This window comes from Hydractinia symbiolongicarpus, chromosome 7 (genome assembly GCF_029227915.1).
Source record: "Hydractinia symbiolongicarpus strain clone_291-10 chromosome 7, HSymV2.1, whole genome shotgun sequence".
NCBI classification, from domain to species: Eukaryota; Metazoa; Cnidaria; class Hydrozoa; order Anthoathecata; family Hydractiniidae; genus Hydractinia; species Hydractinia symbiolongicarpus.
The window spans coordinates 10951353-11095531 of record NC_079881.1 but is presented as its reverse complement, the minus strand read 5'-3'; the positions used below and the strand labels follow the sequence as shown (position 1 = coordinate 11095531).

Sequence of the window (144179 nt, the reverse complement as noted above, 5' to 3'; positions counted from 1 at the left end):
AAAAAAAAGAAATATTTAGATATAACTTCTCACTCTCAAACTCACAAGAGACTAATAAAATTAATTTAAGATAAAGAAAGTTTGAGATAGAGAGAGAGAAAATTAGCTGAATTTCCACAAAAAGGGAACAACAAACATGTTTGAGATAGAAAATGCTTAGGGTTATTCGTTTACTATGGCAAACGATAAATTGAGCAAATAATATAAAAAAGAGTATTACCTTCTGCAGAGTGTTCAACCTTCGTAGTAATGTTGTCAAACCCTAAATAAAAGACATTATTATTACTGTATGAAAAAAAAACAAAATGTAAGATATTTATACTCTATGAATATTATGACAAGAAAAATTAGTACTATGTGACAAAAAACTAAATGTAAGACATTAAACCTCTATAGCACTAAATATGGTTTCTGCTAATCTCCTTAATAATAGCCCTATTCTGTCTGTCCGTTTGTGCACAAAGAGACTCAAGAAAAATCCCCACAGCCTCACAGCTTTATTTCTAATCCCAGTAGACCTTGTTTTTTACTGGCTTTGTTTTGACAGCTCACACTAGACCAATCACATGGGTCGATTTTCACTAACATTCAATCAAAGTTCCAATGGGATTTTAATCTACGTCTGTTCTAAATACTTTTTAACCATAGGATTCTTTATTTTCGTTGTATGTTTTCATATGTGAAGATGAATATCTTGTCAAAGCATCCTGCTAAGTCAGCTAGCTAACTATAACCTTATTTATCCCTCTTTTCTAAGGTTTTTTTAGCTTTGTATATTATTATTTATTCTTGGGGTTGTAGCTATCTATCTAGCAAGCTAGACATTAGCCAAATACTGTTTTTATAATCAATAGTTATTATGGTAAATGCAGCTAGGTAGCTACACCTTTTATTACTGCCATGAAAACTTATTCAGGAAAATAGAATTTCTGAGTATATAATTGATTTTTTTTCAGCTTGACAGGGCAACAACGGGCTTTTTCCTGTGTCTGTAATAATACAGAGACTGTGTGTGTGTCTGTCTGTACAGGCAAAGTAGATTTGTTTATTTTTCTTTAATGTCACCGAAAAATTGATGTCTCAAATGTTTAGTTTTCTGACGTTACCGCGCGACGTCAAAAACACTACTTTAACGTCAATATCCTATGTTAAATTAATGAAGCCATTACAGTGCACCCAAAACTTTGAGGCCAAATAACTTGGAAAGGATGTAGTAACGTCAATGATTTTTCACCGCTTGGGTAATTAGGGATCACCCAAACCTGGGGCCCCAAATCTGTTTCGGAATGAACGGGTTGATGACGTCATCAATATATCTTCAAACCCAATATCTCTGCAACTGTTTTTCAAATATATATGATCCTATATATTCTCTTGATCAGCGTTTCAGGATCTATACGATCAAGGCAACAGGTAAAAAAAATTTTTAAAAAAACTTATTTGTGTTTTGCCGGCTCTTTGCTGACGTAAAAATTTTCAAACCCTTATATTTAATCAACCATTCATTGAAAACATATGATACATTATTTTAATGAGTATTTCAAGCTCTACACATAACAGGCAACTGATAAACTAAATTTTGCCAATTTTTTTTTATCTACACTGCTGACGTCAGCAAAACATCCAAAACAACCTAATATACATTGTTATTCTGCCTAAGTGGATTCTTCCAGGGGCCTTATTGAGTAGTTTAAACTGAAAGCGAAGCGGCGGTTAAGTTTTTTTAGAAAACGATAAGGCCTGCATGAATGTGCAACATGGTTTATCTGTAGTAAGCACTGCGTCAACACGATTAATTTCTAAACTTTCATGGAAATTTATTTCGCAAAATAATATTGACTGATTGCATTTGCTTTGACAGGGCAACAATGGGTTGTAAATTGTGTTTTTATTTTAGCTAAAGTTGCAGTAAAGTTATTTTTTGAAAAAAATATAGCCCCTCCAACATTATAATGTGTGCACTTCACCCAAGTTAGGACATACTGCATAGCTGCACTAGAACGCTCCACCTGATTGTGTGGCAGAGTCTACAGTTCTTATTGATCCTTCCACTGGGTGTTCCACACAGAGTAACACAGTTACTTGGGGCTTAACCCAACGTTTCGACGATTTTCCCTTGGCTAGTGTTAATCAAGTTCACAAGTGCAGGTTTTAATTATAATCCAAATAACCACCAATTAAATTTTGAAAGTTTATAAACTTAATTATAGTCAAAAATCTAAATTACCTTACGGCCATACACCTTGCATTAAAAAATCAGACAAAACTTCACTAACATAGTATAATACTTACCAGATGATGATCTGCATGCATATGCGAGATTAAAATAAATTTTATCTTCAGGAGAATGTTGTTTAATTTATCTCCATAATGTCGGGTTAATTGACCATAGGTGTCTTCTCCACAATCAAACAAAACAGCATCTTTATCACTTAAATAAAGAATAGTAAAATTAATAAATAGCAAAAATAGAAAATTAAAAATAATAAAAGTAAACTGGCGAATTATTATCCAACTGGTTTATCACATGTTAAGTAACATAAAACTCAATTTTTCAAAAATTATTAAAATGTAATTTCACTAAAGCGGTGTTCGTTCACTTGCAATGTTACCTATTGCAACAAGAAAATGCTATTGACAACAGGTTTCTTGAATGCTTAATAACAAAACTATGTTTTTAGCACCAACATTTTTTCATTCTTTTAATATTTAGTTTGCAATCAACAATATACAGACTTACTTTAAAAGTACTAGTGTTGCTGAAACATTTCGATTCTTTGACGGGATTGCTGCTCCAGTACCGAAACAAATTACTTGAGGAAAACTTCGATCCAATTCAACTTTTTTACATTTAGGATAATATAAAGAATCGTTTAAAAGTCTTTTTCCATTTATATTTATACATTGCCCCTCATATTCTCCTAGAGATTCATCAGATAGTTTTTTAGCAGAATCAGTAGTTGTATCACTGGCAATGGAATTAAAAAGCTCTTCTCTTTTTTTCAACAGATCTTGATCGTGTTTGTCACCAAATACATCTGTGTTATCAATTGATGATTTGAAGCCATTAAACGTTTCTCGTAAATTATATTTTGTAAAATTTACACTGGTTGCATTTTCCTCCATCTTAATTGCCTTCAGAATATGAAAGGACAAAAAAATTATGTAAGGACAAAAAAATTATGTAAGGACAGTCTTGTGGACTACTCTTAGACTCTTCCAAAAATGCAGCAAAAAGATAAAAGAATTGTCTAGGATTGTCGTGATTTTTCTAAAATTACCCAACATCGCAGGGCATCAGGGTGTGTAAAATTGAAATATTTCCTTTCTTTTTTACTACAAAAACTTCAAGTTTACAAACGTGTTACTTTCTACAATAAAAACATGTTTCTGCCAATAAAACCATGAATGAGCTATCAGCGAAGTATAGTATTTTAAGAATTATCAAAAATTAAAAATGAATGAAGAAACAATAAAATTGGTTTACAAAAATAACAATCCAACCATCAAGAGCATGTTATCAACATAAAATAACAGCAAAACATTCACTTAGGAAAAATATTTAATTAATTAAAAACATAAATACCTTTTGCTGCTCAATTAATGGAAACACATGTGGGTGTATACGGTTCAGTATTGTTTGCACATTGTATTGTGATTGAAAAACAATTCGCTTTTGTTGTAGATTATCAAGAAATATATGCTGCACACTGGACGGAAACCTACATAAAAACAGTAAAATTATCTAGAGGCCTCTTTGTAAAACCAAGTGATAGCACAATCATTTTAAACCGTCTTCTTATATAACACCAATGGTTAACATTAGCAGGGTGAAATTAACTATTACAAAAATAAGAATTATTGAAAGGATTTTATAGTGTTCCTAGTAAATATTCTCCATCCCACACATCCCACTCTACACTTAGTTAAAGTAACGTAACAAAAAATTTGTGATCAGAAAAAGAAGATTAAATTCTTTAGCTTTTTCCAAGAGAAAAAATATAATCGAACTTAGTAAACCACACATTCTGGAGTCACTCCATGTCCTGTGGGCTTTAATTTCAACACAGCAAAACATGTAACCTGCCCATTTCATGACACACAACAATAAAATAACACAAGAACATACCTACTTATCCAACTTTGATACAAATCATCGTCACATATATATTTTTTCGTTAAGTGGTATATGACTTGTGGCAACTGATTTTTCAACATGTAGCTTTGTAATTTTTCATTTTTAATCAGATTTGAAATATGTAATGGAGAAGGACAATCAATTATAAGAAAAATAGGTCCTGGTAATGCTGGTTCCACAACTTGATCAGGTGTAATCTAGAAAAAAGTAGTTGCATTTAAAAATATGGGTAAGCAAACCAACAACTGTACACATACAAGAACCAACCTGTAAAAAGTTAGTAGAAACATTATAACAACACATGTCTAAATACAGTGTGTAATAGTCAGAGACACTATGAATCGTTTAGTTTGAATAAGATAATCCCTTTTTCCTTTACAGAGGACAAAAACCCATGTAGTTTTAACACTTTTTAAGGAAGAATCTGGATATCTTAAAAAAGGTTTAATAAAAGGCAAATCTTGCAGATTTTCTTAAATTTGAAAATCGAAATGCGTTATCTTTAACTCCAACAAAGGTCAATATTCTGATCCTGAAGATCTACAGAAAATTATAATCACAATGGAGAAATTAACATTTTGCTAGAGAAGACTATTAAAGGACTACAAAAAGGGATTGCACTTGAGACTAAATTTTATTTAAACAAATACAAATAAGTAACAACTTATTGTACGGCTTTTCAATAAAAACTGAAGAACACTTCTCCATACTTACATTGAACAGCATTGATAAAACTATCATGTATACAATACTTTTATTGATGTTGTATGCATGATAGTTTTATTAATATTAAATGTTGCAAAGTATCAGTTTCGGTAAAAGTGAAAATGGCTTAATCAGTTTTATGAGACAATACAACAATGCCAGATTCAATGTTTCTGCAAAAAGAAATTATTTAATTGATTTTCATTAAACTTTGCAAAAAATCTGATTGCTAAAGAAAACACCCAAATTGACAAAAAAAAGGTAACTACAACATATTATTTTTTTGGACTTTAATGAGGCCGGTATATGCATTGAAAGCACTTATTTTTAATTTTAAAGGTGTCATACATCATCTAATACTCAAGAAATAAGTAGAAATTTGAAAAACAGATACCTTTCTACCATCTTCCAGAATGACGGTTTCACCTTTGGTTAGTTTGCTATACAATGGTCCTCGAGGTATTCGTAGTTCTTTTGCCTTTTCTACTAAAAACTTTCCAGGTACTGCATGCAGGTGACATGCATAACAAAGTGAGGGTGGCGAAAATCGAGGTGAAACGTTAATGTCATCAATATTTCCGTAGGAAGAATAATACTGTTGTCGAGAAGCACAAGATGAGTCATCTAATAATAACAGCAGTTCATACTTATTTACTTTCAATTTACTAAAAAAACTGATGTTTTAAAAAACTGTAGTAGTGACAAGGTATGGCAATTAGCTTTTCTGAAGCCTGGTAATGAAATACAGCAGAGAACAGGATTTACCAAACTTTTTGTCTATTTTTTATGCAAACAACCAAAATCTGATTTCAGTTCCTGACAAGCCATGGGCAAAAACTTAACAAAGAACGTCATGAGCCATAAACTTAAAAAAAATCTAAGTAACAATTCACTGTATAACGGTATTGGATGAACAATCATTTCATCATCTTTGTATACATCATTACAACTTTGACGAAAATGACCATGTTCAATAACATTAAATGATACACCAGATGTATCAAATCGCATAAAATGTTTTGATGCGTTCAGCACTCTTTGCATGCCTCGGGGAGCATGTACATTTATGACACCAGAGCTAAAATAATAAAGTATAATTAAGTATAATTTAGCTATGAATGTATATTATCAGATTCTACTCTAAACTACTCCCTAATGTGACTGCACATTGCATGTTTCTGATGCATTTGTTAACTATTAGTATATTGCAGGCCTATCAATAAGAAAAAAGCGATAAATTGAATGCTTTGATAATTTCGTTTGCGTGAGCAATCACGAAATATAAAAATAAAAATGTAAAGCAACAAAATTCCTTTGTCCCTGTACACTGCACAAAGGTTGCTGTTTTGGCTTGGAGACAAGCCTAGTACAAGTTCCAGCAATGTTCATGGCCAGGAATATCAGATATCAAAAAGTTGTAAGACAAGTCATTAAGTAAACTTAGTGACTACTTGTGGAACAAACAAAATATATATGTAAATCAAATTACAGAAAATTGGCCAGCAGCTAATAATAATAACGCTAACAATGGATTATAAAAATCATTACTTAAAATAATATTTCGTTATTGTGAAAAACTCTTTTCATCTTTTACTTATTTTATTTTTCTCCATAGGACAATCATACCACAATTCACACCTGACGATTGTAAGATTGTTACTCTTATGTGGGAAACAGTGCCTTATACTATTTTGGCAAAAACAATTACTTAATTGTTTTTCAGTAGTGAAAGCAATTGAATACAAATTTAAAAAAATAGATTTGCTAAAGAGAGCTCAAGTCAAATTTTACTTGGGCTAGACTTTATCAAGAGCATAGTTTACAGATTCAAATTATGGATTAGTAAAATGCGGGACCCGCAGCTAACGCATAATTTAAAAATTGGTTCAATAAAAGCTTGACTTGCAAGCATTTGTTTTAAAACCTTCTCTGCATTTTCCTATGATTCGTTATTGTGTCAACATTGAGAGAAAAAACATACCTTTGTTGGTTTGAATGTTGCATATTAACTTTTTTAGTATTTTTCTGTGTCTCTTTATTTTTTAGTTGTTCTCTTTCTGCGAAAAGATTACTAAAAATAAACAAAAACAAACTTTAAAAAGTAAACTGTTAGTCAGTAGACATTGGCTAGATATATACATACTTTGCCATATTACAAACACGAATACACTACCAAAAATGTTGTAGTGCTTGCCACTTTGCAATGCCATAAACTTATTTTTTAACTTGCAGCTAAAACCAAGCTGGCCCTTTAACAGTGCAAACCCATACCCGTAAATAGCAGTTTGAACAACAGAACTAAACCAAGATTAATGATGTTGAACTTATGCTGTTGAACTCAAAAATTTTTATAAAATATTTTTTGATCAATTTGAATACACACCCTTTTACAGGTCAAAAATTAAGTCAATAAAAAATGTCAACAATTACTGTGGGGCCACCATGACTTAACTTATGCAGAATAATTAATTTTCATTCATTCAATGTAATAATTAAGTTACAATTGTGTTTTGATTTACTACTGTCCCTAAAGAAAAGTTTTACAGAAGGAGTAATATAGAAACTTTTTTCTGCAGGATGATTTCAGTTGTACATTTTGTAGCACAAAATAATTGGAGAAAAAGTAAATCACCTTTTGACATCTCTAAGAGTCATTCCAAATCCTGGTAGTCCACCCATGTGTGACCACTGATACCTGGTCAGGAAAAATGTGTCAAGCTTTCCTATTTTTATTCTGCATTGCGTAAATAGTCTTTGTATTCCTTCACTGCAGTTGAAAATATACCTAAAACAACGCTTTTTCTTTAATAAAACAACAAAGATTGTAAACAAAGAATTTTTTATAAAAAAATAACTTCTAAGGATTTTTTCCTTATGCATCGGCCACTGAAAGCATCAAAATAAGAGTCATTATTTTTCTGTCTGTCTACTTAAGTGAATTTTTAAGATTACGATTATTTCCCCAGGGTTGCATCATTATGTTGAAGAATTAATTAATTTGCAGTCCTGGTAATTAACATTAGCAATCAGCATTTTTCATAGGTATTTAGGTATTGCTAAGGCTGTCAAAGATGTTCAGGTCATTTTTTGGAGTATAAGAGAAATCTTACAAATCTTTTGTGAAGTTTTAACTTTCACCCTCACTTCGACCATATGTTTTTCAAATAAAATTAGGGTATAATTTACAAAAGCAAAGTTCACAAAGATCTTAGTTTTTCTCTTTTGCTACTATTCCCTTCAAAACAAAGTGAAGTTTCTTAAATAATACTATTTAACAATGGTTTTCTTCTTTGAAAGTGAATAGAAATATATAAAAAAATTGTAAATAATGTCTAACAAAAAATAACTTTTTCCTTGGCAAAAAATATTAATTTAAAGAAAATTTAAAAATAATTAATTTTAACTTTATTACAGTAAACTTTCCATTATATAACTTTTTCTGGCTTCTTTCTGATAGATGACAAAATTTAAAAATCTTCTTAAATCTTCTTAACCTGTGTGTCTGTGTGTATGCGCCTTTTTCTCTTAAAAAACATTTAGGTTGTCAATAATTAATTGTTGATTTTGTAATCCTGGCTTTTTGCAAGATCAGTGGGTCGTCAGATTATTTTTTTTACCTTTTTGTATGACAAAAAAATATAATTGTACTATCTACTCTGGTTTGCCTGTGATATTTTGCACACAAAACTATTGCTAATATAAAAGTTTTGCACGCATGTTTCTTTACTTTTAGGACTTTACTTTAGCGCGTTTTAAAACAGGCCTGGTCAGGAATGGCATGCGCTTGTCAGCACACACTTGAATTATTTTAGTGTGCTATTTTTCGTTCACCCCAGTTATGGTGTGTTATAAAAGTGCAAGTTTTCCATAGTGATTTTATTTAACCACAAGTGGTTTTAAACTGTTTTTGGTAATGTTGTTAAAGCTCAAAACATTTGACAAATGAATTTTCACTTAAAGCTTTCAATGGTTAGAGTGCATGCTATAGCAGGCATGTATTGTATATGATCTTCATTGCATGTCTTCACTAATTTTGGAGCGTGATGTGCTGCACATGGGTGACTTTAATCCTGATTTGGTCTATTAAAACAAATATTATCTCTCTCAATACTTCATTTAATACTTTTTTTTTCAATAAAACATTACACAAAAGATTATAAAAAATTGCACACAAAACTATTATTGTTAAAAGCTTTGATCCATATTATTTAATATGAAATCCTTTTTTTCTTAGTTGGAAATATTTTGGGGCAGAATACCCTTTAGCTGTCTTAAATAATGATTTGATCAATATGCTTTTTATAGTTAACATGTGCACATCACTCAAACTATATTATTTTGAAACTAGTGAGTGAGGCAAACATTTGTGATGCTCTCTAGGAAAATTGATCATTTCTATTTTGAAAAGGTATCAATTTGTATTTTTGAAACAATAGAATTTTGTATAATTTGTTTTCGTATTTTACTTCATGGGCCTACCACCATCTTTACCCACTCAGCCATTTCAAAATAAATCCAGTGAACGATAGCTTCAGCCTATGTTATAGAACCAACTCTACGTCTGTGAACGTAGGCTAGTGAACCGTTTCCCCTTCGAAATCAATACAGTGCTGGGGACAAGTTTGGTAATCACAATTTTATTGGTGGGTAATTCGTATCAAAACTTCGTATCAATGATCCAGCCCTTAAAATTAGCGTTGGTATTCAACACTGCCAACGTAAAATACAAAAATACTGTAGTTTCGTCGGCAAAAAAATTGCCGACGTAATTTTGTTGTGAAATTTAAATGAATGGTGTTATTATGAAGAACGTAAGGTATAGGGAACATTATAGTTGGCCCCTTTCCTTCATGCTGACACTCTCATGCCTGGCTGGTGCACTACACTGAGACTCGAACAAAAGACAGAGGACCATTTATAACCATGCCACAAGTCAGTCCGACCTTCATCGTCATAGGGAATACTGCGAGAAGAGTGCGCCGCACCCATGCAAGTTAAATATAACCAGAACATGGGAGAGGTTAGGTGTCCTGTACCTTACACAGCTTTCGGACAAATGTTCTTGTGATGTAATACCAAAGAAAAAACATGTTCATTAAGTTTAAAAAATCTTTTTAAAAGGGGAAAGAGAATATGTTTAGTAATAATAATCGAAAAAATTGTATATCGTATTAAAAAGTCAGTCCTGCAGTCTTTTTCAGGAGAGGCATGCGATCGCACACGCACGCCTTGGCACACGCCTAAATCGTTTCAGGTGTGTGATTAATCGCACGCCTGAAAAATAAATATTGAGTTTTCAAAATCAACCTTTAAAATCCATTTTGTAGCGTGCAATGGCAGCCCTCGAAAGAATTTTTGGAGACTTGTCAGACAAAACTTCCGATAGATTTCCGTCATGGTCGGACACTTTTAGATCTCAGAAATTATTGAATAGTCCTGGTCCTTTTAATCCACAAGCAAGCCTATTCATAGCCAACCTGACCATCCTAGATAATTCACCGACTCCTGACTTGTTAAAAGAACCAAGTAGACATAATCTCTTATGCCTGGCCCCTTCGTCGTTGGTAACCAGGTCTTATACAAGAAATCCAGCCATGCGGTTCTTAACTAATGCGGAGGTGAACGCCGACGGAGCCGATGAAGCAAGTCTGCAAAACTGCACTTACAGGCGGAATAGACATTTTATCATGGATTTAATTGTAGATAATTTCTTCAGGTCCGAATTTAATGGATTTTTTCTTTATGCCTGTAAAAATGAAACCCACGTGCGGTGTAAACTCTTTTGAAGTTATTTTTGCCTATTTGCTTGTGATGACCTGAAAAGTGAACAATAAATATAAAAATGCCCGTATAGTCATGCATGCTATTTCGGACATGTAGAAAAGGAAGTTGAGATTGAGAGAGTCACTATACCAGTAGACGCTCGATTATCGTGTTTGGGGTTCACGATTTAAATGTCCCCCACTTTTCTACCGCAAAATAAATGCGCAACAAAAAATAACCTCGGAGCCCGTGTCGTATGTGTAACATTCTTTGCACATGCGCTTTACATCGTTTTGTGAGAAGAGATGTTGCATTGAAATATGCCTGTGACAAGCATTTTCGAAGCACGTCACCGGCGACTTCTGTGATACTTAATGATCCCCTGACCTTCAGTTCGTAAATAGGCGTGTACAACTTACTTCCTAATCAGTTTATCTTAAAACATAGAGAGCTAATTGGGACAATTATGTAATAAAATGCAAGTAATAATTGGACAAAATTTTGCTGTTTTGAATGCCGCAAAGCTATTTTCCAGCAATCTAGGGAACTCAAAACCCAAAATTTCCCCTTCAGCACCAACCTTGGTGCTGCCTCACGGAGATACTACACTAACCAAAAGTTGGGTATAAGAAAACAGTACTCCCAAAAGAGCTCTGGATACGTCACTGACCCTGCATGCTATCCTTCAAAAAATAATGTATATATACACAGTTAAAGAAAATCTAAAAAAATGGAAACATAAAATGTACCGTTTTGTGTCAGTAAACAGGAACAAGCTTGGGCAACTGCCATCAACACCAGTCCATAATACTTGCAAAAAAACTTTTTTACTTGCTCTTGCCATTTTCTGTACTAACCTAAAATACTTAAACTGCAATAAAAGGATTGACTCTTCCTTTAAAAGTTATCTATGAATTGCTTATACCTTTTAGAAAAGTCTTCATTGGTTTCTGATAGGATTTATATATAGAAAGTTTGTCCATAATTATGTAAAATTTTGACATCACAAGTTAGAAGCTCATACACAATTGCTGGTATGAATAATGATAATCAGGATCGCCAAATATTTATATTCATGTAAATAGGATTAAAATGTCAAACTGGATAGGTACAAATACATCACCACCTTTACATCATCACCTTGGTAAACCTGTAAAACAGCACCTAATTTTTATACATCGAATAAATAAAGCCATGCATTAGGAAACACGCAACATATTGAAAAAATATCAGAAGAAAAAAACTTTGATTAGACAGTGATTTCCCTCTCTTATACTGTGTAAGGCACTTACACAATCTTGGTTTTTATTTAATCAATATAATATATCATGTACTAAGTAACTTAGGAAACCTTGTCCCCAAGGATTTTTATGTATAACAAACCCTGGGATTGAGGACATATTTATTGTTTTTAGCTATGAAAGTCATTAATTAAAGCAAATAAAAGTCATTAATTTGCGTGGTACACAAAATAACGTGTGACGGAAAAAAGAATGCAGCTAGTCTGAAATTTTTAACAAACAAAAAAATTGAAGAAGCTCTGAAGGTAGCAAGAAAAACCAATATTTAAAAAACGATTTCTGGGGTTACATGAACGTTTAACAAAAGTGTGAATATGTTATTGGGAATTTCTCATGAAAACCTTTCAAGTATAACTAGCAAAAGTACCGCAAGATACCTTTAAGCAAGTTTAGGCAGCAGAAGCCCCATTCTGGTTGTCAAATTTGTTATCAGAAGAGTATTATGTATATTGCCATCTTTTACAGTCAGTTCTGTGTTATACTTATAGTTATACCTAATATTGCATGAAGCAGTTCGCTTGATACATGTTGCTTTTAAAGGGAATGTGAGGTATAAAATGATGTTGGACTTATATGTTAACAAGTCTTTCTAAATTTTTTAAAAAGCTCTTTTCAATCTCAAGATATTTACATTTGAAGAACTTCAGATTTAATTATGCTGCAAAAATTATTATGTCATATTTAAGTAATAGCAAATTTTGACAATTTCTCTCATCAGTAATTTTAGTTAAGGGATGTGCTTTAAATTTTATAAATGCATAGATGCCAAAATGACACTCGTTTGCTCGTCCCAAGCCTCTTAATTTCATGTCTTCAGTTTGTAATCAAATTTTGTGAATATACATATAGGGCGATATAATACAAATATGTTGCAACTTTCCTCAAACTTAGCATACAAAGAATGATTTAGCTAACGCCTATTGCAAATTAATAAAATAATAAATAATTAATCAAAATATACCACATGTCACTTTTCCCAGCATCACAAGGGTGCCAATACAGGGTATTGATACAATACAATTGATAAACAACTTTTTTACCTTCTAGCACCTTCTAACATTCTTCTAACAGCATGGCATATTACAAGAAATTGCATTTCAGGAATGCTCCAGGCAGGTTCGCGTGAATTCAATTTAGTGCGAGCAATTTTCGGAAGACAAACGCCAATTCAATTCAAAAAGTCATCTAAACTTGCCCTTTACATAATGCAGCTTGCGGCTTATCAGCATCCTCTTTTTGGCTGAGAGGAGCCTTTAGAGCTAGCTATTCTCTCAGGTTGGAAAATCTCATAAGATACTTTTAAACCAATTACAGGTCCTTTTTTTAAGGGTCTATCTGTTATGGGATCTATTATAGCTATCTATTATGGGAAAACAAGTTGTTCAACGCAGTCATCTTTTCATAAATAGGGGTTCAATCTTTCATAGAATCTTAGTTCTCTTACTTCAAACCCATCATATTGTGTATTATGAATTTTTTTCTAGTTTAGCTTTATTTAGCTATAGACCTTTAAAATGTTTACATTTTCTGCGGTAAGCCCTTTCAGAAGATGCGGGCCCTAAGAAGGTAAGAGTAAGATCCTTTTTAGTCTGTTTTTTCGCACAAAGGTATTATTACCAATTTATATGAATACGTGCCAATCAGAAGTTATCTATCTACACACAATAATATGTTAAAGCCTCAAGAATGTTTCTGTTGAAAGAAATGGGCTAAAAAAGACCTTTCTTCAGCAAGCTTCCAGATCTTTCTGCCTGCCACGCAGTTGTTAGAGCCACAAAGACGTAAACATTCAAAAAGGTCTATTCAGCGATTTGGTTTAATTTTATTATATATATTAGCTATATGCGTTCCTACATGGCTCTCCATCGTTTTACAATACCAGAAAAAAGGAGGTAAAAACGTGTTTTTATGAGAGTTTGTTAGCTAGAGACGAAAGCGTGTTTTCTCCTTAATAAACTCTTATAAAAGTGTGTTGTTTACCTCCTCCGATCCCATAATTAGCTGCGATGGAGTGTTAGTTTTCCCGAATTATCGTAAAGGTGTATTGTGATATCATGAAAACGTGAAAAACCAGAAGTCACGGCAGCTACTGACGCCATGTTTCGCGAACCAAACTGCGTAAACAGAAAAACTACACGGTAGCCGGAAAATGGCCACTTGAAGTAATTCACCGCCCCCCCCCCCCCCTCCCTGGGTAATTGGTCCCGCAAAATTCACCCACAAGGATAATACACTTTATCAGAAGTCATTAAGTCACATAAAGTCATTAAAAAAATTCGCGTAAAACGATAACCCCACCTACTATATATGAGCGTTTTTTAATTGCTTTTTATACTTGCTTGATTCCGAGACTCAACGTATTTGAATCCTCTAATCAAGGATAAACATTAAACCCAAACAAACAAGAAATAGGTAACTTAATGTTTCTCCAACCTGATAATAATTTTTCTGCCACAGCAATTGCGCTACATCTATATTATAAACGGGATTTCCTACAATCGAAAATTGACGAAAATCGAGTTTCTTGACCATTCTGCACGAATGTTTATCGCTTTCGCTACTCATGCGCAGCACGCACGCGAGCGCAATAACTTTCATATATAAGCTATGCTTGACATGCTAATTCCTCGATCCTTCATTATGCTGGAAAGTTAACTCGGTGTCAGCAGTTCATCATCGTCGTACATCATGGAACAAGCACCCAATAATTCATCCCGCCAAGTCATAAACATGAAAGACGTGATCGCCAAAACCATTGAGAGACTCAGCCAACAATAGTCAAAGCCGCTGTTGCAGTTGCAGAACAATCATCTGGACATGTGGACAAGCTGAAAGCCAGAATGGAATGAAAGCCCAAGATGAAACATGGACCATTGCAACAAAAAGGCAACTGGGAATATAATGCTGCAGTAAAAATCCTGCATATCATTGACAATTCCTTGGCAGCCCTTAAAGAAAATGAATTAAACACAGCAAAAGAGTGCTTAAAAAAAGGTAAGAAACTAGTCTTATTGCGAATAAAATTGATAAGGATTGCAGACAGGGAGGATTTGTTGACAGCTCGAGAATTTGAGAACGCCAATCTTGTATCCGGCTCTGATGAGGAAAAACGACTTAAAAACTGTGAAATCTGCTCGCGAAGTTAGGGACAAAATCAAAAAGAACAAGGCCAATGACACTATGAGCAATAAGCCTAAAAGCTCTGGCGAACGATATTTCATGGACAATGTGACTTGCTATAACTGTAGACGCGTAGGGTATTATTCCACACATTGCCCATTCCATTCAAAAGGTACTTCAGCATCAATATCTTCTGCGATTTCTACAGATAGAAAGAAATAAGAACATTCATTTTTGTAATTTTCTATTTTCTTTATTAGACACACGTGTTTACAGTAAATTAAATATGTTAATATTTATTTGTTACAATTTTCCTTGGTTCCCCCCGGATAATGTGATTCTAGAAACTACCAAACCTCAAGCTTCTGTCGCTGGTAAGATTACGGCACACTAAGATTTTTGGGAAAAAGAATTACAGGCGCCCCCATTTGTCTTAAACACCGTGAAAAATGGGTATCGTTTACCGTTTTTATCGACTCTACCTTCATTCGGCCAGAAACAATTTATCTAGTCTCAAGAGAAAAGGTTTATTGGAAATACTATAAGCGACCTCACAAAACGATTGCATTAAAGAAGTCGAAAATCCACCTTATTGTGTGAACCCTTTTGACTGTTGCAACTAAGAACAAAAAATTGAGACTCGTTTTGGACTTAAGCCACGTAAATAAGTATTTAGATGTAACAAAGTTTAAGTACGAAAACATTAACACCGTATCTGGTATTTTTGAGAAGGATTATTATTTTCTTTCGACATCAAAAGCGGTTATCATCATATCCCAATTTCTAAAGACGACTGGAAATATTTAGGATTTTCATTGACTTTTGTGGACGGAACAACTAAATATTATGTTTACTTAGTGTTACCATTTGGCTTAGCTAGCGCATGTTTCATTTTTACGAAAACCCTCAAACCGCTAGTCAAAAATGGCGAGCTCAAGGAATACGATGTATGTTGTACTTAGACGATGGAAGAGCTGGATGCCGATCATATTTTGATATACTAAAAATTAGAGACATTTTAGCTCGTGGCGTCGTTTTCAAATCAATACAACCCTCATGGAATTTTCAGTGCCGCCACACAAAATTCAAAATTTGCTCCAGTTGATCCAAGTCAGTTTAAGCAAACCCATTGTATCACCAAAACAAACCTCGAGAATTACGGATCATATTATATCGATGTCCCCAGCAATCGGCCCGTTGGCTCGGCTCTTTACCAGACAAATGTATTATTATATCGAAACCTTATTCTTAATATAGTTTATACTGCACTCCCGAGGCTTTGCGAACTGAATTTTTGGAAATGAACCTCCTATCAAACATAATCCTACGATTTCAAAAGTCGTATATTCGGACGCCAGCGGCAAGAAATACGGAGGTTATGTGATAGAAAAATTAGGAAACGTTGTTGCGAAAAGATTTTTCACCTATCTCGAGAAAAAGCACAGTTCTACTTACCGCGAACTTACAGCAGTCGCTCAGTTTTACAGTCTCTTTCTCATCTCTTAAAAAAAGAAACAGTCCAGTGGTATACTGACAATATCAATGTTACTAGAATCATTGAGGCAGGAAGCACAAAAGAGCACTTAAAAAATTTAGCCATTTAAATTTACAGCCTATGCAGCACTAACGACATTTCACTACACGCAACTTGGATTCTTAGGGAATTGAACGTCACATCAGATGTAATTGCAAAATCACCGGACACAAATAATTGGTAACTTTTGATAGATTTTCCGACGAATTAAACACAAGGAAGAAAAAATTCTATTGTCCTAACACGGGAGGAGTTGATGCCTTCACTTCCAACTGGGCAGGAGAATTTAACTGGCTTTGCTCACTGATAACACTATTTGGAAAAACTTTGACAACAGCATTCAAAAATGAAAGATATGCCACGTCTGTCATGCAAAATGGTAGCTTAGCTGCGCAAGTAGCGAGACGCACACAGTGCGGTAAAAAAGGACGGGCGAACACGTGGATGTTTTCGCGGGCAACTGACTAGTCTTTTTCTAATGCATACCATTTTTCCAGAGCATTTGCCTTTTTGGTTGGGCGCCGTATATGAGTTGAAAACATTAAAAGTGAAGTTTCCGAAATTAAAAGAAATTCCTGATTTTTTCTTTTAACGATTTGGAAAAATAAAACGTCTCAGTGAGGTAATTTGAGACAACCGTGGGAGTATTCTTTATTTCTCACGAGTTTAGTTATAAATTTTTTACCACTATATGTACTGCATTCAAAAACATTTACGGACTTGACCTAGATATAATTGGAATATTTAGCACTGCAAAGAAACAAATTGGAGAAATCATTTCTGAAGAAGGATTTTCAAACCTGCGCTACCTCTCATCCTTACATCTTTCTGGTAAAACATTAATTATATCGATTTGATAATGTCTAAGGATTCTGTCCTGAAGTATTTTTATTTGAATAACAATGCAATACAGACATTATCGAGGTCAACATTTGACAATTTGTCACATTTAAAATACGTCCATCTGGTAAATAACTTGATTGCAGATTTACAATATGGCACACTTAAAAACAAAAGTGCATTCTTTTATTCTTTTCAGCGATAAAATCAAAAGGTTGGAACAGGTATTTTGCAGACAAGCGACATACTTACAATTCGTTGATTTAAGTAGAAAGTTACGGGACTTGTTCTTATACAATAACAAACTTATGATTCTTTAAAAGAAAAACACGTTTTATGGATTAACAAATTTATTATTTCTCGACCTACATGAAAACATCATCACCAACATCGAACAAAATGCATTTCACAGCTTAAGAAGTTGAAAACATTATATCTCTAAAACAGCTTGATAAAATCCATCAATCGTGGTGTATTAAACCAACTGGGTAACATGTCAACTTTAAGACTTTCACATAATAACATTGGGATGTTGGAAGATGGAACATTTGAAGAATGTAAGTCTCTCACAAATTTATAATTGGATAATAATATTATTACCAGAATTGATGCTCATGCATTTGCACCTTTTCGAGGTTTACAAAATCTGATATCTGTTAATTTGTCACACAACAAATTAGCTGAGATTGATTTCGCTTTTTTTAACAAAACCTCTCGATTAACAGATCTATGCATCAATTCTGATTACATCAAAATGGTAAAAAATTCTTTTTCCAGAGGACTGCCAAAGTTGCTGAAATTATATTTGGGCAACAACGAAATAATGTCTTTAAAAATACAGTCTTTGTTTCGTCCTTATGCCTTTTATACTTCAATAAAAACCACATAACTAAACTCCTCCAAATAAATTTCCTCCACTGAAAAAGTTAAATGACATCGATTTGAGCAGTAACAAAATAGTAACATTAACACACAACGCATTCTATGGTATGAAGAGCCTAAGACGGCTCTCCTTGGATAACAATAGAATGTCTAAAGTATCAACTTCAACCTTCCCTGAAATGCTAAGTATTAAAGACATCAATCTGAAAAATAACGCGCCTGGGGAATATAGAAGAGGTATTTCTGAGAAAGTTTAAGAATTTACGAAGCTTGAATATTGAGGGTAATTGCATCAAAAAATTCGATATGGAATGTTTAATAGTTCAATATGTCAAAGCAGGGTATATCTGCGTAAAAATAAAATAAGATTTACTGACAATGAGTCATTTAATAATTTGAAATTTTTGCGTGTTTTTGAGTCAATTATTGCTGATATTTTTAGGTATGTAACCTTAAATATCAGCAATAATTGGCTCAAAATTACCGAAGACCACGTATTTGCAGATTTAGTGTCGTTGAATACATTAGACCTTTCTAAAATTCAACTGAAAACATTTGACAATATTAACAAATTTGGGCGTCTTAGACAAATTAAGTCAAAACAACTATATCAAACGGTTCAACGGTGACGAATTTGCTGGACTGTCACAAATTACAAGTCTCAACATCGCAAATAATCTTTTAGACACTTTACCAGAAGGTTTGTTTGACAATACCATCAACTTGAATTATTTGGACTCAAGCGGCAACAAATTCGAGGTGATTTTAAGCTTTTCAAAACTTTCGAAACTATTAAAACTTGATCTAAAACTTATCAAATTTCAAACATATATTCCACTCCGCTTAAGAAAATGATAGTTTTGAAATACTTGGATTTGTCACAGGACCGTTTAAAACATGTTGAAAAATTGTTGTCAGAGAATAAAAATCTGGAGAAGATATATTTAGCTGAAAACGAATTAAAAGACATTAGTTCATTGAGATTAGAGAGTTACTTAAAAAAGTTACTCAAAATACCATTCAGAGGAAATCATCCAACACACTAAGAGTTTTCAACCTATCCGTTTTTTTATTACTGTTGTTTCTATAAACACTTTTGACAACATAGTTGCTTAAAACAAAATTGTATTGGCTAACAATTCCATGGAATCATTGGATCCTCGCATACCTAATCATACTTGACATTGAATATAATCTCTTAATAGTAGATAGTTAGACATGTCAAATTAAAGCATTTGAAAGTAAAAAGAGATGTGTCACGATAAGTGTTCAGCTTTTCTTAAGCCATGATCACATCAGCATTTTATATATACAACCAATACATTCCCTAAGGACTAAATAACTGAGCTAATAGAATACACTAATTAAATAGCGGTGTCTATAAAACATCCTCTAAAAACTGACTATATATATTCTGTGTTTTATTTGTTTACATTTTTAATTGGCCAGAGAAAATCAGATCAGTTGGGAATTTCATTGAATGCCAATTAGTTAAAAATTAGTGTATATCAAATCCCTGGATAATTAAGCTATTATCGTTGTCACCTATTTTGACGTTTCGTTTGAAAGCTTTTTAATAAAACTAACAGCATGATATGAGCATATCATGCTGTATGTCTATCAGTATGATAAGAATAAGAAGCACAAAAAGTTCTAAAAATTTATCTTGGAAATCTGTCTTGAAGATTGGGTCTGTCTGACAGGCAAAGCAGATTGTCGTAAAACATCGTAAATGCAAATGAGTTATTTCAAAGGCATACAATTAGTTATATAATAAATTTAGTTTGTAGAAAACATATATACAAATCGCCGTAACCACAAACCACACAAGACATGGAAAATGATTGTGTTGATATAAAAATTTGGGAGAGAAAACGGAGGACAACGGTTCTTGCATATATGTTTCTTTATTTTTTAAGAGGAATTGAACAAAGTGCAAACACGGCAACATTATGGATTTATTTGACAAAACTTATAAAAACTGAGCACGCAGACGTATACTATGGACTGATCAACATAGCAATATATATTTTACCGATGTTGTTTTCTTCCGTTGTGGCAAGATATGCTGACAAAACAAGGCGCATCAAACTGACTATAATCATTACAAACTTTGTTTCTATGCTTGGAAGTATAACATATATATTGCCATGGTCACCACTATGTCCGTTTATAGGAAAACTTTTAAACGGTGCAGTTATCATATCGAAACCATTAATGATAGGGGAAATGGCAAGATCCTTTTCGCCCTGTAAATTACAAAGCAAGATAACTTATCTTGTGTTTTCAAAAGCCGTCGGATATGTTATGGGACCGTGTGTTGTACTTCCGTTTACAAATCTAAACGTCTGGTTTGGCCAAATTCAGATTGCATATGGAAACATATCAGGTCTTGTTCTTCTTATTTTAACGATCGTCGCACAGTTATGGGTTATATTTTTCGCTCATGATCTATCAAGAGAATATGATATGAAGAAAGCTACAGCAACAGACGAAACCGTTAAACATAAAGATTTAAAAAGCAGCGCAGTAAAGGCCTTGAAAGGAGCCTTAACCTCAAAAATCATTGTGTTTATGTTATTTATATCATTTTATGGTTGCATACTTAATATTGCATTCTTCCGAGGCCTTCCAGTTCTTGTATTGGATATTTTAGGAATGTCATACCAAACCGTTTCTCATGTTTTCGTTCTAAATGGAATCTGCAACATCGTGCTGTACATTTTCAGCATCAAAATTAAAATGGGAAACGTAACTGTATATTCTTTGGAAATTGCCAGTCTGGTTTCAATTATTATTGTTTCATTTATCCAGTTCACACTTGTTTATTGTGGCCCTACCATTAACGTCAAAGTTAGCATGCTGTTGTTATACGTGGTTTCTCTAAGTGTATTTGAAATTGGCCAAGAGATATTTTTAGTTGTAATTTTTGCAAAACTCATCTCGTCGAAATACCAAAGTTATCTGGAAAGCATACGTGAAATACTTGAACTGATTGGATGTATTTTAGGGGCATTTTTATCTTTGACTTTTATGAAATATGCGAGTATATTTATGCCTTTGTTTATATTTATAAATTTACTATCACTAATTTTTCTTTTCCTGTTTCGCAATAATCTAATTCATCCAGATATTCTTGTGTGAGTATTTATTTTTACTAAATTTTTATCACCTGATGTTGTAAACAGTTTATAAAGCGTATTTCACGGCTGTAAACTCTTTTTCGAGTCTGGGGACAGTGCATTTTTTATTCATTAATTGTGTTGCCGATATTATCTGATAAGGCCGACCTAGAGTTATGGTCTTCCTGGTTTCTAATAAACGTTTATATAATTAAAAAAATTTAAGTGTAATACAACTCAAATATTAGAAATATAACGGACTCATTCGTATTTTTGAGAGATGTTTTAAATCATTATAGAATTGAAATCGCTTACTTGCTATACAGTAGACGTTAACTCAAACTTTCAGGGGAATAGGAAAACTCCCACAACTAGGATTTTAGACAAAATATAGATACGCTTCTTTTATGTAAATCGTAAGTTAGAACCATCCGGCTTAACCCTTTTTCAGAAGAAATATATATTGCAAAAAACTATAGACAGGGTACAAAATAACACGAGTTCTTGGAGAGACTTTTTGACAGAAAAAATTAATACATATACGTTCTTTATATATTGAAGATTTTATGTTTGTTAAAGCCCACAACAACAATATCGTCGTTCGTTTTAGAGAATATATAATGTTCGTTCTGGCGCATCTGCACACGCACATGCGCACGCCCTTGCCCCCAGTAATGACCCATACCCCCGCTCCCAATACTTACCAAACCCCGTCTCCCACGACCCCATCGTTATCAACTCTATCACGAGCATCCATAAAGACTGTGTACACCTGCGCACATCGATGTTGACAACATTGCTTCGACACTCTAGCACAGATCGTTGAATAATTATGCAACATTAAAAATCCATTTTTCAATCTATAATAAAGATGAACACAAATAAGCGTGCGAGAATTACGCGACATTGTCAATTCCGTGGTATAAAAGAATACTACACGCTACGCAAGGCTGATCCACAGAGACAAGAATTCCAGTCAAGCCTGTGACAAAACTGCCCATCCTGCAAGCCATGAATGTAGTTGAGAAGTAGGAGATGGCGAAGAGCCGACAGGTAGTAAAAAGCAAATTCTCTGGCTGGTACGACTGGCTATTAAAGGCTATACCTAAACCTATTAAGAAGTCAATAAAAGGTGCATTTAATGCCTTTAGGCATTGCGTCATGGCCTTATATCACAAAGTAAGTAGCGCCCTGACAAAACCTCCTCATGACGAAATTGAATAAATGCGAAAAAGGACTACCTTGATAGTATCCAGGGTCTTTATGAAGAGTCTTAAGAAACCTATGCCTCAAAAACACAAGTACACACTTTGCAAGGCCTTTAGAATCTTTAGGACCGAGCTAGGTCATCATCAATCCCAAGAACAAAGACGAAGAGTGCTTCAAGGGCGGCGTTGTTGCAGCATTTCCTCATTAAGAAATCAGTAGAAACCCCCAAAGGCTACCCGACCACAACATTTCACGCGCAGACAAGTGAACCGGCTCCTTATTGCAGACGACACGCGATACATTTCTGTTTAAACAGCTTGTACGTCTTTGATACAATCAAATCGAGAGACAAGCACTATAAGCACTGTTTCGATTACATGGTAGTCAAGGACGCAAGAAGACTGAAAAATCAAATACCACTATGGGCAGATGCATTTTAGGGTACCGTTTGCCATATACCAGCCTTTGAGAGCCTACTCATCCCAGCAAAAGAAAATAGCGGAGAGAGTAAAACGAAAACGCTGAATAAGCAAATAGAAACTGGCTTTTGCACCTTAAGTTAAGTGTTTCGTGGACCATTTGTAAGATGCCACAGCAGCCGATGACGGAACTCACAGAGGTGCTAAGAAGAGAGTACAAAGAGGCAACAGATGTCCATGTGCATGACGCCATTCAATATAACCCTGCAAAGAATCGAAAGGTTCGAGGCCACTGCAACTACGCAAGTCTTTATTAATGCACAGCGAACAACGACTGCAATTTGAAACATAAGATCTCTAAACATATCCTGATCATCTTCCACAGTCTGAACTGCTACGACGCACATCTGTTTATCAGGGCGCTCGGCGAGAAATACAATAAACAAGACATAGGGCGTATCGCGGAAAGCATGCCCTAACGCGGGATACGGAGAGCTGACATTATGACACTAATGAAACACATCCAAGTGCAATTTAGAGGCGGCATGAAATGTGGGAGTTCGACCACAAGGTACTGATAAAATATCAGGAGAACGGGGTATGTTCTTTCGAAGAGGGACAAATCACAAGGTTGCACTACACCAACATGCAACCCATGTGGACTATGTATAACATGTCGAGGGAAATCGTTACATATCTGATTTTCTAGTGTGCTTTTTCAGTAAATTAGACATAAACGTACGTAATCCTGACGATCCTCTGCACGCTGCTTCTGCTCACACAGCTTGCGTTAAGTTTTTGCTCTTGCTCTGCGTTTTACCATATCGAAATCTTATAATAAAGATGTCTTCAATCGTAGACATGTTCAATATTGAAGATACCCCAGCGGAGGCCTCACAACAACGACAGAAGCCTGTCGATAAATGTCAGGCGTCCAAGAAGGCCTTGCGGCAGGGTGAGGGAAACCTGTTGCTAAAGAAGTGCATCAAAGGTTTTATTTCTAAAGTACGAAGCCATAGAAAAAAAGATATGCGGAGTTTGTTTGCAAAAGCTCTACGAGAATGGAGAAAAGACACCTCGAGCACTTTCTTTACACGCCATCTCTATGTACACAAATCTCGTTGAAAATTTGTAAAATTGGAAAGTGCGGAAGGTGTAAAAAAAGATATTGAGAAGATCCTTTACTGGACGACGGGCTATATCTATACCTTCTTCAATCAGAGGAAGAAAATGGGGACCAGAAAAGACGTGCAACCAACACCAAAATCCAAAAAGGACCTATGGGCTGTGGTAGTATTGTAGATCAGCTAAACGATCGTATTTTGTAGTACCTAAAAGATTGTCGGTATTGAAGTTTTGTATTGGAATAGCTCGTTCCTTATTCTACAGGATGTAGAAATACCTCCCGAGGATTTTCAAATGTGGTGAATTTACAGTCATTTTTTGTGATTCAAAAAGAGTTTTAAAAAGGTCTTGCAAGTGCGCTACTTATACCATATCAATGTCGAACATGTCTTCGAACAGCTCTCGTGTATTGTTTTAGGTAGAGTAAAATGGTTGTGGTAAAAGTTGTCTTTGCCAAGGACAACTTCCTTGAAGCGACATTAAGCATGCACAGGACTATGTCTATTGGCATTCGATGCGGAACTAGCGTGACTGGAGTTGTTCGATATCTAGGTGCAAATTTTCAGACTGCGCTCTTTTAATAGCAAGATCATCAACATGGAACTCAGTGACTACGTCTTCATCCTTGGCGATTGGCGCTGTTCGTTGCTTAGCTAGTGAAGCTTCTAAACCTCATCCTGCAGTTTTTCCTGTGCCTTTTCTTGCAAACCAGTTTGCCAATGCTATGGGTTTGAGTTTCCAGGATCCACATGCAATCTCTTTGGCACCATCTAGTGATACAAAGAGATCGTGACGGTTAACTTGTTTGTAGCGCTGCGCCTCCGTATGTTGCTTTTATATCACGGATTCCTAAGAATCTCGCGAGATCTGCACGTTTGAAGTGAGGATGTGAGTGTTCATCGAATAGAGTCTTGATCGCCCCGGCAGGTACAGCGTTGAACAGGAAAAGTTGAGAAGACATATACTTTACTTATATTTAGTGTCCCAAAAAATTTTTTGTCTGTACGACTCCAGAAAAATGCTTAGGAACTCTAAGAGTGAGGATGTGAGTGTTCATCGAATAGAGTCTTGATCGCCCCGGCAGGTACAGCGTTGAACAGGAAAAGTTGAGAAGACATATACTTTAGTTATATTTAGTGTCCCAAAGAATGTTTTGTCTGTACGACTCCAGAAAAATGCTTGGAACTCTAAGAGGCGCTGGTGCGTGTAGTTCCGACCAGGTTTAAAATGTCTTAGACGATCGGGGTTGACCTCGATACATCCACAATCTTAAAGCCAATTGTAGTGAACTATCGCATTCGGAGTCTCAACAAGCTTGTTTGCGACATACTTCTGCTGACAACAGATGGCAAGATATGGGTAAACGTCACCATTGTTTTTCTGAATGACGACCATACCGCCAAGAGAGTAAAAAGAAGAAGACATTTTTATTTGCATTTCTAAGTGTCAACCAGGGTTTTTGGTAAAGGACCGCCTACCAAACTACAGTGGCACTCATTTTACTGCCTGTGCTTTGAACACAAACCGTATAAAAGAGTAATTAAAATACTGACACATAATCTCATATACGGGAGAGTTTCCTTCGAACCCCATTGCAAACTTTTCGGTAATCTCTTCAAAAGGCACTCCTTCAAGTTCTTCGTCGTTGCTACAGGGCTTGCGCACTTTTAACCCAATCTTTAACGTGCTACGGTAGGCTGGTTCTTCTAGTGTGCATATTTCACACTTCAGATCATCTGGTGGCATGCAAAGGGTAAAAACCGTTTCCAGCCTTTTCAAGGTCTCTTTCACGATGTCTAGAACCATTTATTCTTTGAAAGTACCATCTTAGAGAACTCTTTGATATTCGCTTTCGCTATCTAATACTTCAGACTATGAACTTCCAGGATTTTCAATTAGGCATCGTTTAAGAGATAGACAAAACATCGGATATCTTCGGCACCATCGGCCATTTTAGTCATATGCAGAGTAATGCCGTCCAACAGTCTCTGCAGGGCTCTTCCACTACCGTGATCCGGAGACGAAGTCCGCAAAAAGCGCATGGAATCTTGACTACCGAATAGATTGAAAATTTTCTCAAAGTAACCCTTCTCCAGCATCGCGTGCAAGTTCAGTCGAAAAGAAGATTAAGTCTTTCTAGAAAGATGACATCATTCTGACTCATATTAGTCACATTTACGTATAGATCCTCCTTCTATTTGATCGTGCTTGATGCGTGAGTTACCTTCACATGCTGCTTCTTGACATTCTGCTTCTTCCCTTTCATAGCTATCGTCGTCGTTATGTATTAATACGGATGAAGCGTCTTTTGCGAATATATCACTCATAAAATAAAAACGACAGGATTCATCGTCACATTCTTTTTAGAACATCTAACATTTTCAATGTACAGCCATATAGATTTTTTTAACCAAATTTTATATAAAACGTTACAATCACGTAATACAATAGAGTAAGTTCTTTTGACCAAATTAGCCATGGGTTAGCCTCTTGGCCCGTGCCTTGCCAATGCTTTTCTTCGTCATTAAGAAAAAATCTGGCTTGATAACTGTCCATTGGAATTCAAACCTGTCTATTGTAAAAGATATGTTGGTAATGTGTTTGCTTTGTTCCATTCACTTGAACATGTGCAGTATCTTAGAATTATCTAAATAATCAACATGCCAACATTTCTTTTACTTCTGAAACTGAATTAAGTGACACTCTTTTGTTTCTTAATGTCAATGTTATCCGTACTAATAATTCTTTTATTACTTCAGTTTTTAGAAAACCCACTTTCAGTGGTGTCTACTCAAATTTTAACAGTTTCATAGCGAACGAATATAAACGTGGTCTAGTTTGTACATTGGTTTTTCGTATATTTCCATAGTCTTAAAAAAACATCTTATCTAAGAATTAATATCCGAGTTATTTTGTTGACAAATGTATTAAATATTTTTTAAATTAGCTACATGTTCCGAAAATCTACCGAGTGAGTCCGATAAAACAGCGTTACAAATATTTTTACCTTTTTTGGGAAAGTTATCCTTACAATTAGGAACTAGATTAGTCAACTCTGTTAACAAGTCTCTGCCTGGTTACACTCTTAAAGTCATTTTTAATTTGCCTGTTCGCATGTCATCTTTTTTCAAGTTAAAAGATAGAGTGCCTAAGTCCTTAATTTCAAATTTTGTCTACCACTTTAAGTGTAGTAGCTGCAATGCTTCTTATTACGGAAAGACCTGTCGGCATTTGAAAATCAGAGCTTCAGAACATATGGGCGTAAACCTGTTAAGACTGCTTAGCCTACAGCAGTTAACGATCTTTTATTTTTTGTGGAGCATCTCCTTCCCTTGATGAGTTTACGGTCATTACATCTGCACGTAATAACTTCTTTTCTAACAAAAACGTATCATCATCTCCCTTGTACCTTTTGATAAGTTTCAATTCTGATCATTACGGAAGCCGATAGGTGCAAAACATTTTTCCCGAAATAAGTGAATATCTCTTTCAAATGGTAAAAATATTTTTTAAAATAGTGAAAATATTTTTCAAAATGGAGAAAATCTTGTTCAAAATGGTGAAAATCTTTTTCAAAATGGTATCTCTAACTCTAAAAAAGAAGGAACACAAACAGAAGTTAATCTAATAATATTAATAATAATATTTTAAGGACCGTACATATGCGACTTTGTACCTGCATTCTTATCACCGTGATTGCGACGCAAATAACATTGAATAGTAGCTAGAGTTACATTTTCAGTACCACAATCACTCCTCACTTTCTCTGGACATCCACCTATTTCTTAGACGGCATTTAAAAATAACCGTGCAATGGTATTTTTATTCAAATGTACTGCTCTGAGCAATATATAATTGATAATTCATACGGCTTCAACTTACTACAGCAGTACTACAGCATCTTTTGCAAAGCCGTACTCTTATTTCCACATCGACCATACTTTCAGAGTTTTGTAGTGGTTTTTGTCTTGTTGTGTAGTTGTCTGGACCAAAACTAATCAAGGAGGCTTTTGCCTGCGCTTGTGACCCAAATAATAAAGCTGCATACAAACTTAGCAAGTCTTATAGACTCGCTAAGTTTGGTCAAACCTTCCGAAGTTAGACCTTGAATTGTAGGCATGATGAACAAGGCATAATCCCCAACAACTTGTTGCCAGCAATCCCTGTTGATTAACGTAGAACTGTTGTTGCACAATGCGTTGCGAAATTGACCTAGATCTTCCAGATCTCCAACTCTTGCTTGCCCCATTAAACGAACACTGACTGGATCGTTAAGGTAAGTCGTTATGGTCCTGATGGAACTTATAGGTCTTGATATTTAAGCTTTGTGATATGAAGGCACTCTCCTCCGTTCGACTTGTACTTATACAAGAGTGGGAGGGTTAGGGGAAGGGTGATTACAATGAATGGCAAAAACCGACGTTTACATTCTTGGGTAGATATGCTCACTTGTGCTTTCGAGACCCCTATCTGTCTTCCCCTAAAGGATTCAAAACCTTGTCTTTACCAATGACCTCACCCGTATCTTCTCTTCCAACACACCTCTAATCTCTCTGGTATCTTGGCCTATAATCATGTTTCCATCATGTGCGTAATTTCTCCTACTAAGCGACTTCAATACACCTCTAAATCCGCTGCTTGCGCCATCTATACAAAAGGTCCGCAGTACGGACCATCCGTTTGCGTTGAGGGATTCTTAAAATTGACTTTTCTAATGGCACTTTCGTGTGTAGACGCGCCAGAACAAAGATTATATATTCTCTGTTTATAACCTTTTGGACGTCGAGACGAACATGTTCTTCCTAGTCGTCTTGATATAAAAAAGAGACAACAGGCACTAGAACTTTATTTATTTAGGGCTTAAAACTATTTATTTTTGTTAAGTTTGAAGTTCATTGAATTGTTTTTATTTAAAACATTTTAGGCCTGGAGAAGAGGTTGTACATTATTCTTGTCCCCAGAGCTTTTTGAAATAAATTTCTAAAGAAAGTGCTCCTGCGGACGAGAATGGATTTACACAAGCCTTCGGAGTTAAGCGAGATTTTTTTGTAAATTTGGAAAATCGAGACCCCTACATATTTGGGAAACTAAAAAGCATATTTGGTCTTGCAAAGAATTTCCTCCTTTATGCCACACTTGATCAAATCAAATGACTAAACAAGATTTATCGCCGGTTTGAACTAGTACTGCTATCAACCAAGTGTCGTTTAGCTTACTGAAATTGCGAACATAGGCTGCTGGTTACTGTTATTAAAACATCGAAACATTTTAGGAAACCACACTGTTTTTGGAAATGACTGCCGTAGTTGAAGGTAAAGACGACCCACCCTGGAATTTTGAGACTTAGCTACCGAAACAGCATCCTTTCAAAATAACGCTCTTCCAATTTCACCAAAAGAGCATAGTTAGCTTTCATTTTACTTTACATGGGATATTCTTGTTTATGTTGCAAGTTTAAAGAGATGCTGTGCAACCAAAATAGTGAAAGCAGAATTTATCCACAGAAATATAACATGACTTCAGTACTGAAAAGAACAACTGAGATGGTATGGCATTTTGAGATACAATCTTTTTTTAAAGCAGATTAGCTAGTTATTTCAGTGGCAGTCGTTTGTCTTTTGTTATAATTAAATCCCTTAAGGGTTATTTGCGTGTTAAAAAACAATGCGCTCCCAAAAAAATATTGGAGCAATTATATTTCTTCTAATAGCGAGATGCATTGTGTAAATGTATTGATAAGCTATTCCCTATTAGTAATTAAATAATAAAAATCTTTCGCGAAGTAATACATTGCACAAGAATGTATTGTTGATTTAATTACTTAAAAAGATTCCAGCGTTTAATTTAAAAAAAACATATGAGAAGCATTGTTCACAACTATTAAATGACTTGAAAGTTTTTTTATTAAAAGAATACAACTACCGTTTATTTTTGTAAATTCTGAAATAAATGCAATATCTACATTTCTCGATGAAAACATTTCCTTCTGAACAAACAACGTAATAATCCTTCCGCATACTTTTTTATTGAAACAAATAAAAACATTTCTATCGCCGCTTTTCATTTTTAAACTTTTAAAATGCAATTTAAAAAAACAAACATTTCTATTGCCGTTCCTCTTTTTTAAACTTTTAAAACGCGATCTAAAAAATCCTTTCTATCGCCACTTTTTGTTTTTAAACTTTTTAAATGTGATCTAAAAAATCTATTCTATCGCCGCTTTTGGCTTATAAACTTTTAAAATGCGATCTAAAAAATCTTTTCTATCACCGATTTTCGTTTATAAACTTTTAAAACGCGATCTAAAAAATCCTTTCTATCGCCACTTTTCGTTTTTAAACTTTTAAAATGCGATCTAAAAAATCTTTTCTATCGCCGCTTTTTGCTTATAAAATTTTAAAATGCGATCTAAAAAATCTTTTCTATCGCCGCTTTTCGTTTTTAAACTTTTAAAATGCGATCTTAATAAACATTTCTATCGCCGATTTTTGTTTTCAAACTTTTAAAATGTGATCTTAAAAAACATTTCTATCTAAACTTTTATATTTGAATACTGCAATTAAAATTTTCGAAAGAGTTCGTGCAAAATAGATTGCTAAAATTGATCTTGCAACCTATTGTGATTAAACAATTGATCGCGTGGGGTCATTGTTTATCAGCGAGGCAATTATTTTCTTATAAAAACAAAAGCTATCACAATGTTATTGTTCTATGTAACTATTCATGCGAATTTCGCATCCGCGGTAGATTACATTCAGACTGTACTGTACAAGGACATTACCTAATTAGGTTGTGTTGCTTATTTAGGAAATGCATAATCCCCCATACTTATTATAACAAAGCTACTCACAGGGACCACAATGCCTGACCAAATATTTTCAACAGAATTGGGTCAGGCATTTCCATAAAGAACGTAGATTTGATCCATGCTGTATTTGTGCCTATTTTACAATTAATTGCAATAGTATACCTTCTTAGTCCCCTAATTAAACCTCAAGTTGCACATAATTAGACAGGTTTTCCGATCCACTTTATGGACATTGGATAATTTGCATGCACATAACCCATAATAAGATAAAGAAAATTTGGTGCCTTCATTGATATTTTGATATCATCATCATTTTTTTCACAATTACTGATTTTTCACCAAGAAATTCCACAACATTTTACAGGTCGTTTGTGAATGAAAATAATGTATAACATAGGACCAGCGCTTAAAATAAATATTTGATCACTGCCGGTCATACTGACCGTCGGAGATCCAAAATGGCTAGTCAAATTGAATTTTTAAGCGGTCAAAAATATATGTGATTCCTTGCGAAACGGTTATATTTATTCCACATTGATGTTTTAAATTATTCTTATGCCTCCCCATTGACCTACCTTCAGGTTGGTGTACTTTGTCAAGTGAATACACAATGAACGATAATTAGTCAACTTTGCTTCCGCCGCGCTCATAAAAGCAAGCTGCCTGGGAACTAGGTTGCACATGTTAGTGTCGCATTCGGCACTGCCGACGTAAAACACGAAGATACCGCAGTTGCTTCGGCAAAAAATTGCTGGCGTTATTTTGTTGTGAAATTGGAATGAATGCCACAATCAAAAACGGTCGGTGTTTTTGTGAAGAATGTAAGGTATAGAGAACGTTAAAGTTGGCCCCTTTCCTTCATGCTGACACTCTTATGCTCGGCTGGTGCATTACACTGAGACTCAAACGAAAGACGGAAGACCATTTGGAACCATGCCACAAGTAAGTCCGACCTTCATCGTCACAGAGAATACTGCGAGAAGAGTGCGCACCCCTGCAAGTTAAATATAACCAGAACATGGGAGAGGTTAGGTGTCCTGTACTTAACACAGCTTTCGGACGAATGTTCTTGTAATGTAATACCAAAGAAAAAACATGTTGAATAAAGTTTAAAAAATCTTTTTAAAAGAAAAAAGAGAAATCAAATATGTTTAGCAATAATAATCGGAAAAAAATGTATATCGTATTAAAAAGAAGTCCAGAAGTTCTGTCTCCCACACGACACAGCAGACAATAAGTCAGCCCTGCCCTCGGTTTTGTGAGAAGAGATGTTCTGCGAAGACTCTAACAATTGAGTCTTTTGTACAGTTTTGCTTCATGTTAAGCTGTGCCTGTGACAAGCATTTTCGAAGCATGCCACCGACGACTTCTGCAATATACAACCTAATGAATTCATCTCGAAACATAAAAAGCCAGTAACATTCAAAAAGAACAACAGGTGTTATTACGCAATGTAACGTATTCAATTTCTAAAAATAATTCATTTTTAAACCCCCATGTTTTTCATTCAAATTCTGAACTTTAAGTCATTTTTTTCTTTGATTTTTAGTATAGCAAATAGTTACTTTATACAAACATTACAGACATTCCAGGTTATTGAAGTGACTAAAATGTTTTTGGTGCGTGATTGAAAACGCTGCTCCATTGTCTATATGAAAAAATGTGTATGAATCAATTGTAAATAAATGTGAAGCGAGATATTTAGATTATTATCTATTCTTAATAGTAGATAAATAATTTTTTTTTGCGAAGCAAGGAATCGATCGCCGGTCAGTCTGACCGCTCGTAACGTGATTCTGACGGTCAATTAATAAAATTTGGCGGTCAGTGACCGTTGACCGGCCGTTATTTTTAGCGCTGAGGACTGATGCAAAAATTGTATTGGAATCAGTTGCAGACAAAAAATTTAAAATTTGTAATAGGCTTGTAGAAAAAGTCCCCAAGTTTAAACACTTTAACCCTTGTATATTAGTTTAATTGTAATTTAATAAAAATTGGCTAAATAGGTTTAAATATATAATATATAAGTTATGATTATTTTGTGTGTGTTTAGGTACATACTAAATTTTCATGCTGCAAACTTTTTTTTTACTTTATTTACCAGCCAATTGAGCCTTTTTGAGTGCTAAATTAACCTCCAACACTGGATATATATTTGCGACATTGCTTAATAAACCTTTTTTTTTATATAGCAATCCTCCTGTATAAAATCTTTTCTTGCTGGTTCACTTAGTGGAACACTCTCGTGTGTTTTATTTCAACCGTTAGACTTGTTGAAGACAAGGTTACAAATGGCATCACCAATTTCTGTGTTGCAAAAGAAGAGCAGGTTTGTTGACATTTTTATTTATAATTTGTTTTTTTAGTTACATATACTGTATGCACTTTTTTGTAAACAAACCAATGTTTTTGTTTTTAGTCAAAGCAATATGATTAGTATCGTGTATAATGTTATCCGTACTGAAAAAGTTCCTGGTTTGTGGAGAGGGGTTATCCCTGTAAGTTTTTTTCTATAACAAGATTATTGGAGAAATTAATTTTAGCAAATTTAACTTTTTGCCATTTTTGGCCAATCTGCACATTCGTAAAAATAAATCTGTGTGAAAATTTTACATAAAATTCCACTATGGGGTCATTCAAAAGTATGTATGATCTGTAGGGGTAAGGGAGTAGTCCAAAAGCATGCAAGGGGGAGGAGTCTTCAAAGGGAGTACGTATGCTGGGGGAGAAAGGTATCCGAGTTAAAAGTGTATCAGGATTCACGAAAAATGCTCATAAACTTGTTCCTAACATTTAGTCATTTGTAAATCACCAAAAAAATTCTTTTATGAAAATAAGTAAGGTATTATAAGTAACAAGATACTTTTATCTACTGTACCTTTCCTATTGTGAATTTATACCTTTTTTTTAGTCTTTGTACAGAACAGTTCCTGGTGTTGGAATGTATTTTAGCACACTAAACTTTTTGAAAAGTTTTTTCAGGTAAGCTGATAGCACAAATCTTTCTTGATAGTAACTATTTTTCAAAGTAAATATTTAAAATTGAATATAATGACTACCTTATTGGTAAAAAAGTCTTTTTTAAAAGTCAAAAAATTGTGCGTTAGTGGCTAATACTTCTTGACAACTAAAATTTTTTATTGTCCAACTTATTTGCCTATAATTTTGTTAGCCAATTTTTTATTTTTTATTTTTAGCGCAAATAAGAAAATTTATTTTTAGGTTTCATTTAAGTTGAAATTGTGATATGAAAAAGGGAATTTTAGTTTCAAATAGTGCTTGGCTTAGCTTGAAAAAAGGTTTCCATTAATTTTCCGAAATTTAAATAACGAAAAGTTACTTTTGGTAAATAATATTTTTACAGACTACAATTTTTTACCAACATTTTAACCGACTAAACAAAGAATGACTCAACTGATTTTCCGAGGGATTATTCACAAAAATTATATGTAAGATAATGCCTGTTACCATCACAACAACATCTGCATGGTCTATCACCATCAGATCACATGACTATGAGCATTGTGTACTAGAGTGATCCCTGTTGCCTGACATCAACATGCTGAGACCTTCATTATTATATATGATCACATATTTTCTTCCATCGAGGATGTTGAAATTGTTCTAAACTTTTTTGCTACCACAAGTGCATTTGTGGTGTATACATAATTTTTTAGTATGAAAAAATTGAGTTTGCAATCAAAAATCTGTCCTATATGTGTGCTATTTTTATTTATACTAATTTTATTATCTTCATGGATTCTCTTTTAGTCATGAAACAACATTCTACGAAAATTTGGCGCTTGGTTTTACATCAAGAGCATTTGTTGGTGCGATATTGTTACCTGTTACTGTCATCAAATCCAGATTTGAGGTTAACATTTATTTTTATGTTTTTTTGCAATGGATTAGCACTGATCCATTTGAGCAAAATTATACTGATTTGAATTTTTAGAGTGGTCAGTTCAATTACACATCTGTTCCACAAGCTTTAAGATTAATTTGGCGTGTGGAAGGGCTGAGTGGCTTGTACAGTGGATTCTCTGCTACCATCGCAAGAGACGCACCCTTCTCGGGGTTGTATTTGATGTTTTACTCACAAGGAAAGAAAATAGCTTCCCAAGGTTAGTTTAGAAAATATGTATTTATATTTATACATATATTTTAAAGAGGTTTTAAAAAGCATGCAAGATTGCCTTTACCATGCAAATTTTTATTATTATTTTTTTAACCAAACGAGAAAGTATTTTTTTTTTTTTTTTACTGCCCGAATGTTTTCTTTGAACTGTGTTAACGCATGACTGCAGCTATATAGCACATTTTTTGTAAAACTATCAAAGACACGATTAGAAATAATTGCCAATTATTAATATATATTTTCTGATTACTTCTATTCTTATACCAACTATTACGCCTTAACTTCCAACGCAGGGTTCTGCCAAAACCTCTAAAATAACCTAAAAGACCAAGAATATTGATTCCTCTTAATATCTGCAAACTTGTTATGCTGACATTTCTTTTTTTTCTTTTTGATTGTTGTTTTTTACTTTCCAGTTTGGAAAACACATTGAACAGCATGTATGTTAGAAAAGCCTTGATTTTAAATTTTTGTGTCCCAAAATATTGAAGGATTTTTACACTTGTTTTTGGAAATTTGGTATTTTGGTACCCCAAAACATTTCAAATTTGTGACAACTCGTAACGTTTATCAAAAAGAAAAATCTACCTGGGAAACCCAAACACAGACGTTTCAAGCGTCATAGAAACTATTTAGCCACGATGGTCAGTGATAATCAACAAATTATTTTTTTAGGATTTATTGATGAACCAGGTGTGAAAACCCACTTTTTATGTGGTGTTGTAGCCGGCCTACTTGCTTCAGTTGTATCTCACCCTGCAGATGTTATCAAGACACAAATGCAACTTTACCCATCACGCTACCAGAACACAATCCATTGCGCAAAAATTATTCACGCTGAGCACGGAACTATTGGATTTTTAAGGGGTATGGTACCGAGGTGTTTACGCCGTACTTTAATTTCCGCGCTATCCTGGACTGTATTTGAAGAGCTGTCAAAAAATTTAAACTTAAAAACGTAGTTGAAAATGAATTGTCTTAGTATTATGTGGTATATTAGGTGAAAAAATAGAAATTGTAAAAAAATTATGTATATGTTTATATTGGTTTTACGATATCTACTACCGAAAATGCTCATTTGATAGCCTTAAAGTCTAAACATTTCGGAAGTCTGACCAGGAAAGACTTTTTTGTCGTTTTTCGTCTTACTATTTTAGAAAAAGTAATGTCGGCAAAAGCGACAAAATTTCCTATGAGTCACGAATACTTTTGTGGGACGAAAATTTTGTTAAACCTTTGACTTAATGATAGTAGTCTGGAGTTAATTCAAGTATTTTTATAGACGTGCGTAAAAATTTTGTTGCATTTCAGCGGAATTAATTTTTGCGAGTGGGTAGCGAATTTCAAGGGCATTAAACTTTCAGGGACGAAGAAAAAATTTATCAATATTTATCCCAAACAGGCAGAAAGACAGTAAAAGTGACTTTTCTAATAACCGTTATATTTCGCGTGAAATCGGTATTTATAATTCTTTTTTTTTCTGCGGATTAAATTTCCCGATTTTTGAAAATGTTTGGAAGTTTGTTCGCCGTTTTCAAAAACCCAGATATTTCGTAGTATTTGTTGTAGTTGCAAAAATTTTCTATGTTCAATTTTTTTATTCTTTCATTAAACAACTGCTCGAAAGATTATGTAAATAAAGGAAATAAAGGCTTCTTTCCATTTGACTGCGTTTTCCTCTATATATTTTTTTTCTTTAGCGTGTGCGCAAACTTTGACGAAATAAGAGATTGCAGTCAAATGGAAACGAATCTTATAAATGACGTACAGAGGAATCTCTCTATCTCACCTGCTCTCTATCTCAAAAGTCTCGGTCCCTTTGTGGTCCGTCCAAGGTATTTTCCTTTCTTCCTAGTTCCAGATAGAGAGATTCCACTGTATTGTCAAAGGACGTTTATGGTAAATTAAGTGTCACGTGCTTTTATTACTTTCATTGGAAACCAACAACCTCGCCCTGCTATCTCGAGTTCAATATAAAACCCACTCTATAGCGCTTATTCGCATAGTTTTCTTATGCAATATTCTTCGAAAAGCTAACGCTTACACCACAGGTGTCAATGAACAGTTGCCAATATTTTTACTACGTGTTTTATTTCTGTTATAGTTAAGTACCTTCGTACTGTATATTCTATGTATATTCGAGTATATGAATATTTTTAGGCGATATAAATTCCATATAAAGTGTATTCTATACGTTTTACCTTTTTGGCTTTGTTATGCGTCAGCTCTTATTGACTTTGCCAATTTCGTTCCCAGGTCCTATTTGTGTTCTGAAATCAGTACTCTGGAAACTAGGTCGTACAATTCGCAACACTGTCGATATTATATTTTGCGTTTTACAAAAACAGATATTTCGCGAAATTTAGTTGCGGAAAAAACACATGATCCGTGATAAATTAAAGTTGTGTTGTGAGTTTCATGTTCTAAGGATCACCCTAATGAAAGTTATATCACCCGATTATAAATTTAAGGGATAGTTTCAAATAATGGCAAATACCAATGCTTCTGAGAGGTATGGAACCTGAAGGTTTGGAATTCAGGTTTCTAATAGATAAATATAAAAACTCAGTAACGTAACCATACAGCAAGAAAGTTATTAAAGAACATCAACGGGGTAATATTGCATCAGCACTATTAAGAGAAACTGAAATAATGTGACATTTTGTAAGTGGGAGATTTTACATCACTTTTATCGCCCTGCATGGGAGAATTAAACCTCGCGTTTTCTGACATTTGCCCTCAACAATAACTTTTATAATCACAATTTGTAAGAAAAATTGGAGCAACCTGAAAATAACTTAAAATTCGAAATATATTTCCGTCCTCCTTTAAAAAAAGGCGGAATTTAAATGTGCGTATACAAGACACACTCGAAAACATTAGTTCCCATTCTTCTCTCTTGCAATCATTTCTTACAACAAGTAAGATGTCTGTTAACTAGGTTGGGTATAGTTTCACACGTTTGGTTTTTAATCATCGATAAGTTTGAAACAACTAAAATATCGATACAACTTTTTATTATTTATGAGTTCTCATGGAGTGAAAATATTCTACTTATTCAAAACCGTGGATGAATCACATTTCCGACTGTTTGGTTTGACAAAATAGCTATAAGTGATAAATTGTAAATTTAATTTTTGATAAATATCGTGTTAAACGCTTGCATAGAAAAAAGTGTCAAAAGTCGAGCTGGGATTTTTTTTAGTTAACGGATTTTGTCCTACTTGCATCAAATATGGCGGTAAAATATTTTGCTGTGTTTTTTGTTGTTTTGATAATCGGCGGGAGCAATATAAATGGCTTTAACAATAACATGCTAAAAGTAGATAAACGATTGAGTTCTCCTAAATTGGATTTATCACAAGCGACAAACTTGGAAGAGTGTTTTTTACAATGCAAAAAAGATCTTCAATGCAAAGCGTTTAATTTCAATATTCTTGGATTGCATGACTGCGAAAAACTATCCACAGTTGCAAAAGAAAAAGACGAGTTGCTACACACGGAGAGAAATTGGGTTTATTATGACATGAGAAACATGTAAAATATTTTAATACAGTTACCTTTCTTCTTCTTTTTCTTTGTATTTATTTAAGTAAGAAAAGTGTAACGTAACAAGGGTATAAAATTCTCTTTGGTTTTACTTAAAAAAATGGTGTAGTTTTTTGTGTATTTGAAAGACACTACTTTAACGTCAATATCCTATGTTAAATTAATGAAGACATTACAGTGCCCGTAAAATTTTGAGGCTAAATAACTTGAAACGAGTTGGTGACGTCAATGATTTTTCACCGCGTGGGTAACTTGGGACCACCTTGGACCAATTTGGGTAAGTTTCCCAAACCTAGGTCCCCAAATCCGTTTCGGACTGGACGGGTTGATGACGTCATCAAAAAACCTTTAAACTTTAATATCTCTGCAACCGTTTGTCCAAAGTACATGATCCTATACATGTTTGTGATCAGCGTTTTAAGATCTATACAATGAAGGCAACAGGTATACAAATTTCTAAAAAATTTTTTGAGGTTTTGACTGGTTATTGCTGACGTCAGCAAAATTTTTGAACCCTTAAATCTCATTAACCGCTCATCAAAAGCGCATGATCATATACATTTTCTTGATCAGCAGTTTAAGCTCTATATATTATAGGCAACAAATAAACTAAATTTCGCCAACTTTTTTTTGTATCTGCACTGCTGTCGTCATCAAAAAACTTAAAACAACCTATTTTTCCATTGTGCTTCTGCCTAAGTAGATTTCTCCACGGGCTTTATAGACTAGTAATAATAATACTGTCTAACTTTTCGTTGTGGTAAAATGCATTAATATCTTCGAAAAATGTTAAATCCATTGTGTCTCCTTTTTTTTGACCATATTTCATTCACCCAAAGTCGTAAAATATGTAAGCGGCACATAAAACTCGAAACAAACACCCGCAAAATAAAAAAAATAAAAAACAATTCCGATATTTTGCTCAATGTGGGCGAATTAGTCCTTTTAAAACGAATCTCAATAGCAGGGGGGAGGTAATTAGCGGGGTCCGAAATATCTGTAAAAATAAACGGGTGGGAGGGAAGGTGGAATAAGCAGGGGGTCCGAAGACTCTCTTAAAAACTAAACATTCGAAACAAACATTCGAAAATAGATATAAGCATTTTCGATTGCAAAAGTATTTGAAAAATAAAGCTTGCTTGCTCCCTAAAATTGATTTGTACTGTCACTAAAAGTAAAAAATTAATAAACGGGGGGAGGGGCGGATGGGGCTAATAACAGCGAGGGGGGAGAGGGGTTTGGGACTTTAGAGTTATCTGTTTATATAAGTCCTAATACAAGTTCATTAAAAAATTATTATATTATAAAAATTATAAAGACGGAAAAAAATGCGGACACTGGAAATAATGACTTAACAGACGCTAGAGGTTTGTATTCGCTCGAGGAAAATATTTCAGTTCTGAGAAATAACAAAATACTTCTATTTTCCGCCACGTCCACCTTGAATAACTTGTGACGATTATTTCTCGATAGGATTTCACTGTCTGTTATTGTAGTTTTCCTTAAAAAGGGAAAGCGGAACGTCTTTTAAGTAAAGGGGTAAGTAAAAGAATGGAGCACGTTAGCGTCTTATGGATGCAAAACAACATTATTCATAATAAATGTTACGGTTATTAGTGCCCGGAATGTATCTTATTCGTAGAGATAGGGAAATGCCGATGTTGGTGCAATCATGTCAAATAAGCGGGCATCCACGTTAAATCAACGTAAAAAAGGCCCATACCACCCCTTAGCGATTAATATTCTGTACCATTCCACGTCAAATTATAGATCATCCCCGTTAAATCAACGATATCTGTCCAAAACCCCCTCCACCCCGCCGTGTCCCATGGGTCCCTCCCCACCCTCATCTGTCGTGCCCTATAAATTATAGTGATATGTGTGTCTATAATGGCCTCTAGCCAGTGTGGTAATACCATCTTCCAAAATTATGCGTTTATCATCATCGGCATTGAGCGCCAGTTTATTTGTTTTTATTGTGTGAACATCATGCTTAATAGATCGAAATGTCATTTGGGTTCTGTAAATGTTCTCACCCTCAAACAGGCATCTCTTATAATCAGCGAAACCTATGGTCTCCCTTACCACACATTTCTTCACCCCCTTACATCTCTTACCCTCCCTACCACATAGTTGTTTGTATGCATAGGTCTTAGCTCTTAGGGCTACAAACTCAGCCATCACCTTACCACCCAACTCGTCCTTCATCAGCCCAATGATCTTTTTATTCAAACCTAATGGTAGAGGTCTACCATCTTCCTTATCATACCCCGATGTGTCAAATCTGTCGGACACATCATCGGCGATATCTCTGTAAAAGTCGTTGGTTTTGATGTGGTATACGAATGAATCAGTATCCATGTAACACAGTTTCACGTCATCACCATATTTCGGTTTCATGTAATCATAGTGAAACTCGTACATAATCATCTTGGACATGTCCAGAATTGCCAGTCCCAGGTAGATTGGTTTATTCATTTTGATCTTGATCTTGGACATCTCTACACCCATCAGTGTTTCCGAGAACCATGTGCTACCCTTGAAGTTTGGCTTCATCACCAGCTTCTCATACTGATCCTTCTTCGTAGCCAAGCGTATATCCTTGTGATTCTCCATTGTCTTACCAAAGAACGAATTGTTCATAAGCTTGAAAAAGTCCTTCTCAAAGTCATTAGTTGATTTAGTACGCAAATCAGTGTTAAAATCTATGTACGACTTCAACCACGCACTCTGATTAAATCTTAAGACTCTATGAACCTTATCAAGAACAAGACCATGCTTCAACGCCTGATCAAGCGCACGGATATGGATGATAGAGTTTGTCTTGCTCGAAAGACACGGTGTCAGCTTCTCGACCCCATTGATAACCTTCCTTTCGGGCATGAAAGGAAGGTCGTTATGAGAATCATTAAGTTCCCGTGGGTAACTAACATCAACCTCAAGGAAGTACCCCCTATCACCATCTTCATCGGCTAATTTTGAAATAAGTTCGGATGTGAAATCGGAAACCATTATCTTCCCCGTCCTAGGAGAGTTTACCACACGATTGAAAGTGTTGGTTACAGGATCGTGAACAACTTTTAGGAGTATATGGATTTTCCTCTTTCACCTCTTCCTCTCCACTGTCCTTTTTATACAAACCCATGATCTTATCCTTAATGGTTTTGAAAGCTTTTGTTGTTTTATCCTTAATAGCCCTAGGTAAATGATTTATTAACCAGTCTCTCCATTCAATCAACTTGCTTTTCACCTGAGGTCTAGTTTTAGCCATTTCTTCCTGCTCGAACATATCCATGTCTTGTTGGCTAGTACCGGATCTCGAGGGTGCCGGTACGGGTTCGGGCAATTTACTAACGTCATCAACCCACTCAAACCCTCCGGTGGGCATCTTCTGTATCATGGCCCATCCATACAGATTGTTAGCATCAAGATACTGCAGATAGGTTGTATCTTCCGAAGTATTATACATATCGCCCATATATGGATTGTTGGCCATGGCGTAGCGGTGGACAGCCTGACACAATCCACCCCTAATACCGCTTTCAATGAACGTGACCATCTCAATATCAGACAATAGATCTAGACTAACCCTGGTCTTTTTCAGACATGCTTGCCAAGTTAATCCAGGAGTTGTGTAAAAATGCGCGGGATCTAGTTTGTAGTATCTCAAACACGTCTCTCTGAATGTCTCAAACACACCGGCGAGCAATAGAACATCTGTATTGAGATAGATGTCATGATATTCACCTAGATCCTTAATATCAAAGGCTTTCCAAACCTTCTGAGCATGCTCATAGTCAGCATCACTGATGTGACTCATGTTAAGCTCGCTATAAAAGTCATCCTTTGACGGGAGCTCAGTTTCATTAAACCTATCGAATGAGTTAACATACTCATATGGGTATACACCTTTTCTCAACAGCAACCTGAACTGCTCATCGTTTCCCGTGTGCATATTACGGAACTTTTCAAGTAAACTCTGCTTATCAAGATTTCTATTGCAACCGACATCGCATTCACCACATTTCCCGTGAGCAATATAGTTTTCATCAATATATTCAAACGAGCAGCCTGAGCTACACTCATCACATCTCATGTTGTTAACACCCGCGAGATTTGCACTAAGATTGTTCAAGCCGCTAGACATACATCTAAACGAATCTATGAATCTTAGCTTTATCTTTTTGTCCTTAGTCTCACCATTTTTGTTAATATATTCACCAACCTTAACATCGGTCGAGAAAGAAATATATTTCTCCTTATTCTCTGCGATTACACCCATACCATCCTCTCCGTACTTCCTTGCAAGCTCCTTAATGAATAAATGCGCATCATATCCGCTCAGATTGTGGAATACAACCGGAATATAATTAGGAACCTTATATCGCAGATTACATTCCTGATGGGCGGCTCCACGAAACTTACCAGTGAAATGACAATGATCCCTAACCTTGATGTCATCATCACCATCAAATTCCTTCATACAAATGTGGCAAACCTCGGATCTATTGAAACCGTCACGCTCCTCATCCGTCAGTGGATCCATTTCTTTCTGAGGAAACATGTTATATAACCTTTCAGCCTCGGAAACCACATGATCTACAAAGCGCGGAACACAGTCCTCACCACGGTAAAGATTAAGAGGGTTGGGAACTTCACCATGAGCATATTTACTATAACAACAGAATCCGGTTGGGACATGTTTACCAACTTTCTCGGTTGATGATCCGCCTTTTCTCTCATCCTCGGGTAATTCTTGTGTAAAAGCTTCGAAATCGGCATAAATGATGAATGGAACCTTGAGCTGAAACTTACCATCGGTGAAGGTTAGGGTGCTACCCTCTTTAGGGAGTTGAATCTTAGCGGCATCGTTATTCTTGCAATACTCAAAGTGCTCATCCCTTTTCTGTTCGCTTGGAAAACCAGAGAGACAATTCAAGCAATAAAACTCCTTATGTTCTTGCTTTAAGTTGGCCTTGCTCAGGACACCGCTCAAGTTCTTAACGGCGATGTAATGTCTCTTCTCCCCCTCACACAGTAAAAACAAAACAACCGTCTCATCCCGGTCAAGATGCTTCGACTTTCGACACATATAGACACCCTCTATGTCATCTTTTGTCAAAACATGCACGGCGACATCAGGGTTCCTTCTCTCAAACAAATCTATTTTATTTAGCGCCATTGGGAAAGTTAGACTATCCCAGTTATACTTATCATGCTTCTTAAGAATTGAGATACGCTCAGGATTACTTTTGATCAGATTGTGGTTAAGCGCGGCGATAATAGCCCATCTGAAACATTCATCATCATCTTCATTTTTAGGATTAATCACAGATCGCTTTCCACTGAAATTCTCCGGCAGCGGTAGGTAAGAACTACCTCTCGTTAATTTTAGCTTATGAAAATCAACATGCATATGCAAGATTTTATCGATTGTGAACCCACTGGCGGGTAGAGCAGGGTTTTCAATCTGCTCGATTATCTTATTACACATACGATCAAAAACATCAGAAATGTCACCATGGGCATGTAGTATCTCCATATAACTATTAAACGCTTTGTTGACATGTACACACGGGGCATCGGTCGAGCAGGTGTCCTCCTTTACCCATTTCACCCACAAGGTCGCCTGAGTCTTCAATGACTTCTTCTGCCCGAGCACGTCACTCATCAACCTCTTGACGACATGCTCGACCTTTTCGAGAAAGACCTTGACATTCTTCCCACCATCCGAGTTTATTTTGAAACGTTTGTATGAACCTACAAAAGCTTCTTCAATGGGGGTATAGGGGTTTTCCTCCTCTTCCTCCTCCTTCACCTCTTCCTCCTCTTTCACCTCTTCCTCCTCTTTCACCTCTTCCTCTCCACTGCCCTTTTTATACAAACCCATGATCTTATCCTTCATGGTTTTGAAAGCTTTACTCGCTTTCTCCTTAATAGCCCTAGGTACATGATTTATTAACCAGTCTCTCCATTCAATCAACTTGCTTTTCACCTGAGGTCTAGTTTTAGCCATTTCTTCCTGCTCAAACATATCCATGTCCGTACCGGATCTCAAGGGTCTCGGTGCTGGTACGGGTATAGATCCAAGAAACGCCTCTAGAGATTTGTATCTCGGCGCTGGTACTGGTCTGGCGGGTCTCGGCGCGGGTACCGGTCTAACCGGTGCTGACACTGTAGTGGGTGTCAATAATTCAACAACCGTATTTCTCGAAGTCATGCTTGTGTATGATATACGATTACGAAATCTTTAACCCTTTTTTTATAAATCTTGTCGGAGTGTCATGAGTGTCCTCGTTTGTGGGGCAACCACCATGCTAAATTGTAGTAAAAACACGCTTTGTGATACATACATCGATACACCATGGGTACCCACCCACCAGCACCTCGAGGGTCCACATTTGTTACCCGTATGAGTAACAAAAAATGCTCAATCACTTGGATCTCTTGTCGTTATAACGTTTTTGAGATTTTAGATATGCCTCCCTGTTGTCCGACCTCCACCTTGAACAGTATCCGTACCGTTCCTTCTTAGTATCCAGATCGATGGTGTAGGATGGGTCGAGATCATTCTTCTCAATCACCTCAACCAGTTTAGCCTTTTTCATCCCCACAATATACTTCACCCCACGGGATTTAGCAACCTCTCGCAACTCTCTCAGTTTCATCAATTTGTAATCTGGTGTGGTATTCATGTCTGACATTTTAATATTAATATAAATATAAATATAAAAAAACTTTAAGCACTTTTATCGTACCACATCATAACAAAAAAGGAGATAAATAAAGGTGTGCATAAATAAAACATGTCAAACTCTAAACTTCAAGAGACTTACTATCAACCTCAAAATTTATGGAAAGGACAAAAGGCTGTTCAGAATTTAGGAGGATTCGGTTTCAAGCCAAAGGAGATTAAGAAGTGGCTATCAAAACAAGCATTTTGGCAAGTACATTTACCCGCTCCAAAACATGTTGAAAGACCACATTATGAAGTTACCACCCCTAATGATTTACATCAATTCGATTTATTATACATGCCCGGTGACATACTGTATGGTAATAAATATAAGTACATTTTGTCGGGAGTCGATGCTGCTTCCAGATACAAAGTAGCCCGACTTTTGAGGACCAAGAAAGCCAAAGAGGTTGCCGCTATGATTGAAGACATCTACAAGGCCGGACCATTAACTTATCCGAAAACTTTCCAATGTGATAACGGTTCAGAATTCAAAGCAGATGTGACAAAGCTGTTGGAGAAGCATAAGGTTGAAATTAAAAGGGCGACTACAAAATATAAGCATACGCACACAGCTTTTGTTGAGGCGTTGAACAAGATGCTTGCCGAAAATTTATTCAAAATACAAGATGCTCAAGAACTGAATGATTCGGAAAAGGTATCATCTACATGGGTTAAGCATCTGTATAAACTGATTGATAGGCTAAACGATACAAAGACGCAGATGATTGGTATGAAACCAAAAGATGCTATTATAATGAAAGAGGTGCCTCTTGCTAAACGAGAGAATTATCCACCTGAAGTAGAATTACCTAAAGATGGCCTGTATAGATATCTACTACAACCCGGTGAAGAGCATGATGATGGGCGGAGACGGGCAACCGATAGAATATGGTCGAAAAACACATATAGATTGCGTGAGGTAATAGCGCAACCTGGTAACCGTGTAATGTACTATGTTCAAGACGGACCCGGACGGGCTTTTGTAAAAGAGGAATTGATGTTAATACCTGAAGATACAGAATTACCTACTGATTATGTGCAAGGTTGGTGAAAAAGGGGGACGATACATAAAAAAGTATCTTTACCTGTATCTGGTAAAGATGATGCCGGGGATCGCACAGGGCGGTCGGCAGATAGGGCCGCTATGGCTCGGGACGATCGCGCCACATAATGTCACAAACCGCCTTACTTTCAAATATTAATTTTTCAAATAGCACACGAAATATGCTAATGGTATGCAGGCACACATTACTAACTTTGTTCCTGATTTACCGTCTTTCTGAGGCTTTGGACCTCGGCCATTAGACTTTTTTCAAACTGGTTGCGCGTTTCGCTCTCCATCTTTCTGTCGGTTTTCGTAATTTTGTCCAGAGCTTCGTAGTATATACCGCACAGGGTTTGAAATTCAATGTGACTAATGTCATCATTATTCAGCGCCCGTGAGAAGGAGTTTTCAAACACTGCAATGGCCGATGTTGCAACATCATATAATTTCATGACTTTGTCAAGTTTGCTCTGATATCTTTTAATCATGGCTGTGATAATGCCGGTGGAAATAGAGCCAGATAGGGCCACACCACCCAATCCGACAGAAACAGGGATTCCAATAAGGGTAGCGCCCGTTACTATTGAACCAATACCGGAGGCAATGGTTAGGGTGCCCGCGCCGGCATTTAAAAGCACTAATCGGTTTAATGCCTTGTTGTATTTCTCATACTTTGTGTTGAATTTGTTTTTTAATTTTATCAACTCCTCAAGTTGGGAATTAACTGTATTTGTGTTAAACTTGTCTTGCTCGCTCGAATACTCAGGAGCCGTGGGTAGCTTCGGATAAATCTCTGCCATTGGTTACTACAAAGAAAAAAACTTTACTCTAAATAACCTATATCTAGTTTATCTAGATCCTCGAGAGTTCTGTGATATGTATCACACAAACTTTCAAAATCGGCTCTACAGATGTACCGGCTGTTTGGTAGCGTTTTATCGAACACATCGATGGCATTTTGTACAACGTGACATGAGGCTCTGACTTTGTTAAGTTTCTCCCGATATATCTTAACATATTCGGTGGTAACCGCACATGAAGCAGAGCTTAATAGACACATACCCGAACCCCAAACTGCGCGGCCTTTTCTAATAATGGTCGCTGCGGTCGCTATCGAGCTGGTAACGGCCACGGTATCGGATATACCCTCCATAAGCGCCAATATGGTCAGAGATTTGCCGTATTTGTATATCCTATCATGGAACTTACCTCGTAATTTCAGCAGCTCCTCAAGTTGGGAATTGGATATATCTGTTTTAAACATTTCTCCGGGACTAGAATGCTCGGCCATTTCTATTATCTTAAGAAAAAACTATCCTCTAAATAAAATAATGGCGGACATTGATATTGATCCGTTTGGTGACCATGGTCAAACCGACGAGGGTGCCGATGAAACCACGCCCCTGGTACCGAAGGAACGCACACGGGTACAGATACACACACCTGATGAAAAGGAGACATCATTCGGTGGAGGCTCCTCTCAACGCGCTAGAGTTACTAGTGAGCGGGTTAAATCACTCTATGAGGTGCTATTAACTAAATATCCAAACGAGGACCCGAGTGTGATACATACCGATCTGTTTGAGATTCGTGGTGGTGAATTATACTACAAGGGTGATGATAGACCGCTGACACATGGTGGATCTCTAAGGTCTACCGGTACCATTGCAGATCTACTGGGCAAGAAAAGGCTGCGCAGTTTGGGGTTTGATATACCGAAAGGTAGTATAACCCCCCGACAGGCCGCTAGGCTAAACAAAATAGAAGAGAGACTACCGTCACCTGATAAAATAGAAACAGCGACCAATATAGAATTAGAAACAATATCTGGAGATGTGGTGAACAGTGCGGAGGACCTGGTATCGCTGGTCAAACAACAATCTGTAGACCATGAAGCAACCCAGACCGGTGATATGTTTGGATATCCTGTGCGTGAATTGCTAGGATTTAATGAATCATTGAGAAACATACGAGGAAATCTTCAGAATGAAGTTGCAAAAAAGGTTCAGCTCGAACACAACATCGAGAAGGAACAAATGAAGTTGAAGGAGTTGGAAGATTCCTCATACACGGATGAACAGAGGGAGAAGAAGGCTGAGGAGTTGGAAAAGCTAAACGATCTGTTGGAGGCTAACCAGAAGGCCATCAATATCCTCAAGGGTAAACTTAACACCCAGATAAAAAGCATAAAGGAGACAATCGCCAAGGTACTTAGCAAAGATACAGCATTGGGTGAAAAGATACGAACGCTATTCCGTGAGCAGGGTATCACCGTTGTCAGTGTACTAACGGCATTTGGTATGGTTATCGGCCTTCTAGTAGAAGCTTTGACACCAGGGGGTGGGGGGTCATCCACCGGTAATACAAAAAATCATGAAAAAACCGAAGGTGGTGCGAGGGAATGGATAAAGAACAAGCTGAGCGCACTAGGATCTCTCCTGGGTAGATTAGCCAGTGCCGCAGCCGCATCACTACCGGGTATAATTGGATCCATCGTATCGTGGATCCTAAATAGAGCAAAGGAGGCCGTTGGTTGGTTCAGTCAAAACCTTTGGGCTTTGATAGTTGGAATCGGAGGTCTGATACACACCTACATGGTTACAAAGCGTTAGTGGAATCTGGAATATATGTTACATGACACATGTAACATAATACCTGTGGTATCGTACTATTTTTCGAAATACCACACGGCGCCCCCGACACCAATCATGCTTAGCGCGATAAATGCCAATTCCCGTTCATGCTGGCCATTGCTGGGTGTATAAAAGTCGCTCAATACGGGTTCGCGCGGAATATCTGTGAGGGTTGATCCTCCAAAAACTTTTTTATATTCACGCATGGCATCATCCAGCTCTGTGAATTTACCCTCGGCCTTCTTCTCAAGTCTGAGCTGCTTATTGATAAAGTCCACCCTCTCTTGTCTTTTACGTTGCCATATAACCTGAGCCTTCTGCAGTTGTTCTATGGCCAGATCATGCCGCTTCCGTTCCTTATCTATCCTATCCTTGGATAAACTTGAAAAGAGGTAGCTTGATCCGGTGAAAGCCAAAGCGTTCGCGAAGGCACCTCCCAACATCATTGCAATTGAAGCCATGTTTCATATACTACTACAGTATAATTTAGTGTTGTTATTTTAATACGATAGCTTCGGAGTCTATGACATCCGCATCCACCTCCGTGTATTCCACCTTGGGTAAAATACTCTCAACTTTCTTACGTCGATATAAAACCCAGACCAACCATTCCAGTATTCGCAACATTATATATTTATAGTTTCAGGTAAAATTTTTTGCTTAACTAGATATTCTCTTGACATCTCACTTGCGGCGACTATGGCTACAAGCTTTCCGGTATCTTCCAGGTCAAACTTCTGAATTGAGGGTGGTGTCATTTTTAATACCTTTTTCCCGAGCATTGAATAGCCCACAGCGAAAACGCATACGACCGATGCTTTATAAATATCGTTGACTATACTTTTCTTATCCATGTCTTATATTTACTTCAAGATTATATTATCGCGATATTATCCCTTTATTCCATTTCAAGCTTACTTATTCTCATAGTTTTTTTATTACCTGAGTTACTTGGTGGGGTACCCTTCACCTTAATATTTTTGTCCTTATTTTTATACATGAAATAAGCACCAATTAAGACAAGTACTATCACCCCACCACCACCCATTATTGTGTAGTTCACTCCACCGTGTTTAGGGCCATCTGTCACAGAATCCCCAATGACAATATCCTTAGGATCCTCCAACTGTGTCTGAGGTGCTGAGTGTGTCTGAGGTGCCGGCCGGGTTTGTGTCTGAGGTGCCACTGTGCCTCCGTCTGAGCCATGAGCAATCTTTTATATTCTTCCCTATTTTTACGGTTGTATTCAGCCAGCCTCTTACCGGCCTCAACCTTTTTAGGGTTCTTCGTTGTCACCTGAACTGGAGTATCCGACATCTTTAGTATCCGTATCGATATTGTTTAAATTTTTTCCCGCGATATAATGCCTACCTGTTATTAAACCTACACTGATTGGTGATAGTAGTGATCCGAACTTATAATATAGATCACATGTGAACCTTTGGAGTGCCGAGTTTAGGAATGGATCATTCTCCAGGTCATCACTCAGAGCTTTTTGATTTTTTATACCTAGGGCTGTACAGGCACCCAGGGAGTACATGTGGATTATTGACTCCCCTAGAGACTTTACCATTTGACCGGACAGTTTAGCCTCGTATATTGTGAAAAGTTTATCCACCTCATCATTCTTGAGCTTCTGGATCTCCGTCTCCGTATACATCTTACCAAGATATAACTTGCTATTTCCCGTCAGCACGCACTCGAGCAATTTCTGTCTCTTACCATCATCCTGGTTCTCGATAAAAATTAGGTTGTCAATTGCGGTTTCAGCCATTTTCAATAGTGATAGGTATTTTTTAATACAAAAAAGACAGAAACTAACCAATACCAGCAATAGCACTACAGCTATCACCAGTAATATGAAATTTATATATTCTATCATTATAGGATAGTACTGTAGTTTTCCTATAGTTTTCCTATAGATTTGTTACAAGGGTCTTGTAACAAAAAACTTCCAATCTAGCAAATCACGTGGGTTCTTGGATGTTCCATCCTCATGACTAAATGTGTATATTTGCTATCTTTTAGCCTTTCCTTAACCTTCTGGATCTCTGATGATTCAATGACACCATTCTCCTCGTGTATAGTTGCGAGATCATGTCTGTCCTTTGGATACCACACATATAACATTTTTGCCTGCCTTCGTAAGTTCTTCGGTATCGCGGTTTATGATTGTGTGAGTAACCACATTGTGTGGTTTCGATGCCGACCGCTGATGGCCAGCTCCAGCAATGGTTGCCTCTTTTTGTCCAGTTTCTCATCCGCGATGATGTCATCGATCAGGAATAATGTTTTGTATCCCGCGAATAAATCCGTCATCTTTTGGATCCATTCATACAACATACCTCTGGGCTCAATTAGAATCACATATTTATCCCTCCAGAACCATTTTCGACACATATATGTCTTGTTCCATCTTGATGTTGGACATATAATCACAATGAAATCGAAGTGATCAAAGTATTCACTCTCTAGTAGTGTTACAACGCGTTTGGATTTTCCGCAGCCCGTTGGACCGACGAATAGTGCCGTGTGAGGATCTTTCATGTAGTCCATCTTAATATAGTACATCCATAATTTCACCGTTTTGAATATTTAATTGAGCATCCATGATTAGATATATGTAGGCGTTTAAGGATCCCGCTGCCTCGGCCGTCTTTTCAACTTGCAGTGTGATGCCCTCGCTCGCATTTTCAATCCGTCGGCCGGTCCCGTGCAGTGAGTTTTCATCTATGGTTCTGAAATCCAGCCATAGAGCATATTTCGTGGTTAGGTAGTCCGCCACCTTCACATCATGTAGTTGCAAATGTTTTTGTATTTCACCTGCGTTACCATCCCTTTGCTTACCCTCTGCAAAATACTTGCATATTTCACCATAATGCTCAAACGGTTGCATTCCCTGAGCGAAAAGTTGGTTAGGCTTACCCTCAACTATAGCGGATACCTTTTTGATCTTAGGATTGTAGAACCTACCTGTATCTCGTTTGTAAGCTTTCTCTTCCTCAAACAGAACCAATATACCCTTCAGGGACTTGCATGGTGTATTGAACGACCAATTCCACGTTGTGTCTGACTTATCCACCCTAATTTGTCTATGTCTCAGAAATCTGTCATAAAGTACGGCCATGTTTTCGTATTCATTTGAAATGAATCTGGCAAGTGTCGGTTGTGTCACAATCTCATATTAGAGAGATATGTTGGAGATTTTGTATTTAGCATCCGGTGCCGGTGCCGAGGCCGAACCGGAAGGTTTGGTTGGGGTTGATAGTACTACCCTGTCATAATTGTTGAATGTTATCTCATAACACAGCCTATTCCCTAATCCAGCTTGATAATATGGGATCGTGCTATCCAACATTTCGAAATCCAGCGGTATGGTGAACTTATTTTTGTATGCATCATAAATGGCTTTGTCCGCGACCTCCGATGCGTCTTTATCCGCGGCTCCAACTCTCAGTTTCATGCAATTTTCCGTGCAACCATCATCGGATATGATACCCTGTTTGATTGAGTTCCCCTTCTCATGCTTTGTCAGCCATAAATCTCTGTAGCATCCGAAAATATCAAAGTCATCAATGCTCAGAATCTCAGTACCCTCGAACTTGATAGCTAGCTTTTTAACAATTGCCCTCCCGATGTTAGAGACCAATGTTCTCTTCGTGTCGGCTTTTGACTCGAGATCAATGTCGAAACTTAGTTTCGAAGTACCCGGAACAATGACATCATCGTTACCTAAATTAGGGAACCTAATCAGGAGTAACTGGTTCTGATCAATCTCACTTGGGTTGTGAGTGACAATTACTTTTTGATGCGTTCCTTTTACGCCATGTGCGGTTCTAAGTGAACGTTCTGGGTTTAACTTTTTCCCGTATTCCATGCTATTCCATATTACTTTTTATTTTATTTTACTTTAATTCGGTTAATGCTCACTAGATGTATCTCTTATGTGTAAGGTAACTGTTGTCTTCATACCACCCCATAGCACCTTACCATCCTGACCTGTGACTCTCATGGTAAGTGATTGAAGTAAACCTTTCTTTAGTTTCTTATATTGCGGATTTTTCGGTTCAATATATGTAAAATCACCACCATACTCGGATATATGATATGTCATCAGGTTGTTGCTATATTCACCATCTTTAAGATTTAATGAATTATCCAATTCATTAAGATTAAAATGTAGTTCTGTTATACCCCCTAGATTGAATATTTTACCCAACTTAGAGTTTCTAGCTAGTGGTGTTGATTTTACATCACCTCTCACGATTGAATTCAACTCCCTCCCCGTGTAGTGCTGACCCTGTGGTAACCTAACCGTGGTAACTCCATCAGCCAAGGGTATATCTATTGGAGCCGTAGCTACATATGTGACATTATCCGAAAACGTCTCCACGATCGCAACCTCCTTTGTACCATGTGAGTTGTCTATCGGTTGATACAAATAGATTTTCTTCTCGCTATTTACGTCCTTTATTGTGATATACATTATTATATTAGAGATTGTGAATATATTTAAATCAAAGAATGGATGACATTTTCAGATATAACCCGAATGCGACATATAAACCAAATGGAGGTCTGGATCTTCAAATATTGAGCGCTAGGGATCTGTACAAACAGGCTATTATTGTGTCCGAAAGTGGTTCTTTCCCCGCTTCCTTTCCTAATATTTTTACCAATTATGAACTTAGTCAGAACGCGCAACGTATGAGAATTTGGAATGAGCAACCTTTTAGACTATGGCAAACCCAGCTAAATTTCGCCACTTGGTGCGCTTCAAGTGCCTGTGGGGTAAGTTCCGAACACCTGAAGGATGGTAGATTTATGGTCAGGTCGATATATCGTTTTCATGTGTATTATCACATTAGACGAATCATTAAGCGCCTACAGACACCTCTACCCTTTGAGGATAGTTTTAATCAATATGATAATCCTTATTCAAATGAGGAATTTCTAAAAATCTGTGGCGAGTATGATGTTGATTCCAACCCCATGAAATACAGAGGTCAGTACTTTTTTAGTTCATATCAAAAAAGACGTAAAGACTATCCAACTCCCGGGTTGAGTTATTTCACTAACGACTCCATGACGCGGTGGATTGTGGAAAAATCCGATGGATTTACAAAAACGGGCCTTGTGAAGATCTCAAGCAGTGTTAGGGCCTATGCCTATCTTGTTCTTAGTTCTCAGGCCTCAGCACGCTCCTCCATCCTTGGTAATGATTCAAGTGCTCTGACCGCCCAAAGAGTTTTTATGAATAACCTTGAAGACATTGTTAACCGTAGGGTTGATATTCAGGAGGACATTAAACGTTATCAGGATACGTTAAACTACGCTTCAAGTAAGGTTGATTATTCGGTTGGACAAGGTATTTATATGTTACCTAGTGACATGAATCTCAGAATTAAGACGGGTGTGGTGGGTTACAACAACAAGATTTTGATATCTGGTGAAGATCTTACCATTGGTATTAATCGAAAGGTCAATGTTACCGAAAAAACAACCGAATCACATAAAAAGATAACTAAAAAGAAGTCTGTAACCTCCGATCATCCTGATATCCATCCTGATCATCCTGATAAACACATTACCGTACACCACGTGGATACTACAGATAAACACATTACTGCACCTTACCACAAAGATACTCCTCCTACACACGAAGATGAGAAGATCGCTCTTGTGATTGTTATGACAACAGGTTATTTCATATGGTATTTGTTTAGATAAAGAATGACGTCAATTAAATGTCAATCAAGCCAGAATAACAATAGAGAAACAATGCATTCCTTACATACCAAATATCCTTAGCAACGGCTACTTTCGTTTTGACTTTTTTCTTATATAAACAACTTTCTGGTATGTAAAATCCTATTGTTATAAGCGTTTGATTGACAGATGGTTTTACAAGTTAACAAAAAACTGCTTGCGTGTTGTTATTTATTTATGTTTTATTATCATTGATGGTATTACCACACTGGCTAGAGGCCATTATAGACACACATATCACTATAATTTATAGGGCACGACAGATGAGGGTGGGGAGGGACCCATGGGACACGGCGGGGTGGAGGGGGTTTTGGACAGATATCGTTGATTTAACGGGGATGATCTATAATTTGACGTGGAATGGTACAGAATATTAATCGCTAAGGGGTGGTATGGGCCTTTTTTACGTTGATTTAACGTGGATGCCCGCTTATTTGACATGATTGCACCAACATCGGCATTTCCCTATCTCTTTCGTAGCAATAAAATAATAATAATTAGCAAATTGTAATAAAAATAAATGAATAAAAATACAAAAATAACAAACCCTTTTAATAAGTCAATAACTAAGCAATGGAAAGTTTAACAGAGCATATTCATCTACTGGCTAATCTCTTACACTCCAAAAGCAGGCATCTTTAAACGGTCGAAAAGTGATCACATCAGCAATACCACTCCCAAATCCTTACAATGGACTCTCTTAACATCGCACATTAAAGCTAATGAGAGCGTCAAGTTAATCTCATTACAAAATGTCATCTTAACAGTTTTCATCACGAATTACGCTTTTTCGTATACTCCATTATCACATATATTAGCTTCATCGTTTTCTTGACACTCATCTTCACTTATCTTCACTACACGTTATAAGAGTTCATGTGTTCAGACCTTCATTTCTGTGTGCTTTCTCATTTGTTGTGTTTCCCTAGTTTATTATTTTGCCGAGTTCCGCCTTTAAAAGAGTAGGTAGACTCAGTATTTTGTTTAGTGTAAAAAAATTAAAAAAAGAAAAGTCAAAGATTTACTTTTCTTTCTTCATAATTTGTGCGATATTGGTTGCTACTTGAGTTGACCACACAACCTTTCTCCTGTATAAAAAGTATAATTGCATTATATCAAGAATAAATACTTAACCCTTCACAGCCTAATAGTTTCCAAACATTTTCTAAAATTTTTTAGACAGTTTCAAACTTTTCCTGCGAACTTCTCGTAAATGGCTACTTGCTTAAAGTTCTCCAATCATCATTGGAAAGCCATTTTACCGTCTTGCGCGTTCATCCAGCGTACATACAAATAAAAAGGTTGTTGGAAATAATTATCCATACCTTGGCTGACTTAAGTTTCTGGCATCTCTTCAAAACAAACACCCCAACAAGGATTAATAAAATGCAAAAGAACGCTGTATCCAATCCAATGACAATCCATTTCTTAATGGTATGTTCACAAAACTGACCATGATATGGAGATTATATCTAATGTCAAGTAACTGAAGTCTCTCAAGGTGAATGGGGATCCAATGATTTGATAGAATTGTTAGCCAATAGAATTTTGTTTAAACCAACCATGTTGTCAAAAGTGTTTACAGAAACACTAGTAATGAAATTTTCGAATAGGTCGAGCACTTTTAGTGTGTTGGGAAACAAATCCTGTGAAATATGGTACAAACGACTTCCTCTGAATAATATTTCAAGTAACTTCTTTTTCGTCTCTTTCAAACTAATATCTTCCAATTCGTTTCCAGCTAAATATAACTTCTCCAGATTTTTATTCTCCAACAACAAATTTCCAACGTGTTTTAAACGGTTCTGTGACAAATCTAAGTATTTTAAAACTTTCATTTCCTTAAACGCTGCAGGAGATATGCCTAAAATCTGATTAAGTTTTAGATCAAGTTTTAATAGTTTCGAAAGTTTTGAAAAGTTTGAAATCACTTTAAATTTGTTGCCGCCTAAATCCAAATAATTCAAGTTAATGGTATTGTCAAACAAACCTTCTGGTAAAGTGTCTAAAAGATTATTTGCGCTGTCGAGACTTGTAATTTGTGACAGTCCAGCAAATTCGTCACCGTTGAACCGTTTGATATAGTTGTTTCGAAAATTGAGATATGTTAACCGATTTAATCTATTAAAGACACCAGGTGTAAGTTCATTAATAAATTATGACTCAATTCAAGATGGTGCAAATAACTTAAACTTCTAATGGACAAAGGTAACACAGAAAACTAGTTATGGTTTAGATTAAGACTGGTCAAACCTCTGGTGTTATTAAATATTTCAGTTGAAACTTTGTTAAGCATGTTTTTGCTTAAATCTAAAGTTTTTATTTTTGAAAAATTTGTAAATATTGTCGAATGCAGGACTTTCAGTTGATTTTTAGAAAGGTCGAATGTATTCAACGACACTAAATCTACAAATGCGTCCTCTTCCATAATTTCGAGCCAATTATTGCTGATATTTAAGGTATGTAGATTTTTCAGCTGATTAAATGTGCCATCATATATGTATTTAATGTTGTTGTTATCCAATCTGATTGTGTGTAAGGCTGGGTTATACAAAAATAGATTTAGTGGCTAGCTGGAAATGTTATTTTTACTCAGGTAAACAAAACTTAAGGATTTTAAACCATTTAATGACTTTTTATCAATATATCTTATTTTATTGTTACCCAGATATAACCTGCTCAGACGAGCTGAACTATTAAACATTCCAGATTGAAGTTTTCTGATGCAATTACCCTCAATGTTCAAACTTCTCAAATTCTTAACTTTCTCAGAAAATCCTCTTCTATATTCTTCAGCGCGTTATTTTTCAGATTGATGTCTCTAATACTTAGCATTTCAGGGAAGGCTGAAGTTGATACTTTAGACATTCTATTGTTATCCAAGGAGAGCCGTCTTAGGCTCTTCATACCATAGAATGCGTTGTGTGGTAATGTTACTATTTTGTTACTGCTCAAATCGATGTCATTTAACTTTTTGAGTGGACGAAATATATTTGGAGGTAGTTTAGTTATCTTGTTTTTATTCAAGTATAAAAGCCATAAGGACGAAAGTCAAACAAAAACTGTATCTTTTAAAGACATTATTTCGTTGTTGCCCAAATATGATTTTAGCAAAATTGGCAGTCCTCTGGAAAAAGAATTTTTCACCATTTTGATGTAATTAGAATTGATGTATAGACCTGTTAATCGAGAGGTTTTGTTAAAAAAAGCGAAATCAATCTCGACTAATTTGTTGTGTTACAAATAAACGGATAACAGATTTTTTAACCTCGAAAAGGTGCAAATGCATGAGCATCAATTCTGGTAATAATATTATTATCCAAATATAAATTTGTGAGAGACTTACATCCTTCAAATGTTCCATATTCCAACATCCCAATGTTATTATGTGAAAGTCTTAAAGTTGACATGTTACCCAGTTGGTTTAATACACCACGATTGATGGATTTTATCAAGTTGTTTTGGAGATATAATGTTCTAAAACTTCTTAAGCTGTGAAATGCATTTTGTTCGATATTGGTGATGATGTTTTCGTGTAGTACTAGGAATATTAAATTTGTTAATCGATAAAACGTGTTATTTTTAAGGATCGTGACTTTGTTATTGTCTAAGAACAAGTCCCGAAAAGTCATAGGTTCTATACTTTTAATAAGGTTTGTACTCAAATCAACGAATTGCAAGTATGTCGCTTGTCTGAAAGTTTCACGTTCCAACTTTTTGATTTTATTGTTGGAAAGTGTAAAAGAGTGCACTTTCGTATTTTCAAGTATGCCATGCGGTAAACTTCCAATCAAGTTATATTCCAGATGGACGTATTTTAAATGTGACAGATTTTCAAATGTTGACCTCGATATTGTCTGTATTGCATTGTGATTCAAATAAAAATACTTCAGGACAGAATCCTCAGGCATTATCAAATCGATATAATTAATGTTGTTACCAGAAAGATGCAAGGATGAGAGATAATGAAGGTTTGAAAATGCTTCTTTAGGGATGATTTCCAATTTGTTTACTTGCAGTGCTAAATATTCTAATTGTGTCAAATTCGTGAATGTTTTTAGATGCAGCACACGTAGTTGAGAAAATTTTATGACTAAAGTCGTGAGGTTGGAAAGTCCAGATAAGGAATACTTCGAAAGCTGTCTAAAATTACCCCAAAAGAACCTCAGAGATTTCAATTTTCCAAATCGTTGGAAGAAATAATCAGGAATTTCTTTTAATATCGGATAATTCACTTTTAATATTTCCAACTCATAGGAGGTTATATTCGGCAAGTATTTCGCAGTAGGGCTGTCGCATCTCATATCTGTACTGGTATAGAATTTACAGGTTGCAACTGGAACACAATTTTTACCATATGCTAATCCAACACATAACGAAAGAACGCAGAGCATACAAGTTCCGAACAAAATCGGCATTTCTTTCTGCTTTGTAACCATTCATAAATCTTCTTTTCTGGAATTTTTAAAATGTGATTGGTTATCAAAGTTCTACTACTACTAAAACATGTAAACTTTCTTTCGTTCAACATATAACTTTTTAAATGGACGCTTCGTTTTTAACAAGCGGTTGTCATGTCAACACGATCTTAAAAAATAGTGAAACAAACAACTTCCATTTTGCGGCAACTGAGAAATCATTCAAGTTTATCCAAAAACTTATACTTCCATGTTCGCCAAAAGGAATCTAGTTCCCAGGGTTTCTCGGAGGTTTACGAAGCGGCAAAGAATTTCGCCGCTATTAAATTAATTAAAAAGGCAAATCCTCTGTGAATGAGATTGAAGTAAACAGGAAATGGTATAAATCACTGAAAGATAACGTAGCGCAACTACTGTAGTAGAAAAATATTGTCAAGTTACAGAAACATTTAGTTACCAATCTTCTTTTTTTGTATTTATCCTTGATTAGGGTCAGAATTAAGCGAGATCTATTACACTTTAAAAAATCCTAATCTATAGTAAGGTTCTAAGACAATTCCTCCGCTAATTCGCCCCTCCCTCTAGTACAACTACCCCCAACCCCATCCCTATGACTTGTTAGGCTGTTTATATATATTTTAAGGCCGTCAAATATACAAAGTCCGACAAGTCCTGGGGAAGAGGCTGAATGAGACCATTTGCGCTCAAAACAAAGGATTTCTCTGTTATGATCACATGATTAAACAATAATAGGCCAATTAAAAAGTAGGAAATTCGTTGGCGAACCAGCGTTATTTTTCCCACCTCAACTATTCCGATTGCCTCTATAATTTCCCTCATTTCAAAAACAGTACTATGTTCTAAATTCAACATTTCGAAATAATTTCATGCATGTAGGTTGTGTCCGAGCCTTTCAACCTGGGGACGAGGTTGCGAGCCTTTCTGTTTACACGAATTGTGCATTTCTGCTTCCGTTTCGCATTTTGAATAATAAAAAAGTGGTAGTGTTATTTTGTCTGATTCTTAAAAGCAAATTTTGATATATAAGTCCATTTTAAAAACTGCTACATTTAAAAATTCACCCCACCTTATGAATCTTCAAAATTGATAATTCACTTCTTATATCCCTGTAGACAAGGTAAACCTTGCTCTCAGACCCTTTTGGTAATTTCTGCTGACTTAATTTAGATGAGTAAAAAAAATCGTTTCTGTATGTGTTAACCCTATTCGGTCCGGGGTTTTTCAAACATACTATGACCGGGGGGGGGGCGGATTCCGCCCCCCCCCCTTAATAACTTTTCATAGGATTGCTCAAATTGAATCAAACTTGGCACACTTATAGTACGTCATAAAAGGAACAAAATGGCGGCAATAAATTTTTGCTTGCGTCAGCACATTTTCTGTGACATCATCAGAAGCTTGAACATTGTTAAAAATGCCACTATCTGCTTAAAATATAATTACTTTTATTCTAGAGCGAATTTTTACATTCTGTTTGAAGTTTCTAAAAGCTAAATAAATTTTGTTTAACATATCTTCCGGTTTTCACATGGATCGGATAAAGAATTGCCAAAAATTGCCCAAAAATCCGTTTTTTTTCGATTTTTGGGTAAAATCCGACAAAATCGGGAGATCAAATTAGTCACGTGTCAAAATTATTCAAAATGATTCTTCTTGATGAAACAAAGTTGTGTTGCAAGTTTCAAGTTCTAAGGATAATCCTAACAGGAGTTATTATATTTTCCCCATTATAAGGATTTCATAGAGATTTTAGGGGTAGTTTCGAGTAATGGCCAATATCAAAGCTTCTGAAAGGAATGGGACCTACAAATTTAGCGTGCAGGTGTCTAATAGATAAATGTTGAAACTCAGTAAGTATCATAGCCATGTAAGAAAGCAATCAGGAGTTATTAAAAAAACCGTCAGGGGGTGGCGGAATCCGCCCCCCCCCCCGGACCGAATAGGGTTAAGGTCCATATTTTTAAGAAATAGTAAAGGAAATTTGTATACATAAAACACTGAGTAAATAATTCAGCTGTTTGGGCAGCTAAAAAAAGGATTACTTAAAGAGTTATAAAGTTATTATCTTTGTCATATTGTTGTCATGTTTGCTGGTGAAAAAATTTCTGATAAATGCAAATGCAATGAAATAAATAGGATGTGTATTTTATTTGATTTCCGCCAGCAAATCTTTAATATCGCCTGAGGAAATAGAGGGGGAGATAGATAGAGCAGCGCAGCTAGGCTAGGCTGGACGCCCGGAAGTTATCCAGGCTAAAGCCTAAATCTTGGTTTTGACAGATTTTTTTCTGAGAACGAGGCTAAAATGAGTTTTAGGTCAATAAGAATCCCAACAGTGCAACAAATTGTTTTACTATCCAATGAAGAATACTTTATTTTAAAGTTTATATGCTATCGAAAGTTAAAGCTCGTGCAGTGTAGCAGAATGAAAATCGTTTTATAATACGCCATCTTTGATGTTATATAATTACGTCATTTTCTTCTGTACTATAAGCTATATTCAATATTCAAAAGAACTAATTAATTATCAATGTATTATAGCTATAAAATCGTGACAAGTATGTCACGATTTTATATCGTTTTTCAGATTATTGTTAATGGCGGAAATCTTTAAGCCGCAGGGCTTCTTGTTTCTTTTTGACATGGCTTTTCCAACGACGGCTTTTACATGTCTACCAAATCCATTCAAGACGTCTATAATGCATCTCTCCTGTATTTCTTTTAAGACGCCTTTTAAATGCGTCTTCTGAACGGCGAAATCAGACTAGTTAATTTTAGACGTCTTTTAGACGTCTGCGGCGAAACTTATTTTAGACGTCTTGTTAAGACACGTATAAATCATCTTATTAAGACATCTATAAAACGTCACACCTCTGCCTCTTTTAAGACGCCTTTTAAATGCGAATTCACAATGGACAAATCAGACTAATGTAAGAGGTCTTTTAGATATCTAAGCAGAGCTTTTGTAGCTTGGTTTGTAACGAACTCTGTTGGCGGTTGTAAAGTCGACACATGTAAAGGAACACCAGCCTGATTTCTGATCAATTTCTGTGCTGCTAAAAATTTCTCTCTGCTCCTCACAAACGAAGCGAGGCTTGATTAAAAAAAAAAGGTGTAGCTTCACGTTTATCAATTTACTAATACACAAACTTACAAATCTACAACACACAGAATGAACCTTTAAAAAGTTCAAAATTAATTTTTAAAATTTTTTTTCGCAGAAGGTCTTTCGTCCGGAACTAAATTTACGTTTTCTGTAACAAGTCAAGGCTCACTAAAAGATTAACATTTTACGAAATATCCTTCTATGTAAACAATGGCTTTGAAACATGACTCCCTAAATGACTTATATAAAAGGCTCATTTAAATTACAACTTAAATTCAATAAACCAAGAGGATCAAGCCAAAGTGACTGTCTAATCCGGGCGTGCTAATACCGAATCGGTTTTTACATCACATGGCGTGATTCATTCTAAGCTTTATACTTAAATTTATATATTGTTTATTAACTATAAGAAATATATTGTTCAAGTATGCACAAGAAAATGACCCCATAAAAGTTTCATCTCTTGTTTTTCTTTTATGGTGATTTTTATGTTCAAGATACTGTCGATTAAATTTCATATAAAAATATTTTTCCATTGTGGTTTCTTTTACTTATTGATCTTTTTTAGCATTCGGATCAAAATTTGGATTATATGGTGGCGGTGTTTCCTAAAAATAGAAAAGAAATTAACAACAACGTGATTAGTTAATAAGTAAATCATGTAAGAAACCACATGACACCATACTTTAAAGTCCGTGCGAAGTTCATCGATTTAACGCTACTTTCCATCAAATGCTCATCTGTTTACATTAAAGATGGTACCGTTTTCTATTATTTTCTACAAAAACGCTCAGAAAATATAATAATTAACTTACATTTGGAATATAGGCAGTGTGACCAGTCATATAGGCTTCTTGGGCTTTAGCATTTGCTGAAAATATAAAAAAATGTATACTATTGAAAAAATCAAATGGTAATAGAGAAAAAACTAAACATGATCGTTCGAACCATTCAGTGAATGGAATATCTACACATTTTCAGAAAGCGAAGACTATGGAGAACTTGCATCAGTTTGTTAAAAAACATATTTTAAATTATTGAAATATTTTTCCAGAACCTCCTGTTAAGCACGCGCCTCCATCGTGGCTAGAGAAATATTAAATTCCACTCCCTAAATTTTATGTTTCCTGAAAGGTTTATAATTTAACAAACAAACAAACAAACAAACAAACAAACAAACAAACAAACAAACAAACAAACAAACAAACAAACAAACAAACAAACAAACAAACAAACAAACAAACAAACAAACAAACAAACAAACAAACAAACAAACAAACAAACAAACAAACAAACAAACAAACAAACAAACAAACAAACAAAATACCTGAACTTTGTTGTGTTTGTGCTGGCGTTTGTTGGTCTGTAGGCATATAGGGTGGTGGTGCTTGTCCCTAAAATAAATTAAAATAAACAAGTTAACGAAGAGCAAATCCTTCGCGTGTCCACAACAAAATGGAAAAAAATCAAATCAGTTATACGTACAGTAGGAGGGTTATACAAAGGTTGTTGACCAGCTAAAAAGAATTTTTATATGTAAACAAATAACATTTTTGTGGAAACAGACATGTGTGGAAATAATACAATATAGAGGTGTGCTATCGCCACCATTTGCCATTTACAAAACAGAAAAGCGGAAATCAAGCAACAAAAAATTGCTGCCAAGTGGTAAAATGTTGCCTAGGGACCTCCTTGCCTAGGGGCCATCCAATAATTAAGTAACGCCTTAGGAAGGGGGGAGGGGGATGATTATTTTTGTTACGAAAATTTAGGGGTGGGAGAGAAAGTTACGTAATTATTAAATGGCCACCTAGGTAAATTATCAGATGGCTGTTCCCTTAGTACGAAGCACCAGGGTGCTACTGAGGCCTAACACACACAAAAAACATTTAGACAAAGTTTTAAGGCATTTCTTATCGTTAAAATTGTTGTTGTTGACATAAAAATTTGAAATTTCAGAATTTTTCTAACTGTTTCATATAGCATTCCTCTTCTGATTTAATGTATCCCTACCTTGTGGAGGAGCGCCTGGTTGATATGCATAATATGCTGGCTGCGGTAGCGGGTAGTAATAGGCTTCAGGTGGAGGCATCATGCATATAGGTGGTCCATAAAATGCTGGTTGCTGTGGAGGCGGTGCAACCATGCCATTGTGTCTGTTTCTTAGGGCTAAAATTTGAATGTTATTGTTTTGAAAAAAATATTTGTCCATAAGCTATAAACTTGATCTTAGCATAATTTAAAGCAAAATTAACATATATCTTTGTTGACAGAATTGTAAGTAATTTTTTTCACATTAAACAGGATATTAAGTAATTACTAGTAAACTAGATCAATTTTAAAAGTAAAAGTCTTCCTAAACTTTTCCATTTGTTTTGAGAAAAGTGCTTGATATAAAATTTAAGCATTGGTGATTGATAAAATTGTTTTTTAAAACAAATAGACACAGGTTACTTACAATCTTTAACTGCTTTTTGAAAGTTTTCTGCAAAATCAATTGCACCACCTTTAGGAAAGTTCACTTTAAAATTTGCACTGCCTTCCCAACCGCCTAAAAGTAAAACAAACAAAAAATAGCTCTTCATTAGAAGAAAATACAAAGTTTTCAAATAGCTCTATATTTTCGTATATTTGCTCGACTTGGTTAATTTAGTATACACAGTGATAAAATCAGTAATTGCATAGCATAAACTTTTATAAAAGAACCAAACTTTAGATAGCGTCAGAGTTTTGCAGCAGAAATACTCGCCACAACTAAGGAACAGTAATAGAGTTCAATAATAGCCTGTCTTTATTTGTACCAAAGTTTTGCAGATAATGTTTTACGCATTTTGCAGGAGCCTATTACCTGTACAGCATGATAATCAGTAACACAGGAGCGTAAAATCATTCACCTACAACTTTATCTTACTGTGTATTCCAACAACACTGTGCCGGTTAAAATAGGGTAAGATGTCGCCTGGACATACTGTGTGCTAATAATAAAAGCAAAACTCGAGTAGAAAAAGAATTTTCGACCTGAAAGTTGTTATAGGATACTTTTGACCAACGCAATGAAATTGGTGTAAGAATTTTTTTTTATATTAGCTATACTCCGTGAGTATAGAATTTAGGTAAAAGAAAGTCAATAACACTTGCTGAAAAAAATAACAGATTTTAACAAAATAATTAGGAAATTGGTACAATTTTTCAACAAAATAATTTAATCGAAGGCTGTGCACAAGGTTAAAAATTTCAATATTTGTTGTGACAATATTGCGTAAATTGTTGTCTCATTTGACACACGTTCCATGATGCCGCATGCTCATGCAACATGGTGCAACATCGATTCCAAAAAAATTATGAGACTATGGGCCAAAGATTAAGTACATAGGTCTTATAATTGACTTGTATGTATCCGCGTTGTCTCTGGGACACTATGTAAAAAATATAGCAAGTGGGGGAAGGGGTGGATTTTTTTGCTCAAGCGGATGAGTACCAGGTTGACTTTTCGTGAAAATAAACATTTTTACGAATTATAGAACAATGTTAATACTGTAAAGTTTTATCAAAGTGTGGGGCTAAAAGAGAGAGTAGAGTCTAGAGTGTCTCTAAAATTATCAACAATTTTTTTGAAAGTAAAAAACAATAACTTTAGAGGGAAAGCAAGTTGAAAGAAATCAGGAACATGTCATAATACAATGTATTCCTGTGATAAAATCTTTACCTAAGTTTTGCTGACTTATTCAAGAAGACATTTTGTGTCACTCCTTTTCAAATCTAGCCTTTTTTGGAAAGCTGGAAATTACGACTTAGAAATGTTATTAACAACATCAGGACATTTGAAGAAAAAATTAAATCTTTCTCATCATCTGTTCACCATGGTAAAAAGTGTGATGTCATGTCAAAAAACTTGTAGCCTTTTTTAACTTTGGTCAAAACACACATAATTTCAGATAAAATAATACATACCTCCAGGTTCAGCTTTGATGAATCCTTTTAAATGATTTGCACCAAATATCGGTTGTTTAACCTGTGATAGATTTGTGATAGTTAAAGTAAAAGTAGATGTGGATTCAGTTTGGTTGAACACTGTACTATTTTGTTACTTATGATACATTTGAAAGTAAAGGATTTACCTCTACATTGCGGATGTGTTGAAAATCCATTGAAAATGATTTATATCCAGATGACCCTTCATTGATATATATTAACTGAAAAAAAGGAAAGTATATTAAGCATTGAAAAACCAACTATAAAATGTCAAAAATAATGTGCAGATTCACATTTCCGAACACTTTGCATTTTCAGTAATAGTATTTTACATGAATAAATTTTTGTATAAACTAATTTTTAAGAACACAGTTTTAAAAAATATATCACTTGAATCTATATTTTCACAATTGGCTGATTCCGAAAGATTTAGCTTGGATTAATTTTCACAATGGCAGGGTTTTTAAAAGTTCCAAAAGAAGTAAAATTGTTTCACATGTTCATATAATTAAAATCATTACAGATCTATATCTTGTCAAAAGCATTCATTGCATTAGGATATACTGCTTTCACCATCCACATTGGTTATTGACATGACTATGTATCTGGAAATACGAATGTCTCTGATAATTCATAATGGGTTTTTATGGGAATCTACCTCTTTAAGGGGGTCAACACGACTCTACGTTAATGGAGCCTACTCTTACAAGAATCATATATGCAGAACCACGAACAGACAAATTCTTGAATTGTTTGTTTCGATAGATGTGCAAGAAAAAAACTTTGAAGAAAGGGTAACACAAGAAAGCAAAAACACAAGTGAAAAAGACAAATCAGAAGTAGCACATGATATATCTTTAAAAAAATGAGAGTGATATATTGACTTTCGTATTTATTTGTTCCTTAAATTTGTTATATATATTGTGAAAATATATTAACATAAAAATTCTAGAAATTTCTCTTTCCATACTTTTATTAAATTTTTTTGCATGTATAAAATTAATTTTCACAAAAGTCTCTTTTTAAAATTTTAATAAAACATTTTTACAAAAATAAATCCACATAAGACAGTCAGAGTCCGCTACTAGTCCCTAAAATATTATTTTTTAAACTAAATTCATCTTACTCTCAAATTAGTGATGAATATATCTCCTTTGTGGCAACCTCTTAAGTTTGCAGGAAGACGATCACCTTCTAGCTCAAATTCAATGTGATCTTGATGATGCAGAACACTAAAAATTAAAATGTTGTTTAAAAAAGATAATCAATTAACATTGAAAAGTTATATATAAATATAACTTGCAAGTTTCTTTGATGAAAGTGCTTTTAAAAATCAGTATTTGATTGGTTAATTTAAAGCTTGTCATATTCCTGTATGAGCATTCAACTTGTAATCATAAGGTACACTCAAATTGCACCTAAATAAATGTAGTGTTGTCATCACAAGCTGGGTGTGTGACACAAATGCGCACACATTTCATAAATGATCTCCTCACATGTGCGATGTATTTTTGGAAACTTAAGTTATTTCGTTATTGTAATGGTTTTCTTGGCTTACAAGTTAACACAATAATTATCACTGAGCATCTTTAGCAGTAAAAAGTATGAGAAGTTCTTTTCTAATTTTTTGTTATTTTTTCTAATCATAGTGTGTATTATGAAATGAATTACAGCAATTGGGCACGTGTATCTTTTTTGAATGGCCACCTGTTGCTTGAAAGCAAAAAGAAAAGAGAAAAAGGAATAGTTGTGACTCTCAAAATTCTGCCTTTGTTTCCAATATATTATGCCAAGGATTGTAAATTGTATAGCTATACATCATTCAAATACCTGTTTTTTCATTTGTTCGTCTGCAAATTAAATACTGGAATACAGCCTGGCACCCAGTTTTTAAAAAAGATTGGGTTAAAATTGAGTGTCCTTAGGAACTGTTTCAAATTAGTAAATAGTTTATACACTTTGACATAATTTATATACTTTAATAAAAGACTGAGAAAATTCAAAATACCAGTATGAACTACAGTTTTAAAAGAGGAGATAATAAAATGGTCTACAAAATTTTATATGATAATGAAAACTGTATAAATGCATTCTTCCGAATTAATTGTGATACCATAACATTAGCAACTTTTACCATAAGGAGGCACTTTTTAAATATTGGGTCATGAACAATTAGAAAGGTTTACAATTGAACATTAAGAATGCCCCATTTATTAAGTCGTTGAAAGCAAACCTTGATAAATATTGGGATGAATTTTATTAGAAATGGGTCATTTCAGCCAATATCACCAAGGGTCTGGACTAAAGGTTCTCAATATTGTTTCAAATTTACACCATTTCATCACTTTCATAAATTAAGCAAATTTTTAAAATTTTATCTTGATATCTTTTTTTATCAGTTTTTATAGCTATATATATAAAAGGTTTTAGCAAAAGCAAAAAATTCTCAAAAACACTGCCAAGAGCAACTTTACTGTGTCTACAATAAGTTTTAGGGTTAGATTTTAAATTACCTGTCTTTTAGATGTTCCGATAAAACTCAAAAAGTTGTATATATCATAATAATGGAGATCCAATTTTTACATCATTCACCGTTGACAAAAAGTTGGTAAACAATTTCCAGAAAAATAATTTTGCTTGCTGTGGAGAAGCATGTGTAGTCTCCACCACCAGTGTTTCTTTATAAATGATTTAATATTGAAATTTAATCAGACATGTAGGTAACAATTTTACTTGGAAACAGAACAAAAATATAGGAAAATTAAAATTCTTAATTTTTTTAATAAGAGTTTTTAAATTGGTTAAAAACCTCTTTTGTCAATGGCAATAATGCATGATTCGGAAGAGAACAAATTTCAAATTTCCAAATTTAAATTTAATATAAATCATGCTCAAGTAAGTTTGCACCACAAATCAAAGTTTGGGAAATTAATAGAAAAGTCGTATCATTTTTTTTCCTTTGTGAAGCTGAAGAATAAAAGTGACTGGGATTGGTGCATGTTAAACGTAAAATGCACTTTCGTCGGACAAAATGTTTGATTGATTTTCTGCTTGGTCACTTTTAAATCTCAGAATTATGGAATTATCCTCGTCCCTTTAATCCACAAGCAAGTCTATTTATAACCAACTTGACCATCCTAGCTAATTCACCGACTCTTTTGCCTGGCCCATCATTGGTAACCAGGTCTTTACATAAGAAATCCACCCATGCGGTTCTTAACTAATGCAGAGGTGAATGTTGCTGGAGCAAAACAAGTCTCCAAAACCACACTTACAGGCAGAGCAGATATTTTATCATGGATTTAATTGTAGAGAATTCAACAAAACAATTGAAAACCATAGCAAGTCCGAATTTATATATATAATTCATGCTGCAAGTGTTTTTTTATTCAAAAAATTTTAAAAACGAAACCTACATGCGTTATTATTTTTCTTTGTATAAATTTTGTTAAAATGTAGCTGAACTTTCTGAATGAATTTTAAAGTTTTATTTAAGTCACATGGATAAAGATTTTTTTTAATTTGAAAACAATTATTTTTGCATATTTGCTTGGATGACCTAAAAAATAAACAATAAATTTTTATGAAAATGACAGTATAGTTGTGCATACTATTTGGTAATGTAGAAAAGGAAGTTAAGATTGCTATACGTCGCAATACTTAATTTATGTTTGAATCATCGCACATCTACTCAAATATTCCTGAAAAAGACTGAGAATATAACATGGAAGAAAGATAAATATAAATATTTCAAATCAATTTTATTAAATTCATAACTCACAGACAAAACACGGAATTTTGCCTGTAAGGTGATTTTGACCTCGACCCTATGCCAACACTCAGTGTCTTAGCGACAACAAAGGGTGATTGTAGCCATATTGAATTTCTGAAGATACGTGTTTTTGTGCATGATTTAATGTAGCTAAATAAGAGTTTTATTTTGAATTTTGTTATGCTGAGTTTTTTTAGAAAAGTTCACCAAAATAACTTTATTGTTTCAAGTCCATAAACTAGAACTTACAACTTACAACTCCTGGCTAGAAGATTTCCCATCCCTGAATAACAAATGTGATGTAATGACAAATGCTAAAAATTGCAAAAATTTCTTTCTCTGCTTTGTACGGAAATTTTGATAAAAATGCATTTAGGTTGCGTGGTACACATCGGCCGAAGCACAGGTGTCATTTAAAGAAATGGCCAAATAACTGCTATTTTTTAAAGAAAATATGCACGCAATTGTAGCTTCTCTAGCTCTAGCTAGCTAGAAGCTAAAGTATATTTTCAAAAAGTCTTTTCTTTGCTTAAACAAATAAACAGCTGTTTTGAATAGTTACTTACTGATCACCATGGAGTGTAAGTCGACCTTCATTGGCATCAATTTTGTTGATTGACATTATTGATATTAAACTAAAAATTGATAGCTAAACTATCTCTTAGGATAGGATCTGTACGATTTTTTTGAGTTTTTCACTGTTTTATGTTTACTAATCCGCTGCCACATATACTATATAATAATGTTCAAATCTCAAATTACGGTTTTTGTAGGAGAATGTAACCAAGCACAGCAAATGACGTAATGCTATGACATTTTGGCTTAACGAGCCAAACTTTTTCCGATTTCACTTCAACAACTTTAATTTGCTATAATATTGCCTCATCTTAGTCGTTTTGTTTAAAATGCAAAATATTTCAAGGTATTAGGTTATAATTCCAAACTGCAAGTAAATTTGCAAGACAATTATTAAAAATGTTATACTTTAATTTGGAAAGTGGATAGATTCAGTTTACACCTTGTCTTGATGTCCCATGTTTTCTAAACATAACTGCTCAAACGTCAAACGGGAGCTGCAAGCTTCCTGCCTGGTTAGCTAGCTAGCTGCATCCAATCCCATATTATAGCCCTGTGTGTTGTAATGGACACAGAACAGAGTAGAGTTAGGTTTGAGAATGAGAGCTAGTTACTATTTTAACTTCCTGGAGCTGTTCCTCCTGGAAATCAATATAGAAATGGTTGCAGCGTTAAAGACGTTGAGGGTGACAGGGCCCCTATAAATGTTCACAAGCAATCAATATAGAAAGTGTTGCCAAGAGGTTGCCAAGGCAAAGGCATTAAGCACAACGAGAAAAGGGCACTGCAAAGGCAGGCAAGGAAACAGGAAGAGGAATCAGCAAGGCAGGATAGGCAAGAAGGCATAAGAGGCAAGAAGGGCGTAGTAGGCAGGCAACAGAAAAGGCATAGGAAGGGTAGGCAAAGCCATGCAAGGAAACAGGAAGAGGAATCAACAAGGCAGGGTTAGGCAACGCATAGAAAATCTCCCCCCTACAACTCAAAGATTACGTTACTCAATATATCTAAGATATGTATCATATTAGTTCAGGGGTATATAAAATATCGAGGTCCAAATATTTCAATTCAATAGCTCAAACAAAGGTCTCAAATTTATATCTAGCCAATATATGTGAATCATGTTAGCAGAATTATGTGTCATTACAAGTATTTAAACAATCGGTCATAACGCAAAAGAAACTATCATTTTTTGATAAATCTGAGATTAAAAGTTATATAACTTTGTTGCCATGACAACAACATTAAAAAGTCAAGATATGGAAAAAAAGAGAAAGAGGGAATACTTTTACTTGGTTGTTGTAGGTGCAAGATAATTATATATGTTTTTTCTAGCCCTGTCCAGGATTTGAACCTAGATCTCTCATTTACATGAGTGTCATAGTCATTAGACCAACAGGGCTTAAATGTATTTATATGAAGAACTTTATGTATCTTTAGATGCTCACATAGCCTTTTTACTAACTAGGCAGGGGGACCTGTCTGGTTTAGTCACAAGTAACTATAACCCAGTGGGCACACGACGTCTTTTCAACGTTGATTAGACGTTGAATTCTGGTCGCGACGTCGCAACCAACATTCAACGTCTAATCAACGTTGGGTCTGCAACGTCGATGCAACCGACGTAAATTCAACGTCTTTTCAACGTTGCCCTCCGACATGAATACAACGTCGCATCATCGACGTCTTTTCAACGTCGTTTCCACAACGTTGTTTCAACCGACGTGATATCAACGTTGATACAACGTCGAAAAAAGACGTTGTTTCAACGATCGTAAAACCGACGTTTATTCAACGTCGTACTGCAACGTTGATTCAACCGACGTCTTATCGACGTTTATTCAACGTCACTCCCGCAACGTTGATTCAACCGACGTCTATTCAACGTCGCACCCGCAACGTTGATTCAACCGACGTCTTATCGACGTTTATTCAACGTTGCACTGCAACGTTGATTCAACCGACGTCTTATCGACGTTTATTCAACGTTGCACCAAATTAACTTTTTACCGAGAATCTGTTCCGTTCAAATCTTATTTGTTTTAGTTCGTCTCACACTGGCCTGCAAAGTTATATCTCAAACAGACGTTCATAGAAGTGTTCCAAACTGTCCAACAAAATAACGAAGCGTACTCGGTGTTTGTTAAAGATCGTCATAAACTAGAAATAAAGAACGCACGTTTTACTTAATTTTTTTGTAATTTGTCAGCGATTGGATATATTAATGCCGACGTTATGTTGTTTTTCATATATATCGCTAATTTTACTGCAGTTTTACTACTTCAAAATATTACCATTTGTTTGCAACTTTACAGCCGCATCTATGTACTTTTTTACATAAGAGCCGAATGTGCATTCATTCTCTTATGCTATGTTAAAACTTTTGTGACATAACATCAGAGAATGAATGAACACAAACATGAAATGTACACAAAACATTCAATGGATTTTTTTTCAACAGAGCGTACCAAACGTTCGATTTATTTTTTGTAATATTTATCAGGGGGTTTTTTGTCCTCGTATTTTGAGAGAAACAAATATTTCAACTTGTATTATGGATGTGAGACATTTAAAATACAATCCATTTTGTCAAATTATAATTTATAATACAATAATAACTGTTTATTTACTTCGCTTTCACATATTTAAACCTTTACTTTGTCGCATGTAATATCCCTCCTAGTCATTGGCGGGAAACTTTCGATGAGGAAATTCGCGCCTAAGCCCCTAAGAAGTTCGTATCAACTCACAAGGCGAAAAGGGCGAAGAACCACAGACGTGAGTAAAGTATTTCTGTACAGCATATGCTAATTCGTAAACTTTGCTTCGGTAGCATTCGTAGCAGAATCTAAAGAAAGAAAAAGTTAGCTAAAATTTTCACGCATATTTATTTGACACATTCTAGAAATAAATCGTTTGACCCTAAATTATTTTTATTATTCGAATTGCGCAATGTACCTGGCTCATATGTCTCCTGTGAAACAGATGTATATACATTGGGATACAACTTTGAAAGTATTGCTAAACATGTTGCATCAGAAAAGCTTTTGATGATTGCAACAAACATGTTAAAAAACAAACCACATGAGAGACCTTTGTTGTCTCAATTGCTTATTCAACTCAGTAGATTATAATAATTTATATATTATTCAGCTCGATTTTTATTGAGCACTCTATGTAAAAACAAAACAATAAAATATTTATATTTTATTCTACATATATATTTATTGTCAGAATTTTTTGCGAATTTGCATTGCATTCGAGAAATTAAGTCTCCCAAAAATTTTCATTGACTGATTTGCGAAATTAATGCATGCCTGGCATATGCAAGCATACGTTTACTAATTTATTTGAAGATATAACTTTTGATTCAATAACCATTTAAATTTTTTGCTATTTTGCTTTCATGTGCACCAGTTATGCTTGACACATACAGGTGGTTGGAGCATGCTGACAGGCTGCCTTATAAGAGGGCGTGCCTGGCACATGCAAGCATACTTATAGCAATCTATTTGAAGATATAACTTTTGATTCAATAACCATTTAAAATTTTTGCTATTTTGCTTTCATGTGCACCAGTTATGCTTGACACATACAGGTGGTTGGAGCATGCTGACAGGCTGCCTTATAAGAGGGCGTGCCTGGCACATGCAAGCATACTTATAGCAATCTATTTGAAGATATAACTTTTGATTCAATAACCATTTAAAATTTTTGCTATTTTGCTTTCATGTGCACCAGTTATGCTTGACACATACAGGTGGTTGGAGCATGCTAACAGGCTGCCTTATAAGAGGGCGTGCCTGGCATATGCAAGCATTTATAGCAATCTATTCGAAAACATTGTGACAAAAAAATATATAGCTGAAGCTAAATATCAAGTATTTAGTAATTCTTAGTTATAAATCATCATATTTAAAAAGCTGCATGTTTTGTTCCAAAGCCCATGTAAATTCTTTTAATTTGTTTTGACTTAAAAAATCCAACTTTTCATGAAAAAGGCATATTGACTAAAATTTAATCCCGCGAAATATCTGAACTCGATCGATTCGCAAAAAATTGTGACATTTAAGTACTTGAAAGACATTCATAACTATGCAGAAGTGAAAATGCTGATAAATAAACGTAGAGGATTGAAAACTTATGATTGTATTGTCTGCTTGAAGGTTCCTTCAATACATTTTGTGCACCTGTGGAATTCTATTAAAAAATAGAGTGCTTGCTTGCTTGATAAATTACAATTCTTACACTAAAATTATAACAAAAATAAGAAAATTAACTTGGTGATCACTACTTGCTTTATACCAGAGACCTGCACACACCACTAGTATTATGTATATATACAAATTAGGTTAAAACTTAGTTATTAAACTTGTAATTATTGCAAAGAGCTGGAAAAAGATTGAGATTTTCTATCAGCCAACTTCATGCCTCATTCGACAGTCTTACAATCCGGTATTTGATCTTGTCATGTTAAGTCAATATTTAAATCCTTAATTCCCTTGAGTAACCATTGTTTTATATTAGCTATATTTGAATAAAATGAGTTGGAGCCGAGCAATATGGTTGGAAAACAAACAAGAAGAAGAAGGTACAATACCAACAGTTTGGATAAAAAATAATTTAGTCTACTGGCCAAGTTTTTTGAATGTCGAGAAGGCAGCTGCAGAATTAAAAGAACCTACAGCATTATGGCACAAATTTCCACTAGTCCGAGTTAAAATTACAGGAGGTACGATGCTAAGTGGCTTTACTTCAATTAATTAGTCAAATACAACTTTAAAAAAAACTAATCATGTATCAGAACCATTATATATTATCTTTACAGATAGAAAACTATGTGAGGAGTTTGATTTCACGGAGGCAGAAACGGATGACGAAGAAGTCATCACAAAAAAACAAAGCTCGCCGTCTTGTGATGTATTGTTTACAAAAAGTATGATTAATTTTGTATTCCAGAAATTTTTATGCAATTTTTATGCAATTCGTAAAAGCTTGTTACGTTTTTACTTTGTGTATTTCGAAATGTTCAAAGTTTTCAAACATTTATTTTTGAAAAGCACTGTTGCTATGATTTTTTTATGCAAAAATGAAAACTTTTAGAAAAACCAATACCAAGTGAACCACCAATGACATATCGACATATAGAAGATGATGCTCAAGACTCTGGTAAGTGCTTACATAATTTTTTTACAAAATGTTCAAAACAGATTTCTTATTTGTATATACATGTACATTCTTTAAGCACAAATATGTGGAATTTAATATGCACAAAGATTAGTACATAAGGCATATTATATACCTTAAGGGTATAAAGTGTGAAAATAAAAAAAGTGTGGGATTAATTTTAGTCCCTCAATTTTTTTAGATTAGGGCGGAATTAATTAGTGTTAATCGGCAACATTTTTAGGAAGTGCGATTTTAGTGTTTTCATGGGATAACAAGTTTCACACTTTTTTATTTTGCACGCTTTTATTCTCGCACTTTTTTATACCCTTAATACAACATTGATATTAAATACCTTTAACATACATTAATCCGTTAGATTTAATTAATAATACATTAATCTGAGGAAATCTATTTGTCCAGCTGTTGTACTGTAAACTACCTCCATCAATATGTGATAAGAATTTTGTTACGTTGTAGAAACTGTTATCAAACATCAAAAGAATGCGACAGAAGGAGAAGTTCGTGCGTGTACGGCATCAATCCTTAAATATGCACCTGATAGATGTGGAGGAGCGGGAAGAACTAATGCCGAAGAAAATTAAATCGATTAATTTTTAAATAATTTACAACTTTTATATCAGAGAGGATTATAAATTTTTCAAGCGCCGTAATAAATTCTTCTAGCTTATATTAATTTTGATTGGGTGGCAGAAAATTAGAATGGCAAAATGTTAAAGTGATTTTAGCTCAACAATTTTTAGTGTTTCTACTAGAGATCGGACTTGTGACTAGTAAAAGTATGGAATATGCATGAGTGGGTGCTTTTTTTAAGGAAATACAGTGCTAATATAATATTCATTATATTTTTATTGTAATTTTCAACCTCGATTCCTGGACTTCTTGCACCTGGTGAGGACGGTGGCTTTTCACACTTTTTATAAAGTATAGCATCATGATCGTATTTATTCGCATCTGGTATCCTTAACAAACACCCTTGTATTCAACTCTGACTTCATTAAGAAAACATACTTTTTCTCTAACCAATGCTTGATTAAAGACTTCGGTGCAACAGTTTTGCTTGACACTTTAGGTGATTTGAGCATACTAACAGGCTGCCTTATCAGGAGGCGTGCCTGGCACATGAAATCGCAGCTATAAATTTGCAAATACTGCACGTTTAACAACCTCGTCATTGCTGCGTTACATTTTTTGCATTGGGTTGGAACGCTGGAGATTCTCACATAGTACCAGTTGTGAATACTTGAAATATCGTTTTTATATTTTGTATTATAAAACTCCGTTAAGTTTCATTTAGGAAGTTTTCAGCGGAGAAGTTGTATATACTGCCGATGTTTATAATAAAAAAATGACATATCGTAGAAATGATTTTATTTCTTTTTCGCAATAACCATGTACAAATAACGTAACACAAATATAAGCGTCGGAATCATGCTAGGGAATAGATACATGGACATGTAAACTATGGACATATAAAACTGAAGCCACAATGGCGATTATGATTTGATTCGGTCAAGTTTGTCTGTTTCTTAAGGTTGAAAAGACGCTGAATAACGGTTGCGAGAGCATTTCCAAACGACGTTGATTAGACGTTGTTAGACGTTTTTTCAACGTTGAAAAGACGTTGCGAGAAGTTATTTCAATGTTTAAAAGACGTAGCGAGACGTTGTTTCAACGTTGAAGAGACGTTGCAGGACGTTGTTTCAACGTAGCTTGCGACGTTGAAAAGACGTTGATTTTACGTTGCAAATGAAAGTTTTTTTGACGTCTTTTTCCGACGTCTATTCAACGTCGGACATCAACGTCTTTTCAACGTTGAAACAACGTCCTGCAACGTTGTTTCAACGTTGAAAAGACGTTGCGAGACGTTGTTTCAACGTTGAAAAGACGTTGCGAGACGTTGTTTCAACGTTGAAAAGACGTTGATGTCCGACGTTGAATAGACGTCGGAAAAAGACGTCAAAAAAACTTTCATTTGCAACGTAAAATCAACGTCTTTTCAACGTCGCAAGCAACGTCTTTTCAACGTTGATTCAACGTTGAAGTGCCCACTGGGTAACACCTGGCATTAACGTCGTTGTATGTTTTGTAAACTGTGCCACACATTCATGTGGAACGCTTTAGTACATGCAGTATATGATAGATTATATCACATAATTTAGGGGTCATCTACAAAATTCGTAGCAATTCGTATAAAAAAAATTCGTATATGCTATACAAATTTTCTTTTGCCATACAGTAATTAAATTCGTATGAAATTTTTTTAAATTCGTATAAAATTCGTATGAGTTTTAAATTAAATTCGTATGAGTTTTAAATTAAATTCGTATGAGTTTTAAATTAAATTCGTATGAGTTTTAAATTAAATTCGTATGAGTTAAATTCGTACAAGTTTAACAAAAAATTCGTATGAGATTTTAATTAGATGCGTATGGTTTTAAAAAAAAGAAAATCGTTTGACATTGTATTAAATCCGTATATGAGTTTCAAAATAAAATATTTTTTAGATCGCATTTTAAAAGTTTAAAAACGAAAAACGGCGATAGAAATGTTTTTTTAGATCGCATTTTAAAAGTTTTAAAACGAAAAACGGCGATAGAAATGTTTTTTTTAGATTGCATGTTAAAAGTTGAAAAACGAAAAACGGCGATAGAAATGTTTTTTTTAGATCGCATTTTCAAAAGTTTAAAAACGAAAAACGGCGATAGAAATGTTTTTTTAGATCGCATGTTAAAAGTTGAAAAACGAAAAACGGCGATAGAAATGTTTTTTTTTAGATCGCATTTTCAAAAGTTTAAAAACGAAAAACGGCGATAGAAATGTTTTTTTAGATCGCATGTTAAAAGTTGAAAAACGAAAAACGGCGATAGAAATATTTTTTTAGATCGCATCACAGATCTATATCTTGTCAAAAGCATTCATTGCATTAGGATATACTGCTTTCACCATCCACATTGGTTATTGACATGACTATGTATCTGGAAATACGAATGTCTCTGATAATTCATAATGGGTTTTTATGGGAATCTACCTCTTTAAGGGGGTCAACACGACTCTACGTTAATGGAGCCTACTCTTACAAGAATCATATATGCAGAACCACGAACAGACAAATTCTTGAATTGTTTGTTTCGATAGATGTGCAAGAAAAAAACTTTGAAGAAAGGGTAACACAAGAAAGCAAAAACACAAGTGAAAAAGACAAATCAGAAGTAGCACATGATATATCTTTAAAAAAATGAGAGTGATATATTGACTTTCGTATTTATTTGTTCCTTAAATTTGTTATATATATTGTGAAAATATATTAACATAAAAATTCTAGAAATTTCTCTTTTCATACTTTTATTAAATTTTTTTGCATGTATAAAATTAATTTTCACAAAAGTCTCTTTTTAAAATTTTAATAAAACATTTTTACAAAAATAAATCCACATAAGACAGTCAGAGTCCGCTACCCAGCCGGCACAAGACGTCTTTTAGACGTCTTAAGATGTCTTTTTTTAATCTTCTGTTAGAAAACGCTATTAAGATGTCTTTAATGCATCTTCTTAAGAACGTCTTTCAAAAGACATCTTTTATACGTCTTTTGAAAGTAAATAAATGCGAATCCTGTAGTATACGCATTTTAGATGTCTTTTAGAAGATCTTTAAAAGACGTCTTTTAAAAGACATCTAAAAGTTATCTAAAATATATCTTTTAAAAGACGTCTTTCTCTTTTTGCTATAATGCATCTAAAACGCGTCTTTTAAAAGACGTCTTTTCCTACTTCTAAAAGTGGTCTAAAATGCGTCTTTTAAAAGACGTTCGATTTTTTATATGGAAAATTCGATTTAAAATAACGGGGGTGTTCGCAAACTTAGTTAGCATGTTTATTTTGTAGGAAATCAATTTTTCACGAAATTGAAAGTGGTAATTGTCACTTTTAATTATTTTTAAATACTAATGTATTTTGGCGACCCTTCATAATACGTTTTTATTTCATTACGTCGTAATTTTGTTTTCCTGCACCCCCTGACGGATATTCTTTGACACTTGACCATTGGAACACTCAATAAAAATTGGCGGTAGTTTCATGAAAGCATCTGCGGGATACCGGTCGTTTAAAAAGTAAGTATTTTTGTTTTGTGATTCTCGGAATAGAGTACAGCGGTTTTTAGTACTAAGTCTAAAGGTCAAATTCGTGTTCGGTTTCCCTGGACACAAAAAGTCGGTCCCGGCCATCTTTTACAGAAAGATGGCGATATGTAAACAAGCAAACCCAGCTAGCCAGCCAGTAGTCAAAAAAAAGGACAAAGACTGGAAAGAAAATATTAAAGAAATCAAATTTGTTTTCTGGTTTTGGTGTTTAATGAAGGAACCGTTATTTTTATTCTATATGCTTTTATTTTTAGACAAAAACTATTTCTTTTAACCTTGAAAGAAATTGAGAAAATGTATATATTTTGTTTTTGTTATACACTGCTGAAGCTAGCTAATTAGTTATTAGGTAGCACCTAGCTATATAGGACGCTAGCTAACTTCAAGGTAAATGGAAAATACTGTCTAATTTTATCTTTATCTAACTCTAATCCTAACCCTGTCTTATTGCTCTTCGGTACAAACTGTCAATGGAAGCTCTGCCCTCCGCCTTTCTTCCTTTACCAGTCAATCAACAAAGTCAATTTTTCATATTTACCATTCATGACACTGTCCAGGTGTTTCAGAGTGATTTTAATCTGCAGAAAGTTCAGTTATGCCATGTTTACATAATATCAACATACATAAAGAGACCACATAACTAAAAACTAATTATATTTTGGTGTCATTAATGAAAACATGTTTTGGTAAAATAAAATTTATATATATATACATTTTGTTTTTTAAATTTGAAACAAACCTTCAACTAAATTTTCAGATACTGTCACTTTGGGCAATGAATGATTCCCGTCTCCGCAAAGAAAGGAGATTGGTTAATCAAAAAGTTGACGAGATTTTAAACGGTGAAGATAGTGATCAACATGACCTGTTAAGCAATCCTTCTGACAATGAAAATGATAGATGTATCAGTTGTGATGACGAGCCTTTAGATTCCTCATTCTCATCAAATGAAAATGAAATTCTGTATAACAGTCTGGATACAGTGACCAATCCAGAATCATTAATTTTATCTGACATTTCACGATGGGCAGCTAAAAGTGGATGTTCCAGAGAGTGTTTAAATCAACTTTTGTTTTGATTTATTTGTTATTATTTATTATTTGATTGATTTGTTCAACTAATGTTTTATTGAGTTTTTGGGTCATTCTGAAGATTAGTTTCCGAATTTTTATAGCTCTCAAAGTTCATCAAAAAAACCATCATTAGACTCGTTACAAGGTATAACTTTTCTTTGTAATCTTTGTAAACGTCCAATACTATGTTTTTAATTTTCCTTTGTTTAAATGGGTTTGTTACATTTTATATACAATTTAGAAACATGCAATCAGATTCTGGAGAATCAAAAGAAAATGTGCAGGTACCTTGTTCGCCTGGAAAGGCGAATAGATGGTATGGAAGGGCAAAACCAGGTACCAGTTGACAAAAGGCCTCTGGTTCAAATTGACAACAGGGAAGAACTTGAGCTTTGTGAGGAACGTTTGGGAAATCCTGAAGACTTCACGGCAATGGTGAGGTTTTTATTAGCCTGATATCCCATTTTAACATTGAATGATATTTTTATTATTTGATCATTATCATTTAATGTCGACATCATGACTCAAATCGGAAAGCAATGTAAAATTGTTCAGTTTTAACTTTATGACTTTAAAAATAAACATCTGTTTATCGATAAACGCATTGGTGGGAACCAGGCTTTAGTGATTTTATTTATATTCTTAATTTTGAAACTAGCATTATTGTAATACCTTTAATTTACACAATCTAGTTTATCTTTTTAGAAACAACAAATATCACAAATTGGCGGGGTGGACTACAGAGATGCTGTACGTCTCGCAATGAATAGGTAAAGGTATAATTTTTTCTCCTTAAGGAAATACACTCTCCTTAGTAGTTTATTTCTACTTACCTTTAATTTTAATTTTAATTTTCGTCAGGATCTTCACCACTACATTCATGGCGCAAGCCAATTTAAAAGGCAAGAAAGACAAAGTCCCGCTGGAAGGGAAATTAATTTATAGAATTATAGTAGGTACGTGTATTAGCTGATGTATTACGTTGTTACCCTTCTATGTATGGTGTGTTTTCTCTTAGTTTTTGGATAGAGAGATTGATTGAGAAAGGCACGGTTGATTCAAGTTATAATGTTTTAAGAATGTTCTACTGTGCTACAGTCATTTACAAAAATAATGAGTAAATCGTTTTGCTATTACATAGTATGCAAATGATCGCGTTAGGTTCATTGGTCTATTTCTCAAACATTTACTGACTACGTTTCTATAAAAATCTATTATTTATCTGGAAATAAGCTATTTCTTTCTCTCTAGAATCTGTCAACGAGCGTTTTAAAGATGCGAACGAACAAGAGATGAGACGCATAATTGGAACCAAACTTCGAAACGCTCCCAGTCAAAGGATCAGGGACATAAGGGGTACCTTAAATGTATAAATTTCCAAAAAACAAATAAAAAGCCCTTTCGACTTACCTCATTTATGAATGTCATTTATACATTTAATATATCTCTTTTTGTTTCTTCTGAACAGACTTCCTTATTATTTCCAATATTTATTTTGTTTATTTCGGCCTTGCAAGCGTTACGACGAATTTCAACTACTAGCAACTTTCACAAAATTTTTAAGGTGACTCTTTCATATGGCCTAAGCTCAATATGCTTAAGATTTTTTCGACTAGAGTTCCAATTTATGCTTTAAATAGCATGGATAAGTTCACAAGTAGAATTCGTATTACAGATTATTGTAATGATCACAATTTGTAAATATGAATATATAAATGAATTGTATAGTGTTGATTATTAATAATATTTTATTTATTTATTTCCGGTTATATTTAAATTATATTTATGTAATTATAAAATATATTTATTGTACGAGTTTGATATAAAAAGTTCAAAATATTTTTATCGCAAAATATTTGTCGTCTTTCATGTCGTTATTTCTGCAATTTATTAAAAATGTACGTTTTAAAACGTTAACGTAAACGTCTTAAATTTATTTTATCAAATGCCTACAAAAACAACAAAAACAAAGGAAGACGTCTTATAGATAGATAAAAGAAGTCTTTGTCAAGATGCATTTAAGAAGTTGCATTTAAGATGCATTTTAGTCGCTTCTACATCTGTAAAAGGTCTAAAAGGCGTCTTTAAAAAGACGCGTCGTAATAGTTTTTCTTAAAAACGTCTAAAAGAAGTCTTTGGGAAGATGCATTTAAAAAGTTGCATTTAAGATGCATTTTAGTCGCTCCTACATCTGTAAAAGGTCTAAAAGACGTCTTTAAAAAGACGCGTCGTAAAAAAATTTCTTTAAAACGTTTAAAAGACGTCTTTGGAAAGACGTCTTTTAAAAGATGTCTAAAAGAGATCTTTTGGAATGCATCTTTGAAAAGACCTCTTTTAGACGCTTAAAAAGATGCATTATAGACGGACAAATCAGCGCTAAAAAAGACGTCTTTTAGAAATGCGGAAGATGTCTAAAAGACGTCTTTTAGACATCTTTGTGCCGGCTGGGTACTAGTCCCTAAAATATTATTTTTTAAACTAAATTCATCTTACTCTCAAATTAGTGATGAATATATCTCCTTTGTGGCAACCTCTTAAGTTTGCAGGAAGACGATCACCTTCTAGCTCAAATTCAATGTGATCTTGATGATGCAGAACACTAAAAATTAAAATGTTGTTTAAAAAAGATAATCAATTAACATTGAAAAGTTATATATAAATATAACTTGCAAGTTTCTTTGATGAAAGTGCTTTTAAAAATCAGTATTTGATTGGTTAATTTAAAGCTTGTCATATTCCTGTATGAGCATTCAACTTGTAATCATAAGGTACACTCAAATTGCACCTAAATAAATGTAGTGTTGTCATCACAAGCTGGGTGTGTGACACAAATGCGCACACATTTCATAAATGATCTCCTCACATGTGCGATGTATTTTTGGAAACTTAAGTTATTTCGTTATTGTAATGGTTTTCTTGGCTTACAAGTTAACACAATAATTATCACTGAGCATCTTTAGCAGTAAAAAGTATGAGAAGTTCTTTTCTAATTTTTTGTTATTTTTTCTAATCATAGTGTGTATTATGAAATGAATTACAGCAATTGGGCACGTGTATCTTTTTTGAATGGCCACCTGTTGCTTGAAAGCAAAAAGAAAAGAGAAAAAGGAATAGTTGTGACTCTCAAAATTCTGCCTTTGTTTCCAATATATTATGCCAAGGATTGTAAATTGTATAGCTATACATCATTCAAATACCTGTTTTTTCATTTGTTCGTCTGCAAATTAAATACTGGAATACAGCCTGGCACCCAGTTTTTAAAAAAGATTGGGTTAAAATTGAGTGTCCTTAGGAACTGTTTCAAATTAGTAAATAGTTTATACACTTTGACATAATTTATATACTTTAATAAAAGACTGAGAAAATTCAAAATACCAGTATGAACTACAGTTTTAAAAGAGGAGATAATAAAATGGTCTACAAAATTTTATATGATAATGAAAACTGTATAAATGCATTCTTCCGAATTAATTGTGATACCATAACATTAGCAACTTTTACCATAAGGAGGCACTTTTTAAATATTGGGTCATGAACAATTAGAAAGGTTTACAATTGAACATTAAGAATGCCCCATTTATTAAGTCGTTGAAAGCAAACCTTGATAAATATTGGGATGAATTTTATTAGAAATGGGTCATTTCAGCCAATATCACCAAGGGTCTGGACTAAAGGTTCTCAATATTGTTTCAAATTTACACCATTTCATCACTTTCATAAATTAAGCAAATTTTTAAAATTTTATCTTGATATCTTTTTTTATCAGTTTTTATAGCTATATATATAAAAGGTTTTAGCAAAAGCAAAAAATTCTCAAAAACACTGCCAAGAGCAACTTTACTGTGTCTACAATAAGTTTTAGGGTTAGATTTTAAATTACCTGTCTTTTAGATGTTCCGATAAAACTCAAAAAGTTGTATATATCATAATAATGGAGATCCAATTTTTACATCATTCACCGTTGACAAAAAGTTGGTAAACAATTTCCAGAAAAATAATTTTGCTTGCTGTGGAGAAGCATGTGTAGTCTCCACCACCAGTGTTTCTTTATAAATGATTTAATATTGAAATTTAATCAGACATGTAGGTAACAATTTTACTTGGAAACAGAACAAAAATATAGGAAAATTAAAATTCTTAATTTTTTTAATAAGAGTTTTTAAATTGGTTAAAAACCTCTTTTGTCAATGGCAATAATGCATGATTCGGAAGAGAACAAATTTCAAATTTCCAAATTTAAATTTAATATAAATCATGCTCAAGTAAGTTTGCACCACAAATCAAAGTTTGGGAAATTAATAGAAAAGTCGTATCATTTTTTTTCCTTTGTGAAGCTGAAGAATAAAAGTGACTGGGATTGGTGCATGTTAAACGTAAAATGCACTTTCGTCGGACAAAATGTTTGATTGATTTTCTGCTTGGTCACTTTTAAATCTCAGAATTATGGAATTATCCTCGTCCCTTTAATCCACAAGCAAGTCTATTTATAACCAACTTGACCATCCTAGCTAATTCACCGACTCTTTTGCCTGGCCCATCATTGGTAACCAGGTCTTTACATAAGAAATCCACCCATGCGGTTCTTAACTAATGCAGAGGTGAATGTTGCTGGAGCAAAACAAGTCTCCAAAACCACACTTACAGGCAGAGCAGATATTTTATCATGGATTTAATTGTAGAGAATTCAACAAAACAATTGAAAACCATAGCAAGTCCGAATTTATATATATAATTCATGCTGCAAGTGTTTTTTTATTCAAAAAATTTTAAAAACGAAACCTACATGCGTTATTATTTTTCTTTGTATAAATTTTGTTAAAATGTAGCTGAACTTTCTGAATGAATTTTAAAGTTTTATTTAAGTCACATGGATAAAGATTTTTTTTAATTTGAAAACAATTATTTTTGCATATTTGCTTGGATGACCTAAAAAATAAACAATAAATTTTTATGAAAATGACAGTATAGTTGTGCATACTATTTGGTAATGTAGAAAAGGAAGTTAAGATTGCTATACGTCGCAATACTTAATTTATGTTTGAATCATCGCACATCTACTCAAATATTCCTGAAAAAGACTGAGAATATAACATGGAAGAAAGATAAATATAAATATTTCAAATCAATTTTATTAAATTCATAACTCACAGACAAAACACGGAATTTTGCCTGTAAGGTGATTTTGACCTCGACCCTATGCCAACACTCAGTGTCTTAGCGACAACAAAGGGTGATTGTAGCCATATTGAATTTCTGAAGATACGTGTTTTTGTGCATGATTTAATGTAGCTAAATAAGAGTTTTATTTTGAATTTTGTTATGCTGAGTTTTTTTAGAAAAGTTCACCAAAATAACTTTATTGTTTCAAGTCCATAAACTAGAACTTACAACTTACAACTCCTGGCTAGAAGATTTCCCATCCCTGAATAACAAATGTGATGTAATGACAAATGCTAAAAATTGCAAAAATTTCTTTCTCTGCTTTGTACGGAAATTTTGATAAAAATGCATTTAGGTTGCGTGGTACACATCGGCCGAAGCACAGGTGTCATTTAAAGAAATGGCCAAATAACTGCTATTTTTTAAAGAAAATATGCACGCAATTGTAGCTTCTCTAGCTCTAGCTAGCTAGAAGCTAAAGTATATTTTCAAAAAGTCTTTTCTTTGCTTAAACAAATAAACAGCTGTTTTGAATAGTTACTTACTGATCACCATGGAGTGTAAGTCGACCTTCATTGGCATCAATTTTGTTGATTGACATTATTGATATTAAACTAAAAATTGATAGCTAAACTATCTCTTAGGATAGGATCTGTACGATTTTTTTGAGTTTTTCACTGTTTTATGTTTACTAATCCGCTGCCACATATACTATATAATAATGTTCAAATCTCAAATTACGGTTTTTGTAGGAGAATGTAACCAAGCACAGCAAATGACGTAATGCTATGACATTTTGGCTTAACGAGCCAAACTTTTTCCGATTTCACTTCAACAACTTTAATTTGCTATAATATTGCCTCATCTTAGTCGTTTTGTTTAAAATGCAAAATATTTCAAGGTATTAGGTTATAATTCCAAACTGCAAGTAAATTTGCAAGACAATTATTAAAAATGTTATACTTTAATTTGGAAAGTGGATAGATTCAGTTTACACCTTGTCTTGATGTCCCATGTTTTCTAAACATAACTGCTCAAACGTCAAACGGGAGCTGCAAGCTTCCTGCCTGGTTAGCTAGCTAGCTGCATCCAATCCCATATTATAGCCCTGTGTGTTGTAATGGACACAGAACAGAGTAGAGTTAGGTTTGAGAATGAGAGCTAGTTACTATTTTAACTTCCTGGAGCTGTTCCTCCTGGAAATCAATATAGAAATGGTTGCAGCGTTAAAGACGTTGAGGGTGACAGGGCCCCTATAAATGTTCACAAGCAATCAATATAGAAAGTGTTGCCAAGAGGTTGCCAAGGCAAAGGCATTAAGCACAACGAGAAAAGGGCACTGCAAAGGCAGGCAAGGAAACAGGAAGAGGAATCAGCAAGGCAGGATAGGCAAGAAGGCATAAGAGGCAAGAAGGGCGTAGTAGGCAGGCAACAGAAAAGGCATAGGAAGGGTAGGCAAAGCCATGCAAGAAAACAGGAAGAGGAATCAACAAGGCAGGGTTAGGCAACGCATAGAAAATCTCCCCCCTACAACTCAAAGATTACGTTACTCAATATATCTAAGATATGTATCATATTAGTTCAGGGGTATATAAAATATCGAGGTCCAAATATTTCAATTCAATAGCTCAAACAAAGGTCTCAAATTTATATCTAGCCAATATATGTGAATCATGTTAGCAGAATTATGTGTCATTACAAGTATTTAAACAATCGGTCATAACGCAAAAGAAACTATCATTTTTTGATAAATCTGAGATTAAAAGTTATATAACTTTGTTGCCATGACAACAACATTAAAAAGTCAAGATATGGAAAAAAAGAGAAAGAGGGAATACTTTTACTTGGTTGTTGTAGGTGCAAGATAATTATATATGTTTTTTCTAGCCCTGTCCAGGATTTGAACCTAGATCTCTCATTTACATGAGTGTCATAGCCATTAGACCAACAGGGCTTAAATGTATTTATATGAAGAACTTTATGTATCTTTAGATGCTCACATAGCCTTTTTACTAACTAGGCAGGGGGACCTGTCTGGTTTAGTCACAAGTAACTATAACACCTGGCATTAACGTCGTTGTATGTTTTGTAAACTGTGCCACACATTCATGTGGAACGCTTTAGTACATGCAGTATATGATAGATTATATCACATAATTTAGGGGTCATCTACAAAATTCGTAGCAATTCGTATAAAAAAAATTCGTATATGCTATACAAATTTTCTTTTGCCATACAGTAATTAAATTCGTATGAAATTTTTTTAAATTCGTATAAAATTCGTATGAGTTTTAAATTAAATTCGTATGAGTTTTAAATTAAATTCGTATGAGTTTTAAATTAAATTCGTATGAGTTTTAAATTAAATTCGTATGAGTTAAATTCGTACAAGTTTAACAAAAAATTCGTATGAGATTTTAATTAGATGCGTATGGTTTTAAAAAAAAGAAAATCGTTTGACATTGTATTAAATCCGTATATGAGTTTCAAAATAAAATATTTTTTAGATCGCATTTTAAAAGTTTAAAAACGAAAAACGGCGATAGAAATGTTTTTTTAGATCGCATTTTAAAAGTTTTAAAACGAAAAACGGCGATAGAAATGTTTTTTTTAGATTGCATGTTAAAAGTTGAAAAACGAAAAACGGCGATAGAAATGTTTTTTTTAGATCGCATTTTCAAAAGTTTAAAAACGAAAAACGGCGATAGAAATGTTTTTTTAGATCGCATGTTAAAAGTTGAAAAACGAAAAACGGCGATAGAAATGTTTTTTTTTAGATCGCATTTTCAAAAGTTTAAAAACGAAAAACGGCGATAGAAATGTTTTTTTAGATCGCATGTTAAAAGTTGAAAAACGAAAAACGGCGATAGAAATATTTTTTTAGATCGCATTTAAAAAGTTTAAAAACGAAAAACGGCGATAGAAATGTTTTTTTAGATCGCATTTTCAAAAGTTTTAAAACGAAAAACGGCGATAGAAATGTTTTTTTTAGACCGCACGTTAAAAGTTGAAAAACGAAAAACGGCGATAGAAATGTTTTTTTAGATCGCATGTTAAAAGTTGAAAAACGAAAAACGGCGATAGAAATGTTTTTTTAGATCGCATTTTAAAAAGTTTAAAAACGAAACACGGCGATAGAAGTGTTTTTTAGATCGCATTTTCAAAAGTTTTAAAACGAAAAACAGCGATAGAAATGTTTTTTTAGATCGCATGTTAAAAGTTGAAAAACGAAAAACGGCGATAGAAATGTTTTTTTAGATCGCATTTTAAAAAGTTTAAAAACGAAACACGGCGATAGAAATGTTTTTTTAGATCGCATTTTAAAAGTTTAAAAACGAAAAACGGCGATAGAAATGTTTTTTTAGATCGCATTTTAAAAGTTTAAAAACGAAAAATGGCGATAGAAGTGTTTTTGTTAGATCGCATTTTAAAAGTGTAAAAACGAAATATAATTCGTATGAAAATTCGTATAAAAGAGAATATAATTCGAATGACAATTCGTATGAAAGAGAATATAATTCGTATGACAATTCGTATGAAAATCTTATAAAAGAGAATATAATTCGTATGACAATTCGTATGAAAATCGTATAAAATTCGTATTAGATTTTTTAAAAATCGTATAACTATTTAACACTATACGAATTGTATACGATTTTTATACGAATTAAAAGCAATTAAATTCGTATAAAATATCATACGAAATTTGTAGACGACCCCTTATCATATACTGTTGTGTGTGCTTTACATTGTTAAGCACACACAACGATGTCTCAGATGTAATATTTTTTACATAATAACTTTTTTTGCAAAAATACAGTTTATATGTTATATATATCCGAATATATATATATCCGAATTTTTTCTGGCAAAACTTAAAAAGTGAATTTCAATTCAGGGTGAGTGCTTAGTACAGGTAAACATTGTTGCACATCCATATAGGTTTAATACCATTTCAAACAAAAGATTGGCACAACTTCTGTTTAATAAAAACACATGTAACAGCTTGTTACCCTGTCCAGCTAAAAATCAAACATCAGTGTATGGTTTTTTTGCAAACAAGTTTTCATGACAGTAGGATAAAAGGCTGTACATTTGTGCAATCGTTATATAATGTGTCTGCCATCTCCCGAATTATGTCCACTTTGCATATTATGATTTATGTTGCGTTTGTTCTTGTCGCATGTTAGTTTTACGAGAATATAGCGAAAAAGTAACGAAGGTTTTTTTACTGCTATGTATATTTATTCTACATTTACAATACGAATTAAGATATAACAAAGCTCTTATTCCAAACTGAACAAAAACATTGCTAGAGTTGCATTGTTTTAAAGATCAAGCAAGTTACAGAAACAGAAATTAGGGACATTATTTGTACATCTCGGGAAATTAAATAAGAAATAATATATAGAATTAAAGATTTTTAATACACATTGGCGATTGCATGAGAACCGCTTATCAGAATTTAAAAAATTAAGAGGCCTGGAACAAGCAATCAAGTATTATTTTGGCAAAAAAAATAATGTTAATCAATTAACCTTTATAATATCTTTGCATTGTTAAAGTCTGAATGCACACCCCTTAACAGGTCTAAAATTACTGATGAAAGAAAATGTCTGAATTTGCTATTACTGAAATATGACATCATAATTCATGCAGCATAATTAAATCTGAAATTCTTTAAATGTAAATATCTTAAGAATGAAAAGAGCTTTTTAAAAAATTTAAAAAAACTTAAGCTCTATAATATAAGTCCAACATCATTTTATACCTTTAAGGCCACTATTATTAAGGCCACTGGAAGTTAATTCTTTGTTCATGGTAATTTGTTGCGATAAAACTAAAATGCGCAATGCGCTAATTTTGTAATCACAAAAATAGTTACGTTGTTAATAAAAGTTTCTTAAATTTTTATGTAATTTATATAACAAAAATTAGCTACTTTCGCTAAAATACTAAATAAGAAAAAACAGTTGTCGTAACACCCTCCTCCGTTGCTACTTTTATTATTTTTTTTTGTGGTTTCAACCATACATTCTCAATAAAATTATTTTTATTTTGGCGACCGACCAACCGATTAGAATAACTAATTAAATTGGAGTCGTCTTAAGTAATTGAATGGGTATTCACACATAAAAAGCACATGCGTATGGGAAAATATGTTTCTACAACAACTGTATTCAAACCTTTTTTACCCATTAAAATAGCAGTTTCAGTTGCTGTTCTTTTATAACAAAATATGGATCTAAGGGCATTTTTCTCGTCATTTTAGAACAATGTACGAAGATTTTTAAGCTTTAAAGGCACGTTTTCTTCGTTATTTTATAACGAAATACGGAAATCTTAAGCTTTGCAGGGTCATGTTTAAGTTTCATAATGTTTGTCGCTTTAGAAAAAATTATGCCAGTTATAAAGCTTTGTGTCAAACCATTTTCGTAGTTTCGTAATGAATTCTGACATCTTACAAACAAATCGTTATCTTCATATTTGTTTTTTGTAACAGTTTTGTCTTATATTATTGGATCTTAGTTTATTTTGAACGTTTATGAATTCCTCAAAAACACTGGTAGAAAAATTAAATACCTGGTTGTTCAACAAGGCAATTTTTTGGAGATATAGTCAGGATCCATACACTTGAAAATTATTATTGGATAAAGAAATTTGCAATATCAAACAAAAATTCAATTATGTAAACATTTGCCTTGTATTTACCTTTTTTAATATCTAGATACTATCTTCACCCTCTTGGTGCCTGGGTTAAAGAGTGGAAGGAAAAATGTTTTTGAGATTTTGCTAGGAATTAAGTTTTAAAAACCATAAGCCATTAATGAAGGCATTTCAATATGCAAAATTTCTGGTCACAGAAACGGAAAAGATTTTGGCCATTTTGGACAGGTGCTACGACAACAACAACAACAACTTAATGCAGATGCATTTTCAGGCCAATTTCTTGGTATTTCAACAGCCATGCATGCAGTTAGCTTGGTCATGATTTCTTTCATTTAGATATCTGAATAAATCATAACCGTTTGAACACTAACATCTCTATTAACAATTTATTGCAACTCTTCTAACGTTTTGATCTCATTAATCATAAGTCAACTTTCCAAATAATGTCATACTCTTTGATGAGTAGATTGTCAGGATAAACATAACATGTTATCCGTTTATGGTAAGAAATAACATATGGCATTTATTTTAAACCTAGACTTTTTAAGCTCAAACAAGTACTCAAGCTTACTTCTATCGTTTGTTTTTAAAGAAATATGAAATATCTTCACATCATTACTTTCATAACTGCAAAGCTGGTTTTTGCACAAAGTGATTTGCCAATTTTATATAAAGGTAACTTATGCTTTACTATGTAATTTTAAAGGTGCATTCTGAATAAGAAAATTTGCAAAAATATTCACATTTTATGAGTGATAAAAATTTTCCAAATGCAAACTTTTGCAAATTGGTGCTCTTGGAAAATTTCACAATTATTAACTATATTTATAACTATTTTAGTTATCGCAGCGCAAAGTGGATTTTTTTCACAAAGACTAGTTTTTGGCGAATTAAAATAATTTTTTTGTTTTGTCTTTGTAATTTTTTTAACTTTGTAGAAGTTTCTCCTCGAGAAAACTTCATGCCCTTAAAGTGTAATTTCTTTTGACAACATTTTGCTGTTTTAGCTTGCCCAGATGCTGTTACCATCCCACCTACCAAAAATTTTATGCCTTTGGGAAGCCAACCTGGTGGAACATGGCTGCGACTAGGTAGCTTATCAAAACGTTTAAGATGTGACTGGGTAATTTACACTCCAGATCCACAAAAATATGACATCAATATTCTTTATCTTGAGATGTTTTTGCAAGGTCCTAAACGTGATGGTCAGTGTACAAATCAAAAGCTTCATATATACTACAGAAATGTTAAGCCACAAGCTTATTGCAAACAGCTCTATCCACATGATAAATTATCATACAATGGTAATGTCAAAATCTCATCAAAACAAACTGGGATGTCGTTCCCATTTTACATGAATTTGTACATAGAAGCAACAACTAAAGGTATGTTTTTAGTAAGTTAATTGTATAAATCTTACTGTAAATGTTGCAACTTGTTTGATCAGTAATGTTAAATAAACTTTTTGTGGTTTATCGCCATCATCATCATTTTCGTCTTTTTGTCATCATCATCATTCTGAGCTTACTGTCTGTCTACCATGATAGCACGAGTTGGATATGGCATATTAATGATCTTCTCCCAATCTGTGCAGACTATTGTTCTAAACTCATCAACCTTCATTAACCTTCTATTATTATTGCCTAAATAAGTGTCATGTAATTGTTTGTTTAAAATATACCCTGAACGTTATAGCATTATATTAAGAACTTTAGAACTGACCAAAATAAAGGCAATTCTTGTTTTCCTGTTACAAAATTCCCTCAGCCTTTATTTATAAGAACAGTTTTATGAAGCATAGCACATACAAAAAAAATTTTTGAAAAAAAAAGAAACTTTAAACCAACTTAACAGAAAGCAAAATCGTTAATTAAAAATTTTAAAAAATCACAACACTGTTTTTCGTTAGAAAAAAATATGTCTTCAAAGTGAAATCCTCCCAGATGCATTTTTTTGAAGTTGTCCAATATCTCCTCTAATTGTTTATCCGTGAATGTTGGTGGTTGGTGGCCCGTATTTTTAAATTTTTGTATTCTGACTGGGAAATATCAAAAGTTTTTCGGAGACATTTCAGGTTTCTGATTACCAGGGAAGGCTGTTTTAGCTCATCTAGAGACCCTCAGCAAAATACGGTGCTTAAAATAACTTTGTGGATCAGCCCCTGAATATGCCATAATATTACACTAATCAAATTATTTGACTATTCCTTTGATATAAAGACAATGTAATATTTAAGTGCTATGCTGTAGATTTATGGTTCAATGTATCGAACTCGCAAGAATGGTTATTTTTTGACAGTCTAGTGAAAGATTCATTAATGAAGTATAGTGATGTTTATGATTTATAAACAAGTTTTTAATTATCATTTTTTGAGATAAGTATGTCCATGTAGAAGTGCTATGGAATAAATTTTGATTCTTTGCAGGATGTGCATCAGATGTAGCCATGAAGGATGGTCAACTCTCATATTTCTTTCAAAACAAGGCACAGCCTAATAAGCACTGCATATGGTTTCTACCAGAAGTTAAGAAATCAAAAATCCTCTATCTGATCTTTTTGAATATCACACTTAATCATAAGAAAAATATGGAATATTCATGTGTTGCCTACCATGATGAAGCCTTGTGGGTAACACAGTGGCGGCAAAACAATGCATCAATTGTGTGGAAATTATGCACCTCCTATTTTCATTACCCATTGGTTGTATCTCTTCTTGAAAGTCAAAGAAGTTCTGTCACGTTACACACAAACAGATATAGTACATTGCCAAGTTTTTCAGCAACAGGATTTCTTTCAGACCAAGGTGACCTTTCCTAAATTTTTCGAAAAAAGATCTAAAATACTAGTATCCAAGTGTTCCACGCCATTATTTTTTTTAGATTGTGGTGGCAACTCATACAATCAGAGTGGTACAATTTCCCCTCCCATGAGCAATTCTAAATATGGTGTTGACGGAGGGTATGCAAACAACAAAAGATGTGTTTGGTTGCTACAAACGAATATTGCATATTCAATGTTAAATACTTATCTTGTGTTTCACTACCTGGATTTGGAACATACACATGGCTGTGTGCACGATTATGTTGAAATATTTGAATTAACAAACGCAACTTCGCCGTACCAGTCGTCGGTAAAATACTGCAATGAAATGAATGTTAAAATACCTCAACAAAATCGATATGAACAAAATGTTATACTCCGCTTTATTTCAGACAGTGGAATAAACAAGAAGGGCTTTGAAATCTCCTATTTTCGATCAGCTAAGGGTAAGATTTTTATCTTGACACCTGTTGTTTTTATATTTCGTTTTGACATGGCTGATTGTGATTTAAACCTATCTTGTTTTTACATTGGTGCTACCAGAAGGTAAAATATTTAGAAGAAGAAAGGGGGTTTGATAGGTGATATGTTATATGTATAGATGTGAATGTAAAGCTATAGAATTTTTTTATTTTATATTTATGTATTTTAAACGAAAAATTAAAACAATAAAATTAAGGGATATAAACACTTGCATACAATAATCTAAATAATCTAAATACAAGAGAAACAAGTTACAAGAGATGTGGTATTATTCATAATATTTTACCAAAAATCAAAATCTTACCTCATCAAATTGAATGTATGTCTAGCACATACCTGTGTTTAAAAACTTTAAAGAAACTTTGTCTATATGTCATAACAAAACTATTTAATCATAAGAAGGAATTGACATTTTTACACACAAGAGTTTTTAATTTTTTGTTAATTTTAAAGCAACATTTAAACTGTCATGTGATAATAATGCTAGATGAGGTCATTCTAAAAAAAAATCTCACAGATTTTTGAGAAGTTATAAGCACTTCACACATTTTATTCACATTGCTTTTATCTGTTTATGTTAGCACTGGTCTATTAAAATTGTAAACAAACTTGAGAACTTTAAAATCAGAAATATAAAAGATTACCACATTAAAGTAAAAATCTTAATAAATGTTAATTTTTTTATATGAGGTTGTATTTTGTCACAGTTATTATATAATGTTTTCCCATTTTTTGTTTTTATTTAGATTGTAAAGGTACTCCATTCACAAAAGTGAGCAATTCATATCATAACATCTTAAGACACAATACTTCATCCCCTAATCAAATGTGCTCATGGTTTTACTATGCTGACAGAGAGTTTGTCTTGAACGTCCAACTGTTTATCACAGTAAATTTGGCAACATCTCATTGTACTGGTAACAGATTGTCAATATACACAGGAGTTTTGGGTACCAAGGCAAAACCTTCATACATGTTATGTCGCAACAGGTCATTGCGTATAAAAGCAAGTAGAGTTCTTTTGGTTTTTGAAACAGATTCAGATATTTTCGCTAGAATATTAGAAGCACGAATGATGTTTTATTTTGAGTCGATCCCACCTCAATTTACGTCATCCATTTCTCCAACATCAGCATCAGGTAATTTTTATTGAAATTATTTTAATATTAAATTTATTTGACCAGGATAGCCTCTTAAGTTTCTATTAGTACTGCTATCAAGGAGGGTCCTGTGAAAGGGTCCTAGTGCAAGCACAGCAATTGGTCAACTAGATAACTGCCTAAGATATCAATACTATTCTCATGCTGAGCACTAAGCAGAAAGAATTCACACTTTTATCTAGCATGACTCAGTCAGGGTTTGAACCTAAGGTTTAAATGGTCATTCAGAACAAATTTCATGTTTTAAAACGTATTGGTAATAGTTAAATTTCGGAACTATTCTTAAATGTTTTTTTCATTTTGTCTAATGCTTGTGATTAAAATATATTTTTTTGTTTAAACTTTTGGACGAAGATAGCTTAAATATCAGGAACTGATATTTAAGCTATCTTATTTTATTCTTGTGTTTATGATACATTATTAACTATTTAAATACCACAAAATTTATTGTTGTTTATTGCATTTGAACGAAATTTAAAACAATTTTTTTTTCCAAAAAGAGCGTAGATTTTACTTTTCATTTTGTTTATTTGATCTGACCAACAGGTATTAACCATTTAGTTCTTTTACACTTGTGCCTTTTGTTATTTTAGCTAGTTATCCATTCAGCACGTCAATCATTTTACCAACTGTTAAAAGTGAAAATAGTGTCCAGGAAAAGAAGTTCAATTTCTTATACTTCATTATTGCTGGTGTGGCAGTTCTTATTATTTTCATTGTTGTGCTACTACTATGTCTTAGAAGGTAAATAAAAGTATAGTTTACAATTTCCACTAATGCCATTAAAATTAAGCACAAAAGTAGCATTTAGCTTAAGATATTATGGATTCTTAAAACAATACTATTTGACAAAATGTGATGTAGTAAAGCTTTATAAGAAAACAGTTATTTAAAGTTGTAGACTTGTCACACGCACATGTTTACGGAATTTATGGAAAAGAAAATTTAAAAATAAATGATCACCCGGATCCATGTAGCAACAGTCAAAGGTAACATGCCATGTGATGATTTAATGTTTCAGTGAAAGACTTAACAATAAAAAAATAATAGGGCGAGCGGAATCCTACTGCGCAAGCAGTCAAACGCTCAGGGGACAATTTGCTTTTGGCAAGGCCTGAAATGCGTTTTTTTTTGGTTGCTTCACAATATATCTTTAAGGATGTCAATGTCATTAGGAAATCCACTATAATGTCAAACAAAATTATGAATTATTTTTTTTCATAAAAAAACATTTGAGTAATGAAATATGGTAATGTTTATAAACAAAAACAGGCTGTTTGAAATTTTTAGAACTAATTTTAGACCTACTGCAGCCTTTGTTTTTTCTGCCTTTGAAAGAAAAATGTTTCAATTATTGCAATTAGTAATAATTTAAGTTTTATATTGGCAGATTTCTATTTACTAAATTCGAACCCTGTTTTTGTGGTAAAATTTATAAGGGCAGAACAAATTGAACCATCCAATGCATAATAGAATGGTAAATAGGCGTAAAACAAGGTTGATATTTAAAATTAATTTACAATTCTCTATTTTGCTATTTTACAGAAGAAAAAACAGAGCTGTAAAACAAGCAAAAAACTGTTCTGCGAAACCCACGGCTCCGTTGGACATGTCGAAAAGACCAAGGTAAACTTTTTATATTAAAATATGTATTATTATTCATTGTTAACTGTCTGGATTTTGCAAGCAGGAATACTGGTTTTTAAAACTAGGTAAGCGCCCTTGATGGGGGACTAATATAGACTGGTAATCTGGAAAAAAAGTGACTTGAAGTGTAAACAAGCATGAAAAATCAAATTTCAAGAAGAGTCGAAAATGATGTTATATCTAATTTCTGATACAAAAGTGATAAAAAAACATGTTCTAGGATAGAAACAACAAGCAAGTTAACTGGCTGTCTAGTTGAAAAATATTACTGTATTAATATTCGCTGTAACTAAACTTTAAACTGGACATTCAACTTTACACATACTCCTATGTAATAATAGCAAAAAGAGTTTTGTTTACATTGGTTAATTCAACAGAGACTTTCGAATTCTTCATAAAATGTTTCTGTTTTTAGGGTTTCGAATTTTTATATCAGTGTTAGAGAATGTAGTGATTTGCATTACGTTGTAACAACACCAAGCTAAATTTGTTTTCTTTCCATTTTATCTATCCTAGATGTTTACGAATACAATAATAACCAAATACCCTGTACTGTTTCAAAAATTTTGCCCTTGGTCATTGTGAAATGTTGAACAAATAATTCTATAATGAACCCAGCTCAGGATACAAATATACAAAAGATGTTAACATTCCTCTATTGTCTTTTTTGGAAAAAAATAAAATTGTCATAAATCAGTTTAACTCAGTCAAACATGGACTTTCTAACGCTCGAGTCAACTTCATGGGGTTTGCACCGTTTTTCATCAGACAGTCTGTCAACTTGTGTCTCGAGACCCACAAAAGTTTGACATTATTTTTCGTCCATTACCATCTCTTTCATAGACGTCATATCGATACATAAGCGTTTTCTTTAACCATGGTTGTAGAGTGTACACTTAAAAATAATGACTTGTTATCTGTGTATTCATGGATCTGAATCTTCGATGACTGCGTATGGTTTGGGTACAATGCTTCAAGAAGGAAACGTGATAAAAAGTATCAAGTGTCTGAAGCATTAGCCATTAAACATGTTTCAGCTGCCAGTGTACTTCTTTTTTTCTTTTTTGGTGTTCATTTTACATTGTGTAGGGCATGCTTTGTTGTTTGCGTCAACAAAATTATAACATACCCAGTTGAACTTTGCCAAGAGATGAGTCACTGAAGCAATACAGCTTACACTGTGTTAGATCTTTCAAAGCAGGAAATCAAATTTGTAAACTTTGTTCTTCACATATCAAATGACTTTGTTTGCTTTCAACAAGTGCTCCACTGTTGGGGTCTTTATGTTTGGACTCAATGTACAAACACCAAACAAAATATCTGGGCGTGTTTTGCAGGCAATACAGTTTAACTTCCTTACTAATTTACAGTAAAGAGAAGTTTCTTCTTTGAAGAAGACTCTTTTGTTCATTTGATGGTCATGAGTCAATAAATAGATTTGATAGAAGAGATATAGTTACCTTGCTTGGCTTGAATGTTATCTTCATTTTGTTTACCATTTAGACCTACATATTTAAAAATTTTGAAGCTGTTATTCAACTTAAGCTTTATAAAGTTCTGTTATAACCTCTGTTTTAAAAGATCTAGTTCCTGCCCATAAAAAGTCATCCACATTGGCAAGTATGAAGCCAGAAAGTTCATCGCCTTTAAACCAGAAGAATACGCTAAAATCAGTTGAAGTTCTCTTGCAATTAAGTTTCTCAAGTTCTTCTTATACTGCAAAATACCACATCTTTGCAGCATCATTTAACCCATAAACATGCATGTAGTTTCCACAAAAGATTCTTTCAGTTGATGCTTTAGTTGGTGGGGTTATGTATATGTCTCGCTTAAGGTATTTCCTTGAAGAAAAACGGACTTGATATCGATAGAATTCATTTTCAATCTTCGGCTTGATGTAATGCTAAGAAGAATCTGATTGCACAAAGGTTCTTCTTGAAAACCTCTTATTACAAATCTTGCTTTTGGGCTAAGTACTCCATCTACTATTTTATGTGTAAAAATCTATCACCCTGAAATTCGATCTTATCCAATATCTTAAATTTCTTCATAAATTTGTTTCCATTTATCAAGTTTAGCTTAGCAGAAAAAAAAGAAATTCAACTTCATTCATCGCATCAATCAGTTTTTTAGCTTTGATTTTTTCCACTCCTCCACATCGGACCAATCCATTGACCAGCTGTGATCATTATCTTTCACATCTAACCAGTTTTTGTGAATACCTCTTCTTGAGACAGCAGGGCCAAAAATAGTTATTTTTTTCCATTTCTCATCCGGATACTTTAAATCAATTATCTTATGTCTTTTAGAAAATGATACAGGCAAAATGTCTCACGCTTTTATTGATTTTATGCTTGGATTTCTTCTTGGTTAACTTCTTATTATAGTTCGTCACCTTCATTGACTTCAACTACCTCGTTTAAAGTTGTATTATCCGAGCTTGGTACATCAGCTGGAGATCCATTTTTCATTTTTCATCATTTTCATCATTTACGTCATTTGCATCACTAACTTTTTGTAGATGGCTGTTTTCCTTTCCAACCTTACCTCTTACATCTAAAGAAATTTATGGACAAACTAAATGCAATCTACATAAACGGACTCTTTGAAGAGCACTCCCATGACGAACAAAAACAAATTTGGTATTAACTGCTACAACAGTAGCTAAACCTTGCAAACGTTACTCTTGAATTAAGTGTTTCAATGCCTTCCGTAACTTGGAACTGGCATCTGCTTGAGCAAAAGCTTTTCGTGCATTAGCTATTGCATTCAAATGTTGTGCAATCATGGGGCTGCTTGCAGGAAGCTGGTCTGTAAATGTGGAAGGCAATTTTGGGTTTTATCCAAGGGCAAGCTATGAAGAATCCAATAATCAATAATTGTGTTAACAACAGTCTCTTTTCTTTTGTCTTCAATGTAAGTAGCCCTGGTAAATCTTGTAACCATATCAATAAGATAAAGAATCCACCATTCGTTTCTTCAGATCTAGGCTGACTACTTAGTTAAACTTCATCTTATCAGGTTCAAATAGGTTCCCAACTGCTGGTCTGGGAATAGTCGGTTTGTATCGTTTACAAACTAAGCATTTTAACAGTATCTTTTTTAAAATCCATAAAAACTCTGTGTCTTCTTCGTTAAAACTCAAATGGTGGATGGCAATATTGTCGGTGCGAATGCTTTGCAACCTTAAACTACTCTTTACTTCACATTTCTTGTATATGTGCAAACAACACCGATACAGAATCAAATGGAAAACATGGTTGAATGTTGATACACCAATGACCACTTGATGACGTGTATAGCTCAACTACCTTTTTTTGATCTTTAATTGTCATTTCAGCAATATTTTCATTATTTATTTTTTTTTGTGGATTTACCTAAAAGTAGAGGTAAATCACCATCATCAAACAGCAAAAGAAACAACATCAAAAGCAATTTTTGTGATAAGTGGACTTGTGGGGACAATTTCTTGAAAAAGGTGTCACAGACTGACACACATGACATTTTAAGTACTCCCCCTCTGAATCTTTAGGATTAAACCTTGTAAAGTTATTAAAATTTTTTCTTTTTGTCATTGTTAGGATTACCACTATTACCATTGTTTGTATAAAACCTTTTTTGGTTATGACGAGACTGTTTCCAAGCAAGAAAACTGTTGTACTCGTCATCATTTGTGTAAAACACTTCTTGCTTAACTGCAGGTGTAACTTGATTTGTTACATTAGTGATTGCTGAACTACCATAATACTTCTTTAATGCCTTCTTTGCTCGTTCGTACATGTCTTCTGGCTTATCGTGATCAACTTTTCGATCTTTAACTTACAGTTGTTTAAACCAGCAACACAGAGTAAGTTCAAGCCATGAATACGCTTACTAAGATCCATTTTAAATCGTTTCATTTTAGTTTTATATTTGTCGTAATGCATTATGTATTGGTAGATTGTGTGCTCCTTGGTTGAAGCAATTATTACGAAATTCTTGTCATGTGTCAAATGCAGTCGTATTGTCATCCTTCTTGTAATGTTTTTGAAGGAAATTAATTATTTTATCCCATCCTTCCTCACCACTTAACTCATCAGTATCTAGTGTATCAAAAATCTAATGCCGTATTTCTCTTCCTTCTGGTAAATGTTAAGCTAGCTGCAGACCATGGACATTTTTAAGTCCTGTTACACTAATTGTTGCTAATTTCCACGCTTTAACTTCATGCAACCACAACTAGAAGTCTTTATTCTTCTCATCCCACAGTGGCGGGGTCAAAAACCTCCTGATGCCATCGTTTATCTGTTAATACAGCCATCTTCTGTTACCATGAAACGTTGAACGAATAATACTATATTAAACCCACCACAGAATATAAATAACTATAAAAGATGTTAACAATTGCACTGACCTAGCAAGTTTGATCACCCTTATCCCTTTGGCCTTATTTTACAGTACAAGCTGAGGTAATTGGTCGTTATTGCGTAGAAACACACACATGTTTAAATCCTGTGATAGGCAAGTACCTTAGTTCGACATACATTAACCTTCTCAACATTTATTTCTCAGATATATTTTAAATTTGTACTTTTTTACAGTGAAATACCTCTTGTTGACACTATTGCTAGCAAGAAAAGGTTAGTTGTTCTCTTTCCAATCCACTTTTATTATTTACCCACCTTAGAGATTAAAAGCATATAACTTGATATTATTAATAATTCATTATAATACAGCAGTGTTCAAGTGGCATGCATTTTCTTCTCCTTAAATCTGTTTTTAAATAATTATCTAAGCACTATCTGTAATTCTTTTTTCCTTTGCAACATTCTATTCGTGTTCTAGGGACTGCATGAAGATTGAGAATTTTAAAATTTACTTGTCCCCCTTCTTCTTTATAAAATGTGTAGATTAAGCAGGATTATTATTATTTAAACCATATGTTTCTTTCAGCAATTCATTGAAGAAGATCCTGAAAAACAAATTGCAGTCTTCATTTGGATCTCACATAGATGAATCCAAATTGTATGTTATTATTTTTTCTCTCAATATTTTACTCGTTTTGAGTTCTTTTGGTTTAGCTTGGTTCAGTTTGGAGTTATCCATTAAACCAAACCATTTCAAAAATCGAAGTTATGATTATTTTTTTATCTGGGGAAATAGCTATGCCTCACTGGTGTCACATTACATGTGCTGAGGTTACAAAAATCTATAAAACAGTGATCAATCAGTATTTATAATATTTCAAAAAGAGATACATTAGGGATGCATTACCTTTACAACTATAACAAGGGCTAGAGGGTATGATATTTTTATGTTAAAACCTTGAATTAAACAAAAGTTACATATCTCCATATGATTACTCACCTTTCAACCCCCTTATAAATGTCTCTAGTGTCATATGAAATAATACTTAAGTGATCAAAATTTTCTTTTGTTTAGTGACTGGCAGGATAATGATAGCGATGTTGTTGTTAATGAACATGTAAAGCTTGACAGTGGAAGCTTTTCTGAAAAGTATGTTTTGTTTGTTTGCTTTAATAATCTGTTTTTCTGTTCTCTTTTAATAGTTAGAGTATGCTTTTACTTGCATGTATCTCATTTATTTAGTAAGGAGGAAGCCATCTGTGAGATGTATGAAAGGTGAGGAGGGAATGTTTTTTGCTAATTTTTTATATGATTTAACATGAGAGCGTCATTTTTTATATCCTTTATATCGATGATTTTTATATGCTTTTTTTAATTCTTAATTTTTAAATTATTTAGCAAAGAAGAAAACAGAAATTCACAAATTAGCATGTAAGTCTACTTTTGTATTCTCACATAAAACAAATCATGTTTTTGCTATGCCTACCTTTATATTCTTACATACTCTTTGTACTCATATTACTTAAAATAACGGCCGGTCAACAGTCACTAACCACTAAAATTCAATATTTGTCTACAAAAACAAATTAGTTAGATTGGCAGGCACCTAATTATGCCTTCTGCGTGCGAAAAGACGCTTATGCAACAAAAAAAAACATTGTGTATCAAGAATGTAGCTATATGGCAGAGCATTGCTTTACGGCCGAGCATAACGCTGTAACCACCAAAAATTCCTAGTGAGAACAAGTTTCAACTGCATCATTTAAAATAGTGTCAACCATGTTTAAAATCCAGTCACTGACGCTATTTTTCCGCAATAGTCTTGATTTTTTGGCCACCAAAAAATTGACTTGACTTAATTTTTTAAGTGCTGTCCTATACCCTTTCTTACTTGTATCATTGATCTTGCTTATGTTGCATATGGAAAAAGTAGTGGAGCTTTGGATAGACGTTATCGCCTCCTTGAATTGACATCTGATTTTTATATAATTTGATTTTAATAGCTCTTCTGAAGATTTAGAAAGACGTAGGCAAAGCGGTGATGCTGTTGGTCAGATTTTGTAAGAAAATCTTTCTTTTTGTTTAATCTACCTTGTTTAAGGTAAATAAAAATATTTTGTATTTTTCTTTTTACTTTGTTAATTCTTTACTTATATTTTTTAAATGTCACCATTTTGTTTTTATATCGTAGATATTATTGTCTTGTATCTTGTAGTTATGGTGAAGAAAAAGGCGACAAGAAAAGTTCCAAGCGACCTGATTCATACATATTTCATTCCAAGTAAATGTTGATGTTATCCTTGCTAGCATTTCTTTTTCTCTTACTTATTTTTTAATACAATACAATATTTTATTGAGGTATGTCCATAAACTGAGTTTACCTTGTATTTTCAGTACTTTGGAGTTGGATGACAGTACAATACCTAAAAGACCTATAACGTATGTGGATTTTTTTGTATGTTTTTTGTAATTTGTACAATATTTTGGTTTAATGTGTGTTTTAATTTAGTTTTCCCGAAATTTACACGCCAATAAGGCATATTACAGTTACTTTTTCTGTACCGTTACCATAAAATATTTTTTGTTGCATCTAAGTATTGTCTATGTATTTTCAATATAAGAGGTCATCAAGTCTGAATAAATCACTTAGTGGTAATGGTAGCACATCCAGCTTGTGATCAAGGTTGCAGAATAATTTATGTATGAAACTTTGCTATTTTAACAAGGTCTACTCAAAGTTCTGGTAATGTTCTGTTTTAAGTCAGTAAAAATTGGTTGAAAACTAATTATATAGCGTTTCATGCTGGTTTGATGTGAGAACTGCATGTTCACCACTACAAAATGGTGACTAGCAATTAATTCTTTGTTATCTTTTTTTATTTTTCAGGTATTCACGTGATGTACAGGACGATCTCAAGAAAGAAGTACCCTCTTCAACTGCAAATATAGTGCTACATGATGTCATGTAAGTTTTTGTTGTTCTTTTATCGTGATGCAAGTAAAAAGAATACGAACATGGTTTTTTCACCTGAGTAATAAAAAGCAGCACTTCTTGCTTGAATTAGCAAACAAGAAAAATTTGAGTTGAACATTCTTTATTGGTCACCATATATCTATGTATATCAAAACTTACTAACCAAATGTAATTTTCTTACTTGTGAGTTACCACATCACCTCATCAATTTGCACCATTGTACTTTTATTTATTTGTTTTTCAGTTCTCAAATGCCACAACAAAAAAGCTTATCAGCCAGTAACATGTATGATGCCATGTAAGTTTTATTTTTTGTGGTTTAAAAACATGCAAAAGCAGAATTCTACACAGTGTGATTCTTAGTCTTAAATATTTTTTTCTATTTAAGTACTTGTTAAACTTCATATACATATACACGAAATTCTCTTTCTTACTTTAAAGCAGCTAAATTTTAAGACATATTTATAGGCGCTCGTCCCCTTTAATCGGCTCTATCATGTACCTACACAAAAAATCTTTAATAAGCATCCGGAATGCAAATTCAACATATTACAGTACTATAAAAACATTATTTCAGTGGATGCTTTTTTTACTGACACAATCCTTTTCTCTATACAAAATTGTTTTACAGCAAATTTTTAATTCACACAATCATTTTCTCCATACAAAATGTATTACAGCAATGTTCTTGTTCTTTCTTTCAGAATTTTGCACACATTTTAAGAAAACAATGGAAATAAACAAGCTATTTTTTTCAGCTTACCTTTCTAACTACTGAATTCAACCTTTTTCCACTTTCAGTTAAAATTTGTGTGTTTCAGGAATGAGAAAGAAAACCTTGAGACCAAGGATAGATCATCCACAAATGATTTATATGATTCAATGTAAGACATTTCCTTAATGGATTTATGTTTATCAATTTATTGGGACTAAATATTTGACAAAACTTTTGGTCCCAGCTTATTGATGTTGCTTTACTGATTATTAACTTTCCTACTTAGGAATGAAAACGAGTTGCGTTCATTAAAAGAAAATCGTTCATCATCCAATAATCTTTATGGTTCTACGTAAGTTTGGGCTATGTTTTTGCTAATTTTTATTTGTTTTCAATTTTGTATTTTTCATATTTTCGTCATTGTTTTTAAAACATTCACGCAAGTGTGATGCGTTTACTAGAAATGGTTCAGACTTGACTTGTGGAGAAATTTATTCATCTTCAAGCAACCCTCTTTATGGAAGGTAATAATGTTATGTCATGTTTTTATTATTTAAAGTAAACAAAAATATAAACAATCTGTAAAGTACATACTACTTATGCTACAAAGTCGAAGCTAAGGAAATATTTTGTTTATATCGTCTGCACTGTGAGGTCTTCTTGGCACTGAAAAATCGATGCCAAGAAAATCTTTACTTCCTGCTCGCTTGTATTTACTGTTAAGTTTAGCTAGTTCCATTTGTTTTAATGTTATATCGTAAGCTGTTGGCTCATGAAAGAAACAACTTTGGGTCCTGCTTTTGCGCTCACTTGGGTTTGTATTTTGTCTTCTCGCCATTTGCATTGACATGGGCGATGAATAGTGGTTTGTTTTTGTTTGTTTCTCGAACAGTTTCAAGTTTGCGTTCATACTAACATAACCATCTCTGTCCTCATCATCTGAAATATTACCTTGTTTGTTTTGTTTGCGTTGCCTTGGACTTTTTACACATAACATTGCACCGTCATCTGAATTTTCGTCATCTGTGTTTAGCTCAGGTATTGGAGTTGGCTTTTTCGGTACAAAAACTGCATATGGATTGATGTCTGTGTTGGATTTTTTTTCAACATCAACATAAATTGTGTGAAGCTGTGGTGTTGGAGGCAGAGGAGGACGTTGACTCTTTTTTAACGAATTAATCCTTCGAAGAAATACCGTTGACTTGCGCTTTTGAATAATGTACAATGACACAATAATTATAGAACTCAACAGAATTAGACCTACTGCAACAATAACGAATAAAATAATTGTTGCATTGGTGCGATTACCTTTTCTCTCTGACTTTATCAAAGCAAGAGGTTGTGTTGTGAAACTACCTGTTATTGATAAGCTTGTATTTTCGCTTTCATGTAACACTGTCACAGAAATAAAATATAACTTTCCTGGCTTTAACATATCGCTACTCATAGAACTGGTACTTGTGTTATGTGGAAAGTTTCCCTCGTTCTTTTCACAGTTCTTACAATTGATGCTGTATGAAAAATTACCAAGGTTTAACAGCATGTTATATCTTTCCCATGTGATATTTACACTTTCGCTTGTGATGGAGTGAAACTGTAAATTTTTTGGTTTTATGTCGTAGCAAGGACTTCCAGAATACTTCTCTTTTCCAAGTTCACGAAAGTGCATATACTTACAGAGACAATTTTGTCTGTCTTTGGTACTAACCGAGTTGTTACCACATCTTTTGCAAAGACTGTTTTGTGTCGTGTTTTTGTAGTAACCTTTTAAACACAATGTACATGTGTTACTTTGCTTGGCGTAACCAGCACCACACACACAGTTTCCATATTCTTTCACCTGCCCTTTCCAATTGCAACTTTTAAATACTGGAGAATTTGACACTGCATGTTTGATACAACTTCCTGTAATGTTTGTAAGTCTCCGTTGTTGACTTGGTGCTTTTGATGTAGGATACGTCGCCAAACTTGGGGGAGACTTATCACATTTATAATATGATACCGACAGTCCTAAGATGGATCCACAAAAACCAAAATAATCTGTGAATGCTAACTGCAATCTGTTTCCTTCTATTAGAAATGTATCTTTATACATTTGCATGCTGTATTTTTTACTATTTGAATCGATTCGTCCCAAGATTGTGGTATTTATAAAGTTATTTCGAATGATAGGTGGCTGTGTTTCCCCAGATGTATTGACAAGAACGCTGACATAAACTTCTTCGATGTTCCTTAATGTTATGTCAGTTATTAAGTTAGCTGAACATTGGCTTTTTTTTGTTTTTTTGCTGCAAAGTGACGATCGCCACTCGTGATTTTGTAGGTAAAACATTTTATTGCATTTCAGCGTGTTCCATTTTTCAATATCACTGGTAATTGTGACCTTCCTTTGGTGCGTGCCTTTGTGTAAGCAGCACAGGATGTATATACAGATGTACGTTTTTGTTGCAAAGTTAACCAGTGAGAACATTATTTGTATTTCTCATGGGTTGTTGAAACCTAAAAATAGATGTTAAGTGCAATTGGATTAACTCGGAATACCGAGTCCTGTTCAAGTAGTAATTATTCGATTAAGCTGTCGTGGTCATCTGTGATCAGAGATTGTCTTGCATGATTATTTGACTAAGAATTACTTTTGTAATTTGTATTGATGAAACTTTCATTTCAAGAAAACTATTTCAAATCAATGGGAAATCTTTAAATAAAATAAAAAGAGTTCTTTTTTTTTATTTTGTTGCAGCAGCCTGGTTGTGATTTTCTCTTATTGCCACTCACTATGAAATGTTCAATACATTACCTGAAAAATACCTTTTTACTGCATTCCTTATATTTTCTTCTTCTGTCTTTTTGCTAAAGCTTTTCTTTCCGCACTGATGATTCATGCTGCTCAAAACAAAATTGTGCAATTCTTCTGACTAACGTTAATTACAATCAGGGGGTAAATTTATTGCATTTTGTACCAAGTATTAATGTTTCACATAGATTTATCACCCCCTTATTCACCCCTGCTTCATTTATATTTTATTTGTTTAATAGCAGGGTGGTTTTTCATCATGCTCCATACACATTCAAACATAATAAATTATTTATTTATGAAACTTCAATTATATGCACTGCTCATTTTAAGGTTTCTTTTTTCACGTCAAAAACCATATAAGGCTACAATATTGTGCATGCTTTCGATTCTGTGCTAAGAATATAACTGTGATAAAACATAGAACTGATAATTTTCAGCTCATGTTCATCTGATGTTGAATTTTATTCTTTTTTTTATTTGCTTCAGCAATTAAATCCAAATATTTAAAGTTTTCTTTTTTAATAATAAGAAGAATAAATAGTAAAAAAAATTACAAAAAAGACGTTTTTTCAAGGATGACCTAAAAATAGTCACAAAACTATAAAAGATAATTGAAAAGCAATCAAAATAGTTTGATGCAAGTTGATGCACTGATTTTACACAACAACTTAATATTTGAAGGAGATTTATCTGTTTCACTGGGTTTAAGTGATCCTGTTAAAATCTCTTAAAAAAACTATGCAATTTTTGTTTCCTTTCAAGGGACTTTTTTTTTTTGCTTGTTCTGAAAAATTTTTTACTAGTAAGTAGCCTGGCTGAATGTATATTTGTGTTTTCTCCTAAAATAGGGCTTTATACCCTAAAAGTCTTTAATTTTCTAAAACTTTATGAGAAAGATTTTAGTGTAAGGCCGAAAACACCTAAAAAATTAAAAAGAATTAAAAAATCCCTTTTATGTGACTGATACATAGCACCAAAGAAACAACTACACCAACATCGAAGCCTTCAACAGTGGTATATCATGGTTTGACAATGTCGTCTAGCCATGAAGATGATTACGCTGATCTTGATGATGAAAACTATGCATGTCCAGACTCACAAACATACAAAAAAGAGCAAGACAATCCACAATATGCAGGGTAAGTTTGAGCCTTCCAAGAAGAAACAACTAACTTTGAAGAATTTATCTCGTCCCTTTTTAGGGCAATTGCGTCGTTCTTCAGGTCTTGACTATAAGCTGGTTTCCATTTGTCACTGAAAGTCGATATAGCTTTTCTATCCAACATAATATATATGTACGTAATGTTGTCAAATGATTTTTAAAGATTGCACAACAAACAGAATTGTCTCCAGTACGAAAAAGTTAAAACACCAATCAGTAATAATTTGTAAGTTTTAGTCAAAATATTTCTACCTTATGCAGAAGAGAGAAAGAAGAACAATACAGACGATAAAGTACACTTACAAAAAGAAACTATTTTAAAATATTACTTGTAACTTCATTTCATGTAAACCATGCTTAGCCAACCATCATCTTTTTTAACTACTAAAACAATGAAAAATCCGTCATTAACAATTACAAAAAGATTACTTCGACATTTTGTGACGACTGGAAAACAGCTTTAATCTATGTAGCAATCACCAGGAGTTATCCATAAAAGATGTCCTTGCCTTAGAGGGATAGCAAAAATGAGAAAAAAAGCGGAAGTTGAAACGGACGGTGTTGAGACAGACATCCTTTGCAGAGAACTTTCTTGTGTTTCTTGTTGTTTTAGTTGTCTTTTTAGAGAGAAGATTTATATAAGAATCATTTTAAATAGGGAATTTTTTCCACTTTACTGATAAGCTGTACTAAGCTTAAAGAATTGAAGAAAATATCACAATTTGTATCTGCACGGGAAGGGGGTATTAAGAAAAAATAGAAAAGGGATGGACAGGGAGCAGAAAATTAACAAAATTTTGGAGACTCTATTTATGGATGACCTCTTAACTTACATGAAGAAGTACATAAAATGTTGCATATTTTTAGAACGACTCCTGTCTTGGTTGATAATCTTTATGCTAGGTATGTATATTTTTCCACCCCTTTTATATTTTCATCCTAATTTCATATGGCTTGCTAATTAGAATTTCAATATTTATTATTTCAATATTTAATCAATATTTAATCCCCAACAGAGTATTCTTAAAAACCTTAGATTAGAATAGGTGACTTTTAAAAACTTGATTATCCATCATTCTTTGGGGAAAAATTGTGAAATATGAATACTCCCAGAAACATTTCTGTCTAGTCATAAAACAGTGACTTGTTAAAGATGTTTTTTTGCACTTTTAAAAAAAGTATAATTCCCATAGGTTAAAATGTCTGAATTCTAATTTTTTAAGTACTTTTTGCATCAGCTTATTGTGTACCTACATGCTTAAGAACCTTAAATCATAGTAAAATTTAAAAAAAAAAAAAGATGACAATTGGCAGACGCTCTGTCTAATTATGTGCTCTTTCCACGGAATATCAGATAGTACTGGGGAAAAAAATGATATTGTGAAGAGAAAGAATAATAAGGTAATAGCAGGCAATCATTTTCAGTCATGTAATATTTTATTTGTCATAGCCCTGGCAGTTATTATCAAAAGGATAACCCGTTGTATGAATAACTGAGACAACAATTCTATGTATGAATAAACGAAGCAAAGCGATTTTAAGAGCACGATACATACATAGAAAAAGTTATGGTTGAAAGTAGAGTAAATTATTAATGAATATTAAAATTTTATACCAAATAATGTCTAAGATGATACATTGATATAAAAAATACAAATAAGAAATAAGAAATAAATTAATATATTAATAAATAATATTGTAGTAATGAAAAAAATTATACGATTAATAGAAATTATATGATAATGCATTTTATATCGAATTTATCTAAATATTTTTAACTGAGATTTATTAGAAATATTTTTATTGTTTATATCGAATTTGTTATTGTAAATATGTTATTATTTTTCATATTATTTTATATTTTTTTATCTACACTTAGTTTTTTTACTAAATCTTTTGGTTCTTATTGTTAATAAAGAATTTATAGTAAGCCTTAGTTTACGTTTCTATAATAATAGCCGCATTTTATCTGTGGGTCAAAAGCACGAAATATTCAAGCTGCGAATAACAAATGCGATATACTTTTATCGACTTTGCTGTGATGGCGAATTCTCGTGAATTTTTCAAGGGCTTACGAGTAGTTTATATAATAATGCTCACTGTCTGTCTGAACCAAAGATGATAGATTTAAGTAAACATATTCAAACTGTTCGAGCAGTTAAAAAAAATACATTTCTGCTCTCTTGGTAGATTATTTAAAATATTTTTTGAAGATTTGTTTAAGATGAAAAAAATATATTAAAATTATCATCAGAGGAAAATTTTGATAATATATACTACTTTGATAATATATGCCACGTTTATAATATATGCCACGTTCTATATGCGACATTGATAAATACGCTGATAATATCTACCATTAATATATCTCACATTGACAACCTATATGTTGTCTTTTACTATTGCAGACTATATCTGAAATTAAACTTATTTTGTAACATTTTGAAATGTCAGTTTTTACCTCCAGATTACTTACGCCAAAACTTTTTATCGTGCCTTAGATTTCAATAATGATCCAAGAAATAGTTTATATTTTGTTTTTATGGTGTTCCTGTGTATTTAACACTTCTCTTTAGTCTCTTAACGTCCTTGTTTGGATTAGTCCTCTTAACGACAGTTCTTAAATTCTCCTCAATCGGTCATTCTTAATAGAAAAAAAGTAATTTCGTGTGTGTTTTAAAATGAGGAACACGTTTTTTATGGGACCTAAATTTTGCACTACTTAAAATTTTAATTTGAAGGATTTATTCACTTGTTTTGACATGTAACCGTTTAGTAGCCATAACGGCTAGATGCTTTAAACTTTTGTGTTAATTTATCATTATTACTATTCTCTACTTAACCCTATTTATGCCGGGGGAGGGGAGGGAGGGTGTGTGTGTCCAACCTGCCATACTTTCGTTAATAACACATTAGAATGGTTATCCCAATGACATCACCAAAAAAATCAGCTGTCAGTCATCATTTAGGCATGATTTTTATTTGTCATTTGACAAACATTCGTTCTAAATTTTTGTGGCACATAGTCCAACACAAGGGAAGTACTACGCCCCCTCCCTGCACTACACACGCCCCCATACACCCTGGTATGAATAGAGTTAAAAAATGTTTTGTGCAAAATCTTGTTGTTGTGTGCAGTATATTTTGTTTGTTTTGTTATCATAATCTAAAATTTTCATTTCAGATAATCTGTAGCTAAATAATAACTAATTTTTTCATACCCGATAAATGGACCAATGAATATTGCGCAGTATATTCTGGCTGTGGATGTGCGTTACAACAACTATAGAATAAAAACTGATCCTCAATTTCGTAAGTTTTCGTGTCTTTTTACTGCATGTGCTTGGGTGCTTTTGTAACAAACTCATTCTCTTACTGTAATTCTTTCATGTTTAGGAAACATTTTTGAATTAGTTGAAATAAAAAACATACATGGCTGTGGCTTTCGTTAACCTTCTTGATCTTTTGATTAAAATCTGGGAAAGCTTTAAACAATTTCGCAAAAATTCGTCCCTGATACTAGCTGAAATTTAAGAAGCCTTTTTTCCACATAGTGTTACCAACAGTAAACTAACCTAAAATGACGGAACGATGTGTTGTTGGTGTAGCAAGTTTATCCATAGTTCTTCATACTAAAGTTTTTGACGACTTGCTCAATACAAATTTTGTTAAGCTTGGCTTGCATTTTTTAACTACGCCTACTTTTTGAGGATGTCATATCTTTTATGTTCCTTCGTACAGTTTGAGTGTGAATAGCACTTAAAACGAGTCAACTCACTCGTTTATTATGTTGTATGTTCTAGCAGTAAATACACCCACATTTGTGACCTGGTTTTGAAAAATACCCATGTAACCTGGGTTTTAAAGAGATACACCTGTAGGTGTGACTTGGTTTTGAAAAATAGCCATGGAACCTGGGTTTTAAGAGATGCAACATGTAGGTGTGAACTGGTTTTGGAGAAACCCGCCTGTAAATGTAACCTGCTTTTAGGTACGCTTTATGTAAGAAGACGCTCACAGCTTTTGCGAGACAATGCTAAAAAGGAGGTAGTATTTTGTATTCTTGTGAATATACCACACAATCGTGCAGTAAAACAATGTGAACTACGAAGTTTTTTTTTCTATCTGTCTGAAAACAGAATGCTGAACTGTCTGTATAGTTCTCCTCAGTTATTATTTCATGTATGATTTTAGCATAATCCAGCCTTTCGTCGACAATATTTGAATCTTCGCAAACAACTGCTTGATAAAAAGTATGGTCCAATTCCTGTAACAGATAGTATAAGGTATGTCTGCTTGCTAGTGTGCCATTTATCAGGTGTAACTGGTAAACCATGAATATTTTTTTTTTAGTAAAAGTAATTAGCAACATATCGTATTTCTGTGATTGATATTAATAAAAAAGAATGTTAGTATTTGTTTTTGTGTGTTTGTTTTAGAAGTCAAAGTATTGGTCTCCGCAGTCGAAATAGTTCGATCGAGGTAAAATTATTGTTTTCGATTTAAATTAAGGTGGAGTTAAGGGAACATTGGTGTAAACGGGTTTGGAAATTTAGCTGTGTTTTTATATGTGAATCAGTAATTATCGAAAAAAATAGTCTCACTACAAGTTGAGGATAATTTTCTTCTTGTTCTGTTTCGTGTCTGTTGATACCTTAATAGTAGAAGTTTTAATTTCGAAAAAATAAATACATTTTAACGATGATCGTTTGCTAAAGATATTTCGAGGGTACTAATTTTAGCGATTCGGAAAAAAATTGTGAAATATTTCAGCGAATGTTGAATTGTGTTTTAGATAATGCATGATTTAGTGGGGAGAGAAATGACCATATATTTTATATGAATTTTCAAATGGCACCTGAAAGAGTATTTTGCGAGTATAAAATTTCGCGAAATTTGGCCAAAATCGATGGAAAGCGTGAAAATTAATATTCGCAAAAATAGTAGCACTAAACGTATGTTGAATAAGCACGAAAGTTTTGTTACTTCCACTGCTTAAAATCAGGCGTGATTATTTGTAATTATAAAAAATTACGCGGCTTCAGCAAATTTTATTTAATATTTGTGTTACCAAAATTATCGGGACAAAAAGCAAAATAAATAGCGTAATTTTATTTCTATTGCTGTTTAAACACATATTCTTGTTTAATTTCATCGGATTTCAAGCCCTGTGTTTGATCCCTATGATTTGACTCTTCAACAACGTCGACGCAAATTTTGCTAATCACGAAACGTCAGCAAAATATATAATCATCGCTTGTTTTTTGTTTTTTTTGCAGGCGAGTTTTGACAACCTGCACTTAGATACGTATGATGGTTTTCGCCCGACACATCGTCGGTTTCACAGTGGTTCGTCACGTAATTTTGGTAGCTTTGGCTCGTTAAAGATGATGCCGATGACGGAGAGTATTCCTGATGAACTTTTGGAAAGTGAGGGAGTGGTACCAACGAGGAAGGCTTCAGCTAGCAGGTTTTGTGAACGATGTACTCCTACGTCAGCATCCTGTTTACCATGCATAAATCTCTTTAGTTTAAGAGGGAGAACTTTTTTAGTTGAAAACGCCCGTTCTTCTCTGGTTCAAACTATTTTGGTGTCTTTCCTTTTTAAAGCTTAGTAAATGTTGTTTCTAAATCTGATATTGTTAAAGAAGTTGAATTGGTGCTCCAAACCTTATGCTACTGATTCTGCGGAAATTTTCGCAAAAATATTCGAATGACTGTTGCTTCTTGATATCAACGCATCTATAAATCGATCATTTTCAAAAGAAAATTAGCGAATTCCTAATTAGTTGAATTTTATATCTACAAGTGTGTTGATTTGTTTGTTTGTGATCTTGCTAATTATTTGTGTGTTTACATTAGAGCGATGGCTGGAAATACAACACTAAGTGAGAACTATTCTTTTTCTGGAATGTTTCACATCTTCGATCAACACGCTGACGCAGGTGAGTCAATAAAATTACCTGTCACTTACTCGTGGATCCCGAATAGACGGTCCCCCGTTTGCTTCGTTTTCCAAAACATCTCAACCCACCTCCCTCGCGCTCTTATTAGGACCCACTGTTTATTAATTTTTAGTTTTTAGTAGAACAGATTTTATTAGTATTAAGGATTTTAAAAACCCCCACTTATTATATTTTACAAATTTTACAGATCTTATACGTATTCAAATGTTGCTGAATCAACCCCTTCACGAGTTTTCCTCCCCTCACCCTTTTGCAAATAGCGTTTTGTGTTAAACGCGTTTACAAAAGAAACATTTTTGAAGCCAACTTTCCTGGTGCAGAGTATTATTTAATATAATTGAATATAATTTTTATAATTTCTACGAAGAATGTAAATCTCTGTTGAAACAGCTTTTTCCTCGCGTTTTAGTCACTGCGGTGAAGTTCGCCCACAATGAAAAGTACATGCTGGCTTGCTCATCAAGAGATTGTACGATCTCCATCTGTGCGCTAAACACAACTCCTCCAACGGTTACTTCCATGTTGTTAGGCCACAAAGAAGAAGTGAACGGTGAGTTGGGAGTATTGCTAGAATGTTTTTCAGAATCGAGCAGCTGTTCACACGCACCAAACATGTTAAGCCGAGATGTCCGATAATGACAGTGACCCGTTATGCTATGTTAGGGAGAAGCACGCAGCAATATACAATATTTTATGATGGTATAGCAGTTTTGTAAGAGGCCTTAAACTCTACATTGCCCCTGAATTTGCTTCATCTGGTGGTTCCATTTTTTAAGAATAAACTTGATAGTAGTTTATTGTGTTCGAATTAGTATATTGGTTTATTATGTTTGCACTAGCAGCTTTGTGGTAGAGTTCTAGCTTCCATTGCGGGAGGTCTTGGACTCAAACTCCGGCTGAGTCATGTCAGAGACTCTAAAAGTGTAAATCTATATTTTCTGCTTACCGTTCAGGATGAGATTAGGATTGATATCTTAGGCGGTTGTCTTATTGAGCGATCGCTGTGCTTGCACGACTTCCTAGCTTAACTGCGAGCTTTAAATGCGTTAGGGCCCTCCTCTCAGGACCCTTGTTGATAGCAGTACTAAAAGGAACTGAAGACGCTATCCTGGGTAAACAATTTCAACTAATAATATTTGGGCAAATTCTAACTGGTTTGTTATTGTTCTTTTTTTTCTCAGACTTTATTATTGTTTTCAGATTTTGATTGGTCTATTACAAATGATTTGCTAGTGTCAGCATCGAGTGATGGTTCTGCGCAGTTATGGAATCCGGCAACGGGGGAAAATCTACGCGTCTTAAAAGATAATTTTGGTTCAGGAGTGAATGCTTGTCGTTTCATGCCGTTAAATAACAACCTTATTGTTGTATCTTTTTTCGAATCTTTCTGTTAAAACTCTTTTGATCTATGCTGCGTATTTTAAGTAAATCTTTCAGAATTAATATTTGTGAACATTGAGACGTGTTGCGGTTTTTGAGTTAAAAAAAATTGCTTTTGATTGGTTAATTATGTTTTTTAGAGCCCATAAAGGGAAATTATAGAACTGCAATGAAATTTTTGGTAATAATTTAAACTTTCTTTATGAAACGGAAAAATTAGACACAGTTTATTACAGTGCAATACAGTCAAAATAATTGTCTGCACATGTTTTTTCTTGACTGATAAAAAGACTGGGAACAAAAGGGGCCACGTGCAAGTCTTCAACATGTCGACCGGAAAATGCACAAAAGACGGCGTCGCCAAAGGAACCACGTCAATTCGATGTTTAGAATTTGACCTTTCAGGAACGCTGTTATGGACTGGCGATGAAAAGGTAAGATCTTGTATAATGTTTTGTTTTTGTTTGACACTATGTTTATTTCCTTACAAATGTTTGGAACCTCCGACCTTTCTCCACCGGCTTTTTATTATTATTACTAATATTATATATATTTTTTTATGTTTTGATGGTTTGGACTTTTTTTTGTCTCTTTCCATGCGTGTGCATTTGTGGTTTAGAGGGCGTCAAGAATATTTTCTGCAGCCATGGTGGAGAGCATTCAGAATGACATTCTAATCTAGTTTAAATGTGTTATTTATATAAACTTTGTAGGGTAGTGTTGGAGACCAACCTTTTTGCAAATATGAAAAGACTTATTTCATGGTATTTTGTTCAACTGCTCAGTTTTTAGTTTTCTAATTTTTGTTAGTTCACCTTATCATGCTCAAGTTGTGAGTTTCATTTTTTTTAGGGTGTTGTGACCTCCTTTATATTCAATATTGTCACAGGAAAATTGTCCCGTGGTAAAAAGTATGATTTTTGCTATTCATTCTCTTGTTCTATGATTAGTAATACTTTGTGTAGACGTAAAATTCAACGTTTTCCTAAATACGTCTAACAGGTATCTAAATTTTACCTTGGAATGTTTGGCCCCTGTTATTAGCAGGTTCCTTCAACTTTCGTAGTGATTTATAATGTTCAAGAATTGGATTTTTTTGCCGTAAATCACAGACAGTCATGAATTTTAAACTGCCGACCGAGCACCCCTATCCTCTTCACAAAATATATATAGAGACAGCTCATCTCTAAGATTAGTGGAATCATTGTTTTCTTTCTTTCCCTCTTCTTAATTATTTTTACTAGTATTGTTTCGAATGTATATCAGTGACATTAACAAGAAGAAAAAAAATACCTATGTAACGTATACATTTGTATCAATTTGCTATTCCTTCTTTTAGAATATCACTGTCTGAAAATAACTGCATCACCTCAATATCTGCTCGCACGTGGATAAGTCGCGAAGCACGTGACCCATCGTTACTAGTTTCCAGTGCTTCAAACGCGTTACATTTATATGGGTAGGTGTTAAGTGAAGCCGTAAACGAGTTTCTGCTATCAGACATTTATCATTTTTTTAATTTCTGTATAATGAAATTCGTTTTTATTTTTTTAGTATATCTGGTTTCAACAGTCATCTTCATTTGAAAGCCTCTTTCCCTATTGCCCATCAGAAATATCCTATCAGAAGTTCGTTTTGCCCGCTTATGTCTTTTAGACAAGGCGCATGCGTAGGTATGTATTGCCTTTCTCTAAATCTTTGCTTGCTTATACCAAGCTTGTCTTGCTTAACCTAGTGTTGCAAGAAGTGTATCTACTATCCTAGTTTCCAAATTGTTTATTTTAGTCACGGGAAGTGAGGACATGTCTGTCTACTTCTTTAATATTGATGAGCCACAAAAACCTTTAAATACACTACTTGGTCACTCTTCCCCTGTTTTGGATGTTTGTTGGAATTACGACGAAAGTTTGCTTGCTTCGTGCGATTTAGAGGTATCGTATTGTGAAAAAAATCCTGAAAATTGATGTTTTTGAAAAATCTTGAAAAAGTGTTCTTGTTGTTTTTCAAGTTGATTTTCTTATCTTTGTCTTTTTAAAATTTAATGTTTCTTTTACACTTTTCATTGTTTAATTATAATTATTGAATGTCTATACTAATAACGCCCGTCTTCTGGTTGTGTGCGAAAAAGAAGTCATGTTACTTATTCACGAAATATTTATGCACGAACTAACAAATGCGATATGTGTACGGTTGGCAAATTTCCGTGGTGTAGTTAACCATATTAAAAAATACTCGCAATTTGTTTGTTTTGGTGTTACTCTCTTTGAGCTAACATACCTCACGTTAGTTGTTGATATAAGGCTGGTAATAAAATCCTGAGTTGTGGAATAATAACTTAAAGTTCTAGAATTTCAATTGTTTTTCTATAGTAACCCTGTTTAAGTCTTTCTGATATTGTATGAATGAATGAATGAATGAATGAATGAATGAATAAATGAATAAATAAATAATAGTTTCCGTCAAAATTGATTTATCATTTCTAGGGAACTGTTATCATATGGAAAAGACAGCAACTGAAAAATGTTAATTCGCACTAAAAAAAAGAATCCTCTAGTAATGGTAACTTACCGTTGATGAAAAGACTGTAAAAATCATTACCAGATGTCTGTTAGAAAGACCATACGTAATAAATAGATATGTAGTAGTTAGACGCCTTAGTTTCGCAGACCAAGACGACATAGATGAATGTCAAGATTTGTTATAAGTTTTTCTGTCTGTTGTTTTTTGTTGTTGGTAAACAATCGGAATTTTAATGAGAAATATCACTTGTGGACTTGTCGACCAAGAAAGATTATGAAGAATATATATAACCAGTGAAGAGAGGTGTTTAAGCAACATGGTTGCTCGTTGTTATCAAAAGAACCCGCGAAGAGAATTTTGATTTCCATCCAAAGCAGTATAATGAATTAGTGGATGATGCATGTAAGACAGGTGGCGAGAAAAAATAGGCGAGAAAAACGACGCCATCTTTTTTTTATTCAATAAATTGTGGCTTCACTGCAAAGGTTTTAAATTTAGAAGATTTCTCGCAGAATTAATTCTGTTTCAACATGTTGCATGAATAAAGTGCAACAATTTTTTGACAAGAAAATATTACAGATTAATTTTCTATTTAAATAACGTTTGAAATGTCCTTAATCCGCAAAAAAATGAAATTCGCTTATTGGCGAAATTTAAACAAAGAGATCTTAAAAACCTTACATCCATTATTTTCTAAAAGAGCTTTTTGCCTTGATTGTGCCTTGTTTTATGTTCGTAAGAACCTTGAAATATGGCAAAGTTGTAGCTAGAAAGCTTGAAAAAACTAGAAAAAAGGCTTAAAAACCTTGAAGGTTTAAAATACTCAGAAGACACCCTTAGTCAAGATAATTTTGAATTTATGAAATAGCATTTATTTATACGGTTAGATCTAGAAATATCTAACAATTATCGTTTTATGTATTGAGGTTGTTTTCCTTTGTTTTTAGCGCATATTTTATTGCCTGAATATTTTGCGTTTTCGCTGGTCGCGAAAAGTAGTGCATTACTTTTTGTGGGTTTTTCAAAACAATTTATTACAAAATTTTTCTTTTACATGAATGTGCTTTATAGAATACCAGGTTGGAATTTTAGGTTTAAAAACAATAGATCTATTGTTTAGAACAATAGATCTATTGTTTAGAACAATAGAGAAATAAGAATAATGACCAGCTTGATTGGAATTTTGGTGTTCTTATACAAAAAATTAAAATACTAATGGATTAAATATTGTGATAAACAATGCCTTGACGTATCGCCGCGATTTTTTCATAATTTTCTAACAATCATTTTGTTTCGCTGCGATTGTTAAATTTTTGGTTTATTTGTAAATTTTTGTGTTATATTTACTTTGTATATATATATATATTTTTTTGTAATGCACAAAATAATGGATCAGTACTAACTTGAATTGCTTTTCTAAACGTTCAACTTCAGAAATCTTTCCATCCGTGATCTGTAATTCTGTTTGTCCTCTAACACCCGCTGTCTGCCCTCTCCCGTTACATTTGTAACGCATTAAACAACCGATGACAGAAAGAATGGCGTTGCGCCCCCGTCCGCCCTCTCCCCTTTCATATGTAATGCGTTAAACAACCGACGACGTAAAGAATGGCGTTGCGCCCCAGTCCGCCCTCTTCCCTTACATATGTAATGTATTAAACAACAGACGACAGAAAGAATGGCGTTGCGCCCCAGTCCGCCCTCTTCCCTTACATATGTAATGCATTGTACAACAGACGACAGAAAGAATGGCGTTGTCTTTATCTTCTTTTATATTGACACTCGTAGTTTGTCTTTTCAAAATGGCTGCCATTGCAACTTTATTTCGAATCCCCACAGGGCAAATAACTTACTCAAGGGTGAACCCGCAGATTTTACTGCCTTTCCCCCTAAAAATGAGGGAGTGACAGAAATCCATAATGGTAGACACGCTGCTTTTGTGTGTTTGTATGTTTGATAAATTATAGAACAATACCACTTTTAAGCTCAATCAACCAACATGGTGTGATTAAACCGCATCAAAAAAATTTTATTTCTAGACATTTTTATTTTTGTTTAAGTGGTATATATATTAAAATATAAATTTAAAAAGATATTTTAAGAAAAAATAAATTTAAAGAAGCATTTTATAATCCAAGCCGGAAGTTATGGATCGTCACCCATTTCTTCATCATGACACAAGTAAGAACTTTCACGATCTTTGTAAGCAAGTAATTTATGTTGTCGGAATTTTAAACAATGAAAAAGGTTTGCTGGAGAAAATATAAATAAAGTGTCCATGTTATGGGGTACAGCATGGACGCTTTATTCAATGTTTCGATCATGACGGACAAGTATACCAATGGTAAAATTAAAAGAATTACTTTGTGCATATTGTCGCACATTGTTTAATGGTCTCTCAGTTCTGTGTAATCTAGTCCCCTCTCCCTGTCAGGTAGTGTGTTAGCGACCCACAAAGGAACTCTTTCAGTTAAAAAACACTTGATCTGTGAAAGATTTGACCAAGCTTAAGTGTCGGTTTAAAGATTTACGCAAAAAATTATTTTTACTGCAAGCTCGGCTACGAGTCAAGCATTTCTGACATGCGGATGAAAAGGTTAAGGAAAGACGATAGATAAACTTGGATTCGTAATACCAGTTGGATTAGGGAATTGGACCAAAGCAAATGAAACCAACTAGATTGCGTTCTTTAGTTATAGAGTAGCGACCCTCGCTCCTAGGGATTTTTGTCTTTTTGACAAAAACCCTTGGGAGCGGGGGTGATAAAGTAGCTAGAAGATGGAGAGCAGATGAAAGTTACTTATTGTGTTAAGCGTTTGTAGCAATAACAATTGATTTTCCTTGCACTTGCTGTGAAAACAGGGCCGTCGGCAAGAAAATAAAAGTTTGGGTTCGACGTGCTAGAGAAAATCTTTAAGAAATTCACCTTCTGGAATGTCAAAAAATAACTTTCCCTCCGCGCTTGATGTAAATTTAAACCAGCAAAATTGTTTTTGTTGTTTTTAAGCATAAAAAGTTGCTTTTTAGCTTTGTTAAAAATTTGGAAAAATATAAAACCTTTTTTTTTTCGACAACGTGGATAACAAAAATATCGATGACAATCTTGACAACACATGATTCCTCTAGAAACGTATTATAATTAATTAATTATCAAACGTTATGTAGACTACACGGTTTTTTTGCGGCGAATGTACTGAACGGACTTTTTTATTGGTTAATTCTATTTGGCTCACGTGTTCAATATCGGGAAATCCCTTGTTTAAAGCGCGAATGGCCTCACTCACTCGAACAGATATAATTAATTGTTGTATTATTTAAAAAATCGAGATGTGACCACGCCGACTTTGTGTTCATTGGTTGATTGTAATTCGGGGTTTGCCATGAAGTTTTTTAAATTTTAGCGATTTGCTCTGACATTCGTTTGTGTCTAAGCTTTCGTTTGAGAGAAACTGAATTTGATATCCTCCTCGAAGATAGCGTAGCTAAATATGCTAGCATTTTCTTAAAATGTTGATAATTTGAGTTTAAAAGGCTGATGGTTTTGATATGATATGAGCAATGTCTGCTATGTTTGTACATATCATTCTGTTGTATGTATAGGTTTCTTAATGTTAGACTTGGTCAAACTCATTCCCAGGGCATTTTGCTTTTTTAATAAATTCCACCACTTTGTAATAATGGCTCAGGGGCCACAAGAGCCTGAGGACGAGGTTGTGACTTAGCATGCTAAAGTTTTTTAACAGTTTCCTAAAAATTGAGCCTAAGCTTTCTTAAAGGTTGACTTCTTATAAAAAATGAATTAATTTTAAATATATAATATAATGTTTATAATTTTCATGATTTTCACTTTCAGGTCTTCATGAAACTTTATATCGCGTTCTTCAATCATTGCTTTGCATTGTGGCACTCGTGCTACTCTCCCTCGCAAATGCTGGAAATGTCTGGGTGACTGCACGGGGGATGACCAAAACAAGTGCGGGATTATGGCGCTCATGTGCGATCGATATCAAGTGCGAGCCGATTCAGTCATTCGATGATAACCACTGGCTTCTAGCAGTTCGCATTCTTACGCTAGTAGCTATTGCTTTAAATCTTTCAGCATTCGCAATGTCATTATGTGGCATTCGTACGAAGTCGATTAGATGTCGTTCGGTATCGATTCAAACATTCGTCGCAACTTCGCTCGAAGTAGCAGCATTAACGTTATATATGAAAAAAGTCATTGGTAACAAGGACAGCCATTATGGATGGTGTTATTTTATTGGTTGGGCAGGCGCTCTGTTGGATCTTATAGCCACTTTGATTGGTTTGTCGTTCGAATATAAGCTGAAAAAAAGTAAACGAAAAGAAACGCGGGAAAGATGACTTGTAAACCGTATACGGCCAAATTTTGGCTCATGGACCAAAAAGCATTTTTAAAATGTTTTGCAATTATAATCTGAAAAAGTAGTCAAAATTTTTGTACATGACCTGAATCTTTCTATAACTACTCGACATGCTCAATTCAGCAGCAAATCAGGGGGAAATGGCGTTGAAAATTTACACGTTCTCTTTTAGCTCGAGATATCGAGCTGGAGTTTTGTCTGATCTAGTCTCAGTTAATTAAGAGGGGTTCAGGACTAAGTTTTTCTTAAAATAATTTCATAGCTAATATTAACTGAATTGGCACAATGTACAGTGGTACAATGATGAAGTGGATTTTCTGTTTTTTTAACATTGGAGGGGGCAATAAGTTGAAACGGGTGGTAAAATTTTCTTAAATTTGGTGTTGTACCCTACACTCTATTGGGTTTTGAAAGTGAGGACCACTTGAACAATGTTCACATGTGTATCAATATGTTAACATTGTGTGCAATGCAATTCATTTTTAGATAATACACCTTTCCCGAGACCATGAGTCATACTTTTTTTAAAGTCGTAAAATATGAATACCGTATTTGAATTCAGCATAGTTTGTTTAATTTATGTGTAAAAGTTTAACTTGATACGCCAACAGAAAGTGCTATTTTGAGGAGATATATATCACAGTTAAAGTCTTCTTAATGCTCAAGTTACCATGTCCCGCCTCGTTTTCAAAAAGAGGTTGGACATGCCACAAATCTTTAAATTAGAATAGCAAGTTGTTTACTTGCTGCATTGTTTCGAAATTTTCTTTGTTTATGACATTTTTGATAAGGAATTCAAATCTGTTGTCCGTTTTTCATAAAACTCAACAGAAAAAGTTGCGGCACATCAAAAGAATAAGTCTCGGGAAAGGTGTATTGTCGTTCATATTTTGCTCGACGGTTACTTTGCTCGATGGCTACGATTTCTACTATGAATAATTTAATTTTGTTTCCCGTTAATATTCTTCTTGTTTCATCGCCCTATCGTTTCTTGTTTGATTTTTATTTACTGCGTGTTACGGGTGGAATGCTAGATACAATACGCCGTGTTGATGCAATCAATCGTTAAGCATGGAACCTTCTTTCCCGTAAATTTATCAATTTATTTCGTTTTCCGTTTTGTTTTTAAAAATATTTATTTAAGAGTTTCGCCATCAAATTATTTTTGATGAATCAAAAAAAATCGCGGTTTTTCGGTCACGTGATCAAGTTTATTTTTACTTGCACATCTACATTTTTAAAATGAATGATTCATCGTAAACAGAATATCACCATAGTAACATTGTACATTGTTGATTTTCAATTTCCTATGCTGTATGCTGAATAAGATTTAGGTTTTCATGTCACAGTTTGATTTTTTCTCAACTTGTTGGACACATCAGAGAAAAGAGAGTCAGAGGTAAAATTTTATTACCATTTAAATAAAATTTAGTCAAGTTTTTTGTAGGCTTTCTACAAAAATATGTAAGATTAGAACCTTCTCTATTTTAAGTCTAAATCTCTTCCATATCAGGTGTGAGGTGTGAGTAAGTAAAGGGAAGTTTAAATTACTTTGGGATTCCATCTTAACGGTTGGCTCTTCCTCCCCTCCGACTGTTACTATGTTACATTACCGCTAGAGATACGTAGAGTATTTCTCAAACTTGCTTGTGACACACATGCCGCTTAGCGGTCAGTAGATGGCACCAAAGGGGCTGACAACAGTCCATTTAAGGTGCACCGGAGTGGGGACTCGAACCTGAAACCTTATGATTACAAGCCGAATGCGCTACCACTACACCATCTTCGCTTAAGCGTAAGAACCACAAAACACGCACAGAACATAGTTTTATATTTAAGTTTCCATATCAGGAAAAAATTAAATCAACTTTTACACTTTTTGTTTTCACTTGCAGCCAATATGAGCGATGGTAAAGTTAGTTTAGATGAAAAAAATAAAAAGTAGAAAATACAAACATATTGTGAACAACAGTGGTGTGAAATACTGGGCGAATATCATTTCCATGGAATAAAGGAAGCCCTGGTGCGAGGTTGCATCACTGTTGAAGTTTTGGACATGTTTTAAACGTTTTCTGACGTGTTCTTGAACTTAAGAAAATTCATTAGAGAGTTCTAAGCTAGGTGAATTTTTAAAAAGTTACTACTGGAGAATCTAAAATTGTGAAATTAAACTCCTGTAAAATAATTTTCTACCGGACTTCCATAAAAATTAGAAATTTTACACGAATGTTGTTCCGAAACAGTGACGTAGCTTTCTTTAACTATGCCAATAAATATAAAAAGATAAGCGAATTGAAAAACCTCATGTCTTGATGTTTAGATAGAAAAAGATGGTAGCTATTCGAAGTATATCACTGGCAATCGCCGTTGTCACGTGCACGCTGTTTTGGGCGTCGACCATTGGCGTAGCCTGGGTGAAGAACAAAATGTATCCTGACTCTTCCATAGGTATATGGAGAATATGTGTTCCTATTCATGGTTGTTCATCTATTTCTTATGATGATTCTACAGACGTCTGGCATAACGCAGTCAGAGCTTTCGTATGTTTGGCTATCATAGCGAACTTTGTCGGAATCGGATTACTCGCCGCTGGTTTTTGGTCGCCAAAGATTCGAGGAATCATAGCTACGTTTCCTATGTTTTTAGCGAGTCTTTTTGAAATTATTGCTTTATCCGTGTATGCTGGAAAATTCGAGTTACCCGAAGCCCATCAATTTGGATGGAGTTTTATTTTGGGCTGGGTTGCTAGTGTGTGCGCTATTGCTTCTGCAATTTTAGCCATTTTCTCGGAAAAATATTAATATAAAAAAGTTCAAGAGTTCTGTTGGCAATGATGTTGAATATGAAGATGAAAAATGCATATGTATATATGTGCTCGCACCTTCTCGTTTTGGGTTTTTATTTTTTAAATTGACAATCTTTTTTAATTTTGTATTGCATACGTTCGTAGAAATGAAATAGTGCTTGATCTATTTACATCTTGTTTCAACACACGTGTCTATGCCATGGTTAAAGTGATAAAAATGGAACAAAAATCTGACCGTTGTTTCGCCATCCTTTTTTTTCTATTTACTCATTGCCATAGCATAAACGGGTAAATTGAGAATCAAATCAACAGATAAATCTTCTCCATGATATTTTAGTATATTTACTGAGGTTATAAATAAATAAAGCCTATAAATTTTTAAAACAGCTAAATAATTCTAAAAAATTAATCTAAGAAGATTCTCTAAAGATCTACGTCCCCCCTTTCGCAACCACTTTTCAATTAACACCATAGCAAAATGAAATTGTAATCTTATCCTGCTAAAAAATGTGCACCTTATAAAACTTCAATTAAAAAGCACTGGATATGATTAAAAAGACAACCTCGTCCTGATGTCAAAGCCGCTAGCGCTTACTTGGTGGCCTCGATGTTCCAACGTTTAGTTATGTGATATGGGTTAATCACGAAATATCTAAGACAAAAAGTCGATCATGATTGAAAATATCATTGAAAAAGACTAAAAATAGTAACAGTTCCAAATAGGCGATAAAACGTTCGATATAAAAAGCTTTTTAAAAAAATTTTGATACAAATATTTTAAATTTTATGTCGTTCCGGATCCTCACGTTTTCTCCAAAAAAAAATGCTAACTAAAATGAAAACAAAAAAAAAGCATAACACACATCAGATTAGTTTTTAGTGTAGAACCAGCCTTGCAGAAATAACCTTCGTATCACGTTGCCACGTGACCTTTACGCAAAAAATGGCGGGATATTCAGAAGTTCAATCACACGTTGGTTAGCTTTCAAGTATTTATGGTCCCTTTCACCCACCCAAAAATGTCTATGGAAAAATAAATAAGGTCAATTTCGTTTAAGCGAAGTGAATTAGAAATTAATTAAAAATAAAAGCCAAGAATAGCTGAGCTATGTATGTGCGGAGATGTGAAAGGTAAAGCGGTGTGATTTTTTTTAACACTGTCAACTAACGTTGTCAGCTTCACTTTTTTAGCAAAAGCGGTCCACTCCATGCTACCTCTGAATAAAAAATATCTAGTACCGAAGCGTGATGAACATGTGAACATCTATTCTTTATCCTCAAGTGATATTGGATTAGCTTTTGAGAAAAAAAAAAGGACTACATATAGGACGGATTTGTTCCCGCTAACATTTCAAATCCCCGTGTACGTAAGTTAATTCCTTTGGTAATTTCCGACATAATGAAGAATCCAATTGATCTAATTTCTTCATGTCCAACAATGTTCTACAAATCTATGGCGAAAGACTATTTTGAAATATGAATATCGATTTTCTTGTCAAAATATTTAATTTCGCAATTCTTTGGAGGAACACATAAAAAGTCTTTGGGGTTACGAATCCATCTATTCTGGTATTTATACCAAAGGTTATAAATAAATGAAGCCTATAAATTTTTGAAACAGCTAAATAATTCTAAAAAATTCACTGAAGATCTACATCCTGTCTTTCGAAATCACGTTTGAAATAACACCATAACAAAATAAAATTGTAATCTTATCTTGTTAAAAAATGTGCACGATATAAAAATTTGACTAAAAAACACTGAAGATAAGCAAATAGACATCCTCATCCTGAATTCAAAGCCACTAGCGCTTACTTGACGGTCTCGATGTTCCAACGTTAAGTTATGTGACCCGGGTAAATCACAAATTATTTAATACAAAAAGTCGATGCCGCATACATTCGCAATAGCAAAAAAAATTTGCTCGCAATATGATTTTGTCTATATTTATGTACAAAAAAATTCGTCTACTCAGAAAATAAAACATGCGTTACATAAATTTCTAAAAAAAAAATAGATTAAATTTAAATTCATCATTAAAATCTAATTAAAATCTAACCACATTAAGAAATGTCTGCCATTTTGTAAATCATGTTTTTTAAGCCTATATACAAAATTAACGCGCGAAAAGTACATGGTCTAACGTCTTCCAAAGATGGCGCAGTTACTGTAAGTATACTGGAAGGTCCCGTCTGCATCTGGGATAACAAATGGAACTTTGGTTTCTTCAAGTAACACTAAATCTGGCAACAGTAAATCGCGAAGGCCTTCTATTGTATAAAAATCTTCCCCATCCTTTTTAAATCCGCCTATCCAATTCTCAACATTTGTATGTTCGCTCTTCCATGTGTAAGGTGAAGCAATGACCAATAATCCTTTTGAAGATAACATCGCCTAAAAGTTGTCAAAAGACGTTTAAAGCATGCTTCACCTTTTTTTCGCCTTCTCACTTTGTAGACAATAGTTTAAAACTTAAAGAATACGCCAATCTTGACCACAGAGCTCTTTAAGATAAAGGTTTAATCTCAAAGAGCTCTGGGGACGAGAATGAGTACATGCAATTTTCAAAAGTAACACTAAAATTTAACGCTGCTTCAGTTTCTGTTTCATAAACACTTGTTCATAGGCGTAGACGAGCCCAGGATTGAGAATTTTTCCACGTGTTAACTACTGGTCTTTATAGATTTCGCGAAATGAAGAAGTCGCTGGGAACCAGACGTTTTTAATGTAGCCTGTCTTATCTGTTCTGAAATTAAACATTGTAAGACAATTTAACACCATACTAGAGGCTAACTTCGAATAAAAAGCACACGTGAAACTACTCAGACACAAAATTAATTCCTTTTCTTAATCTGGCTACATACTTAAACCACAGAAATGTTAGCAAACATAAACATTTTGTGAATAAAGTTCTAATTAAAGATGATTGAGCAAAAACTTTCACTAAACAACGCCTACGAAATATTCTGAGAGTATCGCCTTCCGCGAATAACCAACGTTTAATTCTACCAAACTTTTCCACAGGGCATTTTTGTATCTTTGCCGACATATTAGCATCATTGGTAAGGGACCTTATGAATGAAATTGTCAGTCCTACATATCTCTACGCAGAAGACTCACCTTACTCTGAAGTACCCAATCCTTCGGACTATGAAGTCGATCGATAAGATTGCACCCCACAATCAAGTCAAACTTTTGATCTGCATACATTTCAACTTGTTTGTGACTGTCACCCTGCCGAGCTGATAAATTTGCCAGTTTTTTATCCGCTTTGCTTTTCTGCATCAAATCGACAAAGCCTTGGGAGTAATCATACGCCATTACCTTGTAAGAATAACAAACCAGATATAATTAGGCACATTTCATTAATTAGCCACGTTTTAAAGTTCTGAAGACAATGGTTGAGTGACGGACCAAAATCTAATGACCGGGATATGTATGAAGGGCAAACTTTAGGGCGGGCTGTTGACTAGTTGAAATGTAATATTGTTACGAATGTCAGTATTTGCGTCTGTTACCTTTTCTTACATTTACTTCTGTTTTGTTTAAAAAAACTTCAGTTGCTACAAGAACAATCACTACCAGAGAATTTTGAACGTTTTGACGTTGCTTCATAATGGCATCACACAATATCATGAATATTTACCTGCTTGAAATGTTGGCATAACTCTATTGCCGTTCTTCCTGGACCACACCCAGCATCAAGCGCCGTATTAAAATTGATTTGATGTTTTCTACACGCATCCACACAAACTTTAGCCATCTGAAGTGGGAAATTCTCTACTGAAAGCAGGCCTGGTCCGAAATGAAACCTCTTATAGGAAGCTAAGATGTCTCCATCTTCATAATACTTTTCTGTGGTGAATTCTTCGTCCACAGCTACCTTCTTCGATTCAACTTGAAGGGACACTTCATTGTCTTGATCCAACTTCTTCACCCAAACAGAAAGTTGAGATATAAAATACTGGTGTTTGTTTCGCGTTTCGTAATAAACATGCGCGTATTCCGTCACATTGTTTTTCATAAAAGGACTGCAATGGGTCTTCAGCACCGACATCGAGTGGTTCTTATTCTTACACGAATCTTCACTCAACAAATCATCTATGCTACCCAATATAAGTAAACCTCCTCGTCTTAATCGATTTATTAGTTGCAGCAGCTCCGCGCCACCATCTTTGTGTCTAAAATCAGCAACAATGACGTCATAGTTATCAAGTTGAGACCTCATGTTGTTGTAGTCAGCCTGCATATAGTTGACCGTGTTGTTTTTCTCCGCCAGAAGACTCTCGGAAGTTTCTGTTAAATGATATTCCATAGGTTTAACAATGAACCCTTCTAATTGTTGATACCATTGGATTCTCGTGTCATCCAAAAGACTTTTGAGGACTTGTAAATCATTCGCTGAATTATCTGTGTGGTCGATGAACAGGTTTTGACAACCACGTAATATTTCAAGGGTACTTCTACCAGGCTGAAAGAGTAGATGCAAAAGAATTGAATAAATTACTAGTAAAACTTGCTAATAAAGTACTGGTCAATAATTTGTACTTTTTGATTTTGATTTTTAATGGCTAACTCTTGCTTTTTGTTTAGAAAGACTAAATTCAAGATTTTTCTTGCTCAGTTGTGTTATGTATCACACGTTTCATTATATAAGGATCATTCTTAGAAATTCGAAATTTCAAAAAAATAAATATTTCAGATTACTCGAAACCAAGCCCTGATGATTCTGATAAAGGTTGATAATTTTTCGTCTCAATACGTTAAATAAAACAAGCCTGATAATGAGGCTGTGATAAAGAACTGTGGTTGTGAACCACAGAAAAGACATCTCGAATGCTTTTTATTTATAACTGCTGTATTTCTCCCTTTTTTTCTTTGTAGTTTGTTCACTTTAAGCTCGGCTAATGGTTATCACATATTGGCTTTTTTAAAGGAAAGGAGCCTAGTATTGCTTGTGAAGGGGTTAGTTATAAAGCAGTGTGTATATAAAAGATTAACATGTAAGATATAAAGTAACAGAACTAACCCCTCCAAAGGAAACCAACAGCTTAGACTGCTTCTTATCAACATTTTTCACATGTTCGTTTATCAGTTGCACAGAAGTTTGACCTAGAAGTTTCGGCCAGTTCTCTATTGGCTGCTTCTCCACTAAAAGTTTCTCAGTGAAGTCGGAATAATGTTCACTGATCTTCATGGTCAGCTCGTTTTGGTCAAACATATTTAGTACTCTAAAAGGAAAGGAATTACAAAATCACAAAAACCTAAATATTGAGAAATCACGTGAGTTTTTGTTTTAGTACACCCAGTGAGATATTGCTGGAATGCACACATTAATCTAGTAATGTACCTAAAAGTGGTTATAGAGTTATATCTCTACTCCAACTATATCTTAAAAAAGTATATTTCAGTTTGTAATTCAACGTTTACATACTTCTCCAAACATCCACATCAGTATTGTTTACACTCCATGTTTTTAGATAAATAAAAACGAAAGTTGATTGTTTATGTTTTTGATGTGAATGAGATGCGATGACATATTTTATTTTAAACGTAAACATGAATCATAAATAGATTATTAGAATAGTCTATCTGGATTGACAGAAAACTCATTGAGTTTTAATAAAATCGATGGAGCGCAATGGTTAAAGGAAAGAGAAACTATATCTGTTATTCTCATTTTATTTTTGAAAAACACCTCATGTTTCCCTCATCTCTCCTCGCTCTATATGACACGAAATAATGTTATAACTGATATAAGGGATTCTTCAAGGAAACGCTAATTTTATACTGTCCCTTAGATACTCTGGTTACCAATGTTTCGCATAATGGAATTTCATATCAACCGCAACAACCTCGGAAAGTATATTTCATAAATTTTGTATTAAATAAAAAACTACTTTGTAATAAGCATCGTGTGATGACACACGCCGTATCATGTGGTGACACACGCCGCACCATGAGGCGACACACGTACTCCTGAACAAAGTCATCTTCAATTCCTCATTAGGCTATGAAGAACTTTAATGCGCCTATAAAGGGCGCGAAATAAGGATCAAAAAGCTGTACATTTTGACATTGCGGGGTCAGGAGCAAGGAGTTGATTATCTTCTTAATTCAATATTTTAGGAAATCTTCATCAGCAACCTCATCCAAAGAGCTTCTTGCCTTTTGAAAATAGGCGTCAAGTGACAGATTACGACTTTGACATCTGAAAACAAATATTAGTGACGAGGATGCTATAATTGGTGATGTCAGCAAATCAGTGGCAAGTAATATTTCACTCAGTTTAAATTTTTATTATTCACAGTATTTATACAGAATATAGCCACTTTGGTGTTGGAAACACTGTTATCAATGTGTGCCCTGTGTTTAGAATGCATACATTAAGTATACACTAGCATTGCCTACCCAATTGCCCTATCATGACATGGGTTGCCCTGCAGCTGTGACAAAGCCACTTGCTGACCACGCTGTGAAACGAACCACAAACCTTGTGATTGCGAAGCGGGCTCCATAACCACAAGACCACGCACCAATAAATACTTATTTTGATAAAATTAAGCTAAAATCGTTTTTTCATGTTAGGTTTCATGTGATATTTTATGGAACGCAACTTACCTTTCATGGTAAGTGTTCTCGCTGCAGACGTAACGAATGCCAGCGTATTGGTAGAAATGTCTTCTAAAACCATACCGAGCGTTCACATTGGCGCAATTTCCCATCGAAATCCACGACCCGCCAAGAATATGATTGTGAAAACCATCAATCGTTGGCAATGTAAAATCATTGTAGAAAGGATCAATTCGAAATCCTTTTAACACGGTCAAGATGGAAACACTGTGACGCCAGACGTTCCCTATGTTTAGTATGATACCGATTAGTCATGGCGGATTTAGGTAAATAGACAAGACTATCTATATCAATTTTTTATGCTTAGTTAATTACGTTTGTTTATCAAAATGGTTCCACTCTTATCTGAACTGTTTCTTCTGAAAAAACTAATATTGTGCCACCATTGTACCTTATGTAGATCAAAACTGCAGTACGAGTTACATGACGACTGCGTTTTTCTTACCTGAAACGTCATAAACCTTAACACCATCGATTTCGCCTCCGTACATGTTCACAGGCGTTGGCGAGGCATATTTGTTTAAATTAGTATTACTAGATTCATTTTGCACAATTTGACGCATATGAAACGATTCATCGTGAGATATGAGTCGTAATTTCTTTCCGAGCTGTGCACCTTTCCATTTACAGAACGCCTGGGCTTCCAAGTTGTTCACTTCAACAGGTAAATTCCATGGCATTGGTATTTCCTCTAGCATTGCTCTGTAACGTTTCTTGTTTCTCCAGAATCGGGGCTCTGAAACTTTCATGTCATTCACAAATTTCCAGCCTTCTTGAGACCACCATTTCTTTTCCGTGTAACCACCTGCTTCCACAAACTGCAAATACTCTGCATTTGAAACTAACATTTGACTGGCCTGAAATGACTCCAGATGCTTTTCCTCGTGACCATACTCATTGTCCCACCCATACAAATCTTGCTCCAAGTTTGTCTTGCCCAATAAAACAGTCCCGCTTGGAATAGGCACCAATTTATTAGTATCTGGCATTCCAAGAGCCTCTGCATTAGATTTCTTACTATTCCAATATGTTTGATAATTAAAGGTATGCTTGTTCTTTATCAAGTTTAGTGGCACCTAAAAAAATAGAAATCTTAAAAACTGGTTGAATGTACAAAACTTAAAAGTGCATTTTTTATGGATATTATCCTTTAAATTCAAATGTAAAACGTCTTAATAGCTTACCTGTGAAATGATCACTGCACTCGTTTCCATATGAATCTTCTCATGTTCCATTCCCATAAGCAGTATCCAGTAAAGCGAACCTGGCTCAACAGGACTCGTAATAGGATTTGCATCAATCAGTTCCAACACGAGTTCTTTCACCTTTTGTATGTAAAAGACATAACAGTCAACGGCTTTTTTACCATAAAAGTGTGTGAAAAAACAGATTGAATGACAGATGTGGACAGATTTAATGATGATAACATTCGAAGTAAGCTACCATATACATATAGACAGAACAATACTCAAATATATTAAAATTGTCACGCACCTTTTCCCGGTAGTTTTTCACTTTTTCCAAATACAATATTTTTTCGGCTCTGTTAAAACCTGTCCATTCGTAATTATCTTCCAATATGTCATCCCACGACATTTCATCAACCCCAACTGAGAATGATGACTCCATTTCGCTGTCGATTCGATCAAAACGCGATATATTTCCACTCACGAGCAGTTTGTTGATGTAAAACACAGCAGTGTGACCATAATAAAAGATCAAGTGATGTCTCAGTGGTTCAGCGCGAATAAAATACGCTTCCAACTCCAGTACGGAGAAGAGTTTCTCATACAGGTCAAACATGAATAAAAATTGATGACGAACTGCTTCACGACTACATTTAGATAATTCCAAATTGTTATTTGTCATCATTTTCAATGAGTTGAAATCTTCCTGATCGTTGTATGACCAGCAAGAAAGTCGCAAGTAGATTGTTTGACCAGATGGTCTAGTACAGGATCGACCTTTTTGACCAAACGATTTTTTCGTACTGCAATCTTGTGATATTTCTTTAACGCTTACAAAGACCCCGTAATCTTGAAGTGTGTTTTGAATCTTATTGATGCCTTGAATCGGTTCAAGTTGAGCATTTTCCAATGTTACAACATTTATCACTCTGTCTCTTGTATTAGGCAACAAAGGGGAGAAGAAACCAGATATATTCTTCTGCAGGAGATTCGAGGCGTAACGAAACTGTTTTTCACCATACTTCTTGAAGATTTTCAGTGCTTTACTTAGGGTAATGTATGACAAGTATGAATCCATCATGCCTTGCCAGAGAAAAGCGGATCGTACCTTCTCTGTTGTACCCAATTTAGCATTCCTTGGTTCCCAACCAAATGAAATAACGGGTGGGGATGGTGCTTCTGTTTTGTATAAAACAACTCCACATGTTTTAACGTTACCTTAAAGAAAGTGTAAAATGTTGGTATTAGACAATTGTAAGCCACATGGCACCTCATGCAAGTTACATCTTCACCCCTTAGTACCGAATAATTATTAATTTACTTAGATTGAACAAAGTATTTACTCATTTCCTTGCCAAATTTTTGTTAAATTAAACGTGTATCTGGATACAAGTAGCCTAAAGAAAAGAATCAAGAACAATGTTGCGTAGTAACGTCATTTCTTTAACTAAATACAACAACCATAAGGATTTTTTTCTGCACCCGTTTTCCAATTATTCTACCCACCTCCCCTTAAAACGCGTTTTCTACCCTTCTCTCAAATTATTTGTCAATATAACTACTAATATTTTACATGTTTTTCAACAACTGACTAACAAAACAAACTTGCATAGATTCTCCTACTAACCTATCCATTTGTGAGTGCTCATGACAAAATAATCAACTTCTTTCAACACATCAACATTGTCACCAAAAAATAACTCGCAACTCTGAGTGCCATCAACAACAAGTACGATGTTGTTTGTCTTACAAAATTTAGCGATCGCCTTTAGTGGTAAAACTCTACCACTTTGACTTGACACTTCATCACAAAACAGAACCGTAAAGTCGCATTCTGAATAAGCTTCCTCTAAAGTACTGAGGATAATGTTCGGGTCTTCTTCGAACAATGGATTCTCTCCGGGACTAACTGGAATGAGATTAGTTATGTCATCATTTTCTTCATAAAAAGACAACAGCTTTTTCGTGGCACCATACAAAGGATCTAAACAGGCAATTCTTTCATGTTGTTTTTCCTTGATAAGCAAATCAGCAACGGATTTCATTCCAAATGTACAATTCTGGACCAGAAGAACGTTTTCAGTGCGAAAGAACGCCTCTGCTACTTCATAACTGTGCTTAACTAAGGGCAAACAAACTTGATCGTAAAAGACATCAGAACTGGTTTCGGAAAACTCTCGAAGGAGCATACTCAGCTTATAAACATCGCTATAGGCACGCCCAAATGCTGCATTGTTAAGGTAAGCACTGTTAGAAACCACTTTAATCAAATCGTGAATATCCAAATTGTCTGAAATATCACTGTAAAGAGCTTCATATAGATTTCCTGGAAGAAACTTCTTTACATCAGTAGAATCTCTAAACGAACCAATCGGTTCAACATTTCTTGTATGAAAGGCGGGCTCTGGCATCTCTGCTGTTGGTCAGCCTTCACATAAATGTTTAGCCTTTTAACTGCTCTAAGAAAAAAAAGGTAAAAAGACACTATGATTGGTTAATTATGATCGTGTAATGCATACAATAACTTCTTTTTAACTGTTCGGAGTTGTCAGTTCTTATACTTTTTTGCAAGGAAGGAGTTTTTTGAGATACAAGTTATAAAGGACACGTCTAAATTTCAGCTGGATGTTCATATTTTTCACACTTTTTTAACGTCAAATGTTTTTGTTTGTGTTCTTTGACCATAATCAATGCAATAAAAAATATACATGTCTATTAGTGAAAATAAAAAAAGGGTGTGCTCATTAATTAGCACTTTTCTGCTATTGAAAACACATATCATTTCGACGTCTGAAAACAATCTTAACGTTTGAAGTTTTAAAAAAACACTTCAGCATTAATAATTCCTGCAAGCCACGTTCTCATAGAAAATACGTATCATAAGGATTTTTGTTGATCTTAAAGTTTTATTTTTACCTGTTTCCAGTGACATTTTGGAGGTAAGAAAAACAAAAAGAGAAACTTGTCTCTTTTTTTATCAGGACGGCGAGATATCGCCGTACAGATGTCAGAAAAGATGCAAAATGACCTGGAGACGAGGTTGACATGTTGCGTGAAAGCTTCTCGCCAGCACTATCCTTTTAGGATAGATAAATATTTTATTTTAGATATATTTTAATGTCATCTACATAATCGCGTTTCTGGGGCCTGTGTTTTATTTTTTTATATTTAAAAGGAACATAAGGGGGGGGGGGGACATACTAGGTACGAGTATAGTCTTTTTTAGTTTAAAGGGGTCGGGAAAGATCCCCCTCACCCCTGGACTGAAAACGGTTTAAAATTTAAAAGCAGTGTTATTACCAAAAAATCAATATGTACAAAAATTTAATTATTCTTGTTTGTGATTAGTCATAAGTCATAAAAAAATTGAGACAAATAAACTACAGCATACAAAAAAATTGAGACAGATAAACAAAAGAATACGAAAAAGATGGAGTCAGATAAATAAAAGAGGATAATCTCCATAATAATAGGCGTATTTTGTCTGTCTCTGCGCGGACCCCACGCCAAACTAGAAAATGATGTTACGGAAACAGGAATATCAAAGACAATATATTTTTATCCACTTTGTTGCGACGGGTAAATGTAATAGACGTGCTGTCTCTGCGCGGACCCCCCGCTGGGTTAAAAAAATCATGATACGGAAACACGAATATCAAATGCGATATATTTTTATCTACTTTGTTGCGACGGGTAAATTTAAAGGACGGGCGAACCCGTGTATTTTTTCACGGGCAACAACTAGTGAAACAATAATAGCCATTCGGGTTAAAATTAGAGGAAAGTTTGGATAAATGCGTGTTGTAATTAAAAGAAGCAGGTCAAGATTGCTTAAAAGTCTTTGTTATTGTTTAGTTGTTTGTATATTTAGTTTCCCTCACTGTTATTTATTTTCCTCTGTTCATGTCACTCATGTGACCTGAGTGTAACTATTAATACATTTTTCATTAGAAAAATCTTCTAAAACCAAAAATAACTGAAAATAAGAACTGCAAGGCTAAATTTTTACTGAAACATGGTAGAGTGCCCGGGCAAAAATTACAAAAGTTGTAATTGTGAAATGAATTAAAAACGCTCACAATATAAGAAAAAAAATAAAATAAAATTCCAGATTAAACATGTGGAAAGGTAAGAACATGTTGAAGCCGGACTCCCTGGTTTTAATAAAATGTGTAATTATAACCAAATATATATTTTTATTCTTTGTAATTGCAATTTATTTTTTGATAATTACATTGTATTTAAATTTAGCTTTCTTTCAATTATGTTCCTCTTTTGCTTACATAAACTAAAAAGCTTCACGTAAAATACTCAGACTGAAGATATCCGTAAATAGCACATAAAGGTTTTGAAATGCTTTGTATCTTACAACGTCTAATATAGATTAAGAAATGCAATTTTTGAAATAGATTAAAGCTGTCGTACAATTTCCTTTCATGCAATACAGCCTGTATTGTTTTTATGACAAAAAACAACAAATAGAAGCAGTTCATATTAAAATATGTTTATTTTTTGCTGACAAGTGTCGTAATGTACGCCTTTTAAAAGTGTCTACAAGATAATTGACTGTTCTTAATTTTAGAATCCTTTCACAATTATTTTTTGTTATTATGTTCTTAATAGAAAAAAAGAACAACTTAATTCAGTCTCATTCTGTTCTTATTGAACTTCCAGATCTCATTAATGAAAACTCACACCATTAATTTTGCACGGTTTGGTTCATTTCCATTTTGCATCGATCTTGTTTTATGGAAAAAATTAAACTCGGATGTAGGCAAAATCCGAAGGGTCTTGTTCTTATTCCGCTTTGTAGAAACATGGAAAAAACGTGGCGAAAAAGATTTCTTTGTTTCTCTGAATAAAATATTAAAAATGTCATAGATAATAGTTAGTTCACAGTTAAGCGGAGATGGTGTAGTGGTAGCGCATTTGGTTTGTGATCATAAGGTTTCAGGTTCGAGTCCACAACTTGGACTTTACGCATTTTAAACGTAGTCTTGTCAGCTCGTTGTGAACCGCTGTTTATTTCAGAGCAACTAATCCGTGGCCAGTGGAATAACCATGCGTTTGCCCCTCCTTTTTATACCGCATTGCGTGCGTCTCGCTATCTGCGATACCATTTTGCGTGACAGACAGACGTATACGAGTATTAAAGTATAGATGCTATACGTATTTCTGGCGATAAAGGAACGGAGTTACAGTAGCTTGGAGCCAGCCAGTAAAATGACTTTATTTTTAAAACTTATTCCAAGTTTTGCACTGTGACGATCGATAAAGATATTTCTACTTCACATCATGTTGTCTACATTGGTCACACAGTCCTGCAACAACTTAAGTATTTTTAATGCAAGTAAGTTAGCCCATGTATATGCTAAGCTACGCCACAACTACATAGTTTCTGTTGGTTTAGCAAAATCTGTTGGTTTTATTATTTGTGGTTTTAAAGAAAAAGCTAAAAGTTGCAGAAGTTGCTTTTCGCAATTGTTAATATATACAAAGCAGTGGACTTACCTTGAGATCTGCTCAAATGCTTCATGTAAAATGAAAAAAATGTGTGATCTTTCAAAGGTATAATATGTGATAAATTAAAAATTGATTTTAAAACATCATTCGATTGAAGCTACAGAATACAAGCCATAACTGTTTCTTAAAACAGGTGGAAATAAAGCATACTCGTTTGAATAGATTTAAATTTTTTACTAGCATATGCAAAAAGAATAAATCAAATACCTGTATCGTATACTGCGATTATTATATGGTACCGGTTTTTATTATTTACTGTAAACTCATAAAATGTCATCCGTTGTACTGTTTCTTGAAATGTTCATCAATGTGTGCTCACTTGCTTCTAACGATCAAATTTATACCTTCAACGTTTTGGCACAGCCTGCTTCTGCTCTTCTAATAAATTCATTGTTAATAATTTGCAATGATGTAGATAAAGATTTTCACATGTGCGAAAGCTACATGAAAAATCATACGACGTATTGTTTGCAAACTTTATGTTACGCAATATAGCAAAGTGATACCACACGTACTGAGGTAGATATTGTTTTCATTAGAACTAATTGGTTGTCGCCAACTAAATAAACTTGGAAACGAATTCGGAAGTGTGCAGTGCGGCACGGAGTAATGTATACCTTATCGGTTATAAAAGTCGGCAAAAAAAAAAATTGACAAAAATTTTGTTGGTCGGTACAAAATATTGGTAACTAAACCAAAAATATGGTTTAGTGAAAATAAAATATTTTTCTGCATGTGCTCACAGTTGAAAATATATTTTAAAAGAATTCGCACGTTTTCTAACATGATATATTTGGGTTCAACTTGGGCTTTTCTGAAATTTAAGGACGATCTTCTGGAAGTTGATGGATCCTGCCTGACCCCTGTTTATAACTAAGAATCCTCGCAGGTAAAGCATTATCAATTTATCAATTTTTTCTCGATGTCAAAGAATTTACAGGATGCTCTGATGTCGAGATTGGTATAGGTATCTACATAAATATATAGAAAAGACCTTGGAAACGAGGTTATAAAATTGCATCAATAAAAAAACGATGACCTGTTGAAAAGTAACAAAGTAACATGACACAAACTGAAATAACATGACATATATGCTTACTCATCATCATGTGTGTGACAATCAATTTATGAATTCATAAGCCTTTGTTAGAGAGTCAAGTTCCTCATTTAGTTGTGCCGTATGTCATGCGCTTTTTGTCAGGGTTCAAAGTTGCAAGCATAAGCGACACTTCGTTCTCATTAATTTTCACAGACATAAATGGTGTTAACTGACAAATGTTGGCAACCTACGTTGGTTCAAATGTTGTGCCATTTTGCAGCCGTCTTGAAATTTGCCTTAAATTTGATGGTGGGATTGTTTAACAGATTCTTAGCAGACAGTCACAATTTTTAAAAATGCCTAAAATCGTTGCTAAAAAAATTAGTATTCAGCCGCAATTATTTGATCTTAAGTCAAATTCTTACCTAAAACCCAGAGCAAACTGTAATTCTCAATCATGAAAGAAAATCCCATTCGGAGTTTCATACCGCGCAGGTCTGGGAACTAGCGAAGAGCAAATTAGTACAGGTTTATCTTAGTGAAACGAAAAAAATGTTTATTATAACCAACATTCGTTATTTCTTGCAAATTTTAGTACAGTTACTTCGAAGTTGGTTACTCCCGTGTAGTAATCTCAACGTACAAAGGCTATTATATAGAAAAAAAACTAGTTTATAAGCAACCTCATCCCCAGGGGCTTTTGCCTTTTTGACATCAAGGCCGGCGCTACCGGCTTTGACAACAAACCCTGGGGATGAGGATGATTTATAAGAGCGTTGAGTATTAAAACGCACTCATCCTACTGTTACTGAGAAACACAATCACCTCGTTCCCAGGGCATATTGCCTTGTTAACTGCTCAGGGGCCACAAGACTCTGGGGACGAGGTTCAGTGAAACAGTTTTTCCAAAAAATATTTTAACTAACTAGTGTATGCTTTTTTCTTAATTTTATTTATTGAATTTCCGCGCCCGGAACAACAAAATTTGGCAAAGTTAAGAAAACAAGTATGCTGAACATAATGGTGACATCAAAATTTTGATTTTTGTCACTTAAATGCCATTTTAGGCCAAAATTTATCCAAAAATTAAAACTGCTTTATTTTCGACTAAAATTGACACAGTTAATAAAAAAAGTATGCTGAAAATGATGGTCACATCAAAATTTTGATTTTTTGTCAACTAATGCCGTTTAAGACCATAAACGTTTCAATCGCAAGACTTTCAACCATGAATGATAGGCTGTATTTTTTGTTAGCAATTTCTTTTAAAATGTGAGTTTAATGACACGTTTGGTTTTGTTTGCGTTTGTTGTAAGATATAATGTCACTAGTGTGCTTTATCTTCAGAGGTTCATGCACCAAACCCCTTCGAATGTTTGGCACAATAACACAACGAATTAGGTTTTCATCAAATATTTTAGTAGCGCGCGGAAATTCTTAGAGCCCCCAGGGCTTCTTGTTTAAAGTTGGTTTCAAATTGTAAAGAATAATTTATTATTTATTGATTTATTATATTTATTTATTTAGAATATTTATACATTATTAATATAAATACTGTTATCGATGAAATAAGTGTTTGAATAAAATAAAATCAATTAATGTATGATACAGCTTAACAACATTAGATACTAAAACATTCCGCCATACGAACGTTTAGAGACTGAAAAATCATTGAGAGACCCAAAGGCTACCACAATGACAAACATTGAAAAAGAATTATTATCTGAGAGCAAAGGAGATGGGAAAAGAAGAGCAATTATAAAAACTAGTCTTAGCCCGTGGAAAATCCACGGGTTCGCCCGTTTTTTTTATACCACATTGCCTGCTTCTCGCTATTGCGCAGCTAAGCTACCATTTTATGTGACAGACAGACAGACAGACGTATACGGGCATTATAATATAGATGCCATTAGGAAATATTAGATATTAAACATTAAAATGAAGTCTAAAATCTTTTTTAAATAAATTCAAATCTTTTTTTTTTTTTTTTTGAGTTCAATTGGTAAGCCATTATATAGTTTCGTTACTTCCAAAATGACAGCTTTTCTGCCCAATTCAAGTTTAAAGGCGCTACGAAACGGCTGTTAGTTTTCAACTTTGCACGAAAGTCCAGCCAATGACGGTGAAAAGGTTCATGATCACTGAGAACGAAAACAACAACTTAAATCACTTTTCGTAGACGCACCAGCAAACCATTATTTGAGGTGTTGCCGACGTGGTTTATTACCTCGAAATATCCTGTGTAAAATGAGCAACATTGGTTCAACAACACTTGTTTGACAACTGTGCAAAACTAGTTTTCGTTTCTCAGTGATCGACTTTGCTATTGATTGAGATTGAGCAATTCTAGAAACTCTCGATTCAAGGCTTTTTTAAACTTTTCACTTGAGTTGTAGTAAAACATAACATAGCTGTAGACAAATACGTGAGTACAAGAAGAATCATGCATTTGTAATTTTATTTCGACACAGCAAGGCCGGTGTAGTTCCCCAGTTTTCGTAGCAACGCAACTATCATATCAGCTTTTTTATAATTTTGACGAAGTTCCCAGTCATCGATAAAAACTGGTCCAGAATCAATCTCAAATATTTGTATGAAGTTGTTTCGTGGATTTTGTGATCACGATATCTAACATCTAGGATCCAATTTGAACGTTTTTTGCTGGTTCTGAACAGCATCACCTTTACCAAGTTTGATAATTAA

General features: G+C 34.1%; 13 protein-coding genes and 1 long non-coding RNA gene across 21 annotated transcripts in view; 8 read left to right on the top strand and 6 right to left on the bottom strand.

Moving 5' to 3' along the window:
- LOC130649006 (zinc phosphodiesterase ELAC protein 2-like) overlaps positions 1–14018 on the bottom strand; it is an 18035-nt gene extending 4017 nt beyond the window's left edge. Inside the window, exons 1-11 of one of the 3 annotated variants that reach the window (XM_057455184.1) lie at positions 11532–14018; positions 11356–11463; positions 7476–7628; positions 6825–6914; positions 5737–5921; positions 5238–5467; positions 4130–4335; positions 3587–3722; positions 2741–3135; positions 2293–2431; positions 221–262 (exon numbers count right to left, since the gene is read on the bottom strand). In XM_057455184.1, the coding sequence (XP_057311167.1) occupies positions 221–262; positions 2293–2431; positions 2741–3135; positions 3587–3722; positions 4130–4335; positions 5238–5467; positions 5737–5921; positions 6825–6914; positions 7476–7628; positions 11356–11450 (1671 nt within the window). In that variant the 5' untranslated portion in view covers positions 11451–11463; positions 11532–14018. Of the gene's footprint in view, positions 1–220; positions 263–2292; positions 2432–2740; positions 3136–3586; positions 3723–4129; positions 4336–5237; positions 5468–5736; positions 5922–6824; positions 6915–7475; positions 7629–11355 lie in introns of all 3 variants that reach the window. The other 2 variants (XM_057455185.1, XM_057455186.1) reach the window with 2 other exon arrangements.
- Positions 14019–18429: 4411 nt separating this feature from the next.
- Positions 18430–19329, top strand: LOC130648490 (uncharacterized). The gene is made up of 5 exons (XM_057454541.1): positions 18430–18520; positions 18606–18624; positions 18726–18862; positions 18969–19042; positions 19132–19329. The coding sequence occupies exons 1-5, from the start codon at positions 18430–18432 to the stop codon at positions 19327–19329; spliced, it is 519 nt and encodes a 172-aa protein (XP_057310524.1).
- Positions 19330–20116: 787 nt separating this feature from the next.
- LOC130648488 (uncharacterized) lies at positions 20117–21427 on the top strand. The gene has a single exon (XM_057454540.1). It carries the CDS (start codon positions 20117–20119, stop codon positions 21425–21427), a length of 1311 nt encoding a protein of 436 aa, XP_057310523.1.
- A 7764-nt stretch (positions 21428–29191) lies between these two features.
- Positions 29192–37285, top strand: LOC130649005 (mitochondrial glycine transporter B-like). Of its 2 annotated transcripts, XM_057455183.1 has the most exons (8): positions 29192–29704; positions 33159–33295; positions 33386–33464; positions 33878–33948; positions 34738–34840; positions 34922–35090; positions 35780–35971; positions 36805–37285. In XM_057455183.1, exons 1-8 carry the CDS (start codon positions 29585–29587, stop codon positions 36828–36830), a joined length of 897 nt encoding a protein of 298 aa, XP_057311166.1. In that variant the 5' UTR covers positions 29192–29584; the 3' UTR covers positions 36831–37285. The 2 variants fall into 2 exon arrangements, with proteins under 2 accessions (XP_057311166.1, XP_057311165.1); XM_057455182.1 differs by lacking the exon at positions 36805–37285 and having other exon boundaries at positions 29196–29704; positions 35780–36161.
- An 18008-nt stretch (positions 37286–55293) lies between these two features.
- Positions 55294–57267, bottom strand: LOC130648487 (leucine-rich repeat-containing protein 15-like). Its single transcript, XM_057454539.1, has 2 exons — positions 57093–57267; positions 55294–56997 (listed from the first exon to the last, which is right to left on the bottom strand). The coding sequence occupies exons 1-2, from the start codon at positions 57265–57267 to the stop codon at positions 56336–56338; spliced, it is 837 nt and encodes a 278-aa protein (XP_057310522.1). The 3' UTR covers positions 55294–56335.
- Positions 57268–58102: 835 nt separating this feature from the next.
- Positions 58103–59278, bottom strand: LOC130648486 (carboxypeptidase N subunit 2-like). Its single transcript, XM_057454538.1, has one exon. The coding sequence runs from the start codon at positions 59276–59278 to the stop codon at positions 58103–58105; it is 1176 nt and encodes a 391-aa protein (XP_057310521.1).
- Positions 59279–62393: 3115 nt separating this feature from the next.
- On the bottom strand, positions 62394–70907 carry LOC130649002 (WW domain-binding protein 2-like). The gene is made up of 10 exons (XM_057455179.1): positions 70695–70907; positions 67483–67588; positions 66503–66577; positions 66336–66396; positions 64843–64935; positions 64398–64553; positions 63870–63901; positions 63712–63778; positions 63200–63255; positions 62394–62992 (listed from the first exon to the last, which is right to left on the bottom strand). Exons 1-10 carry the CDS (start codon positions 70748–70750, stop codon positions 62936–62938), a joined length of 759 nt encoding a protein of 252 aa, XP_057311162.1. The 5' UTR covers positions 70751–70907; the 3' UTR covers positions 62394–62935.
- Positions 70908–73542: 2635 nt separating this feature from the next.
- LOC130649004 (uncharacterized) lies at positions 73543–77515 on the top strand. The gene is made up of 2 exons (XR_008982992.1): positions 73543–75870; positions 76348–77515. It is a non-coding gene; the product is annotated as an uncharacterized LOC130649004 (long non-coding RNA).
- Positions 77516–79440: 1925 nt separating this feature from the next.
- Positions 79441–82516, top strand: LOC130649003 (uncharacterized). Its single transcript, XM_057455180.1, has 6 exons — positions 79441–80416; positions 80787–81247; positions 81344–81537; positions 81808–81872; positions 81964–82058; positions 82354–82516. The coding sequence occupies exons 3-6, from the start codon at positions 81379–81381 to the stop codon at positions 82473–82475; spliced, it is 441 nt and encodes a 146-aa protein (XP_057311163.1). The 5' UTR covers positions 79441–80416; positions 80787–81247; positions 81344–81378; the 3' UTR covers positions 82476–82516.
- A 7632-nt stretch (positions 82517–90148) lies between these two features.
- LOC130648999 (uncharacterized) lies at positions 90149–112520 on the top strand. 2 transcript variants are annotated; one of them, XM_057455174.1, is made up of 24 exons: positions 90151–92434; positions 92525–92607; positions 92940–93317; positions 94358–94735; positions 94812–95198; positions 95982–96374; positions 96989–97139; positions 97941–98021; positions 102623–102661; positions 102975–103046; positions 103464–103538; positions 103632–103664; positions 103788–103820; positions 104393–104449; positions 104605–104670; positions 104784–104828; positions 105277–105354; positions 105608–105661; positions 106185–106247; positions 106365–106430; positions 106540–106602; positions 109847–110014; positions 110905–110940; positions 111488–112520. In XM_057455174.1, exons 2-24 carry the CDS (start codon positions 92529–92531, stop codon positions 111528–111530), a joined length of 2838 nt encoding a protein of 945 aa, XP_057311157.1. In that variant the 5' UTR covers positions 90151–92434; positions 92525–92528; the 3' UTR covers positions 111531–112520. The 2 variants fall into 2 exon arrangements, with proteins under 2 accessions (XP_057311158.1, XP_057311157.1); XM_057455175.1 differs by lacking the exon at positions 106540–106602 and having other exon boundaries at positions 90149–92434.
- On the bottom strand, positions 106612–109169 carry LOC130649000 (uncharacterized). Of its 2 annotated transcripts, none has more exons than XM_057455176.1 (2): positions 108876–109169; positions 106612–108577 (listed from the first exon to the last, which is right to left on the bottom strand). In XM_057455176.1, exon 2 carries the CDS (start codon positions 108546–108548, stop codon positions 106695–106697), a length of 1854 nt encoding a protein of 617 aa, XP_057311159.1. In that variant the 5' UTR covers positions 108549–108577; positions 108876–109169; the 3' UTR covers positions 106612–106694. The 2 variants fall into 2 exon arrangements, with proteins under 2 accessions (XP_057311159.1, XP_057311160.1); XM_057455177.1 differs by having other exon boundaries at positions 108887–109169.
- A 510-nt stretch (positions 112521–113030) lies between the features above and the next one.
- On the top strand, positions 113031–125248 carry LOC130649001 (WD repeat-containing protein 13-like). Its single transcript, XM_057455178.1, has 15 exons — positions 113031–113349; positions 114029–114084; positions 114232–114323; positions 114477–114519; positions 115317–115507; positions 115900–115982; positions 116413–116553; positions 117204–117370; positions 117674–117817; positions 118236–118294; positions 118723–118842; positions 118938–119056; positions 119169–119314; positions 119867–122084; positions 123757–125248. Exons 1-14 carry the CDS (start codon positions 113274–113276, stop codon positions 119918–119920), a joined length of 1491 nt encoding a protein of 496 aa, XP_057311161.1. The 5' UTR covers positions 113031–113273; the 3' UTR covers positions 119921–122084; positions 123757–125248.
- A 1370-nt stretch (positions 125249–126618) lies between these two features.
- LOC130648485 (lens fiber membrane intrinsic protein-like) lies at positions 126619–127089 on the top strand. Its single transcript, XM_057454537.1, has one exon. It carries the CDS (start codon positions 126619–126621, stop codon positions 127087–127089), a length of 471 nt encoding a protein of 156 aa, XP_057310520.1.
- A 1547-nt stretch (positions 127090–128636) lies between these two features.
- LOC130648998 (uncharacterized) lies at positions 128637–140783 on the bottom strand. Of its 3 annotated transcripts, none has more exons than XM_057455171.1 (10): positions 140645–140783; positions 136542–137373; positions 135222–136132; positions 134912–135052; positions 134173–134803; positions 133716–133953; positions 132124–132325; positions 130741–131565; positions 130215–130418; positions 128637–129488 (listed from the first exon to the last, which is right to left on the bottom strand). In XM_057455171.1, the coding sequence occupies exons 2-10, from the start codon at positions 137323–137325 to the stop codon at positions 129234–129236; spliced, it is 4191 nt and encodes a 1396-aa protein (XP_057311154.1). In that variant the 5' UTR covers positions 137326–137373; positions 140645–140783; the 3' UTR covers positions 128637–129233. The 3 variants fall into 3 exon arrangements, with proteins under 3 accessions (XP_057311154.1, XP_057311153.1, XP_057311156.1); XM_057455170.1 differs by lacking the exon at positions 140645–140783 and adding an exon at positions 140426–140635; XM_057455173.1 differs by lacking the exon at positions 136542–137373 and having other exon boundaries at positions 140645–140750.
- Positions 140784–144179: the final 3396 nt, after the last annotated feature.

Bases quoted from the DNA above. Each gene is read 5' to 3' on its own strand.
- LOC130649001 (XM_057455178.1), top strand. From the start codon at position 113,274: ATGAATATTGCGCAGTATATTCTGGCTGTGGATGTGCGTTACAACAAC. The intron at 116,554-117,203 runs GTGAGTTGGGAG...TATTGTTTTCAG, and splicing joins CCACAAAGAAGAAGTGAACG to ATTTTGATTGGTCTATTACA. The intron at 118,843-118,937 runs GTAGGTGTTAAG...TTATTTTTTTAG, and splicing joins AACGCGTTACATTTATATGG to TATATCTGGTTTCAACAGTC.
- LOC130648488 (XM_057454540.1), top strand. From the start codon at position 20,117: ATGGAAAATGATTGTGTTGATATAAAAATTTGGGAGAGAAAACGGAGG.
- LOC130648485 (XM_057454537.1), top strand. From the start codon at position 126,619: ATGGTAGCTATTCGAAGTATATCACTGGCAATCGCCGTTGTCACGTGC.
- LOC130649002 (XM_057455179.1), bottom strand. From the start codon at position 70,750: ATGTCAATCAACAAAATTGATGCCAATGAAGGTCGACTTACACTCCAT. The intron at 64,936-66,335 runs GTATGTATTATT...TTTTACTTTTAG, and splicing joins CATCAAAGCTGAACCTGGAG to GCGGTTGGGAAGGCAGTGCA. The intron at 62,993-63,199 runs GTAAGTTAATTA...TTCTATTTTTAG, and splicing joins ACACTGCCTATATTCCAAAT to GAAACACCGCCACCATATAA.
- LOC130649003 (XM_057455180.1), top strand. From the start codon at position 81,379: ATGTGCAGGTACCTTGTTCGCCTGGAAAGGCGAATAGATGGTATGGAA. The intron at 81,873-81,963 runs GTAAAGGTATAA...AATTTTCGTCAG, and splicing joins GTACGTCTCGCAATGAATAG to GATCTTCACCACTACATTCA. The intron at 82,059-82,353 runs GTACGTGTATTA...CTTTCTCTCTAG, and splicing joins AATTTATAGAATTATAGTAG to AATCTGTCAACGAGCGTTTT.
- LOC130648999 (XM_057455174.1), top strand. From the start codon at position 92,529: ATGAAATATCTTCACATCATTACTTTCATAACTGCAAAGCTGGTTTTT. The intron at 96,375-96,988 runs GTAATTTTTATT...TTGTTATTTTAG, and splicing joins TTCTCCAACATCAGCATCAG to CTAGTTATCCATTCAGCACG. The intron at 102,662-102,974 runs GTTAGTTGTTCT...TGTTTCTTTCAG, and splicing joins ACTATTGCTAGCAAGAAAAG to CAATTCATTGAAGAAGATCC.
- LOC130648998 (XM_057455171.1), bottom strand. From the start codon at position 137,325: ATGCCAGAGCCCGCCTTTCATACAAGAAATGTTGAACCGATTGGTTCG. The intron at 134,804-134,911 runs GTAAGCTATTAA...CTATTTTTTTAG, and splicing joins GTGCAGTGATCATTTCACAG to GTGCCACTAAACTTGATAAA. The intron at 131,566-132,123 runs GTTAGTTCTGTT...CTACTCTTTCAG, and splicing joins TGTTGGTTTCCTTTGGAGGG to CCTGGTAGAAGTACCCTTGA.
- LOC130649000 (XM_057455176.1), bottom strand. From the start codon at position 108,548: ATGTTCTCACTGGTTAACTTTGCAACAAAAACGTACATCTGTATATAC.
- LOC130648490 (XM_057454541.1), top strand. From the start codon at position 18,430: ATGTCTAAAGTATCAACTTCAACCTTCCCTGAAATGCTAAGTATTAAA. The intron at 18,863-18,968 runs GTCTTAGACAAA...ATAATCTTTTAG, and splicing joins CAATATTAACAAATTTGGGC to ACACTTTACCAGAAGGTTTG. The intron at 19,043-19,131 runs GTGATTTTAAGC...ACTCCGCTTAAG, and splicing joins CAAGCGGCAACAAATTCGAG to AAAATGATAGTTTTGAAATA.
- LOC130648487 (XM_057454539.1), bottom strand. From the start codon at position 57,267: ATGGAAGAGGACGCATTTGTAGATTTAGTGTCGTTGAATACATTCGAC. The intron at 56,998-57,092 runs GTTTGACCAGTC...GAATTGAGTCAT, and splicing joins AATATTTAATAACACCAGAG to AATTTATTAATGAACTTACA.
- LOC130649005 (XM_057455182.1), top strand. From the start codon at position 29,585: ATGGGATATTCTTGTTTATGTTGCAAGTTTAAAGAGATGCTGTGCAAC. The intron at 33,296-33,385 runs GTTTGTTGACAT...TTTTGTTTTTAG, and splicing joins GTGTTGCAAAAGAAGAGCAG to TCAAAGCAATATGATTAGTA. The intron at 33,465-33,877 runs GTAAGTTTTTTT...CCTTTTTTTTAG, and splicing joins TGTGGAGAGGGGTTATCCCT to TCTTTGTACAGAACAGTTCC.
- LOC130648486 (XM_057454538.1), bottom strand. From the start codon at position 59,278: ATGGTTACAAAGCAGAAAGAAATGCCGATTTTGTTCGGAACTTGTATG.